This window comes from Salmo trutta, chromosome 16 (assembly GCF_901001165.1).
Source record: "Salmo trutta chromosome 16, fSalTru1.1, whole genome shotgun sequence".
Taxonomy (NCBI): Eukaryota; Metazoa; Chordata; class Actinopteri; order Salmoniformes; family Salmonidae; genus Salmo; species Salmo trutta.
The window spans coordinates 19,091,974-19,236,152 of record NC_042972.1 but is presented as its reverse complement, the minus strand read 5'-3'; the positions used below and the strand labels follow the sequence as shown (position 1 = coordinate 19,236,152).

The 144,179-nt window shown below is 44.0% G+C and overlaps 2 protein-coding genes across 2 annotated transcripts in view; both read right to left on the bottom strand.

Moving 5' to 3' along the window:
* Window positions 1-26,716: 26,716 nt before the first annotated feature.
* erc2 (ELKS/RAB6-interacting/CAST family member 2) lies at window positions 26,717-108,043 on the bottom strand. The gene is made up of 21 exons (XM_029695191.1): window positions 107,961-108,043; window positions 97,663-98,499; window positions 72,058-72,219; window positions 71,501-71,767; window positions 68,141-68,215; window positions 64,701-64,856; window positions 63,318-63,485; window positions 60,747-60,914; window positions 59,329-59,466; window positions 57,674-57,814; window positions 57,286-57,426; window positions 50,263-50,480; window positions 47,631-47,789; window positions 40,521-40,532; window positions 32,771-32,903; window positions 32,437-32,597; window positions 31,999-32,146; window positions 30,943-31,563; window positions 29,985-30,055; window positions 29,513-29,712; window positions 26,717-29,110 (listed from the first exon to the last, which is right to left on the bottom strand). The coding sequence occupies exons 2-19, from the start codon at window positions 98,338-98,340 to the stop codon at window positions 30,029-30,031; spliced, it is 3,573 nt and encodes a 1,190-aa protein (XP_029551051.1). The 5' UTR covers window positions 98,341-98,499; window positions 107,961-108,043; the 3' UTR covers window positions 26,717-29,110; window positions 29,513-29,712; window positions 29,985-30,028.
* Window positions 108,044-121,900: 13,857 nt separating this feature from the next.
* Window positions 121,901-144,179, bottom strand: part of LOC115151179 (protein bassoon) — a 221,791-nt gene continuing 199,512 nt past the window's right edge. The window contains exons 5-13 of the mRNA XM_029695189.1: window positions 144,089-144,179; window positions 135,076-141,522; window positions 131,360-133,478; window positions 130,044-130,984; window positions 129,757-129,874; window positions 128,909-129,064; window positions 128,424-128,479; window positions 128,172-128,304; window positions 121,901-125,381 (exon numbers count right to left, since the gene is read on the bottom strand). The exon at window positions 144,089-144,179 is cut by the window's right edge and continues 713 nt beyond it. Coding sequence (XP_029551049.1) covers window positions 128,439-128,479; window positions 128,909-129,064; window positions 129,757-129,874; window positions 130,044-130,984; window positions 131,360-133,478; window positions 135,076-141,522; window positions 144,089-144,179 — 9,913 coding nt within the window. The 3' untranslated portion in view covers window positions 121,901-125,381; window positions 128,172-128,304; window positions 128,424-128,438. The remainder of the gene's footprint in view (window positions 125,382-128,171; window positions 128,305-128,423; window positions 128,480-128,908; window positions 129,065-129,756; window positions 129,875-130,043; window positions 130,985-131,359; window positions 133,479-135,075; window positions 141,523-144,088) is intronic.

Genomic DNA, 144,179 nt, shown 5'->3' with positions numbered 1-144,179 from the left:
TTAGTGAATAGGCAGGGAAACGAACCCGGGCCTCCTGCATGGCAGGTGAGAATTCTACCACTGAACCACCAATGCTATTTATATGAACAAGACTCCCCGCAAATAAACCAATTTACAATTGTCTGTAGTCGTAAAATCAGGCACGTACTACCGAGACAATTCCCAGAAAATAGCTCTAATTTAAAGGTCCAAACGTTACTCCGGTGATGATTCTCACATGCCAAATGAATATATTAGCAGTCAAAGAGTAAAATCGACGTTCATAGACTAGGAAACAGATCTTGCGCCTTTTAATAAAAGTAGATTATGTTTTCTCATGCAACGTATTTCAATTACTTTACTACATCACATTAATCACGCAATGATAATTAGTTTGATGGATACCCTAGGCTTTGTACGACATTATAAATTACGTCGAGATTCCATCTTAATTCGCTCTAACTTTATGGAAAACGCTTTATTCAATAAATCCAGCAACTCCCCTCATACTGTGAGGAAAAAATAAAACAGTTTCAGACCTTAAAACCTGTTAGGGGCAGACGTTCCGCTAGCGGAATGCCTCACCAATATCCAATGGTAGAGAGTGGCGCGAATTCCAAATACCTCAAAAATGCAAAAAACTTCAATTTCTCAAACATATGACTATTTTACACCATTTTAAAGACAAGACTCTCCTTTATCTAACCACATTGTCCGATTTCAAAAAGGCTTTACAACGAAAGCAAAACATTAGATTATGTCAGGAGAGTACCCTCCCAAAAATAATCACACAGCCATTTTCAAAGCAAGCATATATATGTCACAAAAACCAAAACCACAGCTAAATGCAGCACTAACCTTTGATGATCTTCATCAGATGACACTCCTAGGACATTATGTTATAAAATACATGCATGTTTTGTTCAATCAAGTTCATATTTATTACAAAAAACAGCTTTTTACATTCGCATGTGAGGTTCAGAACTAGCATACCCACCGCAAACTTCCGGTGAATTTACTAACGTTCACAAAAAACATAACAATTATTTTAATAATATATATACAGAACTCCTTTATGCAATCGCGGTGTCAGATTTTAAAATAGCTTTTCGGTGAAAGCACATTTTGCAATATTCTGAGTAGATAGCCCGGCCATCATGGCTAGCTAATTTGACACCCACCAAGTTTGGCCCTCACCAAACTCAGATTTACTATAAGAAAAATTGGATTACCTTTGCTGTTCTTCATCAGAATGCACTCCCAGGACTTCTACTTCAACAACAAATGTTGTTTGGTTCCAAATAATCCATAGTTATATCCAAATAGCTCCGTTTTGTTCGTGCGTTCAAGTCACTATCTGAAGGGTGACGCGCCGGCGCATTTCGTGACAAAAAATGTCTAAATATTCCATTACCGTACTTCGAAACATGTCAAACGCTGTTTAAAATAAATTTTTATGCTATTTTTCTCTTAAAATAGCGATAATATTCCAACCAGGCGACGTTGTGTTCATTAAAACACTGAAAGAAAAAAATGGAGTAGTCTCGTGCACGCGCGCTCAGTGTCATTGTTCTCAGAAGGATCACTCACAAAAACCCCAGCTGTTTTTCGCCCAGAGACTGGAGAGCTCTCATTCCACTTTCTGGCGCCTTCCTAGAGCCAATGGAAGCCTTAGAAAATGTCACGTTACAGCAGAGATGCTGTATTTTTGATAGAGATGCTCTAGAAGGAGAACAAATTGTCAGACAGGGCACTTCCTGTTTAGAATCTTCTCAGGTTTTGGCCTGCCATATGAGTTCTGTTATACTCACAGACACCATTCAAACAGTTTTAGAAACTTTAGAGTGTTTTCTATCCAAATCGACTAATTATATGCATATTCTAGTTTCTGGGCAGGAGTAGTAACCAGATTAAATCGGGTACGTTTTTTATCCGGCCGTGAAAATACTGCCCCCTATCCCAAACAGGTTAAGGGCAGTTTTATTTCAACTGTTGTACCCAGACGGAGATAATCCAATAAGCATTTATAGTTACATCGTTAGGGTAAAATCAGTTTCTAGAGCACAATTTCCCAAACATTGTAGACAGTTTACTAATGCTTAAAACCTCATCTTTATCAAATTATCCATTAAAGATACCAACTCAAAACCTACGTACGTCTACGAATGGGTGGTTTAAATTGTATCTAATTATATTCTCAACATTACTTTATAAAATCTCTAGTAATCAATTATACACACACATACAACTTATCATATTTTCATATATTCACAGAATCCATATAAAACGTTAGAAATTCTTAGGTACTCACACAGAACTTTAAGGATCACCCACATAGGATTGGCCAGATACTCACACAGAACCGGTCAGATGTCCACACAGAACATCAGAACATAATTGAAAGGTTACTCACAGAGAGTAAACCTACCCTGCTCACACAGAACGCTCCTACAACTGTTCTGCCTGCGGCTACGGAACCCTGACCTGTTCACCGGACGTGCTTGTTGCACCCTCGACAATTACTATGATTATTATTATTTGACCATGCTGGTCATTTACGAACATTTTAACATCTTGACCATGTTCTGTTATAATATCCACCCGGCACAGCCAGAAGAGGACTGGCCACCCCTCATAGCCTGGTTCCTCTCTAGGTTTCTTCCTAGGTTTTTGGCCTTTCTCAGGAGTTTTTCCTAGGGAGTTTTTCCCAGCCACCATGCTTCTTTCACATGCATTGCTTGCTGTTTGGGGTTTTAGGCTGGGTTTCTGTACAGCACTTTGAGATTTCAGCTGATGTACGAAGGGCTATATAAATACATTTGATCTGATTTGATTTGATTACCTAGTGGTAACTTTAACAAAATACTCACACAGAGTAACCCAGGGCATACCTGGCTAGAACATTTAAAATAATTGGAATTCACCACCTCTGAGGGTCACTTAGACAGTCACACAGAACAAAGTCCTTCCAATAGGGCTTCACCAAGTACCATGTTTCACACAGAACACACAGTCACCCTGGCCCCTCAACCCCACAGACCGCACCAATCCACACTGTGATCAATTCAGTGTCAGGACGGCTCTAGGTCACCCACAATCGACCAGTGGCAGAGTATCTTTGAGTCCGGAAACTCTCATCTGACTCGGCCCTGCTTACGCCTCCAAGGTGCCCCCCTCACAAAGGAATACACACTCAGAGCTCATGTAACAGAGGCTTTTCTAAAAACCCAACTTCAAGTGTGGTTCTCTCACCTCTTTCTTTAAAAAAAACTAAGTTTGAGATGTGGTATCCACTCAGCTCGCTGCCTCTCAGATCAAAGGTGGGTCCATCTGCTTCGTTCCCGAAGTGTGGTCTCCCTGAGATCCCAAGTTTGAGGGATCCCTCGTGCACGATTTACCTAGGTCGTCAGGAGCGGTCACCAAGTGAAGATTCACATCCCACCCCCGTCGCCAAATGTGGTGGCTAATTTCTGCATTACCAAATGAGGAGAGTTACAAACTTCACACACCAGTCAGAGTTATACTTAAACTACATCTTTAATTATAATTAAGAGTTTTGCAAAAGCCCTTGACTTTCAATGATGCGCTATCTCTAATGAACCATTGAAAAGTGACTACACAAAAGTACAAAGAACTTTTATAGCCAAGATACACCCCTCTTAACGTACATGACGAACCACAGATCTTAGGAACAGTTCACAAAGGTTAAGTTTTGTATGAAAGATATCTATAAAACATATCAGACAGCAACTGCTGTGTCAACAGTTTTCATTGTATAGACCAGTGTCTGGTCCTCCTACCCCAAACTGGAACCGTCTCTCCCTGGTACGGTATAGAACAGAACCATTAGCTCATCCAATGGCATAAATCAATTAACAACTCTAGATACTCCCATCTCAAGTAAACTCCCTCTTGACTCCACTCCTGGACAAGCTCACTGAGGGGAGTTAGCCTCTAGGTTATACACTATCCCAGGATAAGTGCAAGATCTAAGAGAGGACACACACACACATGGTTCCAGACACTGCCATACACCTCCCCACAAAATTGAAAAAGATGGAGTGACTTGCGCACAGACATTGTGGAGACAAGTAATTGGTTCCCCATTAATCACGCTATCCCTTCACATGGTTTAACCTCTCTAGGGCAGGTGGCACCAAATCGTCCCACCTACGTAACAGCCAGTTGAATCCTGTGGCGCAATTTTCAAATACCTTAGAAATGCTATTACTTCAATTTCTCAAACATATGACTATTTTACAGCTATTTAAAGACAAGACTCTCGTTAATCTAACCACACTGTCCGATTTAAAAAAGGCTTTACAATGAAAGCAAAACATTAGATTATGTCAGCAGAGTACCCATCCAGAAATAGTCAGACACCCATTTTTAAAGCTAGCATATAATGTCACAAAAACCCAGAAGACAGCTAAATGCAGCACTAACCTTTGATGATCTTCATCAGATGACACACCTAGGACATTATGTTATACAATACATGCATGTTTTGTTCAATCAAGTTCATATTTATATCAAAAACCAGCTTTTTACATTAGCATGTGACGTTCAGAACTAGCATACCCCCTGCAAACTTCCGGGGAATTTACTAACAATTTACTAAATTACTCACGATAAACGTTCACAAAAAGCATATCAATTATTTAAAGAATTATAGATACAGAACTCCTCTATGCACTCGATATGTCCGATTTTAAAATAGCTTTTTGGTGAAAGCACATTTTGCAATATTCTAAGTACATAGCCCAGCCATCACGGGCTAGCTATTTAGACACCCAGCAAGTTTAGCCTTCACCAAAATCAGATTTACTATAACAAAAATGTTATTACCTTTGCTGTTCTTCATCAGAATGCACTCCCAGGACTTCTACTTCAATAACAAATGTTGGTTTGGTCCCAAATAATCCATCGTTATATCCAAACAGCGGCGTTTTGTTCGTGCGTTCACGACACTATCCAAAATGGTAAATAAGGGTCACGAGCATGGCGCATTTCGTGACAAAAAATTTCTAAATATTCCATTACCGTACTTCGAAGCATGTCAACCGCTGTTTAAAATCAATTTTTATGCAATTTATCTCGTAAAAAAGCGATAATATTCCGACCGGGAATATGCGTTTAGCTAAATAGAGGGAAAAAAAGAAAGACGGGGCGACCAGTGCACGCGCCTAATGCCCATTGTCTACTGATCGGCCACTTGACAAAGGCGATAATGTGTTTCAGCCTGGGGCTGGAATGACGACATTCAGCTTTTTCCCGGGCTCTGAGAGCCTATGGGAGCCGTGGGAAGTGTCACGTTACCGCAGAGATCCTTTGTTTTGGAAAGAGATGTCAAAGAAAGCCAATAAATGGTCAGACAGGCCACATCCTGTAAAGGAATCTCTCAGGTTTTTGCCTGCCATATGAGTTCTGTTATACTCACAGACACCATTCAAACAGTTTTAGAAACTTTAGGGTGTTTTCTATCCATATCTAATAAGTATATGCATATTCTAGTTACTGGGTAGGAGTAGTAACCAGATTAAATCGGGTACGTTTTTTATCCGGCCGTGTAAATACTGCCCCCTAGCCCTAAGAGGTTAACAGATACTTGTCATATGTGAATGTATCTCACATAAGCATATTATGCAAATAAAACATCTTAATTATCTATGTTACCCAACTAATTCTGAATCATCCACCACACAACTGAAAAATTATAGATCGTATTTAGGGTCATATTCACATATACAACTTTAGTTTTAACTATATGCACACAAAACTTATTTGTGTATTGTACATACCCTTGCTTTAGCCCAAATCATCACACATTAAAATCTACAAATGACTGTATCCTATTGGCTGATGAGAAATGACTGACAGGTAAACCGAACTTTGGGGCATTGATGGGAAATTACATACTGTAGAAGTATTCCACAACAAGCCAGTAGGACCAACACAGAGAGGATGTGACACCACAGAACATCAAGTGGCTCTGATGGAGAGAGAGAAGAGAGGGATCCAGTTAAAGACCGATTTTATTTCTGATATATTTACTGTAGGATGCAGCATAATGTCACTTTATTCTTTCACTTGCAATTCATGTTCACAATAATGCTTTTTGACGAATTACAGCAATGTCCTGTTTTCAGTCACTTTTCTATGTTGGGATGAAAGGTCACCAGCAAGAGTAAGAATATTTTGTCCTGTTGAACAGCAGTACATTATTCTGGTGGGGGGTAGATCAGCTTTAATGTTGCAGATAGGTTGTGGCTTCCATCAATGTAATTGTCTGCATCATTTCCATTCCCTGTATTGGGAATATTGAATAATAGTGAAGACATCAAAACTATGAAATAATGAATATAGATTATTGTAGTAAACAAAGGGTTAAACAAATCAAAAGAGATTTTATATTTTAGATTCTTCAAAGTAGCCACCCTTTGCCTTGATGACAGCTTTGCACACTCTTGGCATTCTCTCAACCAGCTTCACCTGGAATGCTTTTCCAACAGTTTTGAAGGAGTTCCCACATATGCTGAGCACTTGTTGGCTGCTTTTCCTTCACGCTGCGGTCCAACTCATCCCAAACCATCTCAGTTGGGTTGAGGACCAGTTCATCTGATGCATCTGATTCATCTGATGCAACACTCCATCACTCTCCTTCTTGGTCAAATAGCCCTTACACAGCCTGGAGGTGTGTTGGGTCATTGTCCTGTTGAAAAACAAATGATAGTCCCACTAAGCCCAAACCAGACGGGATGGCTATCGCTGCAGAATGCTGTGGTAGTGATGCTGGTTAAGTGTGCCTTGAATTCGAAATAAATCACTGACAGTGTCACCAGCAAAGCACACAATCACACCTCCGCCATGCTTCACGGTGGGAACGTGCATGCAGAGATCATCCGTTCACCTACTCTGCATCTCACAAACACACGGTGGTTTGAACCAAACATCTCACATTTGGACTCATTAGACCAAAGGACAGATTTCCACCGGTCTAATGTCCATTGTTCATGTTTCTTGGCCCATGGAAGTCTCTTATTATTGGTGTCCTTTAGTAGTGGTTTCTTTGCAACAATTTTACCATGAAGGCCTGATTCACGTAGTCTCCTCTGAACAGTTGATGTTTAAATATGTCTGTTACTTGAACTCTGTGAAGCATTCATTTGGGCTGCAATTTCTGAGGCTGGTAAATCTAATGAATTATCAACTGCAGCAGAGGTAACTCTGGGTCTTCCTTTCCTGTGGCGGTCCTCATGAGTGCCAGTTTCATCATAGTGCTTGATGGTTTTTGCGACTGCACTGAAGAAACTTGACTGACTTTCATATCTTGAAGTAATGATGGACTGTTGTTTCTCTTTGCTTATTTGAGATGTTCTTGCCACAATATGGACTTGGTCTTCTACCAAATAGGGCTATCTTTTGTATACCACCCCTACCTTGTCAGATCACAGCTGATTGGCTCAAGCGCATTAAGAAGGAAAGAAATTCCACAAATTTACTTTTAACAAGGTGCACCTGTTATTTGAAACTACACGATTCCATATGTGTTATTTCATAGTTTTGATGTCTTCACTATTATTATACAATGTAGAAAATTCTAAAATGAAAGAAAAACCCTTGAATGAGTAGGTGTGTCCAAACAATTAAAAAAATATATATTTTCCTTTATTGTTTTCCCCTAATCCTCATCCTAATTGGGTTAAACTAATGGACAACAACACTTTGGCTTCTACTTCCAGCTTCCTGTATTATATACATTTTACAGGCACAGTATATTTTTAAATAGTTCTCGTTTCTTTTAGTCCCATCCTTTAACTCTACTCAACCCCTCCCATCTCTGAACACCATCCAGTTTTGATTTATATTTGCCATATAGTTTTCAACTGTGCTGTGATGTTTCAAATACGCTTTGGACCTTTCTATTCTCATAGATTCTACATATTGTAAATTAAAGAAACATTTTTCCTATGAGTATTATTATATTTTTGATCGATTGACTAGGACTTTTTAAAATCACCCAGCAGTGCTATTTGCAGAGTTAGCTCCAGGTAAATGTTGCAATTCTTCAGACATTCCTGAACCTGCGACCAACAACAGTACCAAAGCAATGATCTAATGATTCTGTCTCTTTGCAGCAAAATCTGAAGACCTGGGATGGTTGTAACCCCCACCTATATACAGTGAGGGAAAAAAGTATTTGATCCCCTGCTGATTTTGTATGTTTGCCCACTGACAAAGAAATGATCAGTCTATAATTTTAATGGTAGGTTTATTTGAACAGTGAGAGACAGAATAACAACAAAAAAATCCAGAAAAACGCATGTCAAAAATGTTATAAATTGATTTGCATTTTAATGAGGGAAATCAATATTTGACCCCTCTGCAAAACATGACTTAGTACTTGGTGGCAAAACCCTTGTTGGCAATCACAGAGGTCAGACGTTTCTTGTAGTTGGTCACCAGGTTTGCACACATCTCAGGAGGGATTTTGTCCCACTCCTCTTTGCAGATCTTCTCCAAGTCATTAATAAGGTTACTTGATCATTTTTTCCCCTCACTGTATATATATATGTATATAGATATATATATATGATATATAGATATATAGATATATATATATATAGATATATATATATATATACACATATATATATATATATAAAACATTATATTAGTTGCAAGAATGTTGTATAATATTATTGAAAATTGAAAAACTACGTTTTGAATCCAGCATTGTTTTGTGTATCTACTCATAAACCATGTGCCATGGAATCCCAACTATTTTGCAATCTATATGGCACAGCTGTCCATTTTTTGGTCCTTAAATTAAACTGGTATTGTTATATTTATCACCATTTTCTTTAGCCAATTTTGGTCTTTAATGCAGGGCCGATAGACAAGTACCTTACTTTCTCCCCCTTCCACTTGCTTCTTCCATTTTTGCGGTAATGCTGCAATTAGTTGGTTGTAATTTTGAGTAGAGCAGACATTTCCATATATTTTTGTTAGCTGCATGTGTGACATAACGCCACCAGTCCTATTTATAGTATAATTTACAAAGATTATACTTTTTAAAACATTTTTTACAAAAGTATATATATTTTTATCAATTAGTATATTTGAGTTTAACCATAAGATTTGTTGTAATATTTCTTCTGTCTTTTCTGGTGGATTAAACTGAAATTTCTAACCTATCTCCATTGGAGTCAGTGTGGCACCAGTGGGGGTTCCTGTAGAGGTCTCAGTGGCTGTGATGAGTGGAGGGGTTGATCCAGTAGAGGAATGAGGAATCAGGGTGACAAGCCAAGTTTATGAAATGAGAAGAATATCAATGGACACTATATCTTATTAAGGGTTTTTTATTCCTTTAAAATCAGTGGTTTGATTTGAGCTACATTAATCATACCCAACATAACAAATAAGTAAAAGGCTAACGTGTTGTGAACTTATACAGTGGCTTGCGAAAGTATTCACCCCCGTTGGCATTTTTCCTATTTTGTTGCCTTACAACCTGGAATTATAATAGATTTTTGGGGGGTTTGTATCATTTGATTTACACAACATTCCTACCACTTTGAAGATGCAAATTATTTTTGTGTGAAACAAACAAGAAATAACATTTAAAAAACTGAAACTTGAGCGTGCATAACTACTCCCCCCACCCATACTTTGTAGAGCCACCTTTTGAAGCAATTACAGCTGCAATGTTATGTCTCTATAAGCTTGACACATCTAGCCACTGGGATTTTTGCCCATTCTTCAAGGCAAGCTGCTCCAGCTCCTTCAAGTTGGATGGGTTACCCTGGTGTACAGCAATCCTTAAGTCATACCACAGATTCTCAATTGATTGAGGTCTGGGATTTGACTAGGCCATTCCAAGACATTTAAACGTTTCCCCTTCTTGCCCTTCTTGCCTGATCTGTGAGTTTTGGTGGGCGGCCCTCTCTTGGCAGGTTTGTTGTGGTGCCATATTCTTTCCATTTTTTTAATAATGGATTTAATGTTGCTCCGTGGGATATTCAAAGTTTCAGATATTTTTTTGTAACCCAACTCTGATCTGTACTTCTCCACAACTTTGTCCCTAATCTGTTTGGAGAGCTCCTTGGTCTTCATGGTGCCACTTGCTTGGTGGTGCCCCTTGCTTATTGATGTTGCAGACTCGTGGGCCATTCAGAACAGGTGTGTATATATACTGAGATCATGTGACAGATCATGTGACACTTAAATAAGGTCCACCTTTGTGCAATCTAACTAATTATGTGACTTCTGAAGGTAATTGATTGCACCAGATCTTATTTAGGGCCTTCATAGCAAAGGGTGTGAATACATATGCAAGCACCACTTTTCCGCTTTGCATTTTTTGAAACAAGTTATTTTTTTCATTTCACTTCACCAATTTTGACTATTTTGTGTATGTCCATTACATGAAATCCAAATAAAAATCCATTTAAATTACAGGTTGTAATGCAACAAAATAGGAAAAATGCCAAGGGGGGTGAATACTTTTGCAAGGCACTGTAATTGGATATTTGTAAACAAAATAAAAATGTTCTCTAGAGGACTAACACACCTGTTGTAGGATTCATTATTGTGCTGAGGACCAAAGTAGAGCCAGCCGTCAAACCTGAGAAAAACAGATCAAAGGAGCAAGAACAAAGGTAGCAGTCAAAAGATCATCTTATTCAGGGTAATAATTTAATCACAACAACAGTGTTCTGTTAAAAATCATCATGAAACAAAGATAGAAGTGGAACAGCTGTATACATGTGTAGGTCTGGGTGTCTGTATAGTTGTGGGATCACTGATGTCAACTCTCACCAGATCTAAGAGTATTTGAGATTTACATAAATGTGTTTTTTAGTTTGTGGGTCAGAATGAATACAGTAATACTAAGAAGATTGTAAAATCAAATGGAAGTCAGATCATGAAGACCTGCAGCACTGATAGATTTGTATAGATCATGACTCACCTGTAAAGCTGTACCCATCACTACGTGGAGAGAGAGAGTTTGGTCCTGAGCTCACTCTGTAGTCACAGCTCACCTCCTTACTCCTCACTGACTGTAGATGTCTGATCAGATTGTCTTCGGTCACGGAGAATGTACAGTACCATTGTTTGGATGTTGGGGATTTCTTCTTCCTTATCTGTTTTCAAGAATGGCTTACTCTGCTCTCCAACATACAGGTTACAGGTGGTGTCATTACCAGCAGCAGTAGATTATGAAATAATCCTCATTACGACTGGTAGTAATCACTGGTTTCTGAACTGTGAAGTAGAACACACTTCTATGCATATCTCATTCTGTCTGTATGTTATTGTGTGTCCCATTTTCTCCATGAAAGCTTAAATTCAGATATTTATTCAAATTTTGGATCTATGGTTTATATAACAAAGAACATTTTCTCTTTAATAATTAGGCAATATTCTAATTAAACTGTTCATACTGACAAATAATATGTCAAGCACATATCTGTTTACAGTAAGTCAAGCACATTAATACAGTGCCTTCAGAAAGTATTCACATCCCTTGACTTTTTCCACATCTTGTTGTGTTACAGCCTGAAATGGATTAAATTGAGATTGTGTTTGTCACTGGTCGACTCACAAAACCCCATAATGTCAAAGTCAAAAAATTTTTTAAATTGATTAAATCAATGAAAAATGTAAGGCTGAAATGTCTTGCATCAATAAGTATTCAACCCTTTGTTATGGCAAGCCTATCAGACCTCAGGATAAGACCCAGATGCAGACAGTTCGAAATAACAAATGTTTATTTACAAAACGGGGCAGGCAAACGACAGGTCAAGGGCAGGTAGAGGTCAGTAATCCAGGGCAGAGTCCGTAAGGTACAGAAACAGAGGCGAGAGGAGACAGAGGGCTGTGAGACAGAGGTTTAATCCTTGATACATGGAATATGGGATGTATATGGAGGGAGCGGGCCAATGGAAGACAAACAGCAGAGGGGCTAAGGATCTTGGAGATGGGGAAAGGGCTGATAAAACGGGGGAACATTTTCTGGGACTCTACCCGGAGGGGCAAATCCCAAGTGGACAACCATACCCTCTGCCAAAGACGATAGCGGGGAGCCGGGGTCCGCTGGTGGTCCGCCTGTCGACGATACCTGGAGGTGGTCTTGAGAAGAGCAGACTGAGCTCTCTTCCCGGTACACCAACAGCTGCGGACAAACATCTGGGCCGAGGGTATGTTGACCTCACCTCTTCCTCCGGGAAGAGAGGGGGTTGATAACCCACGGAGCACTCGAAGGGCGAGAGCCCAGTGGCCAGCAGGGAAGGGTGTTCCGGGCTTACTCCACCCACACTAGTTGCTGGCTCCAGGTGGTATGGTCGGCTGAGACCATGCACCGAAGGGTCGTCTCCAGGTCCTGATTGGCACGCTCCGAATGGCCGATGACCCAATGAGTGTGCAGAACACCTTCAAGAACCGGGACGAGAACTGAGGACCTAGGTCGGAGGCCATGTCCACCGGAAGTCCATGGATCCAGAAGACATGCTGCACCATGAGCTGGGCCGTCTCCTTGGTAGAAGGTAGCTTGAGGAGGGGAATGAAATGGGCGGCTTTGGAAAACCTCTCCACCACAGTGAGGATAGTGATGTTGCCATCAGACGAAGGGAGACCTGTGACGAAGTCCAGGGATATCTGTGACTGTGACAGGTTAAAGGAAATACTCATAGCCTGTTATACATTAAAAAGTATTAGTAAGTTCATAGTATGTGAGGATCTTAAAACATCTAAGGTTAAAAAGATTATGCATTCAGTACTAGTTGATAGAGATTGATAACATTCATAGAATTGTGTTAAGTTCAAATCTGTCAAGCGTACAAAGGGTAAGAATTGTAAAAGGAATGTGTAAACATATTGATTACTTTATTTTGTGGTGCCTAATTGAAGGGGAAAAGTGTTAATCTGTGATCTACTAAATGCTCTTAATCTATGAGCCTAAGATCGATTGCTCTGGTCTCCACACAAGTTCACGGGGAAATCGCGGGTTTTTCCTCATTGCACTAAAGGTTATTGAGGAAACAATACCGTATCACGCTCGTGATTATTTCTCCCCCTTTTCAGGTACGTTATTGATGATAAAACAGAGTCATTTAAATGTAATAACTCGCTAACATGTCAAGAGTGTTTAAGGTGTGTCTTAGTAACATCTTGAGGAAGTTAGAGTTAAGTTTGCAGAGAGTAATATGAGCCCTGCTCGGTTGCAGCGAAGGCTAGCTTCGTACTGAGAGTAGCTGCCATTTTATGTCGATTGTGAATGAACATGTGCGTTGTCAATAAGATATTTTGTGGTGTTATTTGGTTTTTCACACTTTATTGACTATTGATAAATTGAGTTATGGTTTACTGAGTTAAAGCTTTGTGCTTGACAGTTATATTGAAATTAGTATCTGTTTCAGTGAAATACAGTGTATACTGTTGTGATTTGAATAAGCCTTGTACCCTACAAAACTATCTATTTCCTGTAGATCTGTTGTTTTGTAAAATGTGTTACTTTTGTAAAATGGGTTACTTTGGTAAAATGATTGCACTAAAGGTTATTGAGGAAACAATACCGTATCACACTCGTGATTATTTCTCCCCTTTTTCAGGGGCGTAACATGACCAGGGATGGTGAGGAACAGGAAGAGGTTGAAGACGTCAGGGACCATGGTGCGTCACAAAAGCATTGTCTCACAAAGGCCAGGGTCCGACGGGAGCCAGGGTGGCAGGCAAGCCTGGAGGAATGAGCCCATTCCAGGACCGGGGAGCGGGCAGAGTCTGGGACAAACATTCGGTTAGCCGGGCTCCCCCCGGGGTCTGGCTGGGAATGCTGCGCCTGACGGACCTGGTTCTCTATTCCTCAGACGAGGGTAGCTGCCAGGCACGAGTTAGGAAACATCGTCTCGGGGTTTGAGGGTATAGATGCAGGGCTATAGTGGCGTGAAAGCACGTCTGGCTTAACATTCTTAGACCCCGGGCGGTAGGAGATGGTGAAGTTGAACCGGGTGAGCAACAGGGCCCATCGAGCTTGCCTGGAGTTGAGACGCTTGGCGGTGCGGAGATATTCCAGTTTCTTTGTCACGTCCTGACCAGCAGAGGGAGTAGTTGTTTAGTATTTTGGTCAGGACGTGGCAGAGGGATGTTTGTTTTGTATGGTGGGGGTTTTGTGTGTGTTAGAGAGGGGTATTTGATATATGTATTCCGGGGATTTTGGGCACTGTTCTATGTTAATGTATTGCTATGTTTAGTCTAGTTAGTTGTATTTCTATGTTTAGGTTAATGGGGGTTTGGGCTCTCAATTGGAGGCATGTGCTTTCTCGTTGCCTCTGACTGAGAGTCCTATATATGGGTATATGTTTGGTTTAGTGTTTGTGGGAGATTGTTTCTTGTTTTGCTGAGTGTGCCTGACAAGACTGTCTAGTTCGTTTGTGTTTTGTATACGTGTTTGTTTATTTTTTTTTCCTTCTTTCCCTAATAAAAGAAGATGAGTATTTATGTCCCTGCTGCGTTTTGGTCCTCTCCTTACGACAACCGTGACAGAATCTCCCACCACAAATGGCCCAAGCAGCGGAGTAAGGAGCAAGGGGAATTCGGTGAGGACCGGGAACGCTACCGGGGTACACGACTGGCGAGGAAACCGGAGAGGCAGCCCCAATAAAAAAAATTTGGGGGGGCACACGGACAGATCGGCGGAGCCGAGGATGGAAGCAGAGCTAGTCGGGGTAAAATTGGAGGTGAGAGAAACAGAGACTATAAAGGAATTGATGGGAAAATTGGAGGAGAAAAGGATGAGAGAGCTACTGTGTTGGTGTATTAGGCACGACATTCGCCCTACAGAGCGTGTCCTAATGATATCACCTGAGTTAGCGTTTGTTACTCGTCCTGAGGTGCGTGCTAGCTGTCTGGTGAAAATAGTACCAGCACCACGCACCAGGCCTCCAGTTTGTCAGCCCAGTCCAACTCGTCCTGTTCCCGCTCCCCGCACTAGCCCGGAAGTGCGAAACCCCAGTCTGGCACGTCAAGTACCAGCACCACGCACCTGGCTTCCAGCGCGTCAGCCCAGTCCGGTATGTCCTGTTCCTGCTCCCCGCACTAGCCCTGAGGTGCGTGTTCCCAGGCTGATACCTCCAGTACCAGCACCACGCATCAGGCTTCCAGTGCGTCAGCCCAGCCTCGAGAGTTCGGCAATAGTGTGCAGTCCAGAGTATCCGGCAACAGTGTGCAGTCCAGAGTATCCGGCAACAGTGTGCGGTCCAGAGTATCCGGCAACAGCGTGCGGTCCAGAGTATCCGGCAACAGCGTGCGGTCCAGAGTATCCGGCAACAGCGTGCGGTCCAGAGTATCCGGCAACAGCGTGCGCTCCAGAGTATCCGGCAACAGCGTGCAGTCCAGAGTATCCGGCAACAGCGTGCAGTCCAGAGTATCCGGCAACAGTGTGCAGTCCAGAGTATCCGGCACCAGTGTGCAGTCCAGGGTATCCGGCAGCAGTGTGCAGTCCAGAGTATCCGGCACCAGTGTGCAGTCCGGAACTGAGGGAGACTGCCTGTGATCCGGAACCAAGGGAGTCTGCCTGCGTCCCGGAACGGAGGGAGTCTGCCTGCGACCCGGAACCGAGGGAGTCTGCCTGCGACCCGGAACCGAGGGAGTCTGCCTGCGACCCGGAACCGAGGGAGTCTGCCTGCGACCCGGAACCGAGGGACTCTGCCTGCGACCCGGAACCGAGGGAGTCTGCCTGTGACCCGGAACAAAAGGGGTCTGCCTGTGACCCGGAACCGAGGGGGTCTGCCTGCGACCCGGAACCGAGGGGGTCTGCCTGTGACCCGGGAATCTACCTGTGACCCGGAACCGAAGGGTTCTGCCTGTGACCCGGAACCGAAGGGGTCTGCCTGTGACCCAGAACCGGGTGAGTCTGCCTATGACCCGGAACCAAGGGAGTCTATCAGCAACCCGAAACTGAGTAAGTCTATTGATGATCCAGAACTAAATATAAGTAACTGTGTTTCAAATGAATCTGCCTACAGTGTGGAATGGAAGAGGTCTGCCTACGATCCGGAACGAGGGGAGTCTGCCTACGGCCCGAAACTGATTAAGTCTGTCTGCATTCTGGAGGACAATAGGCCGGAGCCTGAACCACCACCTGTATAGGTGGGTTGGGGAGGGGGGGTGTAGCACAAGTGCCGTCGGTGACGGCAGCCACCCTCCCTTTAGTTTAGGGGGATTTTTTTTGGGGGGGGGGTTTTGTTTAGTTATGAGGTGCATCCGGGGTCTGCACTGTTAGCGGGGGGGGGGGGGGGGGGGGGGGGGTACTGTCACGTCCTGACCAGCAGAGGGAGTAGTTGTTTAGTATTTTGGTCAGGACGTGGCAGAGGGATGTTTGTTTTGTATGGTGGGGGTTTTGTGTGTGTTAGAGAGGGGTATTTGATTTATGTATTCCGGGGTTTTTGGGCACTGTTCTATGTTAATGTATTTCTATGTTTAGTCTAGTTAGTTGTGTTTCTATGTTTAGGTTAATGGGGGTTTGGACTCTCAATTGGAGGCAGGTGCTTTCTCGTTGCCTCTGATTGAGAGTCCTATATATGGGTATGTGTTTGGTTTAGTGTTTGTGGGAGATTGTTTCTTGTTTTGCTGAGTGTGCCTGACAAGACTGTCTAGTTCGTTTGTGTTTTGTATACGTGTTTGTTTTGGCTTTTTTCCTTCTTTCCCTAATAAAAGAAGATTAGTATTCATGTCCCTGCTGCGTTTTGGTCCTCTCCTTACGACAACCGTGACATTCTTGTTGTCCGTCCACACTATGAATGGAAGTTGCGCCCCCTCCAAACCAGTGTCTCCACTCCTCCAATGCCATCTTCACCGCAAGTAGTTCTCGATTCCCTAGATCGTAATTCCTTTCCGTGGCATTAAGCCGATGGGAGAAGAAGCCGCAGGGATGCAGCTTAAGGTCCAGGGCAGAATGCTTGAACAGGATTACTGCGCTGTAATGCTGTAATCGCTGCCAAAGGTGATTCCAACATGTATTGATGCAGGGGTGTGAATTCTTATGTAAATTAGATATTTCTGCATTTAATTTTCAATCAATTTGCAAAACATGTTTTCACTTTGTCATTATGGAGTATTGTGTGTCGATGGGTGAGAAAAAAAATATTTCATTCATTTGGAACTCAGGCTGTAAAACAACAAAATGTGGAATAAGTTAAAGGGTATGAATACTTTAGGACGGCACTGTATATCTGATTACAGTAAGTCAAGCACATCAGCATCCATTTGAACAATAATCTCTTTCCGGCAGGTAGCCTAGTGGTTAGAGCATTGGACTTGTATCCGAAAAGTTGCAAGATCGATTCCCCGAGCTGACAAGGTAAAAATCTGTCGTTTAGCCCCTGAACAAGGCATTTAACGCACTGTTCCTAGGCCGTCATTGAAAATAAGAATTTGTTCTTAACTGACTTGCCTAGTTAAATAAAGGTAAAAAAAATAAAGAAATGAAATAAAATAAAAATTACCAAGAATAGTGACAGAGACAGGCTCACTGGGAGTCGATGGAAAGTATGTCTCTACAGTGTAAAAACATCTCACTTTGACTTCAGCAGGTGAACTTTCATCTGCCCACTTCTCCAGCTGAGTTCCTATGAGTGAATGCGTACAGGGTGAGGGTTTAGGATATCTCCCCTCTATTTTCAAGTAACACAGACTCAGAGACTGATGGAAGAGTCTGACAGCTCAGCTGAACTGAGTCTCTCTGAGTACTGTAGAACTCACTGTATGTCAGGGGTTTAGGAGGAAGATCTGTGAGATCAGAGGAAAGGCGTACTTTACACTATATTTCAGCAATATCTTATATCGCAAGTAGTGCATAAGTCTTTCAAATTCCTTGTCATTTTATGCAATACAAGTTTAAGTGAACACATACACGGTATCTGACTGCATGTGATGATGTAGCATGTAGCATTATAATGGGTCTTCACTATCTGCCCTGGAGCGTTTCCTGAACCTGACCACAAACCAAGGGTCACGTGTCATTTCCGGTCACAACTTGCAGACTTGTTTACATGCTGCTGTGTGTTTTGTTGCTAACCTTACTTTGCTACCTGACAGCTTTACGGTTTTCACTTATAATTACCGTTTATATTTGTAGTTTTTTCCTCACTCAACTTTTTTTTCATTCAACTTTTTCCCTCTGGATGCTTTACCTGGACGTGGTTCGTAAGGACCTCCACCAGCCGAAGCTACGTAGTAACATTAACATGATGCCTTCTAATTGCAGTCGCTGTACTCATAATATACAGGAGAACGATCGCCTTACGGCGAGGATAGCTGTGCTGCAAGTCCAGCTTCAGACGCAATCGTTAGGCAAGGGTAATTTCAGTGTAGGAAAGGATGAAACAGCGTCTGTGCCACCAGTAAGTACAGATAGTAGTATAAATCCCCTCGCACGGTCCCCGCAGCCGGACAACTTTCTCATGGCTTCTGGAGGGAAATGCTGTAGGAATGCTCAACGGGTGTCGCTCATTCAGCCGACAGAAACTTTCTACCGGTTCTCCCCATTAAGCAACGAGTCGGAGTCAGAGGCCAAGCCTTCTCTGGTCTCTGCTCCTCCCGTTATGGGGTCTGAGATGCCGAAGCCTCCCACCATTAGCTCTGACAAATTCAAAACCCTAGTCATTGGCGACTCCATTACCCGCAGTATTAGACTTAAAACGAATCATCCAGCGATCATACACTGTTTACCAGTTAAGGCTAATCTGAAGATGGTGCTGGCTAAAGCTAAAACTGGCGCGTATAGAGATATTGTTATCCACGTCGACACCAACGATGTTAGGATGAAACAGTCAGAGGTCACCAATCGCAACATAGCTTCAGCGTGTAAATCAGCTAGAAAGATGTGTCGGCATCGAGTAATTGTCTCTGGCCCCCTCCCAGTTAGGTGGAGTGATGAGCTCTACAGCAGAGTCTCACAACTCAGTCGCTGGTTGAAAACTGTTTTCTGCCCCTCCCAAAAGATAGAATTTGTAGATAATTGGCCCTCTTTCTGGGACTCACCCACAAACAGGACCAAGCCTGGCCTGTTGAGGAGTGGCGGACTCCATTCTAGCTGGAGGGGTGCCCTCATCTCATCTACGAACATAGACAGGGCTCTAACTCCCCTAGCTCCACAATGAAATAGGGTGCAGGCCAGGCAGCAGGCTGTTAGCCAGCCTGCCAGCTTAGTGGAGTCTGCCACTAGCACAGTCAGTGTAGTCAGCTCAGCTATCCCCATTGAGACCGTGTCTGTGCCTCGACCTAAGTTGGGAAAAACTAAACATGGCGGTGTTGGCCTTAGCAATCTCACTAGAATAAAGACCTCCTCCATTCCTGCCATTATTGAAAGAGATTGTGATACCTCACATCTCAAAATAGGGCTACTTAATGTTAGATCCCTCACTTCCAAGACAGTTATAGTCAATGAACTAATCACTGATCATAATCTTGATGTGATTGGCCTGACTGAAACATTGCTTAAGCCTGATGAATTTACTGTGTTAAATGAGGCCTCACCTCCTGGTTACACTAGTGACAATACCTCCCGCGCATTCCGCAAAGGCGGTGGTGTTGCTAACATTTACGATAGCAAATTTCAATTTACAAAAAAACCCGACGTTTTCGTCTTTTGAGCTTCTAGTCATGAAATCTATGCAGCCACTCAATCATCTTTTATAGCTACTGTTTACAGGCCTCCTGGGCCATATACAGCGTTCCTCAGTGGGTTTTGTCCAACATGTCTCCGGACCTACTCACTGCCACAGTCATACTCTGGACTTAGTTTTGTCCCATGGAATAAATGTTGTGGATCTTAATGTTTTTCCTCATAATCCTGGACTATCGCACCACCATTTTATTACGTCGCAACAAATAATCTGCTCAAACCCCAACCAAGGAGCATCAAAAGTCGAGCTATAAATTCTCAGACAACCCAAAGATTCCTTGATGCCCTTCCAGACTCCCTCTGCCTACCCAAGGACGTCAGAGGACAAAAATCAGTTAACCACCTACCTGAGGAACTCAATTTAACCTTGCGCAATACCCTAGGTGTAGTCGCACCCCTAAAAACTAAAAACATTTGTCATAAGAAACTAGCTCCCTGGTATACAGAAAATACCTGAGCTCTGAAGCAAGCTTCCAGAAAATTGGAACGGAAATGGCGCCACACCAAACTGGAAGTCTTCCGACTAGCTTGGAAAGACAGTACCGTGCAGTATCGAAGAGCCCTCACTGCTGCTTGATCATCCTATTTTTCCAACTTAATTGAGGAAAATAAGAACAATCTAAAATGTATTTTTGATACTGTCGCAAAGCTAACTAAAAAGCAGCATTCCCCAAGAGAGGATGGCTTTCACTTCAGCAGTAATAAATTCATGAACTTCTTTGAGGAAAATCTTGATCATTAGAAAGCAAATTACAGACTCCTCTTTAAATCTGTGTATTCCTCCAAAGCTCAGCTGTCCTGAGTCTGCACAACTCTGCCAGGACCTAGGATTAAGGGAGACACTCAAGTGTTTTAGTACTATATCTCTTGACACAATGATGAAAATAATCATGGCCTCTAAACCTTCAAGCTGCATACTGGACCCTATTCCAACTAAACTACTGAAAGAGCTGCTTCCTTTGCTTGGCCCTGCTATGTTGAACATAATAAACGGCTCTGTATCCATATATAAAAAAATATCTGCCTATATCGAATCTCCCATTCCTCTCAAAATGTTTGGAAAAAGCTGTTGCGTAGCAACTCACTGCCTTCCTGAAGACAAACAATGTATACGAAATGCTTCAGTCTGGTTTTAAACCCCATTATAGCACTGAGACTGCACTTGTGAAGGTGGTAAATGACCTTTTAATGGCGTCAGACCGAGGCTCTGCATCTGTCCTCGTGGTCCTAGACCTTAGTGCTGCTTTTGATACCATCGATCACCACATTCTTTTGGAGAGATTGGAAACACAAATTGGTCTACATGGACAAGTTCTGGCCTGGTTTAGATCTTATCTGTCGGAAAGATATCAGTTTGTCTCTGTGGATGGTTTGTCCTCTAACAAATCAACAGTAAATTTCGGTGTTCCTCAAGGTTCCGTTTTAGGGCCACTATTGTTTTCACTATATATTTTATCTCTTGGGGATGTCATTCGAAAACATAATGTTAACTTTCCCTGCTATGTGGATGACACACAGCTGTACATTTCAATGAAACATGGTGAAGCCCCAAAATTGCCCTCTCTGGAAGCCTGTGTTTCAGACATAAGGAAGTGGATGGCTGCAAACGTTCTACTTTTAAACTCGGACAAAACAGAGATGCTTGTTCTAGGTCCCAAGAAACAAAGAGATCTTCTGTTGAATCTGACAATTAATCTTGATGGTTGTACAGTCTTCTCAAATAAAACTGTGAAGGACCTCGGCGTTACTCTGGACCCTGATCTCTCTTTTGACGAACATATCAAGATTGTTTCAAGGACAGCTTTTTTTCCATCTACGTAACATTGCAAAATCTGAAATGTTCTGTCCAAGAATGATGCAGAAAAATGTATCCATGCTTTTGTTACTTCTAGGTTAGACTACTGCAATGCTCTACTTTCCGGCTACCCGGATAAAGCACCAAATAAACTCCCGTTAGTGCTAAATACGGCTGCTAGAATCCTGACTAGAACCCCAAAATTTTATCATATTACTCCAGTGCTAGCCTCCCTACACTGGCTTCCTGTTAAGGCAAGGGCTGATTTCAAGGTTTTACTGCTAACCTACAAAGCATTACATGGGCTTGCCCCTACCTATCTTTCCGATTTGGTCCTGCCGTACATACCTACACGTACGCTACGGTCACAAGACGCGGGCCTCCTAATTGTCCCTAGAATCTCTAAGCAAACAGCTGGAGGCAGGGCTTTCTCCTATAGAGCTCCATTTTTATGGAATGGTCTGCCTACCCATGTGAGAGACACAGACTCGGTCTCAACCTTTAAGTCTTTATTGAAGACTCATCTCTTCAGTAGGTCCTATGATTGAGTTTAGTCTGGCCCAGGAGTGTGAAGGTGAATGGAAAGGCACTGGAGCAACGAACCGCCCTTGCTGTCTGCCTGACCGGTTCCCCTCTCTCCACTGGGATTCTCTGCCTCTAACCCTATTACAGGGGCTGAGTCACTGGCTTACTGGTGCTCTTCCATGCCGTCCCTAGGAGGGGTGTGTCACTTGAGTGGGTTGAGTCACTGACGTGGTCTTCCTGTCTGGGTTGGCGCCCCCACTTGGGTTGTGCCGTGGCAGAGATCTTTGTGGGCTATACTCGGCCTTGTGTCAGGATGGTAAGTTGGTGGTTAAGATATCCCTCTAGTGGTGTGGGGGCTGTGCTTTGGCAAAGTGGGTGGGGTTATATCCTTCCTGTTTGGCCCTGTCCGGGGGTATCATCGGATGGGGCCACAGTGCCTCCTGACCCCTCCTGTCTCAGCCTCCAGTATTTAATGTGTCGGTTGGGCTAGGGTCAGTCTGTTATATCTGGAGTATTTCTCCTGTCTTATCCGGTGATCTGTGTGAATTTAAGTATGCTCTCTCTAATTCTCTCTTTCTTTCTTTCTTTCGTTCTTTCTTTCTTTCTCTCTCTCGGAGGACATGAGCCCTAGGACCATGACTCAGGACTACCTGGCATGATGACTCCTTGATGTCCCCAGTCCACCTGGCCGTGTCAGAAGTTTCCTTTAATGGTGTAACTGAAATAGTTAAAATAGCAAAACTACTGTAAAACAAGCATGTTACTCATTCTGGGAGAAAAAAACTATCCTTCAAATGTCTTTGTGTGTCCTCTGTTTACATTCAAATTGCATTCATACAGATACAGTACATTAGTAAAATGGAGACTGTTCATTAGCAGTAACAACTCAATCACACAGTACATAATGACTTCCGTTACACAGGCTGGTGTATCATGAAGCAAACTATACATGTGAGGTAAGATAAAGTTGTGTTGTTAGAGAATATATGAAATATAACACTTGCAGTGGAAGAAGATTTCTGAAAACAGGAAACCAGCGCTGTGGTTGAACAACTCAATTTTACAGAGACGATCTGTGTCTGGTGGACAGACTGATGAACTGTGTCATTAAACAGTCATCATAGAGAAGTGTTCAGCCACCACAGGAAAACCACATGAGCGGGTTTAAAACGATCTGTTCTAAGTACAGAGACCAGCCCGAAAGAGAAAGAAAGTCACCTTTATTGAATGTATATAAACAAGCTGGCCAACACTCAATAGTAATATTCTGATACAGCACATACAATAGAAGTGTCTGGGGCACTGGAGACAGCCTCCTAAAAACACCAGACATGACACACAGTATCCATGCTGATCTCTCTCTCTCTCTCTCTCTCTCTCTCTCTCTCTCTCTCTCTCTCTCTCTCTCTCTCTCTCTCTCTCTCTCTCTCTCTCTCTCTCTCTCTCTCTCTCTCTCTCTCTCTCTCTCTCTCTCTCTCTCTCTCTCTCTCTCTCTCTCTCATATATAAGGTTTTGCAATCCTCCCTCTATCTTTGACTCTTGCACGTGCGAACAAGCAAAAACATATACAGTACACAGGCACGTACAAACTCACACACACTTTATCACTTCTCTCACACACACACACACACACACACACACACACACACACACACACACACACACACACACACACACACACACACTTTATCACTTCTCTCTCTCACACACACACTTTATCATTTCTCTCTCACACACACACACTTCATAATTATTCTCACACACACAATCTTTCTCACAGATTTACTCCCGCAACACCCCAGAAACATGCTTCCTCTTTCATAACACTGCACAGGCTGCCTACTAGGGGGACAGGACAAGTGAGGAGACACACCACTCTCAAACACAACATCACACCGTCACCATGCAGATGCACTTCATGTATGACGACTGGAGCACCATGGGAAATAAGCCCAGGTGCACACAAGTAATCACTCAACATGCTGGATACACATTTAACTTGTTCCTAAGTCCTTACTGTACAGAAAACATTTACTTATACACATAGTACAGTCCCAAACTGACATATTCAATAAGCCGAACTGGAAAAAAAAGTCTAACTTAAAGATGGAATCCACAGTATGGGAAAACACTGCCGTTATTGTTTTTGTGTTAACAAGGAAGAGGTGGGGAGCGTCACGCGTCAAGGTCAAAAACAGCTTGATATGCTGCTGTTCTATCACGCGTGCAATGATGTCAGGGAGAAACAAACAGTGTTGCACTAACTTCTTTGTTGTAATATCCCAAACAGACCTGGCAGTTTCACCATTAAGGATTCCAGCTTTAAATCTACAAAAGTAAAAACACACATTTTAAGTAAAGATAACAAAAATGTTTCTGGCATTGGTCACAGTGTTTTGTTTGATCCAATGGTTAGCATTTTAAACATCATACCATAAATCAAATGCAACTTTTACAAGACAAAGAAGGTGAATCTGTCTGCCTGTATTAGGCTTCTCATACTCCTATTCGAATCAGAAGGCCTTTTACTCCCTTGATCGCTATTGGTGAAGTCTGTTGTCTTTAACTCCTGGGTCATGTTCATTAGCCACCAAACGGAAGAAAAATCTAGTGAAACAGGGAAGGACTACCTGGACTTGTCCAATTTCATTTTTTTTACTAGGCAAGTCAGTTAAGAACAAATTCTTATTTTCAATGATGGCCTAGGAACAGTGGGTTAACTGCCTTGTTCAGGGGCAGAATGACAGATTTTTATCTCGTCAGCTCATGGGATTCGATGTTGCAGCCTTTCGGTTACAAGTCCAATGCTCTAACCAATAGGCTACCTGCCGCCCCAATAAGAAACATTCATTCTCATTTTGTGTTGCAAAGCGTTTTAAAACATTGCATGCCCTAATGAACACAACCCTGGAGTATGTTAACTGATAGGCCACTGATGACTGCACATCAAGATCTCTGCATAGAAGACAGGAAATTATCCCCAGACTATCACTCTCAGTTGGCACATCACGTAAAAATCTGCATGCATGGGCACAAATGAAGTGTTCGACATTTTCTACCATGTTCTATTTGCCAAGTCCTATACAGTCACTTCTCATGGTAGGAGAACCCATACTTTATCTACTCAGTAGTAAAGGACCTGAAAATGGGGGAATCCGTTCCCCCTGATGGCTTTGTTCAAAATATCCAGGTTAAGACAAAAAGATTCTAATATCCTATAACTGTTTGCACCAATAGTCAACAAGGGACCCGCTTCCGCATTCGGAATGACTGAGAGTGAATGGTAGCAACACAGAACGTTTGCCATCAAAGTGAAAAATAAACACAACTGTAATGAATTTCAGCTAACTACTCATTGAATACATAGCATAACTGCTTTACTGCCATTCTATTCATTTAGACTTTTTAAAATAAACTAGACACTTTATTACTGGACTTTCTGACCGCTGGTCATGTTTCAATGCTAATGTAGAATCCAGAAACAGCACTGGTGCCATGAATTTTTTATTTTTTAATGTTTCCACATGGAATTATTATGTTGTCTTAACCTTCCCATCTTCAACCAAGCCTGGTGGTAAAGTGAGAGGTTTTTAACTCCTCTATCCATGTGTTTTTCCATTTGGAATTTCTACCAATCTCTGACATTGTAAACACAAACACAACATCCACACAATGTCTTTTTTTCTATTTGTTTTCATCGGAACTTGTAATTCTTGGTCAATGAGAGGATGAGTTGTGAGATTCATGTCCTGTCTGAATTCTGTGTTGAAGCTGACAGACAAATGGATACCGAGGTGACGGTGGTAAGTGGATCACTTTTTGTATGGTGCCCATTGGAGGATGAGGACACACACGCGCACACACACACACACACACGCGCACACACACACACACACACACACACACACACACACACACACACACACACACACACACACACACACACACACGCACCATGGAGGGGGGTTAGTGGTGGTAGTGATGGAGGGGGGTTAGTGGTGGTAGTGATGGAGGGGGTTAGTGGTGGTAGTGATGGAGGGGGTTAGTGGTGGTAGTGATGGAGGGGGTCAGTAGTGGTAGTGATGGAGGGGGTTAGTGGTGGTAGTGATGGAGGGGGGTTAGTGGTGGTAGTGATGGATGGGGTTAGTGGTGGTAGTGATGGAGGGGGTTAGTGGTGGTAGTGATGGAGGGGGTTAGTGGTGGTAGTGATGGAGGGGGGTTAGTGGTGGTAGTGATGGAGGGGGGTTAGTGGTGGTAGTGATGGAGGGGGGTTAGTGGTGGTAGTGGTGGAGGGGGGTTAGTGGTGGTAGGGATGGAGGGGGGTTAGTGGTGGTAGGGATGGAGGGGGGTTAGTGGTGGTAGTGATGGAGGGGGGTTAGTGGTGGTAGTGATGGAGGGGGTTAGTGGTGGTAGTGATGGAGGGGGGTTAGTGGTGGTAGTGATGGAGGGGGGTTAGTGGTGGTAGTGGTGGAGGGGGGTTAGTGGTGGTAGTGGTGGAGGGGGGTAAGTGGTGGTAGGGATGGAGGGGGGTTAGTGGTGGTAGTGATGGAGGGGGTTAGTGGTGGTAGTGATGGAGGGGGTTAGTGGTGGTAGTGATGGAGGGGGGTTAGTGGTGGTAGTGATGGAGGGGGGTTAGTGGTGGTAGTGATGGAGGAGGTTAGTGGTGGTAGTGATGGAGGAGGTTAGTGGTGGTAGTGATGGAGGAGGTTAGTGGTGGTAGTGATGGAGGGGGGTTAGTGGTGGTAGTGATGGAGGGGGGTTAGTGGTGGTAGTGATGGAGGAGGTTAGTGGTGGTAGTGATGGAGGGTTTTGCCAATAGAAGGGTTTTTGTTGTTCTCTACACACTCAACTGTCACGTATGTCACCACATCTGGATACACCGGGACAATGACATTGACAACAAACAAACACACAACACTGAGACTGGATAACGCATCTGCAATGACGGAGTCTCTCCAACCCTCCACTTTAACAATGGTAGTGATAGTCCTCACTCCCAAGTGCAAGTTTCAGAAGTAATCTCACTGATACTATAGTGAGTGTGTGTGTGTGTGTCTCAAATAATATTTCTCACGCTGTAGTAGGAATGTAAGAGCTCTTCTAAATGTGAATTAAATAGTCTTCTTTTCTTTGGACTGTGTCTCAAGGTTTCTTAGGCCAGACCTTCCTTTGGACTGTGTCTCAAGATTTCTTAGGCCAGACTTTCCTTTGGACTGTGTCTCAAGGTTTCTTAGGCCAGACTTTCTTTTGTGAGAGCCAGTCTGTTTTCATACAGGGAATGTTGAGTGCTGTTTTTTTTCTTGTAATGTACAAAACAGGGGAAAGTCACAAACGTTACTCCACACACTAAATACGTTTTTTTTTAAATCCTTAGACCAGTTTGAAAAAAAACAACATGTATTTTTATCCTCATTCTTTTTTTCCTGGCACAATATTCTGACCACATAGACATGTAGACTATAGATCTCTTTCTATATATATCTATAATATGTATATAATATGAACGAGGCACAAGGCCACCTTGTTGAGAAGAACAAAAACAAGTCACTAGGCTTGGGTTTGGGTTAGCACAGACTATGACTGCTGAAAGAGAAGAAGAGAGGATGAGAAAAGAGGTCATGAAGAAGAGGAGGGAGTAGGGAGACGTTGAGCCGGAGAGAGGGCTATAAAGGTATGGCAGGAAATCTCATACACCTGGGTGCCCATGGATGCCATTACACATATAAAATCTCTCCAGCTGATCCTACATACAATATAGTCTTCTACAGTTCATAAGCAAGCCAGGTTTTGGGATCAACATCCCTATTTAGTGATGGCCGTGTCCCTTGGCTGTGTCTCTGGTTGAACATCATGTTGTGAGCACCAGTGATCTAAAAGCACCATTAGAAGTATCCCTGAAACAGGGGAGGAGGAGGAGGAGGTGCATATCATGCTGAGAAACACACCGTCATGTAATCTGATTGGTGTATGTTCTGAAAATACCATTCTGATTGGTACTGGTTTAAGACGTCTAAATGCTTTTTGATTGGTGCCCTTGACTCATGACTGGATAAAAGCTGCATTATTAGTTCTGACATCTGCATAGATTGGAGTTTTAACTGTGACTGGTGTATCAACTGAAGTAACAGGATAGATACACAGTTGGAAGCCCCAAGCCTAAAGGTCCAGCAAACCCCTGGTACAGGGCCCTACCCATAAGGCCATGCCAGACTGCACATTAACAGCACAAGTAAACCTTCAGCCTACAGGCAAGGCCAGTGGCTGCCCATTGGTCAGATAAGAGCTGTAGTTGGTGCCTATTGGTCTGATAAGAGCTTTAGTGGGTGCCCATTGGTCAGATAAGAGCTGTAGTGGCTGCCCATTGGTCAGATAAGCGCTGTAGTGGCTGCCTATTGGTCCGATAAGAGCTATAGTGGCTGCCTATTGGTCAGATAATAGCTCTAGTGGCTGCCTATTGGTTCCTCTTCCTTGTTCTGATAAAAATAAGTAGCACAACAATTTAAACGTAAACTAAAGCTGTAACTGTATGGCACTTCATAAAATATGTGAGAAGAGAGCAGGCTATCTCTGAAAAAGCGAAAACTACAAAAAAACTACATATGAGTAAAATAAGCACTGTGAAGACTGTCAGTAAGTAGGGAGGAGACTGACAGGCAGGGGAGCCAGTCTGAGCCAGCCAGGGATGAACAGGGCAGGGCAAATCAGGTAAACAGGGCAGCTCAGGTTAGCAAGGTGGAGTTAAGAGAGTGAACCAATTAGATGCTGATTGGTGAGAATGGGGGTGCAACAGGTGAGCTGAGCAGCTTGACAACTAGGCCAGAGTGGCTGTGTGAGTTTGGCTGTGTGAGCAGGACCACGGAGCTGAGACCAGACAGCTCATCTGTCTGTCTGTCTCTGTCTGTCTGTGTCTGTCTGTCTGTCTCTGTCTGTCTCTGTCTGTCTCTGTCTGTCTGTCTCTGTCTGTGTCTGTGTGAGGGGGACCAAGTCTGTCCAACCCAGTCTAACTTCACAGAAAGCACCTCTGTGTCTGTGTAGGGCCACTCATCCTCCACAGAGTCACTCTCAAAGAGCTGGCCAGTTTCTCCAATGTCTGTAGAGTGCTCTTCACATGATGGCTCCTCAGTCATCTGGAAAAGTACACATAATGGTGTAATTAACACTCCAGTCGTTCCTGTCCGTTTACACTGATTGTCGAATGAACACTAAACAATAAATCACAGTGCTTTATTCTATATGTATCAATCAATCATATTTATTTATATAGCCCTTCTTACATCCGCTGATATCTCAAAGTGCTGTACAGACCTTCAGTAAGGGGACTAGGATTGCAAAATTCAGGTAGCTTTCCCAACATTCCCAGATTTTCCTGATATCCCAGTTGGAATATTCCTGGAATTAGGAGGGAATAATCAGTAAATCCAGGAATCTTCCAACCGAGATTTCTGGAAACCCAGGGGAATCTTTCCAAAAGTTACCCCTAAAAGGGACCCTCCAAATCAAGTGTTACTGAATATAGAAATAAGTTTTACCTGCTCAACTATCAGTCTCCTCGTCTGGCCTTCCCACCTGCTTCATCCCTCCTCCTTTTCATCATCTTCCTCATCCTCAGTAAAAATAAAGGCCCCATTTTGAATTGTGGATTGTGTGGCGGTAAAAAATGTTTGGTCAGGTAGTCAATGTGTTTCAGCATCATGGCATGGCTGTGCTCCTCCAATAGTGACTGAATCATCTAGGATCCAGAGAGATGAACGGAGAGAGGCAGGCAGGCAGGGAGGGAGGGAGGGAGGGAGGGAGGGAGGGAGGGAGGGAGGGAGGGAAGGAAGGAAGGAAGGAAGGAAGGAAGGAAGGAAGGAAGGAAGGAAGGAAGGAAGGAAGAGCGAGAGAGTTACTCATCAGTCAGCTAAACAAATAAATCCACAGCACACAGAGATTTGGAACAGAAGAGAAAACAGGAAGTGAAAGCGAAAAGGTACGAAAAAGCAGTGTTTCAAAACATCTCACCCCTCAGAACAACATCAGAGCTTTGGTTGTCATCATTGGCACGATTATGCCCAAATTCCCTCCTCGTCATCCTATTGGTGACAGTGTTATAGGCCGGCAGAAAAAGTTAGCAGGAAGTGAAGAAAGGGTTAACAAGAGTTAGCATAGATCAAAGGTTATTATATGACAGCATGTCATGAGTAGGTAAATATGCAGGAGAGAAATGATTGAAAGCACTATATTAAGAGTCATGATAATGTTACACTGTATATAGGATTATATAGGATTAATATAGAGAAGAGCAAAGGCATAAAGACATTGTAAGTCTGGTTTTTGCTTTTCAATCCAATCTGCATTGCATAGGTTAATTAAAGGCCCCCTCTGTAATATTTACAGACAGTATTGGTTGAATGGGTTAACAGTGGTCAGCTTGATCCAGGCATGAATGTTGAGCAAAGCTGAGAATAAACATTGGGTCTATTTTGACCTCACACCAGGAAGGCCCTGCAGTAGAGCGGTCATAGTGCCCTGGTCAACAGTAATGCACTATAGGGAATAGGGTACCATTTAAGACACAGCCTTAGAGTTAATCTAAACATAGATTTAAATGCACAATGCAACAGTCTAGCCATTAGACCACCACACCACAATGAGGATAGGAAACAGAGGGACAGCCTGCTTTTTGTCTAATAGTGTTCGCAAAAACATCTGTAATTGCAAAAACACAATGGCAATGCAATTCTTTCTGAGTAAATACGAGAATATGATTTGGAATAAGTCAATTATGTCCACCACTTTAGTAGCTACAAAGAGTTAAACCTTACAATCAGAGTTCTGGGCCCATAGTCATAAAACATATTAGTTTTGCCTTTTAGATTATATGGACAGGGGGGACCTGATCCTAGATCAGCACTGCTGATCTGAGATGCTTTATAAATCCAGCCCCTGATTGTAAACACAAGAAAGGGAGACATGTGACCTGGTCGTGGGAGGGGCGGTGGCCGGCATGGGGGGGTCCTCTGGCAGGCCCTGGTCCTCCGCGGTGGTGTGGGGGTGGGTGGCGGGGGTGGCTGCCTTGCTGTTGCGGGGCATGGGGAGGGTGATGGGGGTGCTGCTGGGAGTGTTGGGGGTGTGGGTGCTGGGGGTGGGGGGCTTGCTGCAGGGGGCCGTGAGGGTGCTGCTGTGGGTGCTGTTGGGGGTGGGGGTGCTGCTGCTGTGGCGGAGGCCCGTGAGGATGCTGTCCTGGGTGGGGGTGTTGTTGTTGTGGGTGTGGGTGCTGGGCTTGCAGCGGGTGCTGGGGCCGTGGTTGGTGTTGTTGGGGCTGTTGGGGGTGCCCCTGCGGGTGCTGTTGGGGATGAGGGGGGTACTGCTGTTGAGGCTGCTGGGGGTGAGGGTGTTGTTGGGGTGGGGGCTGGGGGTGTGGGGCATGGGGGTACGGGGCGTGCTGCTGCTGGGGATGTGGAGGGTGCTGGTACTGGGGCTGGGGGGACTGAGGCTGGAGACCCGGGTGGGGCTGCTGGGGTAGGGAATGGAAGGGAGGATGGGGGTGGTAGTGGTCGTCTTCATAGTTGTCTGCCATCAGCTTCATCCTGCTCTGTGTCTGTGGAACAAAACACAGACATGTAAGTTCTACAATTTAACACGAGAGACCCAAACACTGAGTTAGTCATTATGAATGGAAGGAATTGATCAAGTTAGCAGCGAGAGAATAGCAACTGAGTAGCTGAAATAAGCTTATAACAGAAGAACTGCTGCTATCATGAGCAGGTCCTTCCTGCAAAAGAGACTTTTTGGATCTCAATGAGACAAACCTGTGTACATAAGGCAGGGTTGGAGTCAATTCCATTCAAATTCAGTCAATTCAGGAAGTAAACGGAAATTCCAATTCCAATTAAATATTTCTAAATACTTTTCAATGAGAAAGAAATGGAATTGCCATTTCAGTTTACTAACTAAATTGACTTAATTGAAATGGAATGGACCCTGAGTAAAGGTTGAATAAAATGTCTACCTGAGTTGTGTCACCAGTCCTGACCTGCTGTTTTAGCTGGTGCATCAATCTGTCCTTCTCCCTCTTCAGAGCCAGAACCTCTTCCTGGGTCTTCTTCTTCCCAGAGGCAGACAGCTCTAGCAGAGCGATGTTAGCGTCCTTCTCACTGATGGCTGCCAGCAGGGCCTGTTGTCTATAGACAGACAAGAGAAAAAGATACCAGTCAGCACAGCTGAGACAAAACATGCATCTTTCCCACATATGAAGATAACATAATTTACCATTTCTCACTATTTACGTGAAACAAAAAAGTATTGACATAATGTTTGAGCATTCACACGACCAAGCCAGTTTTTCTTTATATCCTTGACCTATTTGAATGATTTGACTGCAGCTCTTTTGATTACCATTGTTAAACAGAATAGGAACATGAATATGAACATGTTTCATTGCTCTGCTGATGTATGACATCCCATGACTTACTTCATCTCCAGGATCTCCTCCAGCTGTTTCCTGCGCTCCTGTCTCATGTTGGTCAGGTGACCGTCCCTCTCCTGCAGGGACTGCTGGGTAGACGAGAGGCGCTGCTTGGTGGCATCCAGCTCCTGTCTAGTTCTCTCTAGGGTGTTCATCATCTCCTCCAACTGACACACCCACACACACACCCACCCACACACACACACACCCACACACACACACACACACACACAGGAATTACAGAATACTGTATTTTCTATGTCTCACACACACACACACACGCACACACACACACACACATGCACGCACACACACATGCACGCACACTTTATAAACAGACCTTCAAATGCTGACCAAGGTCCATGGTGTTGTCTTTTCGAGGGTCCCCCATTATCTGACCAGGCTTCTTTTCCCCCTGGGGCCCCAGTTTGAGGTTGGGACCCCCCTTCTTAGTAACCTGCTCCTTGGTCTGCCTGGATGGAGAACCACAGATTATGTCAGAGTTCAACCCTCTATCATACTAGTCACCGTCTTACCGCACCACTAGCCGAACAACTGGTATCAATGGTTCATACGTCCCTTTGAGTCAATACTAATACTCTGTCTACTGTACTTTATAAGTAAATATAGACACACAGAACTCACATACCACGCATGCAGGGTTGGGTAGGTTACTTTACTTTCTAAATGTAATCTGTTACAGTTACTAGTTACCTGTCCAAAATTCTAATCAGTAATGTAACTTTCAGTTACTTTGAGATTACTTTCCCTTTAAGAGGCATTAGAAGAAGACAAAAATATATATTACCAATTGAATGAAATCTATTGCAGGATAAATCAATATTATAATTTACATAGCTGGCTATTAATGGATGTTGGATTTTACTTTATGGGTTGGTTACGTAGGCTTCTTCTAACCCATTGCTTCTAACAACAGATAATAATACGATTAGGCTACACTGTATATTTACATAAAAAAACAAAGTGTCAGATTTTCAGTCATTCCAATTAATGTAATATCCTTCGATCTTCAAGAATATGACTTAGAAATCTGTAAATACAGTATATACTATGAAACATTTTAGGAGATCTCAGTTGGGGTCTCAGCTTACTGTTCAGAGTCAGAATAGTAGAATACACAAGGTGCAATTTAGAAATCTGGTTGTGCATCAGCAGTTTTTCACTTGTCATGTCAATCACTGATTGTCACTCAACTAGCCATGTCAGCTAACAATTTTTAGGTTTGTAAGTTAGTCTAGCCAATTATCTAAACGTATTAATCATGGCTGACTACCGACAGGGCACACGGGGCATGTACCCTGGGGCTCTGACCTACAGGGGGCACCCATCGATTTTGTTAGTCACTCTCACTCAGATATCATTTACATGGCATAAGTTGAGGCAAAATGTGTAGAATTGCAGGTAATTAGCCCTGAATCAGTTACCCAACCAAGGCAGGGCCCACTACCTCCTCTCCTTCCCCCATCTGATGATTAGCAGAGTGGCAGCAGGCTGTCTACACTCATAGAAAGCTGGCTCCTCTGGTTGGCGGTTGCAGTAAAAAAAAAATTATATATACCGTACACATTTCCATTTTTCTCTGCCTCAAGGGCCCCCTACGGGCTTGGGCCCCCTACGGGCTTGGGCCCCCTACCGGCTTGGGCCCTAGGGCTTCAGCTCCAGTAAGCCACTGCATTAAGCAGGCCCTGGATCTGCACTATGCAGCTGTTGCAAGAGCACATTTTTCACTGGCTGTCCACTGGTTGCAAAAATAATAATTGGTAGGCAGTTTACCGTAATTTCCGGACTATTGAGCGCACCTGAATATAAGCCGCACCCACTGAATTAAAAAATATATATGATTTTGAACATAAATAAGCCGCACATGTCTATAAGCCGCAGGCGCCTACCGATACATTGAAACAAATGAACTTTACACAGGCTTTAACGAAACACGGCTTGTAACAAAAATAAATAGGCTTTAACGAAACACGGCTTGTAACAAAAATAAATAGGCTTTAATGAAACACGGCTTGTAACAAAAATAAATAGGCTTTAACGAAACACGGCTTGTAACAAAAATAAATAGGCTTTAACGAAACACGGCTTGTAACAAAAAATAAAACATTAGCAGTAAGCTTTAGTTGTCTTTTTGCACTGAGTCAATTCCTCACGCTGCTGTTTCCAACATCTTATCATCGACTCATTAAGACCAAGCTCCCGTGCAGCAGCTCTATTTCCTTTTCCAACAGCCAGATCAATCGCCTTCAACTTGAAAGCTGCATCATATGCATTTCTCCGTGTCTTTGCCATGATGAGGGTGACAAAATGACTACCGTAATCAGAATGATGGGAAGTTTGAGAGCGCTCGATTTAATCTAAACAGTAAACAAAACAGTTGTTTGACCTTAACCCATTCGGCAATTTCATTGGTCTAATGAAAGCTTCATGCCGGCAAAAAACTGAGCACGTCACAGAATGTGTTTTTTTGTCGAAAAAAAAATTGAAAGCGGGAAAAATCCATATATTAGCCGCGCATTGTTTAAGCCGCGAGGTTCAAAGCGTGGGAAAAAAGTTGCGGCTTATAGTCCGGAAATTACGGTAAACTTCTTTATTTCAACCACTATTGGGTTAAAATACACATATACATTTGTGAACAACCACCCACTACAAACACAATCCGTAAGGTGGATAAAGCTAAATGAGAGAGCAACAGTGTGATTCACTTGAATTCGCTAGGTAGATGTCAATAATAAGTGATATCGGTATTGCCGTAGACTACACCACTGCTGTCATCCTTACCTCCAAGCCTTTATTCAAATTGGATTATCCTTGAATGCCTTTGACAGCAGTCACACCATTGGAAAACATAGCTTGGACTGTAGCCTATAAACGCCTATTCCTGCTCTTTTACCGCGATCAATCAAATACATTTAGTGTGTCATCATAGTGGTCTCTGACTTGTGGTCAGACTCGCTCAGGTGGAACAAACTTAAACGTGAGCCTTTTTTTCAATGCTGATTTGAATGTTGTGAGTAAACAGAAAGGGGTCAAAGATGTTTTTCTCGCAAAATTCCTTTATGAATTTAAAAGTATTCCTAGAAGTAATCATCTACTTTTTCAAAAGTATCTGAAGTCTGATAACAATATTTTTTCTGATAATGTAACGGATTAAAGTTAGTTGTTTTTGTAATCCATTACTCCCCAACCCTGCACACAGATACAGTTGAAGTCCGAGGTTTACATACACTTAGGTAGGACTCATTAAAACTCGTTTTTCAACCACTCCACAAATTGCTTGTTAACAAACTATAGTTTTGGCAAGTCGGTTAGGACATCTACTTTGTACATGACACAAGTCATTTTTCCAACAATTGTTTACAGACAGATTATTTCACTTAGAACTCACTGTATCACAATTCCAGTGGGTCAGAAGTTTACATACACTAAGTTGACTGTGCCTTAAACAGCTTGGAAAATTCCAGAAAATGATGTCATGGCTTTAGAAGCTTCTGATAGGCTAATTTGAGTCAATTGGACGTGTACCTGTGGATGTATTTCAAGGCCTACCTTCAAACTCAGTGCCTCTTTGCTTGACATCATGGGAAAATCAAAATAAATAAGCCAAGACCTAAAAAAGAAATGGTAGACCTCCACAAGTCTGGTTCATCCTTGGGAGCAATTTCCAAATGCCTGAAGCTACCATGTTCATCTGTACAAACAATAGTACGCAAGTAAAAACACCATGGGACCACACAGCTGTCATACCGCTCAGGAAGGAGACGCGTTCTGTCTCCTAGAGATGAACATACTATGGTGCGAAAAGTGCAAATCAATTCCAGAACAACAGCAAAGGACCTTGTGAAGATGCTGGAGGAAACAGGTACAAAAGTATCTATATCCACAGTAAAACGAGTCCTATATCGACATAACCTGAAAGGCAGCTCAGCAAGGAAGAAGCCACTGTTCCATAACTGCCATAAAAAAGCCAGACTACGGTTTGCCACTGTACATGGGGACAAAGATCGTACTTTTTGGAGAAATGTCCTCTGGTCTGATGAAACAGAAATAGAACTGTTTGGCCATAACGACCATCGTTATGTTTGGAGGAAAAAGGGGGAGGCTTGCAAGCCGAAGAACACCATCCCAACCGTGAAGTACGGGGGTGGCAGCATCATGTTGTGGGGGTGCTTTGCTGCAGGAGGGACTGGTGCACTTCACAAAATAGATGGCATCATGAGGCAGGAAATTATGTGGATATATTGAAGCAACATCTCAAAACATGAGTCAGGAAGTTAAAGCTTGGTTGCAAATGGGTCTTCCAAATGGACAATGACCCCAAGCATACTTCCAAAGTTGTGCAAAATGGCTTAAGGACAACAAAGTCAAGGTATTGGAGTGGCAATCACAAAGCCCTGACCTCAATCCCATAGAAATTTGAGGGCAGAACTGAAAAAGCGTGTGCAAGCAAGGAGGCCTACAAACCTGACTCAGTTACACCAGCTCTGTCAGGAGGAATGGGCCAAAATTCACCCAACTTATTGTGGGAAGCTTGTGGAAGGCTACATGAAATGTTTGACCCAGGTTAAACAATTTAAAGGCAATGCTAGCAAATACTAATTGAGTGTATGTAAACTTCTGACCCACTGGGAATGTGATGAAAGAAATAAAAGCTGAAATAAATCATTCTCTCTACTATTATTTTGACATTTCACATTCTAAAAATAAAGTGGTGATCCTAACTGACCTAAAACAGGGAATTTGTACTTGGATTAAATGTCAGGAATTGTGAAAAACTGAGTTTAAATGTATTTGGCTAAGGTGTATGTAAACTTCCGACTTCAACTGTATGTGAGTTAAACAAGGCAACTGTTAGCACATGCAGATGGACACAACGTAACAAAAGAAAAATGAACACAAATATATATATACACTCTGAACAAATTATAAACACAACATGTAAAGTGTTTTTCCCCTGTTTCATGAGCTGAAATAAAAGATTTTCCACATGCACAAAAAACATATTTCTCTCAAATTTGTCCACAATAAGTTTACATCCCTGTTGGTGAGCATTTCTCCTTCACCAAGATAATCCATCCACCAGACAAGTGTGGCATATTGATTAAACAGCATTATCATTACACAGGTGCACCTTCTGCTGGGGACAATAAAAGGCCACTCTAAAAAGTGCATTTTGTCACATAACAATGCCACATATGTCTCAAGTTTTGAGTCTCATGTTTTGAGAGAGCTTGCAATTGGCATGCTGACTGCAGGAATGTCCACCAGAGCTGTTGCCAGACAATGAAATGTTTATTTGTCTACCACAAGCCGCCTCCAATGGCATTTCAGAGAATTTTGCAGTACATCCAACCGGCCTCACAACCGCAGACCACATGCAACCACGCCAGCCCAGGACCTCCACATCCGGCTTCTTCACCTGCGGGATCATCTGAGACCAGCTACCCGGACAGCTGATGAAATTGTGGGTTTGCACAACCGAAGAATTTCTGCACCAACTGTCAGAAACCGTCTCAGGGAAGCTCCTCTGTGTGCTCGTCGTCCTCACAAGGGTCTTGACCTGACTGCAGTTCTGCATCGTAACCGACTTCAGTGGGCAAAATGCTCACCATCGATGGTCACTGGCGTGCTGGAGAAGTGTGCTCTTCACGGATGAATCCCAGCTTCAACTTTACCGGGCAGATGGCAGACAGCGTCACGTGGACGAGCGATGTGCTGATGTCAACATTGTGAACAGAGTGCCCTATGGTGGTAGTAGGGTTATAGTATGGGCAGGCATGAGCTACAGACAATGAACACAATTGCATTTCATCGATGGCAATTGAATGCACAGAGATACTGTGACAAGATCCTGAGGCCCATTGTCGTGCCATTTATCTGTACACAATTCTAGAAGCTGAAAATATCTCAGTTCTTCCATGGTCTGCATACTCACCAGATATATCAGCCATTGAGCATGTTTGGGATGCTCTGGATCGACGTGTACGACAGCGTTTTCCAGTTCCCGCCAATATTCAGCAACTTCGCACAGCCATTGAAGAGGAGTGGGACAACATTCCACAGGGCACAATCATCAGCCCAATCAACTCTATGCGAAGGAGATGTGTCATGCTGTATGAAGCAAATGGTTGTGATACCAGATACTGACTGGTTTTCTGATCCACGCCCCTACTTTTTTTAAGGTATCTGTGACCAACAGATGCATATGTGTATTCCCAGTCATGTGAAATCCATAGATTACGGCCTAATGAATTTATTTAAATTGACTGATTTCCTTATATGAACTGTAACTCAATAACATTTTGAAATTGTTGCATGTTCAATTTATATTTTTGTTTAGTATATACAGTGCATTTGGAAAGTATTCAGACGCCTTGACTTTTTCCACATTTTGGTGCGTTACAGCCTTATTCTAAAACAAATTAAATATTTTTTTCCCTCATCAATCGAAACACAACAAACCATAGTGACAAAGCGAAAACAGTTTTTTAGAAAACATAAATACTTTATTTACATTAGTATTCAGACCCTTTGCTATGAGACTTGAAATTGAGCTCAAGCGCATCCTGTTTCCATTGATCATCCTTGAGATGTTTCTACAACTTGATTGGAGTCCACCTATGCTAAATTCAATTGACTGGACATGATTTGGAAAGGCACACACCTGTCTATATAAGGTCCCACAGTTGGCAGTGCATGTCAGAGCAAAAACCAAGCCATGAGGTCAAAGGAATTGTCCATACAGCTCTGAGACAGGATTGTATCGAGGCACAGATCTGGGGAAGGGTACCAAACAATTTCTGCAGCATTGAAGAACCCCAAGAACACAGTGGCCTACATCCTTCTTAAATGGAAGACGTTTGGAACCACCAAGACTCTACCTAGAGCTGGCCACCGGGCCAAACTGAGCAATCCGGGGAGAGGGGCCTTGGTCAAAGAGGTGACCAAGAACCCGATGGTCACTCTGACAGAGCTCTAGAGTTCCTCTGTGGAGATGGGAGAACATTCCAGAAGGACAACCATCTCTGCAGCCCGCTTGGAGTTTTCCAAGAGGCACCTAAAGGACTCTCAGACCATGAGAAACAAGATTCTCTTTGGCCTGAAGAATGTCAAGCGTCACATCTGGTTACGGTGAAGCATGGTGGTGGCAGCATCATGTTGTGGGGATGCTTTTCAGGGGCAGGGACTGGGAGACTAGTCAGGATCAAGGGAAAGATAAATAGAGCAAAATACAGAGAGATCCTTGATGAAAACCTGCTTGAGAGCGCTCAGGACCTCAGACTGGGGAGAAGGTTCACCTTCCAACAGGACAACGACCCTGAGCAAACAGCCAAGACAATGCAGGAATGGCTTCGGGACAAGTCTCTGAATGTCGTTGAGTGGCCCAGCCAGAGCCCGGACTTGAACCCAATCTAACATCTCTGGAGAGACCTGAAAATACCTGTGCAGCGACGCTCCCCATCCAACCTGACAGAGCTTGAGAGGATCTGCAAAAAAGATTGTGAGAAACTCCCCAAATACAGGTGTGCCAAGCTTGTAGCATCATACCCAAGAAGAATTGAGTCGTTAATCACTGCCAAAGGTGCTTCAACAAAGTACTGAGTAAGGATCTGAATACTTGTGGAAATGAATAAATGTTAACTTGCAAACATTTAAAAAAAATGTTTTGCTTTGTCATTATGGGGTATTGTGTGTAGATTAATTAGGGATACAACTATTTTATCCATTTAAGAATAAGGCCGTAACGTAACAAAATGTGGAAGAAGTCAAGGGGTCTGAATACTTTCCGAATGCACTAATATACACTCAGGTTAGACATACAGGTACTGTAATTGACACTGAAATTCGAATGCAAAACCAATGAACAACATTCAGGAGATATGATACACAGATGAGATAAAGACAAGTCCATGTTAATAGAGTATGTTCAGTGATCTCTGAAATGACTCACAGGTTTAGGCACCAGAGTTAGAATAGTAGGGGGGAAGTCGCACCTCTCAGGTGTAGGGATGGGGACGGTGGTGATGGTGGTGGTGGGGGGGGGATTCTAATGGAGGTTCGCTACTTACCTGGGAGCTAGGCTGCAGGTGGAGAAGAGGAGGAACAGGAGGAGGAGGAGGTGTAAGGAGAGATGGCAGGACAAGAGGAAACAGCAGACAGAAACAGGAGAAGAGTAAAAAAATGTAACATTAGAATCATAACAGAAAAGAAGGACAACAGAGGACCCATAACCAGAATAGGGTGTACACAATCAGAGACAGACAGGGAGAGATCATCATCATAAGAGGCACCAATGAGAGAGTCACTGGAAAACACAGACATAGCTAACGCGGGATGCACAGGATACACCTTCTCCTCTGACAGCCAGGTTAGAGCCCTGTATGTCTTTGTATTAGCTGCTGGCTGCACAGCCTGTGAGTGCGGGCCGGGCATGCAGTCAGTCAGATAGGGGGGACAGAGGACACTAGCCGTGATAGAGAGAGGGGGAGTGAGCGAGGGCAGGCTAGGCTAGGAGGAAGGGAGGGACAAGAGACCTAGTATAGCTAAACAGCAAGGAGGAGAGGAGACCAAGTGGGCAAGGCAACAAGGGAACCAGTCAAGGGAGCCATGGCAGACAGCCAGAAAGAGGAAAACCAAACAACTGGGGGGAGGGGGGGGGGGGGTACAGTACATACAGACCCTACCTACTAAACAGCTCACTCATTGAGCAGAACACTGTTGACCTGGAGCACAGCAGCTCTAGTCATGCAGGCCAGGCTACTAGGCTGAGAGCTAGCCTTTACATCGGGCACAGCAAGCTAGACAGGGAAGGGCAGAGGGCAGGGAGATCAGGGCAGAGGTCAGTGTAGAGAAGGTGGGAATCACTGTTAGTAGTCGGGTGGAGGTATCGAAGCAGTGAAGGGTGAGGATGGATCTGGAGGAGGGTTAGGGGTGGAGGTATCAGAACAGACAAGGGTGAGGATGGATCTGGAGGAGGGTTAGGGATGGAGGTATCAGAACAGACAAGGGTGAGGATGGATCTGGAGGAGGGTTAGGGATGGAGGTATCAGAACAGACAAGGGTGAGGATGGTTCTGGGGGAGGGTTAGGGATGGAGGTATCAGAACAGACAAGGGTGAGGAAGGATCTGGAGGAGGGTTAGGGATGGAGGTATCAGAACAGACAAGGGTGAGGATGGATCTGGAGGAGGGTTAGGGATGGAGGTATCAGAACAGACAAGGGTGAGGATGGTTCTGGGGGAGGGTTAGGGATGGAGGTATCAGAACAGACAAGGGTGAGGATGGTTCTGGGGGAGGGGTGGAGGTATCAGAACAGACAAGGGTGAGGATGGTTCTGGGGGAGGGTTAGGGATGGAGGTATCAGAACAGACAAGGGTGAGGATGGATCTGGAGGAGGGGTAGAGGTATCAAAACAGAGAAGGGTGAGGATGGTTCTGGGGGAGGGTTAGGGATGGAGGTATCAGAACAGACAAGGGTGAGGATGGATCTGGAGGAGGGGTGGAGGTATCAAAACAGAGAAGGGTGAGGGTGGTTGTGGTGGAGGGTTAGGGGTGGAGGTATCGGAACATCGAATGGGTTGGTTCTGAGGGAGAGTTTGGGGTGGAGGTGGGCAGATGGGAGGCAGGAATGAGCAGGGGAAGCAGTGTGCTCACAGCAGTAGAAGGACTAAAGACAGGACCTTCCTACTCTCTTAGAAAAAAAGGTGCTATCTAGGACCTGAAATGGTTCTTTGGCTATTCCAATACAGTCGTGGCCAAAAGTTTTAAGAATGACACAAATTTTCACAAAGTCTGCTGCCTCAGTTTGTAATTTGCATATACTCCAGAATGTTATGAACAGTGATCAGATGAATTGCAATTAATTGCAAAGTCCCTCTTTGCCATGCAAATGAACTGAATCCCCCAAAAACATTTCCACTGCATTTCAGCCCTGCCACAAAAGGACCAGCTGACATCATGTCAGTGATTCTCTCGTTAACCTGTCTGGGCTAGGGGGCAGTATTGAGAATTTTGGAAAAAATATGTTCCCATTTTTAACTGCCTCCTACACCAACTCAGAAGCTAGAATATGCATATTATTGTTCAGGTTTGGATAGAAAACACTCTGAATTTTCTAAAACTGTTTGAATGGTGTCTGTGAGTATAACAGAACTCCTATGGCAGGCAAAAACCTGACAAGGTTTCAAGCAGGAAGTACCCTGTCTGACAAGGAGTCGTGCGTCTTGCATCTTTTTATTGAAAAGTAAGGATCTTAGCTGTAACGTGACAATTCCCAGGGCTCCAATAGGCTCTCAGAGCCCGCGAAAAACCTGAAGGTTTACGAGGGAGCCTCAGGTTGAAACAGATTATCGCCTTTTGTAAGTGGATGCTCAGAGGACCTTTGAATGAGGCGCGTGCACGAGTCGCTCCCGAGGAGAAATTTTATTCGGCTGTTTAGGCTCAATGCATACTCCCGGTCGGAATATTATCACTTCTCTACGACATAAATGGCATAAAAATTGGTTTTAAACAGCGGTTGACATGCTTCGAAGTACGGTAATGGAATATTTAGAAATTTTTGACACGCCAATGCGCCATGCGCGGGACCGTGAAGAAGCATTCTAGAACTCACGAACAAAACGTCGCTGTTTGGATATAACGATGGATTATTTGGGACCAAACCAACATTTGTTATTGAAGTAGAAGTCCTGGCAGTGTATTCTGATGAAGAACAAGCAAGGTAAGAACATTTTTCTTGTAGGAAATGTGATTTTGGTGGAGGCTGACCTGGGTGGGTATCTAAATAGCTAGCCCTGTAATGCCGGGCTATGTACTTAGATTATTGCAAAATGTGCTTCATCCGAAAAGCTATTTTAAAATCGGACATAGCGAGTGCATAGAGGAGTAATGTATCTATAATTCTTAAAATAATTGTTATGCTTTTTGTGAACGTTTATCGTGAGTAATTTAGCAAACTGTTAGTAAATTCAACGGAAGTTTGCCGGGGGTTATGCGTTTTCTGAACGTCACATGCTAATGCAAAAAGCTGTTTTTTGATGTAAATATGAACTTGATTGAAAAGACATGCATGTATTGTATAACACAATGTCCTAGGTGTGTCATCTGATGAAGATCATCAAAGGTTAGTGCTGCATTTAGCTGTGGTTTGGGTTTATGTGACATGATATGCTAGCTTGAAAAATGGCTGTCTGATTTTTTCTGGCTGGGCACTCTGCTGACATAATCTAATGTTTTGCTTTCGTTGTAAAGCCTTTTTGAAATCGGACAGTGGGGTTAGATTAACGAGATTCTTGTCTTTAAATAGCTGTAAAATAGTCATATGTTTGAGAAATTGAAGTAATAGTATTTCTAACGATTAAAAAATCGCGCCACTGGAATTTCAGTAGCTGTTACGTAGGTGGGACGAAATCGTCCCACATACCCCAGAGAGGTTAACACAGGTGTGAGTGTTGACGAGGACGAGGCTAGAGATCACTCTGTCATGCTGATTGAGTTCGAATAACAGACTGGAAGCTTCAAAAGGAGGGTGGTGCTTGGAATCATTGTTCTTCCTCTGTCAAACATGGTTACCTGCAAGGAAACATGTGCTGTCATCATTGCTTTGCACAAAAAGGGCTTCACAGGCAAGGATATTGCTGCCAGTAAGATTGCACCCAAATCAACCAGTTATCGGATCATCAAGAACTTCAAGGAGAGCGGTTCAATTGTTGTGAAGAAGGCTTCAGGGCTCCCAAGAAAGTTCAGCAAGCGCCAGGACCGTCTCCTAAAGTTGATTCAGCTGCGGGATCGGGGCACCACCAGTAAAGAGCTTGCTCAGGAATGGCAGCAGGCAGGTGTGAGTGCATTTGCACGCACAGTGAGACGAAGACTTTTGGATGATGGCCTGGTGACAAGAAGGGCAGCAAAGAAGCCACTTCTCTCCAGGAAAAACATCAGGGACAGACTGATATTCTGCAAAGGGTACAGGGATTGGACTGCTGAGGACTGGGGTAAAGTCATTTTCTCTGATGAATCCCTTTTCCGATTGTTTGGGGCATCCGGAAAAAAGCTTGTCCGGAGAAGACAAGGTGAGCGCTACCATCAGTCCTGTGTCATGCCAACACTAAAGCATCCTGAGACCATTCATGTGTGGGGTTGCTTCTCAGCCAAGGGAGTGGGCTCACTCACAATTTTGCCTCCGAGAGCAACTTCTCCCAACCATCCAGGAACAGTTTGGTGATGAACAATGCCTTTTCCAGCATGATGGAGCACCTTGCCATAAGGCAAAAGTGATAACTAAGTGGCTCGGGGAACAAAACATCGATATTTTGGGACCATGGCCAGGAAACTCCCCAGACCTACCTTAATCCCATTGAGAATTTGTGGTCAATCCTCAAGAGGTGGGTGGACAAACAAAACCCCACAAATTCTGACAAACTCCAAGCATTGATTATGCAAGAATGGGCTGCCATCACTCAGGATGTGGCCCAGAAGTTAATTGACAGCATGCCAGGGCAAATTGCAGAGATCTTGAAAAAGAAGGGTCAACACTGCAAATATTGACTCTTTACATCAACTTCATGTAATTGTCAATAAAAGCCTTTGACACTTATGAAATGCTTGTAATTATACTTCAGTATTCCATAGTAACATCTGACAGAAATATCAAAAGACACTGAAGCAGCAAACTTTGTGAAAATTAATTAATTTGTATAATTCTCAAAACTTTTGGCCACGACTGTAGGAGAACCCTTTGAAGAACCATTTTTGGTTCTAAGTAGAACCCTTTTGGTTCCAGGTAGGACCCTATTGGGTTCCACGTAGAACCCTTTCCCCAGGAACCAAAAAGGATTCTCCTATGGGGACAGCCATTATGGAACCCATTTTCTAAGAGTGTACAGAAGCTACACAAAACAGCCAAAACACAAAAGGCCACAGACAAAAAGTGTCTGTGTGTGTGTGTGTGTGTGTGTGTGTGTGTGTGTGTGTGTGTGTGTGTGTGTATGTGTGTGTGTGTGTGTGTGTGTGTGTGTGTGTGTGTGTGTGTGGAATCAGTGTCTGGTTATTGTCTATGTGTAAGGTACATGGGATCTGTACTGCATTTGCTACAGTACAGATCCCATAATGGTGCTCTGTTGTAATGAGAGTGAGTTCATGGTAAAGGGAGGGAACAGGGCATACAGACTGCCAAATTAAATATCATCCAGGAAATTAAAAGAAATACATATGATTCAGTATATACAGTGCATTCGAAAAGTATTCAAACCTCCTGACTTTTTTCCACATTTTGTTAAATTACAGCCTTATTCTAAAATGGTTGAATTCGTTTTTTTCCCCTCATCAATCTACACACAATATCCCATAATGACAAAGCAAAAACAGGTTTTTAGAATTTTCTTCAAATGCACCAAAACAAAAAAACGGAAATATCACATTTACATAAGTATTCAGACCCTTTACTCAGTACTGTGTTGAAGGCCCTTTGGCAGCAATTGCAGCCTCCCTTTGTTCTCTGCAGATCCTCTCAAGCTCTGTCAGGTTGGATGGGGAGCGTTGTTGCACTCATTTTCAGGTCTCTCCAGAGATGAACGATCAGGTTCAAGTCCGGGTTCTGGCCTGACCACTCACGGACATTCAGAGACTTATCCCGAAGCCACTCCTGCGTTGACTAGGCTGTGTGCTTAGAGTCGTTGTCCTGTTGGAAGGTGAACCTTCGCACCAGTCTGAGGTCCTGAGCGCTCTGGAGCACGTTTTCATCAAGGATCTCTCTGTACTTTGCTCCGTTCATCTTTCCCTTGATCCTGACTAGTCTCCCAGTCCGTGCCGCTGAAAAACATCCCCACAGCATGATGCTGCCACCACCATGCAACACCGTAGGGATGATGTCATGTGCCTTTTACTGAGGAGTGGCTTCCGTCTGGCCACTCTACCATAAAGACCTCATTGGTGGGGTGCTGCAGAGAAGGTTGCCCTTCTGGAAGGTTCTCCCATTTCCACAGAGGAATTCTGGAGCTCTGTCAGAGTGACCTCGACCAAGGCCCCTCTACATCGATTGCTCAGTTTGGCCAGGAGGCCAGCTCTAGGAAGAGTCTTGGTGGTTCCAAACGTCTTCCATTTAAGAATGATGGAGGCCACTGTGTTCTTGGGGACCTTCAATGCTGCAGAAATTGTTTGGTATCCTTCTCCAGATCTGTGCCTCGACGCAATCCTGTCTCAGAGCTCTACAGACAATTCCTTCGACCTCATGGCTTGGTTTTTGCTCTGACATCTACTGTCAACTGTAGGGCCTTATATAGATAGGTGTGTGCCTCTCCAAATCATTTCCAATCAATTGAATTTACGGCAGTCAAGTTGTAGAAACATCTCAAGGATGATCAATGGAAACAGGATGCACCTGAGCTCAATTCTGAGTCTCATAGCAAAGGGTCTGAATACTTATGTAAATAAAGTATTTCTGATTTTTAATACATTTGCAAAAAACTATAAAAAACAGTTTTTGCTTTGTCATTATGGGGTATTAAGTGTAGATTGATGAGAAAAAAAGAAAACAAATACATTTTAGAATAAGGCTATAACGTTACAAAATTAGGAAAAAGTCAAGGGGTCTGACTGCTTTCTGAAAGCACTGCATGTGCTGAAACTGATATACTGTATATGAGAAATATATGACATTCTTATGGCTTTCATATGTAAAATCATATGTATACAGTATAAGTTCAGTATTAATAACAAAGGTTGCATTAATTAACAAAGGTTGCAAGATCGAATCCCTGAGCTGACAAGATAAAAATATGTCGTTCTGCCCCTGAACAAGGCAGTTAACCCACTGTTCCTAGGGCGTCATTGAAAATAAGAATTTGTTCTTAACTGCCTAGTCTAGTTAAATAAAGGTAAAGGAAAAATATATTAGATTAAGTCATAAAGTGTGTGCAGGAATGGGTGGAGAAGCAGGCTGAAGACATGCGCAGATACGCATGCACAAAGATGCACATACAACATAAGACACACACTGGTGCAGGCTTTTGCAAGACTTCTGCTGTAGAAGTTGCACAACAGATCTAGTGATCTTTACATAACATGGATGTGCCGATGGGCTTCCAAATCAAACCAAATAAATTAACAGGTGAGACCATTTGCAGGTGCAGTCGCAGACGTAAACCACGAGGGCTGCCTTGCTGAAGTGCCAGGGGCAGAGCACTCACTTTCCCAGGAATTCCCACACCATGCCCCCAATCTGCTGGGGGGCAGCGGACACAGGGGGGAGCGGGTCAGGGGGAGCTCTACCACCGTGACGAGGGACGGGGCCAGGGACGGAACCAAGGCCGAAACCAGGGCGAGGGACAGGGGCAAGATGAGGGGGGCTGTGCCAGGGGGAGTAGGAGGAGGAGCGTGAGAAGGAGGGTGAGGGAAAGGGTTGGGGAGAGAGAGAGAGAGAGAGAGAGAGGAAATGTGAGGGAGAGACAGTGGTAAGGAAAGGGTGCGAGAAAGAAACAGAAATAAAGAGAGAGGTGACACGGAAGAAGGGAGAGAGGGAAAAAGGAGAAGTTGTCGTGTACAAGGAAAATATAAAGGGGGGAAGATTTGGGCAAAGATGGTAAAGAAGGACAGAAACACTCAGTTAAATGAATCAGTTACAGCATGAGAATGACACACTGAAATGCAAAGGCACCGTATTACTGCCAGGGGACGTTCATGTGGCGAGCACATACAGTTTGACCTACCTAGACAGACCCTTTTCTGCAATATTTTACACTAAAATGGCCAATCCAAAGTCTAAAGATTAAATGTTCTACTCTATAGGTGTGATGTAGATTTTCACCAGCAGCCAGCATAGTCCACGGGGGGGGGGGGGGGGGGGGGGACACCAGAGCAGCACAGTACAGTTACAGATTTACAGGATGACGTGACAGCCACATATCAACAAAGACCGGATGAGAGAGTAGATTAACTACACAAGAGCACATTTAAGCCAACTTGCACAGAGTTACAGAAACAAAGCATAGCAATAAAGCAGTCAACACCGGGCCTTTTGGATAGGACCATGCACATCCAGTGCCTTGTCATACAAATCCAATGAACTTTCACCTTCACTGCACATTGTAGGGATTTCACCCATAGCCTTGCTTGCTCACTAAAAAACTATCAAAACCTCCATTCATACTGTGACTCAATCAAGTGATTTGTAATAATTAAATAAGACTTTCAAACATTGCATTAACAGTAAGTAATAGTATTGCCTTAGACGATGGTGTTAGTCTGATAATCAGTTCAACAAATATGCTAATCTTTATCTATAATTCTGTCTGTTTCTCTATCCATAGCACTTCCATGCTTACGCCACACCTCCAACTACTCAACATCAATATATATATGTATCTATTATAAGACCTACAGTGCCTTCAGAAAATATTCAAACCCCTTGACTTTTTACACATTTTGTTACGTTACAGCCTAAATCTTAAATTGATTAAATAAATAAAACTCCTCAGCAATCTACACACAACACCCCATAATGACAAAGCAAAAACAGGTTTTTAGAATTTATTTCAAATGTATTAATAAAAAACAGAAATACTTTATAAGTACTCAGACCCTTTGCTATGAGACTCGAAATTGAGCTCAGGTGCATCCTGTTTCCATTGATCATCCTTGAGATGTTTCTACAATTTGATTGGAGTCCACCTGTGGTAGATTCAATTGATTGGATATGATTTGGAAAGTCACACACCTGTCTATATAAGGTCCCACAGTTGACAGTGCATGTCAGAGCAAAAAAACAATCCATGAGGTCGTAGGACTTGTCCGTAGAGCTCCGAGACAGTTGGCCACCTGACCAAACTGAGCAATCGGGGGAGAAGGGCCTTGGTCAGGGAGGTGACCAAGAACCTGATGGTCACTCTGACAGAGCTCTAGAGTTCCTCTGTGGTGATGGGATAACCTTCCAGAAGATCATAAGACACATGACAGCCTCTTGGAGTTTGCCAAAAGGAACCTAAAGATTTTCAAACTATGCCAAGATAGAACGCTGTGGCCTGAATGCCAAGCATCACGTCTGGAGGAAACCTGGCACCATCCCTACGGTGAAGCATGGTGGTGGCAGCATCATGGTGTGGGGATGTTTTTCAGCGGCAGGGACTAGGAGACTAGTCAGGATCAAGTGAAAGATGAATGGAGAAAAGTACAGAAAGATCCTTGATAAAAACCTGCTCCAGAGCATTCAGGACCTCAGACAGGGACGAAGGTTCACCTTCCAACAGGACAACAATCCTGTTGGAAGGTCAACGCAGGTGTGGCTTCGGAACAAGTCTCTGAATGTCCTTGAGTAGCCCAGCCAGAGCCCGGACTTGAACACGATCTAACATCTCTGGAGAGACCTGAAAATAGCTGTTCAGCAACACTCCCCATCTACCTGACAGAGCTTGAGAGGATCTGCAGAGAAGAATGGGAGAAACTCTCCAAATACAGGTGTGCCAAGCTTGTAGCCTCATACCCAAGAAAACTCCGGGCTGTAATAGCTGCCAAAGGTGCTTCAACAAAGTACTGAGTAAGGGGTCTGAATACTTACGTAAATGTGATTTTAAATTTTGGGGATTTTAATAAATGAGCAAAAATTTCAAAAAAACTGTGTTTGCTTTGTCATTATGGGGTATTGTGTGTAGATTGGTGAGTGGAAAAAAACGATTTAATCAAGTTTAGAATAACAAAATGTGGAAAAAGTCAAAGGGTCTGAATACTTTCCGAAGGCACTGTATATACTTGATATATCTGTAAATATAAAGCACTTCCGCAGAGTACCATAGAAATGTAAAGCTAAGGGTAGTATAGCCCAGTTACCTTTCCAGCTCGGCGATCTTCTTATCCTTGTCGTTCTTCTCAGTCTCCACCTCTCGGAGGATGGCTAGTAGCCTATCCACCTCGGCCTGGGCCTTGCCAGACTCCTCCTTATAGTAGGAAACCTCCTTCTCTAGGACCTTGACTCGCTGCTCCCGCTCCCGCTCCACATACTCTGGATTCCCCCTGGAGCCCACTCCCACCTGCTGGACCTCATGGGCCTTCTGCATGATCATGGGTATGGGGAAATACACACACACACACACACACACACACACACACACACACACAAATGGACGCAGGAATAAACACACACACACACGCACAAACTCTCACAAATAGGAGAGAGGAGAGAACCCAGAACAGACAAGCTCAACAGTTAGTGTCTTTTATGAACTTCTCACTCTCCTCTCTCCCTCTTTCTCTCTCCCTCTTTCCCTCTCTCTGTAATGTATAAATAAAGCATAATGAACAGGGGACATCAGTACTACTATGGCTCATTAGCGCTGACTGAGGCTGTTATTTAGCTCCATTAAATGAACCAGTCCTGTGAGACTAGTGTACCAGAGCGATTGGAACTAAAGGCTGCTTGTGCCTGTTACAATATGCTAATGCTAACAAGAAAAACAAGCGATATAGAACAGTTGAGATTTGTAAATCTGTCATTTAGTATCGTTCGTTTTCCTGAGTAGCTTCTTACAGACTTGCTGAACTCATGACAATAACATTTTAGGAGCCAAAGTGGACTGTGGGCCAGTTTCCCAGACACAGATTAAGCCTAGTCCTGGTCAAAAGAGCACTTTCAATGGAGATTCAACATTTAGCGTAAATTCCCTTTAGTCCAGAAGCAGGATTAATCTGGGTTGGGGCCATGTGTGTATAGGAAGGACAGGACCAGGGCCTGTAACCACAAAGCATCTCCCAGTAGGAGTACTGATCTAGGATCAGGTCCTTACCTGTCCATATAAATCATATTCATTATGATCTAAAATATTAAACTGATCCTAGATCAGCACTCCTACTCTGAGCTGCTTTGTGAATTCAGACCCTGGTCCTGTCCTTCCTGTTATAATCACTTGGTAGAATCACTCTCATCTTTGCTCTCATATCTCTCTGGATAATCACACCTCATCACCTCTAGTGTGTCTAAGTCACTGAAAGGGGATAGGCTTTTGACCACCATTCAGTAAAAACTGAACAGCTTGAGTCATCTTTCAAACACACAGAACAGAAGTACACAACACATCTGAGACATCACATCGACAACGCTGACAGTCACAGAGCAACACAACAGACCCAACACAACAGACCTAACACAACGGACCAACACAACGGACCAACACAACGGACCAACACAACGGACCAACACAACAGACCTAGCACAACGGACCAACACAACGGACCAACACAACAGACCAACACAACAGACCAACACAACAGACCCAACCCAACAGACCCAGCGCAACATACCAACACAACAGACCAACAACAGAGCAACACAACAGACCCAACACAACAGACCCAACCCAACAGACCCAGCGCAACAGACCAACACAACAGACCAACACAACAGAGCAACACAACAGACCCAACACAACAGACCTAACACAACGGACCAACACAACATACCAACCCAACAGACCAACACAACAGACCAACACAACAGACCCAACACAACAGACCCAGCGCAACAGACCAACACAACAGACCAACACAACAGACCAACACAACAGATCCAACAAAACAGAGCAACACAACATACCAACACAACAGACCAACACAACATACCAACATAACAGACCAACACAACAGACCCAACAGACCAGACCAACACAATAGACCCAACGGAGCAACACAACAGAGCAACACAACAACACAACAGAGCAACACAACAACACAACAGAGCAACACAACAGAGCAACACAACACAGTGCATGACTAGATAAATATAGACCCCCACAGTGAGCCACGTCAACCATTACCAGTGTTAGAAGGTTAATATTAGGCCTCTGTTCTATTGACCACTTATTAACATGGAGACAGTGAAGGGAGCCAAACAGTGACGAGAAAACAAAGCATGCGATAATAAGGAGGACAAATCATAGCATGCAAACCAACACAGCTGGGAAGACAATCTTTGCAATGCTTTCCCCATGAACAGAGTCAGGTCAATCCAGCAGTGACAACAAGTGACATATTTCAAGCATGAGGAGTAAAGTGAGCACCAACAGTTTGGGGGGAATCTAAAGGTCTCAGAGGTGGGTGGCGTGTACCTCTAGAACTAGCCTGTGGGCCCTGCTCAAAAGTAGCGCACTATGTAGGGAGCAGGCTGCTGTTTGGGACACACCCCTATAGGCCCTATACAGGTATGCAAGGCCTACAGTTAGATAAAAAATGTGTTGATTATTAATTCAGAGTTTGTTAAAATAATGGTACAGAGCTGACTGATATCTTGGTATCTTACTATCAGTCATGATGCCGGATGTGAGAACACTATAGAAGAAGAAACTATCCGTAACTTTCAGTTAACTCAGCTTTGTTTTGCTCTGAAGCTTTGTAAGAAACATTCGACCACAGTAAAAAACACATTATATCACCATTGTACAGGTCTTTATACAATTCTTTCTAATAGAGACCAATGGTTGAGCAACAACAGTAGATTAGGCTATCAAGATGCAAATAAATAGAACCCCAACTGTGTGGTCATACAGATTACAAGCTATGCTAAGATAAATACTAAGATAAACGCTAAGCTAAATGTTAAGCAAAATGTTAAGCTAAATGCTAAGCTAAATCCTAAGCTAAATGCTCACTTCACACTCTGTTCACCCAGAACAGAGGCTAATGTGTGTGCAGTTGGAAAGCTAAATCATATTTATACAGTGAAAAGATCAACATGCATCTACATTATCTGAAAGAGATACCAGGGACAGTGGGGCTGAGACCATGTGACCATGACATGATTACGCACTAGCTAGCTAGCATATTCCAGGGTTTTAGAGTAGCTTTGGTGGGTGTCCTCATGCTTTCAATATGTGCCACCACAGAGAGCTCCAGACGGAGCAAAGAAGGACTTACAGGGTTGTTCATCTGAGTGAACAGCTGCTCTGCTTGCTACATTGCAAAGGAAGGTGGTGAAGGGGGGAGACGAGGAGGAAGGGGGAGGTGGGAGACCGGGGAAGATAGCATTAGCATGTAGCTCCATTAGCCAGAGGAGAGTAGAAACAGCAGGATCCGGGGAGAACAGACTAGCCTGGTACCAGATCTGTTCATCCCAAACAGACAATGCCCAAAGGAGTTGGCAAGACAGCACAAACAGTTCTGGGACCAGGCTAAGAAAAAATATGTTACATGTTAGTCTACATGTTACATGTTAAAGGAGTGTCAATAAGAGAACATGTTTAATGTACATGTTAATGTACATTTTGAACAGTATGTTGAGACCATAGAAATAAAATTACACCCAATTTGGAAGCCGGTCCACCCATCACGGAACATTGACTTGATTTTGTAATTGGATTTCTATGGTTGAGACAGGAATAGAGGAAGGAGTAGGAGGATGAGGAGTGAGGAGGAGGAGGATACAGAATGGGTGGTTATGGGACAGAGAGACACAAGGGGGAGATCTGATGGACATCTTTGCTCCCCATCTCAGGGGTTCTACGGTGTTGTAGGAACGTTATCTGAACGTTATCCAGACATAACGATTTCCACTAGTTACCACAGCCACAAAGTCAAAATTGGCTGTATGTCACCTGTTTCAGGTAACTAGGCGTATGTCGCGGGTCACTACATCACACAAGAGACATTTGAATGTAATCTTTTTTTTTAATCAAAATTAGTTTTTTGGCAGAAGTGCCTTAATAACGAACATGTATGCCATCTGTAAATACAAATAAAATTGTTAAATTAAGAGCCTAGTTGGTTTAGCCACAGAAAAGCCGGCAACCTTCCCGCTAGCCATGATTGGCTGAGATAATGCGTAGGCTGGACATGAGTTCGGATTGGTCTGCCACATAGCACGCTTCTGTCTATTTGAGCTGGTTAGTATGTGTAGGTAATCCTGTCTAACGTGGCTTTAAATATATACATATATATATATATATATATATATATATATATATATATATATATATATATATATATATATATTGCTTAGTAGAACTGCATAAGTGTTGCTCTCCACCTTCTGGAGGACAGAGTTTTGAAATCAGTGGAATTAGAGTATGATAGCAAAGGAGATGGAGAAAACACCTGTTTCCAGATTACATCTTCAAACTAGGGCAACCATGGCATCTGTGACAGGGAGAAGCGTCCAACCATGATGAGTTGGGTAAGACAGTCTGGCTAGCTACATTTTTCACATATTACACATTTAGTTTTAATTTCAACTTAAAGTGTACTGTTAGCTAGCTAAAATTAGTTGGCTGGCTCGCTAGCTAACGTTACGTGTATGATCTTATTATTCGTATCTCAGAGCCATTTTCTTGGCTAGTTATAGCTTAATATTAGCTAGTTAACATTGAACCTGGTTGGTTAGCTACCTACAGATCCATGCAGGGTAGTAACGTCATGAGTTGTGATTATGGTCCATTGTTTAGCTAGCTAGCTAGCTACATATCTTAACAAAAACCTCCACTATGCAAGTATCTATTTCAATAGAATGTCACTGCGACAACTGTAGATAGATGTAGCTGGTAAATTTACTCTGGCTATCTACTCCGATTTCAGACCACGGGTAAGATAGTCTAGCTAGCTGCAATTTCAGATATTACACATTTCTAATTTTGACATAAAGTCTTTTAATTCCAATTTAAAGTGTACTGTTATCTAGCTAGCTAACGTTAGCTGGCTGGCTTGCTAGCTAACATTAGCTGGCTGGCTCGCTAGCTAACGTTACGTGTATGATCTTATTATTCGTATCTCAGAGCCATTTGCTTTGCTTGTTATAGCCTAATGTTAACTAGCAAACATTGAACCTGGTTAGCTACCTGCAGATCCCTACAGGGTACTAATGTCATGAGTTGTGATTATGGTTCATTGTTTATACAGTGTTTATACATGTCTTAACAAAAGACTCCACTATGCAAGTGTCAATTTTAATAGAATTTCACTGCGACAACTGTTAGCCAGTTAGCTTGGGTGCTTGATTTTAGGACAGAATGCTCAGATCAACCCTTAAAGAAATTGTTGGAGCACAAGCTTAAGAGGGTGTGAACGATGCTGAATGGGTGTAGACAAAGAAGAGCTCTCCAGTAGGTACCAAAACATTCAAAGGTCATTTTCTCAAAAGTGAGGTTACAAGTTAATTCGAAGCAGAATTACTTTCCCATTGTTCCTAAAATGCAGTGTATGATATACTATTTTGTAGCTCTGTGTCTCTGCTTTTATCCAATGTAAAAAATATAATTAAACATTTTGTTACATAATACCGAATCAAGCCGGTCGGTCACATATTGTAAAAATGTATGAAAACAAAAATGTATTTAAGGTTAGGGTTAGGCTTGAGGTTAGCATTGTGTTTAAGGTTAGGGTTGAGGTTAGGGTTCAGTTTAAAATATATTAAGAAGAGAAACGGTAGAAATAGGCAGGGTTTATTACTTTGTGATTGTGGTAACTAGTGACGACCAGACGTAACTGGTCCAATAGTTTTCCGTTAGTAAGTTAATTAAATGCAGAAAACTCTGATCTGGGCTTTACATTCCATCACTATAGAAAGTCAAAACCAAATTATTTGATTCCGTTGATAACAGGGTTATAACAAGCAGGGAATTTATGGAGGATTGGACGTTTTCACAATGTTGCTACAGCGTTGTGTGTGCATGTGCTAATAGTAGCAGCAGCAGCATTGTAAAAAGGATGTGTGTTGGCAGGGACTGATGAGGTTGTATATATTAGCCATGCTAATAGTAGAGAATGCTCCAAAATTATCCACCAGGGTTTGATTTAAGTTGAATCGAAAGCAGTCAATTCAGGATGTAAACTTAAATTCCATTTCAATAATTGATCATAAAGCCATCTACTGTATTTTCAATCACTTCTCAATAAACTAAAAGCTATTCATTTCAAAAGATTTTCAATGTTTGAAGTTTAAACTCAAATAACTTCCTGAATTGACTACCTTCATTTCGAATTGACCACAACCCTGTTATACACCATGACAGATAGAACATGGCAGCTTTACACATGCTCAAGTCCAGTAAGCAGCAGGAATAGCACACATAACCAGGATTTTAACCAAAATGGTCTTGAATTGAGGATGTTACTGTATTATAGCAATAAAGATGTATATTTTTTCAATAATTAGATTGATGAAACATACTTAAATAATTTGTGGTTTAAAGGGGAAGTTCAGTATTTTCCAACCTAATGTAAGATGGTTCCTCGTGCTGAAAGTAGTCTACGGGCCATGATAATCTGTAATACATGGTTCGGTTTTCTTTAAACAGCCACGACAAACTTCAGCTAATTTTAGCCACAGCTAGCTAAAAATCAACGGAATTGATAGGGGCAAACACACAATACTGAACTTCCCTTTTAATGTGACTATCCATGCCAGCTGGACTTGATGAAGGGTCAAGTAAAAGTCTTCATCAGCCATACAGGTATAACACTGTCTACATACTGCAGGTTTAGACTGAATTGTAAAAATGCAACTGAAGGTAAGCAGATTAGTAGAGGACATTATCGTGGTATAAAAGGGATCTCTTCCACTTGTTTCCTTGAACCATTTAACCTAATACTTGCTGAACTGTGCACAATGCACTGTAGGTTTCTGTACCATAACAGTGTTACTATAAATCCTTGCCATCCCTTTAACAGGGATTCTAACAGTGATTTTAACTGACAGACTAAATCATTGAGGCCATCCCAAATTAGTTGTTCAGGTGTTCATTGCTAGTTTGCATAATAGACATCAGAATGAAACCGCAAAGGCCTCTGGGAGTATGCTGTATTTTCGAATCCCAGCCATGCATTCCCCACTTCCATTGATATTTTTAAGGGGTGCAGTGCTAGGACACCTACCTTCTGTAACTGTGTCTCCAACTTGCTACACTCCTCTTTCTTCTGCTCGATGGCCATCTCCAGAGACTTGAGCTTGGATTCTTTCTTCAGGCTGGAGGAGGCCAGGGAGGAGGCATGCTCCTTCAGGTCAATGAGACTGGACTGCAGGGGGACAGACAGGGACAACACTGACAGTTAGGACCAGTCCAGACCAGGTGGCACAGCACAGTAAAAACACTGAACAGGCCTAACTGGGTCACGCTACCAGAGGGATCAGCGTTCCATGTATTTGAAAGGGTACAGTTATTTTGCTCACTGTTCACTGCCAATTGCTCATGCAATACACATGTACTGTATAGTCCCACAAACAAATACACACGCACACGCACACACACACGCACACACTGACCTCCTTCTCTGTTAATTCCATATGGAGGGTGTTGACTTTTTCCTTGAGGTCCTTGTTCTCCTTCTTATAGGACTCCACCTCATCAATCCTCTCATTGTCCTCCCTCGCTCTCTGCTCCTTCAGTCTCTCTATTATCCGCTCCTGAGAGAGACACACATACACACATCAACACATTATGTCTACCATCAACACATTATGTCTAGCATCAACACATTATGTCAAAAATGTTATAAACTGATTTGCATTTTAATGAGGGAAATAAGTATTTCACCCCCTCTCAATCAGAAAGATTTCTGGCTCCCAGGTGTCTTTTATACAGGTAACGAGCTGAGATTAGGAGCACACTCTTAAAGGGAGTGCTCCTAATCTCAGTTTGTTACCTGTATAAAAGACACCTGTCCACAAAAGCAATCAATCAATTTGATTCCAAACTCTCCACCATGGCCAAGACACTACGCCGTGAAGGACTGAAATCCTGCAGCGCCCACAAGGTCCCCCTGCTCAAGAAAGCACATATATATGCCCGTCTGAATTTGCGAATGAATATCTGAATGATTCAGAGGACAACTGGGTGAAAGTGTTGTGGTCAGATGAGACCAGAATGGAGCTCTTTGGCATCAACTCAACTCGCCGGGTTTGGAGGAGGAAGAATGCTGCCTATGACCCCAAGAACAACATCCCCACCGTCAAACATGGAGGTGGAAACATTATGCTTTGGGGGTGTTTATCTACTAAGGGGCAAAGACAACTTCACCACATCAAAGGGACGATGGATGGGGCCATGTACCGTCAAATCTTGGGTGAGATTCCCTCAGCCAGGGCATTGAAAATGGGTTGTGGATGGGTATTCCAGCATGACAATGACCCAAAACACATGGCCAAGGCAACAAAGGAGTGGCTCAAGAAGAAGCACATTAAGGTCCTGGAGTGGCCTAGCCAGTCTCCAGACCTTAATCCCATAGAAAATCTGTGGAGGGAGTTGAAGGTTCGAGTTGCCAAACATCAGCCTCGAAACCTTAATGACTTGGAGAAGATCTGCAAAGAGGAGTGGGACAAAATCCCTCCTGAGATGTGTGCAAACCTGGTGGCCAACTACAAGAAACGTCTGACCTCTGTGATTGCCAACAAGGGTTTTGCCACCAAGTACTAAGTCATGTTTTGCAGAGGGGTCAAATATTTATTTCCCTCATTAAAATGCAAATCAATTTCTAACATTTTTGACATGCGTTTTTCTGGATTTTTTTGTTGTTATTCTGTCTCTCATCATTCAAATAAACCTACCATTAAAATTATAGACTGATCATTTCTTTGTCAATGGGCAAACGTACAAAATCAGCAGGGGATCAAATACTTTTTTCCCTCACTGTATATCAAAATCCGTATTACTTTTGAAAACATCCTCTTCAGAGGAAAGACGAGCCACAAAACAACACTGAAAGCAAGATATTGATCTATTGTGTGTTGCTCACATTTCCATCTTAACTCAGTAATGCATATCCAGGTCATGTGATCTGAAATTGTGGGCTCTGGTTCTAAGTTCTCCTACTGTAAAACTCTGGGCCCTGGTTCTAAGTCATCCTACTGTAAAACTCTGGGCCCTGGTTCTAAGTTCTCCTACTGTAAAACTCTGGGCCCTATATTTCAAAGTTCTGTACCTTCTCAGAGAGTGCCTCCTCCAGGGTGGCCAGGGCAGTGTCAGTGTTACTGGAGTCAGTCTGTAGAGACTTCACCCTGTCCTTCAGGTTCCCTAGCTGCTTGTCCTTATCACACAGCTGCTCCTGCAGATTCTCAATCTGGGGGGGGGGGGGGGGGGGGTAATAGAGAGAAAATTAGCATGAGTTCAAAATAACTGTAGATGGAGGAACTGCATTAAAAGTTAGTTAGTGTGAGTGATGTTTGCAGGCTAAAAGACTAGAGGGGACTGTGGTTGTGTCCTAAATGGCACTGTATTTGCTATATAGTGCAAAGTCAAAAGTAGTGCACTATATAGGGAATATGGTGCCATTTGGAACATATGACTGTGTTGGACTTTTTAAGCCTGTGAGAGGAAGCCTTTATTATTTTAGCCAAAGACATCAAATACTGTGGGATCTCTGAATTTAATTAAAGCTCTTTTAGGTTTGCTGGTAATTGAGGGAGAGGAATAGAAAGAGAGAGAGTTTAGATGTAAATGGCTATATACGGAGTCTCTGTTTTCACAGTGAGATGTTTTTCAAAGATAGTAAGAAATAAAACAAGATAGTCTAGCCAGAGAGAAAGGGAAAGAGTGATGTCTGAGAAAGAAACCATTCAAAAATACAGAGACACAGAGAGACACAGAAAGACACATTGCACTGACAGAGTATAGCCACAGCAGAAGAAGAGACAGAGAGAAAGATATAGTTAAAAGAGAGAGAAAGAAAGAGAGAGAGGGAGAAAGAGAGGAGGTCAGGGTAAGAGAATAACCCTCAGTGTATATTTTTAGAACACACTAGAGGCAGTGTGGCAGAAACTCCCTCGTATCCTCCTTGTCTGTGTGTGTGTGGACACACTTTTAACCTGAGAACAGCACAGAGACACTTGATGGACAGAGCTACAACCATCAATTTGTACAGTATCCTCAGAGACCAAATAGCCCAAGCATGTGTTCCAAACGGCACCCTATTCCCTATTCAGTGCACTTATTTCAACGAGGGCCAATAGGGGAAGCAACCCAGGTCTCAGGGAGACAGGGATCCAACCAAACATCCAAACAACCTGTACTGATATACAGCAAGCTCTCACCTAGGTTCTATGTAACAATTCTCAAGATTTTTCTCATTTCGGGGGAGAGCTTTCTTGTAAACCTATGTCTGAGTCAAATGTATCAAATGTTTCCCTCAGGTTTGCTCTTAGGCGAGTAGCTGAGGCCTCCGAGTCGCTATCCATTACACGTATTTCTACTGAAAAGCATGTTATGCCTAAAAGCAGAGCCAGTGAACAACGATGTTGCCGTTTTAGTCCATTTAAACAAACTAGTGAACAATCGCAGTCTACCTTAACCAATCCCTGATCCTTAACCCTAAACCCCTGACCGCTGCCACCTGCCCCTAACCTTCTTCTGCAGGACGTTGATCTTCCTCTCCTTGACCTCCAGCATGTCCTTCATGTCTCGAATCTCTCCGGCCAGCGTGCCCTTTTCCTCCGTCAGGTCCTGCAGCTGCTTGGTCTTCTTGTTCAGGAAGGACTCCTTCTCCTCCAGACGCAGGCGCAGGGCGTCCACCTGGGAGGGGAGAGGTCACAGGTAAAAGGTAAAATGTCACAGTTCAGAAGTCAAATTCAATGAAATGGATTTCATAAAGCCCTTTTGACATTAGCAGTGGTCACAAAGTGAAAACCACCTCCAACACCCAGCCCACTGGAGGAAGTTTGTGAATGCTCCCCAAAGAGCAGAAGGGTTTAAGTCAAGTTGCCACAAAGTGCTTTCATAGTAACCCGGCTGAAGGGCATTTAACACTGAAGGGCAAAGCTCAAAGTTCAACGGTATTATTATTGTCTAATTGACGAAGGAGAGTCCTCTCTGAAATACTTGGCATTTACAATACAACGTTCATTCCCCACTAAAGGGTAGAGGGCAAGAGGGGAGGTGATACAGTTGAAGTCAGAAGTTTACATACACTTAGGTTGGAGTCATTAAAACTAGTTTTTCAACCACTCCACAAATTTCTTGTTAACAGACTATAGTTTTGGCAAGTCGGTTAGGACTATCTACTTTGTGCATGACACAAGTCATTTTTCCAAAAATTGTTTACAGACAGATTATTTCACTGTATCACAATTCCAGTGGGTCAAAAGTTTACATACACTAAGTTGACTGTGCCTTTAAACAGCTTGGAAAATTCCAGAAAATGATGTCATGGCTTTAGAAGCTTCTGATGGGCTAAATTATATTATTTGAGTCAATTGGAGGTGTACCTGTGGATGTATTTCAAGGCCTACCTTCAAACTCAGTGCCTCTCTGCTTGACATCATGGGACAATCAAAAGAAATCAGCCAAGAAATGCCTGAAGCTACCACATTCATCTGTACAAACAATAGTACGCAAGTATAAACACCATGGGACCACGCAGCCTTCATACCACTCAGGAAGGAGACGTGTTCTGTCTCCTAGAGATGAACGTACTTTGGTACGAAAAGTGCAAATCAATCCCAGAACAACAGCAAAGGACCTTACATTTACATTTTAGTCATTTAGCAGACGCTCTTATCCAGAGCGACTAACAGTAGTGAATGCATACATTTCAGATTTTTTTTTATCTGTGCTGGCCCCCCCGTGGGAATCTAACCCACAACCCTGGCGTTGCAAACACCATGCGTTGCAAACACCATGCTCTACCAACTGAGCTACAGGGAAGGCCGACCTGTGAAAATGCTGGAGGAAACAGGTACAAAAATATCTATATCCACAGTAAAACGAGTCCTATATCGACATAACCTGAAAGGCAGCTCAGCAAGGAAGAAGCCACTGCTCCCAAACTGCCATAAAAAAAGCCAGACTACGGTTTGCAACTGCACATGGGGTCAAAGATTGTACTTTTTGGAGAAATGTCCTCTGGTCTGATGAAACAAAAATATAACTGTTTGGCCATAACGACCATCATTATGTTTGGAGGAAAAAGGGGGAGGCTTGCAAGCCGGAGAACACCATCCCAACCGTGAATCACCGGGGGTGGCAGCATCATGTTGTGGGGGTGTTTTGCTGCAGGAGGGACTGGTGCACTTCACAAAATAGATATGGCATCATGAGTCAGGAAAATTATGTGGATATATTGAAGCAACATCTCAAGACATCAGTCAGGCAGTTAAAGCTTGGTCGCAAATCGGTCTTCCCAATGGACAATGACCCCAAGCATACTTCCAAAGTTGTGGCAAAATGGCTTAAGGACAACAAAGTCAAGGTATTGGAGTGGCCATCACAAAGCCCTGACCTCAATCCTATAGACAATTTGTGGGCAGAACTGAAAAAGCATGTGCGAGCAAGGAGGCCTACAAACCTGAGTCAGTTACACCAGCTCTGTCAGGTGGAATGGGACAACATTCACTCAACTTATTGTGGGAAGCTTGTGGAAGGCTACCCGAAACATTTGACCCAAGTTAAACAATTTAAAGGCAATGCTACCAAATACTAATTGAGTGTATGTAAACTTCTGACCAACTGGGAATGTGATGAAAGAAATGAAAGCTGAAATAAATAATTCTCTCTCCTATTTTTCTGACATTTCACATTCTTAAAATAACGTGGTGATCCTAACTGACCTAAGACAGGGAATTTTTACGAGGATTAAATGTCAGGAATTGTGAAAAACGGAGTTAAATTGTATTTGGCTAAGGTGTATGTAAACTTCTGACTTCAACTGTATGTAAGTGTGTGATGCAGAGGACCAGGAGAGAGTATATAATGTGCCCTTAGATGTGGACCAAAACAGGACAAGGACCAAAATACATGCAGGCGAAAAACATTTTATTAATGACCCCAACGAGATTCTGCACACATCATTTAAACGTAAATATTTTACATGATCCAAGGGTGTACGTAGGCGTGTGTGTGTGTGTGTGTGTGTGCGCTTGTCTGCATATGTGTGTTCGTGCATGTGTGTGTGTGTGTGTGTGTGTACGGTGTAGCTACCTCTGTCTGCAGGATGGCAGCACGCTGCTCCTTGGCAGTGAGGGACTCTTTGAGAACCTCTATATGCTGTTTGCAGTCTGAGTTCTGGTTGTTCAGGGTCTCCAGCTTGGTCTGCAGGGCCAGCAGCTCAGACTCCTTCTTGGACAGCTCCTGCTTCAGCTGGTCAATCTGTGGAGGAGAGATACACACACACACACACACACACACACACACACACACACACACACACACACACACACACACACACACACACACACAGAACAGGGAGTATCACAACTAGTTATTGTATGAAGTTGACAGCTAACTAGTATGATTATGGCAGGTGTGTGCCTGCATGTGTGTGTGTGTGTTTGTATTAGGTGTCTGTGTATGACTGTATTGAGTGTGTTTTGTGCAGTGGACATTGGACAGAACAGCCTCTCACTGAAACGGACGGACAGTTTATCCACTGTGTTCCTTTCAGCCAGGCTCTCCTCTCATTAAAGATGCATTTTGGACTGACTCCCCTGCATTATTCATGAGGTATACATCAGCCCTATCTATGATTGATCAATAATGGGTTAAAAATATAACAACAAACCCCCCCGCTGGATTCAGCCACACATGGGTAATGTGCGTGGGGAGTTGGATGTAAACACACGGACACAATTCTACAGATAGGCTAGAGGCTAGACCCTGGGGACGACATGCCCCTTGACATGGTTCAGGCACCACAGACAGATAGATAGAGGGCTCGAAAGACAAACACATCTGTTTGACAGACAGGCAGGCAGGCTGGCGGACGGAGGGAGGGAGGGAGGGTTGGACGGACAGACAGACAGACGGAAAGACAGGCGGGCTGGCGAATGGAAGGTCGGACAGACAGACAAGGTGACAGACATATAGACAGAGAGGCTTAGAAAGAGGCTGGGAACTTAACCTGACTGTGAGACAACTGACGACAGACTGTATAATATGACTGAGCAAATCAAAGCTGGTTCCAATGGTAATACTCTACTATCAGTCATGCTAGATGGATACAACCATATTGACAAGGTTTCAGAGGTGATCATAAAAGAGAGATTTTAATAACAAAGGAATGATGTTCTTTATTGTCTTCCTCTGCTCTCTCTGCTAAATGTACAGTCAGTAACAAATCAACAAGTAAGCATCTCCCAGTCAGATAGCTGCCAGCGAAGCACTTCCCTGATGAAATCCGTTAATTTAATACTAAAGCTAGTTTATTTACAGTCAGCTCTGTTCTGTTCTGTTCACTTTGAACCTGCACAGCAAAACCGAGATTGTGAGTGATTGTGTTTGGCACATCATACACACAGTAAATGTGTGTGTGTTTGTGTGTGTGCATGTGTGAGTTTGTGTTTTTTCCTGTATATGTGTGTGTACCTTGGTCTTCATAAACTTGGAGTGGTTCTTGTAGACCTCCATCTGTTTCATCTCCTCCTCTCTGTCCTCGGTGTTCAGCAAGCCGTTAGCCTTCAGTATCTGGATCTCATCCTCCAGGTCCCTGATGTTGCGCTCCAGAGACGCTATCTTGGTGTCCTGGTCAACACACACACACCAGCTGTAAGACTCTATCTTGGTGTCCTGGTCAACACACACACACCAGCTGTAAGACTCTATCTGTATGTCCTGGTCAACATACACACACACTAGCTGTAAGACTCTATCTTGGTGTCCTGGTCAACACACACACACCAGCTGTAAGACTCTATCTTGTTGTCCTGGTCAACATACACACACCAGCTGTAAGACTCTATCTTGTTGTCCTGGTCAACATACACACACACACACACACCAGCTGTAAGACTCGATCTGTGTGTCCTGGTCAACACACACACACACACACACACACACACACACACACACACACACACACACACACACACACACACACACACACACACACACACACACACACACACACACACACACACACACACCAGCTGTAAGACTCTATCTGTGTGTCCTGGTCAACACACACACACACACACACCAGCTGTAAGACTCTCTCTTGGTGTCCTGGTCAACACACACACACCAGCTGTAAGACTCTATCTTAGTGTCCTGGTCAACACACACACACCAGCTGTAAGACTCTATCTGTGTGTCCTGGTCAACATACACACACACACACACCAGCTGTAAGACTCTCTCTTGGTGTCCTGGTCAACATACACACACACCAGCTGTAAGACTCTATCTGTGTGTCCTGGTCAACATACACACACCAGCTGTAAGACTCCATCTTGTTGTCCTGGTCAACACACACACACACACACACACACACACACCAGCTGTAAGACTCTATCTTGTTGTCCTGGTTAACATACACACACTCACACACCAGCTGTAAGACTCTATCTTGGTGTCCTGGTTAACATACACACACACCAGCTGTAAGACTCTATCTGTGTGTCCTGGTCAACACACACACCAGCTGTAAGACTCTATCTTATTGTCCTGGTCAACACACACACACACCAGCTGTAAGACTCTATCTTGGTGTCCTGGTCAACATACACACACCAGCTGTAAGACTCTCTCTTGGTGTCCTGGTCAACCCACACCAACTGTAAGACTCTCTCTTGGTGTCCTGGACAACACACACATACATACATGCACACACACACACAGACACACAGACACACACGCTGGCTGTACACTACATCCACATTTCAAATCCAGTAGTAGAACATTTCCAAAGGTTCACCAGTGTACGAAACACAAAACACTTGAAAGAGAGGGAAAGAGAGAGAGAGAGAGAGAGAGAGAGAGAGAGAGAGAGAGAGAGAGAGAGAGAGGGGAGAGAGAGAGAGAAAGAAGAGGGCGATAGAGAAAGAAAGAGTGAAAGAGAGAAGGGGCAGCGAGACAGAGAGAGAGAGAGAGAGAGAGAGAGAGACAGTCAGAGAGTCAGAGATTGAGAAAGACAGTCAGAGAGTCAGAGATTAAGAGAGAAAGAGCTCTTTAAAGTAATAAGGAGGAGAGCCGCTGCAGTATCTCGAGAAAAATCCAAAGCTTCCGCCTCCTTCTCCGTCTGCAGCAGATCCAGCTTTAGCACCCTCACAGCCTCTCAGTGGATGAATCACCATTTGGAAATATTGAGCAGCACACATCACATCCAGCCTGGGAGAGGGTCCAGCCCAGAAAGAAACGCCTGGAGAAGAAGCAGGAAGAAGGTCCGTACAGCTCTGTAGTTGCTCGCACATCAATGCAGGAGCCAGTCTCTGGACTGCGACTGCGACTCCGAGTGTAGCTTTGACTTCGCAGGGTTTTCAAATAAATAATACAGATTAGCCGTGGTCCGTCTCCCATGTACTCCTCCTGCAGAGCATTGAGAAAGAACCCCTTTTCTTCTCTCTCTCTCCCAACCTGTCCTTCCCTCGACTGGTTCTGAACTTGTGAAATTGAACTAGAACTTCAGCAGAGGTCATCCAGAACCCAGTGGAGAACTAGGAACACCGGCTGCATGAGATGCTCTCGCTAGAGGATGACGGAAAAAACAGCAGACGGTCCTGATCTAAGGGGTTAATGTGAAACTGTGAACGCTGTTATCATGGCCATGTGCCTCGTCAATGCATCACTATCATCCAATTGCAGCCAGATGCAAGCTACCATAGAGAGAACATAGTAGTACATTAGAACATAGTATAGACAACAACATACCGTAGGTCAATGGGTCAGAGAAGCTATGTCATCCAATTGATTTCACTGCTATCATGCTGATCAAGCTGAGGATGTAATTCTCTCACGCTCTCTCTCTATCCGTCCCTCTCTCTCTCTCTCTCTCTCTCTCTCTCTCTCTCTCTCTGTCTCTATCCCTCGATCTCGATCCCTCTCTCTCCCCCTCTCTCTCTCTCTCTCTCTCTCTCTATATATATATATCTCTCTATATATATATATCTCTCTCTCTCTCTCTCTCTCTCTCTGTCTCTATCCCTCGATCTCGATCCCTCTCTCTCCCTCTCTCTCTCTCTCTCTCTCTCTCTCTATATATATATATATATATCTCTCTCTCTCTCAGTCTTGATCCCTTTCTCTCTCTATCCCTCTCTCTCTCTCCTCCCTGTGTTCTCCACAGTGTCATAAACAACCACACCTGTTTCCATGGTACCAGCAAGCTGGCTGTGTGCTCTCCTTGGTGTGTGAGGAGTAACGTAGAGAGAGAGAGCGAGAGAGAAAGAGAGGGAGAGAGAGAGAAAGCATTACTCATGCTAACATCAGCATCAACATGGCTGTGAAGAGAGCAGAGAGGAGCGGGGAGTTCCTCTACCGAGAATGGAAGGGGCGGGGCTTGGCTCTGGATGCAAATCCAGAGCCTCCAGGAGCCAGCATGTCATGTGACCATGCAAGAGGAGAGTCACATGACCGTGGTAGGGGATGTTGGGGTTTTGCTCAGCACCAATCCATCTCCATCTGATGTGGTGTGTGAGAGAGTGGCGTGCTGGCGCGCTGTGAGCTCATGCTTTATATTTAGGAGACGATATCACAGCTCTGCAGCTACAGTAGACTGATGGGCTCTACAGTGGTTCAGTTAGTGCTTTGAATATATTTTTCATAGCTTTTGCATGTTATGTACCTTTGTAACATCATCCACACAGACTAGTCTCACAAGGCCGTACTTCCAAATATCGTCTCGTTGAACAAAGCCTTGGCTTTCGAGGCTATCCACAGACTAGAATCAAAGTGCAATCAAACTAAGCAAAACCGTTCTTCTTAGAACTAATGTTTGCATACTTCATCTGACTACATGGTTGGTCTCAGTGATGGTGCTAGTCTGGTGTAGCATGATGTACAACAGTACCCATAAGGCCCCTGGTTCTTACCTTCATCTCTATGATGGTCTGGAGGGCTTTGGTTTTGCCAGGGTCCTGGTGCATCTGGTTTCTCCTGTGCAGTTCCTGGGAGAACACCAGTTGATATGAAATGGACAAGACAAGCATCAAATGTCGCCTCTCTTAAGACATAGTGCAATTGGCCCGTATTTATGAAGCATCTCAGAATAGGAGTGCTGATCTAGATTCAGTTGAACCTTTTAGATCATCATGAATAAGATAACATGGATAAGGGGGACCTGATCCCAAATCAGCACACCTACCCTGAGACGCTTTATAAATATGGGCTCTGAATCTCTCCAAAAGCATCTTAGCAAATACCACAACACAACTTTTCAGTGTTTTCAATGGGTAATGACTTAGCTCAACACTCTAGAGACAGCATTGAAATAAGTTATGTTTATTTGCACTACCATTTACATCAGTCCTATACTTGCCCTGCTGGCAATAATACTGTACACAATTCAGAGGAGGCTGATGGGAGGAGCTATAGGATGATGGAACGTTATCAAGCGTTATCAAGCACATGAAACATATGGAACATATGGAACATATGAAACATATGGAAAGCACATGTTTGACTCCGTTCATTTATTTCATTCCAGCCATCCTCCTAAAGCTCCTCCTACCAGCCTCCTCTGACACAGATTGAACACTGTTCCTATCACTTCAGTCAGAGCACAGTAAACAGATAGAAAGACATACAGTATTGCCCTCTAGTGTTGATACGCATACACTTTACCTTAGAAGAACATTTAGAAAATTGGCAAATAACGTCTCGTTTAAAACCAACACCGAACAAATAATATGACTCAGCACAATCAGTAAGACCTCCAACACAAGTGAGACCAGTGCCTACAGAGGCTACCCTGACCAGGTGAAATCTACTGGGTCTACTGTGGGCAGATAGCAGGGTGGTTCAACCAATTAGATGCCTTTTGAGTAATGTAACTTAATGGAAAATGTTTTTTGATTTCACCTAATTTTTACATTCTGTCATAAAGAGCACGCGTTCAACTTCCTAAAAAACATGTTTTGCCATTTCAAAAGGTTAAATTAATTAATTCATTACTATAGTAAGTGCCTATTAAGTGCCAAGTAAAGCAACAAGGTTGACCGTAACAGAGTTGACGACTTCATCTTAAATCATCAATAATTCTTGTTGTGTGCTACAGGGAGGGGCAACTGAATGCAAGCTTCACGAAATATTTGAAATTGTTAAAACATTTCTAGCCTGTCTATCTATGTGTAAAAGGATTGTTGTTATTGTTAAAACATTTCTAGCCTGTCTATCTATGGGTAAAAGGATTGTTGTTATTGTTAAAACATTTCTAGCCTGTCTATCTATGGGTAAAAGGATTGTTGTTATTGTTAAAACATTTCTAGCCTGTCTATCTATGGGTAAAAGGATTGTTGTTATTGTTAAAACATTTCTAGCCTGTCTATCTATGGGTAAAAGGATTGTTGTTATTGTTAAAACATTTCTAGCCTGTCTATCTATGGGTAAAAGGATTGTTGTTATTGTTAAAACATTTCTAGCCTGTCTATCTATGGGTAAAAGGATTGTTGTTATTGATAAAACATTTCTAGCCTGTCTATCTATGGGTAAAAGGATTGTTGTTATTGATAAAACATTTCTAGCCTGTCTATCTATGGGTAAAAGGATTGACGTGTTCTGCTCAACCCGCTCAGTTTTCCACTACAAAACACCAGAAAATGTCCAAAAAGAGTAGAACCAGTTCACTTGCTTTTACACTATGATATGACTATTAGATGTTCAATGGTTCTTTTGAAAACATATTTTTTCTAATAAATTCTTTCACCATATTAAAACGCGACTTCAGTTCACATGTTTTTTTTATTCTTTAAAATGAATCACTAATCACATGAAATAAATAACAATCTTCAGAAATTACTGCCAAAGCAACAAATAACTAGGGCTTTACAATAATGGTGAAAACTTGGGGTGCACTGAGGGTGCACGGAAGAACATGTCAAAATGCAGAATTTTGCCACTTTAGCAAACCTTTATTCATATAAAAAATCTGATTTATTGAATTTTCTATGTGGTGTTTATTAAAGGGAACTTCATAACAGGCCTTTAAAATTCTAGAGTTGTGAAAAATTTCAACTTACAGTTTTTCTCAATTGCTCAAACACAATTTCTGAAACCTTGCTCCATTTCCTGAAAACATTAAACACAAAACCTCATCTTCAAGCACTATTTACATAACCTCTGACTCCTCTCGCAAAATGAAACATTCGCCTCAAAACAGTTTTACCTGTGTTCAAAATCAAACACTGCTCTCAAATCATAAACAAAGTGATCAAAATGATATACACTCTCAAGCAGTCAGTAAACAATACACCGAAAAATGGAAAACACATTGTTCAAAACATGCAATTCTCAGGGAGAAGTACATTTTTATCTAAAAAAAAAATCATATTTTTCTGTCATTGTCTTTTGTTGAACGAAAACATGTTCTATCATAGTAGCTCAAAATTGATCAGAAATTACTACTCTGCTTTGCTCTTTGCAATTTTGTTTTTTGTTCTTCCTCCTCCTTGTACCCCTATTTTTACAGTACTGTACCCTGCATCTCACAAACTTGTCCTTTGTCTCTGTGATACTCTAATTCTTGTTCTTTGTTGATATGAACCTGCAACCAGTCAAAATCTATTGAGCAGTCAGTACTGTTAATAAATGGAAAGCACAATGTTCAGGGCCATTGATGTTAAACCATTCCCTTACCTGAGCAGCTCGGTGGAAACTATCAATGACATGTGTTCTCTATTTTTATTCCATTGTTGCCACTTGTGTTTACCAGTATGGATGACGTGCATTAGAGTGCAGAATGTGTTTTGAGAATGAGAATGTGTTTAGAGTTTTGCTGAAAAGTCTAAGTGAGATCTGCAAATTGTGTTTTACCATGTGAAATGGTTTAAGGTATTGACAACAGACTGCATAATTAGCTAAATGAGACCAGGCAACTGAGAACTTTGTTCGGCCAATGGATTTTAGTGTTTTAGCAATTGAGAAAAACTGTAAAATATCAAAGGGATGCAAAAAGGCACTAATTTCTTGGAACGACCCAGTAGTTATATAGATATGTACATTTAGTGGTTGAATAATAGCACTACATTTACTCTGAGTCTACTGTGGCCCTACAGTAGCTACAGTATATAGTACTATATGGCCATATGCTAACCATAACCACTACATAAGTCACGTCACCAACGTCACCCTATTCCCTACATCGTGCGCTACTTTTTGACCAGGCTCTGTTCAAAAGTAGTCCACTACATAGAGAATAGGGTGCTATTTGGGACGCAAGCCATATACTCTTGTACCTCTCGGAGGTGGATGTTCTCCTTCTCCTTCTGATCCAAGATGACCTCCAGGTGTCCCAGCTGTGCCTCGGCCTCAGCGATGCGCCTGGCCCTCTCCTGCTCCTCCTCCTCATTGACCCTGCCTGGCCCCCCAGGCAGACCCTTACTCTGGAGCATTTCCAGCAGCTTCTTGATAGACTCGTCCCTGGCCCCCAGCGTCTGCTTCTGGGTCTCCATCCGCAGCTCCATCTCCTCCAAGGTCTTCCTCAGGAGGAAGAGCTCTTTGGCCTGCAGGAAAGCAAGGAATTTTATGGAATTTTAAATTAAGGAAGTATAAATTATGTCATCATTAGGGTAGCGCAATTCTGAGAACGTTCCCAAAATGTCCAAGTTGGAAGAAAATCCAGAAATCTCCGGTTAGAAGATTCACGGAATTCCTCCAGGGAATAAGAAGTAAATCTGAACTTGGGAATTTTGTTAGCAGAATTTTCAACCCTGGTCATAATAACCTGGAACTAATAACTAACTCATTTATTTAATCAGTCATTTATTGTGAATTATTTATTAAGATTCCTTGCCTGTCGGTCGTGCTCGGCCTGCAGTCGTCTAAAGTTCTCCTCGGTCAGTTCGATGTTGGTGTAGTGTTCCCCAGAGCGGCCGCCACTCTCCTGCAGCAGGTGGTTCAGATCCCTCTGGGTCCTCACCTCATCCTGCAGGGCCTGGATGGTCAGCTGCAGGTGCTGTTGGGGTCACACACACACACACACACACACACACACACACACACACACACACACACACACACACACACACACACACACACACACACACACACACACACACACACACACACACACACACACACACACACACACACACACGTCAAGGAGTCTCAATCTGGTAGGATCACAGCACTTAGCCTAAGATGGATTCAATTAAACTACAGACCAGACAATGATGGGTCACTGAATACGTACTCATGGAAGGACATATTCAGGCACATATGCAAACTCACACACAAAAAAAACATGTCATAGAGAGGGGGGACGGGGGACATTTTGATGGCCCTGTGGAAAGAAGATGTGCATTCGGAAGAACACCCACAGAGAAACTCACAAACACACATTGTAATCTATTCATCCTCTGGAGAAGTTACAGCCGAAGAAACGGAGGCCTTACCTGGCTATGGCATGAAAGACACATAGAAAACACACACACACACACGCACACACAAAGTATGGCATCATGAGAAAGTATGGGTTGAAGAGGTAAGAGAAAATACAACTGTTTTATATACTGTTCATAATCAACTATACGTCTTGTTGCTTTCCATCTTCTGTTACCATTTTTAGGGTCAGTAGTGAGTACTGACAATGGCTATCTATGTACAGTACTGTATATCAGTCATCTAATATTTAGGAATGTCTCTCAAGGTTTTGACAGCAGGAAAACTAAAAGAGCCATTTAAACAAAGCCATCCAGTGAATGACTGAATCTGTGTGTGGCTGTGAGAAACCGATTGTGCAACCGAAATGGCACCCTATTCCAGTAGGAAAGCAAAGAACTTGTAGGACCATGATCCTTCGATAATAGTTTGACGATCATGTCAAGTGTTCATTGTTTAACGGTTGCGTTCAACAGCTTGCACTTTCAAAGGAGGTTGTGCTGTGCTGCGATCATGTATGATTGTTGCAGCATTATTGATAATTATATATCATTATTGTAGGGCGGGTGCTGTCCATACGGCCTGAGTCGAGAGCAGCAGAGATCCATGTAGAGCACAGTAAACAATGTTCCCACTGAGAGCTGGAGACTAACCGACACAGTAGACTCAGCGGACTTCTGGGTTCATGCCCATCCATATGCTGTGTGTTAGGGTGGTGTGTGTGTATGTGTGTGTGTGTGTGTGCGTGTGTGTGTGCATGCATGTGTGTGTGTTAGGGAAAAGCAATGCTCCTCCATTAGACTGCACACACTGCTTCAGGAAGCGCACGGGAAAAATAAAGGTGTACAGTACCTGATAACTAAACGAGTCACACATCCATTGTAGTGTTTGTAGTGCGTTTAGGACAAGGGAAAAGGAGACTGAGGCTCTGTGACTCTCCCAATATACACACTAGCATACCACTTTGCACTGATTGGGCCATGCATTCTCAGTGGTATGCTAGTATGGACATTGGAACCTAGCCTGGGTGTTGGAGTTTAGGGGGCAGATAAATACAGAACAAAACACAGTCTATTTTATACTATAGCGTCACAAGGGATGCACACACAGTGCAGAGGAGCAGCCACACCCCTATATGAGAAGCACACTCACAGTGTGTTGGTCTGTATAGGGGGAACATACGAGGAGGACCAGGTGTGCTTGGAGTAAATAAGGAATAGCTGAACAAACAACACTCTGTTAAACAGAGCGTGTAGGGGAAGGGAGAGGGTCAGAGGGTAGGGTGTAGGGAACGGAACAGGCTAAACCCATCACACTCCTTTCGGGTGTGTATAAGAGTCAAATTAGGAGTATGTCCAAAATGGCGCTCTGTTCACAATATAGGCCCAAGCGCACTACTTTTAGCCAGATCCCAAAAGCTCTGGTCAAAAGTAGTGCACTATATAGGGAAAAGGGTGCCATTTCAGATATGACCTAGGGGTGTGTGTGGGGGGGGGGGGGGGGGGGGGGGGGTCTCTTGTGGTCACTGAGGAGACACGACGACATCACACTGGTGGTGACTATGTTGTACACACACGGCAGCCAGGGCAGCGGTGGCAGACATAGGGACAAACCTTGGTCCTCCTGGCGTCCAGCAGCTGTAGAAGCACGGGCGGAACCAACAGAGAGAACACAGTGCATGGAGAACACAGCGTCAGAACAGTCGGCAACATGAAGCGCACGTGGAAAACATATGAGCTACTGTAAGAGCTCCCATGAGAAACGTGAGAACAACGTTGTGAAGAACGTGAGAACAACGTGTGAGGAACGTGAGAAACGTTTCAGAATATTTTCCATTTATTTATTCATCCATCCAGCCCTCAAATCATGTATCACTATCCATTCTGATGTAAATGATACGGTTAGGAACCTCACAAACTCACACAAACACATACTATAATCACTCTAAAACATATTGGAAACCTTAATGGAAAGAGGGAAATTGTGAGGTTATTTGTTGGTGAATACTTCTCGGCATTAAGTCTCACCATATTAATTGATACAAGGCAGAACAAATTCATACTAGTAACCACACACTGGGTACATCTAATAGGTGTGGTATTGTGGGGACGGTTTCCCAGACAGAGATTAAGCCTAGTCCTGGATTAAAAAGCAAGATTAATGAATGTACTTTTAAATCCAGAACTAGGTTCAATCTGGGTCCGGAAAACAGCCCCTATATCAGGGATAATCAACTAGATTCACCCGTGGGCCAATTTCTTCTTGAGTGGATGGTCAGGGGGCTGGAACATAATTACAAAACATTTTACACTGCAAATTGACCACAAGAAGCCCAAACAGATATAATATTTGACAAACCCCTTGTTCACATTTGTACAGTGCCTTCAGAAAGTATTCAGACCCCTTTACTTTTTACAGCCTTATTCTAAAATGGATTATATAGTTTTTTCCCTCATCAATTTACATACAATATCCCCCATAATGACAAAGCAAAAACAGTTATTTTAAATTTTTTTGCTAATTTACAAAAATAAATAAATATATATATATATATCACATTTACATAAGTATTCAGACCCTTTACTCAGTACTTTTGAAGCAGCTTTGGCAGCGATTACAGCCTTGGAGTCTTCTTGGGTATGACGCTACAAGCTTGGCACACCTGTATTTGGGGAGTTTCTCCCATTGTTCTCTGCAGATCTTCTCAAGTTCTGTCAGGATGGATGGGCAGCGTAGCTGCTCAAGGACATTCAGAGATATGTCCCGAAGCCACTCCTGCGTTGTCTTGGCTGTGTGCTTAGGGTTGTTGTCTTTTATTGTGAACCAGTCTGAGGTCCTGAGTGCTCTGGAACAGATTTTCATCAAGGATCTTTCTGTACTTTGCTCCATTCATCTTTCCCTCTATGCTGACTAGTCTCCCAGTCCCTTCCGTTGAACAACATCCTCAAAGCATGATGCTGCCACCACCATACTTCATCGTAGGGATGGTGCTAGGTTTCCTCCAGACATGACGCTTGGCATTCAGACCAAATAATTAAATCTTGGTTTCATCAGATCAGAGAATCTTGTTTCTCATGGTCTGAGAGCGCTTTAGGTGCCTTTTGGCAAACTTCAAGCGGTCTATGATGTGCCTTTTGCTGAGGAGTGGCTTACATCTAGCTGCTCTACCATAAAGGCTTGATTGGTGGAGTGCTGCAGAGATGGTGGTCCTTCTGGAAGGCTCTCCCATCTCCACTCTGGAGCTCTATCAGAGTGACCATCGGGTTCTTGGTCACCTCACTGACTAAGGCTCGTCTCCCCTGATTGCTCAGTTTGGCTGGGCGGCCAGCTCTTGCTGGTTTCAAACTTCTTCCAATTAAGAATGATGGAGGCCACTGTGTTCTTGGGGATCTTCAATGCTGCTGAAATGTTTTGGTACCTATCCCCAGATCTGTGCCTCGAGACAATCAAGTTGTAGAAACATCTCAAGGATGATCAATGGAAACAGGATGCACCTGAGCTCAATTTTGAGTCTCATAGCAAAGGGTCTGAATACTTCTGTAAATAAGGTATTTCTGTTTTTATTTTTTTATACATTTGCAAACATTTCTAAAAACCTGTTTTCACTTTGTCATTGTGTGTAGATTAATGGAAAAACATGTAATCCATTTTAGAATAAGGCTGTAACGTTACAAAATGTGGAAAAAGTCAAGGGCACTGAATACTTTCCAAATGCACTGTACACGATTACATATATATCTCTATTATGCGTAGGAATACTTTGGAACTGAATTCTTAAATTAAAATTTGCTAGTGTTTTTACAGTGTTTTATGTACAACAATTTAAGAAAAAAACCATTGCTCTGAAAACTTGTTTGGAGAACCCTGCCCTATTTGTGTTAAGCCTGTGCTGTGGTAGTATGTTCTTCCAACCAGCAGAGGGTAGTGGTCCCTTTAGCAGGGTGCTGTCTCTAATGGACTGCCAGTATCTCATATTCCCACTGCGTTGGGCAACACTGCCTCATGTAAGCATCCCAGCCTTCTTGGGCCAGTACACTGAAACCATTTAAAACCTGTCAAATCTTTAGTTACACTCACAAAACCACATTCACACATACTCAACCAGTCTTCTGCCATCGCCTCTCTTCCTCACTCTTATTCACTATTGCCTCTCTTTATCTCCCTCTCTCACACTCACGCCACCTCTCTCTCTCTCTCTCCCTCTCTCCCTCTCTCACGCCACCCTCTCTCTCTCTCTCTCTCCCTCTCTCCCTCACTCACGCCACCTCTCTCTCTCTCTCTCACGCCATCTCTCTCTCTCTCTCTCTTTCTCTCTCTCTCTCTCCCTCACTCACGCCACCTCTCTCTCTCTCTCTCTCTCTCTTCTCTCTCTCTCTCATCTCTCTCTCTCCTCCCTCTCATCTGCTCTCCCCTTCGACGCCACACCTCTCTCTCTCTCTCATCCCTCATCTCTCTCTCTCTCTCTCTCTCTCTCTCTCTCTCTCTCTCTTTCAAATATAGAGGCACATATACACACACAGCAGACACACCATAAAATAGACAAAACATGGATTCCATATTGTCAATAAAACGCCATAAATACTGTGAGACCAAATAAGAGGTGTTTGAAAAGGAGACATTAAAAGTAAATATGTAGAGGGTAAGATGTATGTTTACACACAAGTCATATGTTGAACAATCATCATTTATTCATCAAAATGCTGTAGGTAAACGAAGTAACAATAAATGAGTGGAAATTCATTTATCCTGACATTAGTTGTAAACATATTTATTCAGATTATTATTCCCAGCTAGTCAGTAACATTATGTATGAATGTCTTAGTGTAGTCAGTAACATTATGTATGAATGTATTAGTGTAGTCAGTAACATTATGTATGAATGTCTTAGTGTAGTCAGTAACATTATGTATGAATGTATTAGTTTATTCAGTAACATTATTAAATAAATGTCTTAGTGTAGTCAGTAACATTATGTATGAATGTATTAGTGTAGTCAGTAACATTATGTATGAATGTATTAGTGTAGTCAGTAACATTATGTATGAATGTATTAGTGTAGTCAGTAACATTATGTATGAATGTCTTAGTGTAGTCAGTAACATTATGTATGAATGTATTAGTGTAGTCAGTAACATTATGTATGAATGTCTTAGTGTAGTCAGTAACAGTATGTATGAATGTCTTAGTGTAGTCAGTAACATTATGTATGAATGTCTTAGTGTAGTCAGTAACATTATGTATGAATGTCTTAGTGTAGTCAGTAACATTATGTATGAATGTCTTAGTTTATTCAGTAACATTATTAAATAAATGTCTTAGTGTAGTCAGTAACATTATGTATGAATGTCTTAGTGTAGTCAGTAACATTATGTATGAATGTCTTAGTGTAGTCAGTAACATTATGTATGAATGTATTAGTGTAGTCAGTAACATTATGTACAGTACAGTACAGTATCCTCTCCTCCCCTCCTCTCCCCATCCTCCCCCCTCTCCTCCCTCATCCTCCCCTCCTCTCCTCCCCATCCTCCCCTCCTATCCTCTCCTCTCCCCCTCCTCTCCTCCCCATCCTCCCCTCTCTCCTCCCCCCTCTCCTCTCCCCTCCTATCCTCTCCCCATCCTCCCCCATCCTTCCCTCCTCTCCTCTCCCCATCCTCCCCCCTCTACTCCTCTCCCACCCTCACCTCCTCTCCACCCATCCTCCCCCCCTCTCCCACCCTCCCCTCCTCTCCACCCCATCCTCCCGTCCTCCCCTCATTTCCTCTCCCCATCCTCCCCTCCTCTCCTCTCCACATCCTCCCATCCACTCCTCTCCCCATCCTCCTCCCCCTATCTCTGCCCCATCCTCCCCTCTCCAGAGGCAGCCTTAGACTGGGCTCAATCTCAGGCCCACAGGGGCCGTGGCTTGTCAGTCGTGACAGATATTGCAGCAGATATTGGGTGAGGGGGAAGGTTGAGGGGGAGGCTGTCAGTCTCCAGAGAGGGCTTCTGTTTCACTGCAGATCCTGTAAGTCTGTAAGCGAGCTTGTGAGGCCTGATGAACACAACACACGGACTCCATCTCCTTGGTTCAAGGAGAGGCACTGGGTAATATCGGCTGTCCTCCCTTATACCTCCTTAAATACCCCAAGGAGCAAGGGACAGGGAGGAGACATATCACTACTGTGACTCAGTTGGTAGAGGATGAATCTTGCAATGGCACAATTCTGGTTTTGATTCCCGCTGGGGCCACCCATATGAAAATGGATAAACTTCTGCAAATTGGCAGGGGATTGCACATAGTTGGCAGTGCAGTTTAAATGATTGGTTTGAGTGTACACACACCCCAAAGGGCAGATACACATAAACACCCTGACATCTGTGTGCCCGGAGCAGAGGTGGTAGCTGCTGCATCCCCCTGAGTGTGTTTTATCAACCCTGAGTGTGTGTGTGTGTGTGTTTTATCAATCCTGAGTGTGTGTGTGTGTGTTTTATCAACCCTGTGTGTGTGTGTGTGTTTATCAACCCTGTGTGTGTGTTTTATCAACCCTGTGTGTGTGTGTGTGTTTTATCAACCCTGTGTGTGTGTGTGTGTTTTATCAACCCTGTGTGTGTGTTTTATCAACCCTGTGTGTGTGTGTGTTTTATCAACCCTGTGTGTGTGTGTGTGTTTTATCAACCCTGTGTGTGTGTGTGTGTGTTTTATCAACCCTGTGTGTGTGAGTGTGTTTTATCAACCCTGTGTGTGTGTGGGTTTTATCAACCCTGTGTGTGTGTGTGTGTGTGTGTTTTATCAATCCTGTGTGTGTGTGTTTTATCAACCCTGTGTGTGTGTGTGTGTTTTATCAACCCTGTGTGTGTGTGTGTGTGTGTGTTTTATCAACCCTGTGTGTATGTGTGTGTTTTATCAACCCTGTGTGTGTGTGTGTGTGTGTTTAATCAACTCTGTGTGTGTGTGTGCGTGTTTTATCAACCCTGTGTGTATTTTATCAACCCTGTGTGTATGTGTGTGTTTTATCAACCCTGTGTGTATGTGTGTGTTTTATCAACCCTGTGTGTATGTGTGTGTTTTATCAACCCTGCAGTGTATTTCCTTTTTATTTAACTTTTATTAACTAGGCAAGTCAGTTAAGAACAAATTCTTATTTACAATGACGGCCTACCGGGGAACAGTAGTATATAACTGCCTTCAGGGGCAGAACGGCAGATTTTTTTACCTTGTCAGCCCGGGGATTCAATCCAGCAACCTTTCGATTACTGGCCCTCTAACCACTAGGCTACCTGCCGCCCCTGAGCATTGCATGAAAATTCATAGTATATAGATGTGCCTCTGCCTCTCCCTCTTCCTGTGCCTCTACCTCTACCTCTCCCTGCCTCTCCCTCTTCCTCTCACTCTCTCTCTTCCTCTCTCTTTGCCTCTGCCTTTCCCTCTCCCTCTCTCTGCCTGTACCTCTCCCTCTTCTTCTCCCTGCCTCTCCCTCTTCGTCTCTGCCTCTCCCTCTTCCTCTCCCTGCATCTCCCTTTTCCACTTCCTCTTCCTCTGCCTCTCCCTCTCCCTCTTTCTCTCCCTCTTCCTCTTCCTCTGCCTCTCCCTCTCCCTCTTTCTCTCCCTCTTCCTCTCCCTCTGCCTCTTCCTGCATCTCCTTCTCCCACTCTCTCTCCCTCGCTCCCCCTCTTCCTCTTCCTCTCCCTCTTCCTCTTCCTCTCCCTCTTCCTCTGCCTCTGGCAATACCTCTCTCTTTGCCTCTGCCTCTGCCTCTCCCTCTGCCTCTTCCTCTTCCTCTCCCTCTTCCTCTGCCTCTTCCTCTACCTCTACCTCTGCCTCTTCCTCTCCCTCTACCTCTGCCTCTTCCTCTACCTTCCCTCTCCCTCTCCCTGCCTGTACCTCTCCCTCTTCTTCTCCCTGCCTCTCCCTCTTCGTCTCTGCCTCTGCCTCTTCCTCAACCCTGCATCTCCCTTTTCCTCTTCCTCTCCCTTTCCCTCCCTCTCCTCTCCTCTCCCTCTCCCTCTCCCTCTCCCTCTCCCTCTCCCTCTCCCTCTCCCTCTCCTCTTCCTCTTCCTCTTCCTCTTCCTCTTCCTCTTCCTCTTCCTCTTCCTCTTCCTCTTCCTCTTCCTCTTCCTCTCCCTCTCCCTCTCCCTCTGCCTCTGTCTCTCTCTTTGCCTCTGCCTCTCCCTCTGCCTCTCCCTCTTCCTCTACCTCTACCCATGCCTCTCTCTTTGCCTTTGCCTCTCTCTCTCCCTGCCTCTCCCTCTGCCTCTTCCTCTACCTCTGCCTCTTCCTCTCCCTCTGCCTCTTCCTCTCCCGCTACCTCTTCCTCTCCCTGCCTCTCCCTCTGCCTCTTCCTCTCCCTCTGCCTCTTCCTCTCCCTCTGCCTCTTCCTCTCTCTTTGCCTTTGCCTCTCCTTTTCCTCCTTCTCCTTCTTCCTCTCCATCTCCCTCTCTGTCTGGTGCATGTTCTAAACCAGATGCCTTGTGAAGTACTAGGTGACTATGGAAAGTGTTGGTCAGAGCATAATGGACTACTAGGCCATAATGTAGGTCTACAATATTTCTCAGTCCTGGTCCTGGGGACCCTCTTGCCCTAGCACTAACACACCTGATTCAACTAATGAACTCATCACCAAGCCTTTGATTTGAATAAGGTGGGTTAGTGCCAGGGCCAGGATTGAGAAACACTAATGTAGGACTGTTAGACATCACAGTAAGGACTCACATTGAGGGGATGGTGGCCTAGATGTCCTGGATATAGCAGATAAATGATGCTACTTGACATACCATCATTCATTCTTAATTTCTGGGCAGGCCAGTCATCCGTTTGCTGACAGGGGCTGCATGCATCAGGGACAGGCTTCACCATCATGGAGAGTAGCACAACCTGTTACTCACACACACAGAGAGGTTCAAAACAACAGGAACACACTGGCACAGGCTTCCACTAGAGATGGATCTGTGGCTTTCCCACCCGACCCCATAAGCATAAAAAATAATGAAATGGATACCCGTTCTGAACGGACCAGAGGACAGTCAGACCGGTTCCGAAAAGGCCTGTGGAAAAACATACCCAAAAATACTTATTACTTATTGAGATCCGAGAGACCCGTTCAGATCCGAGAGACCCGTTCAGATCCGAGAGACCCGTTCAGATCCGAGAGTAGAAAGAGAGAGAGAGAAATAAACCAGCGCCATCAATAAACGAATGATATTGGCCAAAACAGTTACATGTCCTAAACCCTAGAGAGACCGAGAGAAAGATTCCATGTTCCCAACACCAACATGCATTTCTTTCAATTTGCCAGATAAGCTACTACTGCAAAACAGATTGTGCCTTCAGAAAGTATTCACGACTCTTGACTTTTACCACAGTTTGTTGTGTTGTGTCACTAGCCTACAATCAACTCCCCAAAATGTCAAACTGGAATTATATTTTTTGAAAACAAACTAATAAAATATTAAAAGCTGAAATATCTTGAGTCAATAAGTATTAAACCCCTTTGTTATTGTAAGCCTAAATAGGTTCAGGAGTAAAAATGTGCCTAACAAGTCACATAATAAGTTGCATGGACTCACTCAGTAATAGTGTTTAACATGATTTTTTAAATAAATACCTCATCTCTGTTCCTCACACATACAATTATCTGGAAGGTCCCTCAGTCGAGTAGTGAATTTCAAACACAGATTGAACCACAAAGACCAGGGAGGTTTTCCAATGCCTCGCGAAGAAGGGTGAAGTTATGAATTACACTTTGGATGGTGTATCAATACACCCAGTCACTACAAAGACACAGGCATCCTTCCTAACTCAGTTGCCAGAGAGGAAGGAAACTCAGGGATTTCACCATGAGGCTAATGGTGACTTTAAAACAGTTACCGGGTGCAATGGCTGTGATAGGAGAAAACTGAGGATAGATAAACAACATTGTAGTCACTCCACAATAATAACCTAATTGACAGAGTGAAAAGAAGGAACCCTGTACAGATACTAAATATTCCAAAACATGAATCCTGTTCGCAGTAAGGCACTAAAGTAACATTTTAAAAAATGTGGCAAAGAAATTAATGTCCTGAATACAAAGTTTTATGTTTGGGGCAAATCCAACACAACACATCACTGAGTACCACTGTTCAAGAATGGTGGTGGCTGCATCATGTTATGGGTATGCTAGGGAGTTTAGGATAAAAATAAACGGAATCAAGCTAAGCACAGGCAAAATCCTAGAGGAAAACCTGGTTCAGTCTGCTTTCCAACAGGCACTTGGACACAAATTAACATTTCAGCAGGACAGTAACCTAAAACACAAGGCCAAATCTACATTGGAGTTGCTAACCAAGGTGACATTGAATGTTCCTGAGTGGCCTAGTTACAGTTCTGACCTAAATGGGCTTGAAAATCTATGGCAAGACTTGAAAGACTGTCACGTCCTGACCAGTAAAGGGGTTATTTGTTCTTATAGTTTGGTCAGGACGTGGCAGGGGGTATTTGTTTTATGTGGTTCAGGGTGTGTTTGAGTATGTGTTCAGGTAGAGGGGTATTTGATTTATTAGTCTGGGGTTTTTTGGTTAGTTCTATGTTGTTAGTTCTATGTCTGTGCTAGGGTATTGTATTTCTATGTTTAGGTAATGGGGATTGGGGCCTTCAATTGGAGGCAGCTGTCTATCATTGCCTCTGATTGAAGATCCTATATTTAGGAGTGTGTTTGTTTTAGGGTTTGTGGGAGATTGTTTCTTGTTTTGCTGTGTGCCTGACGAGACTGTCTAGTTCGTTTGTTTTTGTATACGTTGTTTGTGTTTTTCCTTCTTCACTAATAAAAAGAAGATGAGTATACATTTTCCTGCTGCGTTTTGGTCCACACCCTATGACACTCGTGACAAAGACAATGATCAACAACCAACTTGACAGAGCTTGAAGATTTATTTAAAGAATAATGTGTAAATGTTGTATATTCCAGGTGTGCAAAGCTCTTAGACTTACCCATAAAGACTCACAGCTGAAACTGTTTCTGTTTCCAAAGATGATTCTGTTTCCTGTTTCCAAAGATGATTCTGTTTCCTGTTTCCAAAGATGATTCTAACCTATATTTATGTATTTACATTTCAATCAATTTGCTACATTTCTAAAAACATCTTTTACTTTGTCATTATAGGTTATTGTGTGTAGATGGGTGAGATTTTTTATTTATTTAATCCATTTTGAATTCAGGCTGTAAAACAACAAAATGTGGAATAAGTCTAGGGGTATGAATACTTTCTGAAGGCACTGTAAGTTACCTGTTTTATTGACTTGCAATAAACTGACACAGATTAAAAGCTCTCGCAGGTCTCATCACCTCACACACATTAAATTAACAGAGGACGTGTCCAATCAGGTCCAGTCGGTAAATCAATTTTAATTGCACATACCCGAGACCCTTGACAATTACAGTGCATTCGGAAAGTATTCAGACCCCTTGACTTTTTCACATTTTGTTACGTTACAGCCTTATTCTGAAATGGATTCAATTGTTATTTTGCTTTATCAATCTACACACAATACCCCTAATGACAAAGCGAAAACAGGTTTTTAGACATTTTTGCAAATGTATTAAACATAAAAATATATCAGACCAGACCCAGATCTGAGACAGAAATCTAAATTTGGGACCAGGACCTGCTCGGGTCAGATATAAGAATTCAGGTCTGTTAGACCCATGAAGACCTCTAGCTCACACACACAAGCATGCACATATGTACGCGCACACACACACGCACACGCGCACACACAGACACTCTCAGCCACCACAAATGCACACACATGCACGCACACACATACACACACACATTGTCATGCTGTATGAACACGCGTACTCGCACATGAGGTTCAGGTGAAAGACACAGTCATCTGCTTCAACATTACTATTCACTCATACCACTGACTACTACAGTAGTAAGAACTTCACCAGAGGAATACAAGGCACTTCCCTGCTTCAGTTCAGCTTCAAGCATCTGAATAAAATTGATCTACAATCAGCCATATTGACCTGAGATGACAAATACAAATTCACACAAATGGCTGAAATGCATTGTGACTCTTTTGCTGTGGCTACGGCTGGCTGATCATTCCCTAGGAGCCGACCGGGAGCATCGGACCGGGAGCATCGGACCGGGAGCATCGGACCGGGAGCATCGGACCGGGAGCATCGGACCGGGAGCATCGGACCGGAACCGGGGAAACTTTCCATCTGGAACACTCTGACAACTCCACTCCACTTCGTTAAACCAAGGAGCTCTATGAAGGCCAAGCGCTGCAGAGCGTTACTCCAGCCGGATCGATAATCCCAGACCTGCTCACTGGCTCCAGGAATTTACTGTTCAGTCCAACTGTCTCATGCCTCAGCTGTACATAATGGATAGATGGCGGACAAGGAAACACAAGCTGATCTGGTATGCTTTGACTAACCTACCCTTATTTCTACTCTACTCATCTCTCATATCTCTAATATCCTCTCTCTCTTCCATTATTTCCTCCCTTCTCATGAATCATCCTTCTTGAACTGTCTTTTTCCCCTCCCTTCCTCTCCACTCATCCCCTCATCCCATCCCCTCCCTTCCTCTCCACTCATCCCCTCCCTCCCTCCACTCATCCCATCCCCTCCCTTCCTCTCCACTCATCCCCTCCCTCCCTCCACTCATCCCATCCCCTCCCTCTCCACTCATCCCCTCCCCTCAACTCCTCCCCTCCTCCCCTCTCCACTCATCCCCTCCCCTCCACTCATCCCTCCCCTCTTCTCTACTCACCCCCTCCTCTCCTCTCCACTTATCCCCTCCTATCCATGCATCCCCTCCTCTCCAGTCATCCCTTCCACTCTTCCATCCATCTTCCTCTCCTCTGATCTAGACTTAAACCCTGTCTGTGATATGGAGCCAAGATGTTACTCACTCTAATGAGGCCTCTCATCTCCTCACTTCTCCTTCTCTCTCTCTCTCTCGCTCTCTCTCCCTCTCTTCCATTTCCTAAGCATCAAAATATCACCCATAGCTAACTCACTCTTCTGATGTCCTTTCTACACCTCTCCTCCTCTCTTCCCATCCTCCCTGGTTTAAACCTGTCATGTTAAAAGCTCAGGTTAAAACTAGATGTCACAGGAATATCTGTCTGTCAATACAGGAGGAGTGTTTAATCCCAGGGTCCTTAGTTTAGTGATGAGCTTGGAGGGCACAATGGTGTTGAACGCTGAGCTGTAGTCAATGAACAGAATTCTCATGTAGGTGCTCCTCTTATCCAGGCGGGAGAGGGCAGTGTGGAGTGCAATAGAGATTGCATCATCTGTAGATCTGTTGGGGCGGTATGTGCAATGGAGTGGGTCCAGGGTGTCTGGGATGATACATATTCATAAGATTACTGAACATCCATGACTATTATATTATATATTATATTGCACAATACTCTAATCGTCTTTGATTAGCACACATTCTGTTCATCTTTGTTAAAAATAAATACAAGCCTACCACACCCATGAACAGTGGGCACAACAACACATTTGTAACCATCCTGCACCCACAACCACACAGGTACACACACACACACACACACACACACACACACACAGACACACACAGGTACACACACACACACACACACACACACACACACAGTAGATTAGTGGGCTCCATACACACACACACACAAACACACATTCCCACAACCTGGGAGGAGGCTACAGGCTGGTTACAGGCTAGTTGGATCTAAGGACCACTGAGGCTGAGCGAGGGGCCTGGCTGCTGGCCATTATAATGCAGAACTGCCGACAGGAAAGAGAACTGTTCCCCTGCTGTGAGACTAACACTGCCACTACAAATCAGTGTGTGTGTGTGTGTGTGTGTGTGTGTGTGTGTGTGTGTGTGTGTGTGTGTGTGTGTGTGTGTGTGTGTGTGTGTGTGTGTGTGTGTGCGTGCGTGCGTGCGTGTAAATGTATATGTGCGTGCATGAGTGCATGTGTGTGTCTTCACACGTGAGATGAGACGACTAACAGAAGATTACAGATCAGAGAAATATGGCAGTTTAGCAGGAACCAACAATCTCATCTGTGGAAACTGTGTGGCAGTGGTGTGTCTGGGCATAAACACAGCAGTGATATGTGAGTCTATCCTCCATTTTGGGGATTGTGATGATGGTTGCTGACTGCCTGGCTCAGCAGCAGAGCTCCAGCAGCTCCAGCCCAGCTATAACAACACATATACACACATATACACACACATTGTTACACACACACACACACACACACACACACACACACACACACACACACACACACACACACACATTGTTACAAACAAAGGGACAAACACACACACATACACACCACTATGAGTTGGGATGGCAGTGTTTGACAGCGTGAGTGTGCTCAACTCAACTGGATGACTTACAGTCAACAAAACCGGAGCTGATGCTAAATAGTGACCCAGAGTTTATGCTAAATAATGACCCAGAGGTGATGCTAAATAATGACCCCAAGTTTATGCTAAATAATGACCCCGAGTAGATGCTAAATAATGACCCCGAGTTGATGCTAATTAATGAATCCGAGTTGATGCTAAATAATGACCATGAGCTGATGCTAAATAATGACCATGAGCTGATGCTAAATAATGACCATGAGCTGATGCTAAATAATGACCATGAACTGATGTTACATAATTACCATGAGTTGATGCTAAATAATGACCATGAACTGATGCTAAATAATGACCATGAGCTGATGCTAAATAATGACCCCGAGTTGATGCTAAATAATGACCCCGAGTTGATGCTAAATAATGACCATGAGCTGATGTTACATAATTACCATGAACTGATGTTACATAATTACCATGAGTTGATGTTAAATAATGACCATGAACTGATGCTAAATAATGACCATGAGCTGATGCTAAATAATGACCATGAACTGATGTTACATAATTACCATGAGTTGATGTTAAATAATGACCATGAACTGATGCTAAATAATGACCATGAGCTGATGTTACATATGACCCCGAGTTGATGCTAAATAATGACCATGAACTGATGCTAAATAATGACCATGAGCTGATGTTACATAATTACCATGAGTTGATGCTAAATAATGACCATGAACTGATGCTAAATAATGACCTTGAGTTGATGCTAAATAATGACCCTGAGTTGATGCTAAATAATGACCATGAACTGATGCTAAATAATGACCATGAACTGATGTTAAATAATGACCCCGAGTTGATGCTAAATAATGACCCCGAGTTGATGCTAAATAATGACCCTGAGTTGATGCTAAATAATGACCCCGAGTTGATGCTAAATAATGAATCCGAGTTGATGCTAAATAATGAATCCGAGTTGATGCTAAATAATGACCATGAACTGATGTTAAATAATGACCCCGAGTTGATGCTAAATAATGACCCTGAGTTGATGCTAAATAATGACCCTGAGTTGATGCTAATTAATGACCCCGAGTAGATGCTAAATAATGACCATGAACTGATGCTAAATAATGACCATGAGCTGATGCTAAATAATGACCCTGAGTTGATGTTAAATAATGACCCCGAGTTGATGCTAAATAATGACCATGAACTGATGCTAAATAATTACCCTGAGTTGATGCTAAATAATGACCCTGAGTTGATGTTAAATAATGACCCTGAGTTGATGTTAAATAATGACCTTGAGTTGATGCTAAATAATGACCATGAACTGATGCTAAATAATGACCCTGAGTTGATGTTAAATAATGACCCCGAGTTGATGCTAAATAATGACCATGAACTGATGCTAAATAATTACCCTGAGTTGATGCTAAATAATGACCTTGAGTTGATGCTAAATAATGACCATGAACTGATGCTAAATGATGGCCATGAGCTGATGCTAAATAATGACCCTGAGTTGATGCTAAATAATTATCAAAATGGTGAATGTTCAAAATGCTGTGGCCAAAGCATCTACAGTAGCATTACCTTCAGCTCAGCTAAAACCCACAGGGTGCTGCATGATTTGATGATAAGGTACCATTAGTTGAAAACTAGCTTTTCAAAGAAACAGATCTAGGCTAATTGTGAGTCGTTTGAGTGGGTTTGAATCATGCGTTGAGTCATATGAGTGAGTTTTGTCCGCTACAACGATGATGTAAGAAAGAACACACTGTATTTTCAGTATATAAAAAAATGTATAATATTTGCTTTGGCTAATAGTGGGCTGCTAGAATAGACGGACTGAGCTAAAATCATGCTGGTCAGATTTCTTGGTCATGATGTAATTTACTCTCTTCAGGCAGCAGCTCAACAAGTCTATTGGGTGAGGAACTCTTCCACCCTCCAGAACCACCGTACTGGTGTGTGTGTGTGTGTGTGTGTGTGTGTGTGTGTGTGTGTGTGTGTGTGTGTGTGTGTGTGTGTGTGTGTGTCTCTGTGTGTGTGTCTCTGTGTGTGTGTCTCTGTGTGTGTGTTTGCCTTACAATGCCCCAACCGCAACCCTCTGAATCAAGATACAAGTGAACAATTACACCGGCAAGACACAGCTGCTTTTTATTAGCCAAATGTAATTCATTAATGTAGGCTAACTCTGTCTCCAGGGAGGCAGATGTCATTCACAGCAATCAGAGCAAGACTGTTGTCAGAGAAGAAGACGCAAACTGAGAGGATTTACTCCGCCTACACACACACACGCACGCATGCATGTACGCACACACACACACACACACACACAAAATAGCCTCCAACACTCTACTCAACAAATTGGATGCAGTCTATCACAGTGCCATCCGTTTTGTCACCAAAGCCCCATATACCACCCACCACTGCGACCTGTATGCTCTCGTTGGCTGGCCCTCGCTTCATACTCGTCGCCAAACCCACTGGCTCCAGGTCATCTACAAGTCTCTGCTAGGTAAAGCCCCGCATTATCTCAGCTCACTGGTCACCATAGCAGCACCCACCCATAGCACGCACTCCAGAAGGTACAGTGAGGGGAAAAAGTATTTGATCCCCTGCTGATTTTGTACGTTTGCCCACTGACAAAGAAATTATCAGTCTATAATTTTAATGGTAGGTTTATTTGAACAGTGAGAGACAGAATAACAACAAAAAAATCCAGAAAAATGCATGTCAAAAATGTTATAAAATGATTGTATGATTACTGTATTATTGATTGTATGTTTGTTTATTCCATGTGTAACTCTGTGTTGTTGTATGTGTCGAACTGCTTTGCTTTATCTTGGCCAGGTCGCAGTTGTAAATGAGAACTTGTTCTCAACTAGCCTACCTGGTTAAATAAAGGTGAAATAAAAAAAAATAAAAAAATAAAACACACACATCATACACTGTAGATGTCACTAAATCTATACATCATACACTGTATGTAGGCTCTGCCTCTTGTATGAGATAAATCTATACATCATACACTGTATGTAGGCTCTGCCTCTTGTATGAGATAAATCTATACATCATACACTGTATGTAGGCTCTGCCTCTTGTATGAGATAAATCTATACATCATACACTGTATGCAGGCTCTGCCTCTTGTATGAGATAAATCTATACATCATACACTGTATGTAGGCTCTGCCTCTTGTATGAAATAAATCTATACATCATACACTGTATGTAGGCTCTGCCTCTTGTATGAGATAAATCTATACATCATACACTGTATGTAGGCTCTGCCTCTTGCATGAGATAAATCTATACATCATACACTGTATGTAGGCTCTGCCTCTTGTATGAGATAAATCTATAAATCATACACTGTATGTAGGCTCTGCCTCTTGCATGAGATAAATCTATACATCATACACTGTATGTAGGCTCTGCCTCTTGTATGAGATAAATCTATAAATCATACACTGTATGTAGGCTCTGCCTCTTGCATGAGATAAATCTATACATCATACACTGTATGTAGGCTCTGCCTCTTGCATGAGATAAATCTATACATCATACACTGTATGTAGGCTCTGCCTCTTGTATGAGATAAATCTATACATCATACACTGTATGTAGGCTCTGCCTCTTGTATGAGATAAATCTATACATCATACACTGTATGCAGGCTCTGCCTCTTGTATGAGATAAATCTATACATCATACACTGTATGTAGGCTCTGCCTCTTGTATGAGATAAATCTATACATCATACACTGTATGTAGGCTCTGCCTCTTGTATGAGATAAATCTATACATCATACACTGTATGTAGGCTCTGCCTCTTGTATGAGATAAATCTATACATCATACACTGTATGCAGGCTCTGCCTCTTGTATGAGATAAATCTATACATCATACACTGTATGTAGGCTCTGCCTCTTGTATGAGATAAATCTATACATCATACACTGTATGTAGGCTCTGCCTCTTGTATGAGATAAATCTATACATCATACACTGTATGTAGGCTCTGCCTCTTGTATGAGATAAATCTATACATCATACCGGTGTGTCTTATCCTCATACGTATCCTCATATCCTTTACTTCTCATGTGATAATGACAAGGTCACCACACACACCCTCAATGCACTGTATGAAAACAAGACATCCTGGATGTTAGATATACACTACATGGCCAAAAGTCGAATATTAATATGGAGTTGGTCACCCGTTTATTGCTATAACAGCATCCAGTCTTCTGGGAAGGCTTTCCACTAGATGTTGGAACATTTCTGTGGGTACTTGCTTCCATTGAGCCACAAGAGCATTACTGAGGTCAGGCGCTGATGTTGGGTGATTAGGCCTGGCTCACAGTCGGAGTTCCAATTCATCCCAAAGGTTTTCGATGGGATTGAGGTCTGGGCTCTGTGCAGGCCAGCCAGGTTCTTCCACACCGATCTCGAAAAACCCTTTCAGTATGGATCTCACTTTGTGCACGGGGGCATTGTCATGCTGAAACAGGAAAGGGCCTTCCCCAAACTGTTGCCACAAAGTTGGAAGCACAGAATCGTCTAGAATGTAATTGTATGCTGTAGCATTAAGATTTCCCTTCACTGGAACTAAGGAGCCTGAACCATGAAATACAGCCACAGACCATTATTCCTCTGTTGGACTGCCAGATGGTGAATCGTGATTCATCACTCCAGAGAATGCGACGCTTGGAATTGTGCATGGTGATCTTAGGCTTGTGTGCAGCTGCTCAGCCATGGAAATCCATTTCATGAAGGCCCCGACGAAAAGTTCTTGTGCTGTCATTGCTTCCAGAGCAAGTTTGGAACTCGGTAGTGAATGTTGCAACCGAGGAAAGGTGATTTTTACGAGCTAGCTTCAGCATTACGTGGTCCTGTTCTGTGTGCTTGTGTGGCCTACCACTTCGTTGCTGAGCCGTTGTTGCTCCTAGACATTTCAAGTTCACAATAACAGCACTTACTGTTTATCGAGGGACCTCTAGCAGGGCATAAATTTGATGAACTGACTAGTTGCAAAGGTCACTGAGCTGTTCAGTAAGGCCGTTCTACTGCCAATGTTTCTCTAGGGAGATTGCATGGCTGTGTGTTCGATTTTATACACCTGTCAGCAACGGTTGTGGCTGAAATAGCCGAATCCACTAATTTGAAAGGGTGTCCACATACTTTTGTATATATAGTGTATTATGTCATTATCATCTGGCTTTGCCCATATTGTTCGGTATACAGATCTATCTATTTCCATCTAATCAACCTTCATTTCATAATGTATGTCAGAGAAATCCCATATGGTGCCCTGCAGGAGACCGAGAAAAGAGAGACGGAGAGGGTAGGGGGTGATAAAGAGTGGTCGAGTGGAGGAGAAAAGAGAGAGGGGGGTCAGGAAGAGACAGAGGGAGGGAGATAAATGGGGTAAAGAGGAAAAGAAAATGACAGACAGACAGACAGACAGACAGACAGACAGACAGACAGACAGACAGACAGACAGACAGACAGACAGACAGACAGACAGACAGACAGACACAGACAGTCCCCCCCTACCACACGGAACCCCACTAATCAACAGACGGAAATGCACGAGATGGCTAAAAACAGACCTCCCTCCATCTTCTGCCAGCTTGCTACCTATGGCCCAGCTAGCTGTCTGAATCTCACTTGGACATTTATGATCACTCGACTAAGCATGCCTCTCCTTAATGTCAATATGCCTTGTCTATTGCTGTTCTGGTTAGTGTTTATTGGCTTATTTCACTGTAGAGCCTCTAGCCCTGCTCATTATACCTTATCCAACCTTTCAGTTCCACCACCCACACATGCTATGACATCTTCTGGTTTCAATGATGTTTCTAGAGACAATATCTCTCTCATCATCATTCAATGCCTAGGTTTACCTCCACTGTATTCACATCCGACCATACCTTTGTCTGTACATTATACCTTGAAGCTATTTTATCGCCCCCAGAAACCTGCTCCTTTTACTCTCTATTCCGGACGTCATAAACGACCAATTCTCAAAGCTTTTAGCCGTACCCTTATCCTACTCCTCCTCTGTTCCTCTGGTGATGTAGAGGTGAATCCAGGCCCTGCAGTGCCTAGCTCCACTCCTATTCCCCAGGCGCTGTCTTTTGATGACTTCTGTAACCGTAATAGCCTTGGTTTCATGCACGTCAACATTAGAAGCCTCCTCCCTAAGTTTGTTTTATTCACTGCTTTAGCACACTCTGCCAACCCGGATGTCCTAGCCGTGTCTGAATAATGGCTTAGGAAGTTCACCAAAAACTCTGAAATCTTCATCCTTAACTACAACATTTTCAGACAAGATAGAACGGCCAAAGGGGGCGGTGTTGCAATCTACTGCAGAGATAGCCTGCAGAGTTCTGTCCTACTATCCAGGTCTGTACCCAAACAATTTGAACTTCTACTTTTAAAAATCCATCTCTCTAAAAACAAGTCTCTCACCGTTGCCGCCTGCTATAGACCACCCTCTGCCCCCAGCTGTGCTCTGGACACCATATGTGAACTGATTGCCCCCCATCTATCTTCAGAGCTCGTGCTGCTAGGTGACCTAAACTGGGACATGCTTAACACCCCAGCCATCCTATAATCTAAGCTTGATGCCCTCAATCTCTCACATATTATGAATGAACCTACCAGGTACCACCCCAAAGCCATAAACACGGGCACCCTCATAGATATCATCCTAACCAACTTGTCCTCTAAATACACCTCTGCTGTTTTCAACCAAGATCTCAGCGATCACTGCCTCATTGCCTGCATCCGTAATGGGTCAGCGGTCAAATGACCTCCACTCATCACTGTCAAACGCTCCCTGAAACATTTCAGTGAGCAAGCCTTTCTAATCGACCTGGCCCGGGTATCCTGGAAGGATATTGACCTCATCCCGTCAGTAGAGGATGACTGGTTATTTAAAAAAAATGCCTTCCTCACCATCTTAAATAAGCATGCCCCATTCAAGATATTTAGAACCAGGAACAGATATAGCCCTTGGTTCTCTCCAAACCTGACTGCCTTTAACCAACACAAAAACATCCTGTGGCGTTCTGCATTAGCATCAAACAGCCCCCGTGATATGCAACTTTTCAGGGAAGTTAGAAACCAATATACACAGGCAGTTAGAAAAGCCAAGGCTAGCTTTTTCAAGCAGAAATTTGCTTCCTGCAACACAAACTCAAAAAAGTTCTGGGACACTGTAAAGTCTATGGAGAATAAGAACACCTCCTCCCAGCTGCCCACTGCACTGAGGATAGGAAACTCTGTCACCTCTGATAAATCCACTATTATTGAGAATTTCAATAAGCATTTTTCTACGGCTGGCCATGCTTTCCACCTGGCTACCCCTACCGCGGTCAACAGCACTGCACCCCCCACAGCTACTCGCCCAAGCCTTCCCCATTTCTCCTTCTCCCAAATCCAGTCAGCTGATGTTCTGAAAGAGCTGCAAAATCTGGACCCCTACAAATCAGCCGGGCTAGACAATCTGGACCCTTTCTTTCTAAAATTATCTGCCGAAATTGTTGCAACCCCTATTACTAGCCTGTTCAACCTCTCTTTCGTGTCGTCTGAGATTCCCAAAGATTGGAAAGCAGCTGCTGTCATCCCCCTTTTCAAAGGAGGGGACACTCTTGACCCAAACTGCTACAGACCTATATCTATCCTACCCTGCCTTTCTAAGGTCTTCGAAAGCCAAGTCAACAAACAGATTACCAACCATTTTGAATTCCACCGCACCTTTTTCGCTATGCAATCTGGTTTCAGAGCTGGTCATGGGTGCACCTCAGCCATGCTCAAGGTCCTAAATGATATCGTAACCGCCATCGATAAGAAACAATACTGTGCTGCCGTATTCATTGACCTGGCCAAGGCTTTCGACTCTGTCAATCACCACATCCTCATCGGCAGACTCAATAGCCTTGGTTTCTCAAATGATTGCCTTGCCTGGTACACCAACTACTTATCTGATAGAGTTCAATGTGTCAAATCGGATGGCCTGTTGTCCGGGCCTCTGGTAGTCTCTATGGGGATGCCGCAGGGTTCAATTCTTGGGCAAACTTTTTTATCTGTATACATCAATGATGTTGCTCTTGCTGCTGGTGAGTCTCTGATCCACCTCTACGCAGACGACACCATTCTGTATACTTCTGGCCCTTCTTTGGACACTGTGTTAACAACCCTCCAGACGAGTTTCAATGCCATACAACTCTCCTTCTGTGGCCTCCAACTGCTCTTAAATACAAGTAAAACTAAATGCATGCTCTTCAACCGATCGCTGCCTGCACCTGCCCGCCTGTCCAGCATCACTACTCTGGACGGTTCTGACTTAGAATATGTGGACAACAACAAATACCTAGGTGTCTGGTTAGACTGTAAGCTCTCCTTCCAGACTCACATCAAACATCTCCAATCCAAAGTTAAATCTAGAATTGGCTTCCTATTTCGCAACAAACAACACCATAGCAGCACCCACCTGTAGCACGCGCTCCAGCAGGTATATCTCTCTGGTCACCCCCAAAGCCAATTCCTCCTTTGGCCGTCTCTCCTTCCAGTTCTCTGCTGCCAATGACTGGAACGAACTACAAAAATCTCTGAAACTGGAAACACTTATCTCCCTCACTAGCTTTAAGCACCAGCTGTCAGAGCAGCTCACAGATCACTGCACCTGTACATAGCCCATTTATAATTTAGCCCATACAACTACCTCTTCCCCTACTGTATTTATTTATTTATTTTGCTCCTTTGCACCCCATTATTTCTATTTCTACTATGCACTTTCTTCCACTGCAAATCTACCATTCCAGTGTTTTACTTGCTATATTGTATTTACTTTGCCACCATGGACTTTTTTGCCTTTACCTCCCTTATCTCACCTCATTTGCTCACATTGTATATAGACATATTTTTCTACTGTATGTTTGTTTTACTCCATGTGTAACTCTGTGTTGTTGCATGTGTCGAACTGCTTTGCTTTATCTTGGCCAGGTCACAATTGTAAATGAGAACTTGTTCTTAACTTGCCTACCTGGTTAAATAAAGGTGAAATAAAAATAAGACAGACAGACAGACAGACAGACAGACAGACAGACAGACAGACAGACAGACAGACAGACAGATAGACAGATAGACAGATAGACAGATAGACAGATAGACAGATAGACAGATAGATAGATAGATAGATAGATAGATAGATAGATAGATAGATAGATAGATAGATAAAAGAGGGAGAAGAGCAGACAGGGAGGGTGCGAGAGAGATCGAGGGTGCGAGAGGGAGAGAGTCTCAGACATTGCTTTGTCCTTGACATTCCTCTCCGGTCCTTGAACCTCCTGCAGACTGGAGACGTGGGAGTGATGCAACTAGGCCGCTAACTCCACACCCTCACAACCAACATACAGAGACACAGGGGGAAGGCACAGAGACCAATCAAGTCACATTTGGCTGTGGACATAGCCCTTACATCATCCATCTGTGGCTCTGTGGTGGCTGGTGTGTGGATATATAAGAATGTCTCATTGTAATGACTGGAATGGAATGAATGGAAAGATATCAAATACCACAAACACATGGAAACCATTCCATTCACATGGATACCATTCACATGGATATCATTCCATTCACTACATTCTAGCCATTATTATGAGCCAGTCCTCCTATATCTCCACCCACCAGCCACCACTGCTGTGGCCAAAGCCCTAAAATCAGCTGTGGCAGTATTGCAGCCTAACAATCACTTGGGCACAATCTCTTGGGCACAATTTGGATAAAGCCTCCAGAAAAACAAACCAGGACGAACCAGGATGCTTTTACAAAGTGCAATATTTGATATACTGTACAGTGTGTGGTGTGCTGCACTGAAACGTAGAGTTGCGAAGTTATACTTAATTATGATGATTTTACCACAGTAAGATACTGTAGAATCTAGATGGTTTTAGAATCTAGATTATTTTAGAAGCTTCGTACTGCATGCGTATCCACCTACCTCCGTCCATACCTCCCATACAGTCTGAGGACTCCTCTAAATGGGGGATGAGTGGGTTATGAAACATTTAGGACCACCAACACCTCTTTCCAAAAAGGTTTCCACATGTATTAAGTAAACATGACAGTGTGATAATTATTGGACATCAGGGAGTAGAGACAGAGAATACCATGGGACAAAAAGAGAATAGTTAGAGTGACGAGACAGGAACGAGAACAGTGAGAAACTGTTCCCTCCTTCCCTGTAGCTCAGTTGGTAGAGCATGGTGTTTGCAACGCCAGCATGGTGTGTGCAACGCCAGGGTTGCGGGTTCGATTCCCACGGGGGGCCAGTACAAAAAAATGTATGAAATGTATACATTCACTACTGTAAGTCGCACTGGATAAGAGTGTCTGCTAAATGACTAAAATGTAAAATGTAAATGTAAGAAACTGTGACAAGAAAGGAGAGAGATCCAGAAAGAAACATAGAGAGAGGGGACAGATGTCAGAGTGAGATGTAAAGGGAGATTGAGTTGTAGAAGTGCACACTAATCCTAGTACACACTATCAAGTGTGCACTTCCAACTACACACCACCAAGTCTATACTACCAAGTAGTAGCATAGGGGAGAGGAGGGGAGAAGGTATGTTGTGTTCTAACCTGGTTCTCCTCATGAGTCACCCTCATCTGCTCCTTGAGGACGGAGGTGCGCGCGGCCTCCTCCTTACGTATCATCCTCTCCTTCTTCAGCTCGGGGCTCCAGAAGCTCTTGATGCTGTTGGTAGACGAGCCCAGCTTGCTGTCCTTCAGGTCCAGCTCCCTCCTCAGCAGGTCGTTCTCCCGCTGCATGTCCCGGAGTGTGGCCTGCATCTCCAGCAGCTCCCCCCCACCACCACGTACCGCCTGCCGCAGCAGGGCAGACGGCACCCCCTGGTGGTGGTGGTGGTGCTGCAGCATGGACAGGGAGCCTAGGTCGCTGTAGGACAGCAGGTCAGTGTGGTGGCCCAGCCCCACCGTGGCGATGTTGGGGCTGCTGCCCATGGCCGTGACACGCCCCCCATACATGGCCCGGTTGGAGGCACGCCCCAGCGTCATGGTGCCCTTGGGGTAGGTGGCGGTGGAGCCCACTCCCTCATGGTCGCTCAGATACATGGGCCCGGATGTGGCGTAGGCAGCGTTCAGCGACTGGATGTTCTCCATGGAGAGCGTCTTGCCCCCTCCACTGCTCCCACCCCCACTACTGGCCCTCCGGTGGCCCAGCCTGGGGGACCTAGGCAGTCGTGGGGACCGTGCAGGGCTGCTCTCGATGTGGCCTACTGCTCGGGCACTGCCGTACATTTCCTGGGTGAGGGAGAGGTGGCCTGGGCTGGCCGGACGCACGCCACAGGGTCCTTACCAGGGGCGCGCTGCAACGATCACAGTGTACCCTCTCTCTGCGAGACACATAGGTGGCTCACTGCATGCCTGTGTGGGTGGAGGGCCTTAACGTCGACAGATCTGTGGAAATGGGAGAAGAATTTGTCATCATAATGACAAGAAATCTGCTGCATATGTGTTAGATAAAATAAAATAACTTCAAAAGCATATACAAAAAAACATTCCTCTCTCTCTCACACACACACACACACACTAACCCCCCTGTAGGGTTTGGTGGGTGCGGTGTTGTAAAGAGCTGCTCTCCTCCCGTTCACATTGACAGCTGGGTGAGTGAGTCACCAGCCTGTGGCTCTGTGGGTTTATTTTACAGGAAGGGATTCCAATTCTAAGTGAACCCACTGGGAATCACAGCATCACCCTGGTTTCCCCCGGCCCAGGCACTCATCCCAGTCCTATTAGTGCTGACCCAGTCAGAAAGCAGAGAACACCTATCCTACTGTGCATAGTAGTACATTGTATAGCAACTATATTATCATAAAGGCATAGAACCACGTGCCATGCCCATCTGACACTCCGAGGCAAATGATATTCAACAAGGGGCTATGCGTTCTATGGAAGGTGTGTTCATCAAGGAACTGACCTTCCATGAAGTTGCATTTTTTTCCAGAGAACGCAAAGAGCCCCGAGTTGATAATCCCTTTTATACCATGGCTATTTAACCTTTATTTAACTATGCAAGTCAGTTAAGAACAAATTCTTATTTACAATGACGGCCTACCAAAAGGCAAAAGGCCTATTATATAGAAATATAGGACAAAACACACATCACGACAAGTGAGACAACAAACACTACATAAAGAGAGACCTAAGACAACAACATAGCAAGGCAGCAACACATGACAACACAGCATGGTAGAAACAGAACATAACAACAACATGGTAGCAACACAACATGGTAGCAGCACAAAACATGGTACAAACATTATTGGGCACAGACAACAGCACAAAGGGCAAGAAGCTAGAGACAACAATACATTTTATTTTATTTTAAACATAACCATTATTTACAATGACGGCCTACGCCAAATCTGTACGACACTGGGCCAATGGGACTCCCAATCACGGCCAGATGTGATACAGCCTGGATTCAAACCAGGTACTATAGTGACGCCTCTTGCACTGAGATGCAGTGCCTTAGACCGCTGCGCCATTCGGGAGCCCCATCATGCAAAGCAGCCACAACTGTCAGTAAGAGTGTAAATGATTGAGTCTTTGAATGAAGAGATTAAGATAAAACTGTCCATTTTGAGTGTTTGTTGCAGCTTTAACACATTTGTCTCTAGAAATGTGTTCAACATCCACTGAAGTAGCTAGCAAGTTGACTAGATAGCTACAGTAGTTGCGGTGGAAACCAAACAAACAGACTAGTTTATCTAACCAAAGAATCAGTCCTAGCTTGCCATTATGAAAATCGAATTCAAAAATGCCAATAATGTTATGAATTTGACTTTTGCTGTCAAAAGCAACTCAAACATAGAACATGTAAGAATAAACTACAGGCATTGAATTCTACTGTGCGTTATAGGGGAAATAATGCACACTCTAGAATGCCCCTTTCATGCCAATCAGAAATAAGTATTCAACAATGGCATGGTATAATTAAGCAATAAGGCCTGAGGGGGTGTGGTATATGGCCAATATACCATGGCTAAGGGCTGTTCTTCGGCTCGACGCATCACAGAGTGCTAGGATACAGGTCTTAGCCGTGGTATATTGGCCATATATCACAAACCCTGAGGTACCTTATTGCTATTATAAACTGGATACCAAAATAATGAGAGCAGTAAAAATAAATGTTTTGTCATGCCCATGGTATACCATGGCTTTCAGCCAATCAGCATTCAGGGCTCGAACCACTCAGTTTATAATAATATATAATACATGTCAATAAGCAATCACCTTAGTGAGTGACTGGGTATCAGTTAGAGACTACATCCCCCAGAGTTGCGCACGCTTCCATTTCCTCTTCTGGAGCACTCAGCCGTATGTAATCACTCTTATCCCTCCACACCCCAGGGTCACATTCACTAGTCACCAAACGGAAGAAAATGGACTGAAACAGGGAGGGACTACCCTAATCTTATTGAATAATAAACACTTGTTTTCATTTTCTGTTGCAAACTGTTTTGCTACGGTTTGCACTAATGAATAGGAACCAGGGGAAGGCAGAATGCCTGCAACTGTACCTCATCTTTTGTGCTAAAAATAAAGACAAATGGAGCTTCTGCTGTTGTATTAATGGCACATAATCAAAGGGTTAAACGAATGTATTGTAATTGTCCATCTGTAGACCTACATCATACAGCTGTGCTGTCATGGTATAGCTAAGGGCTCTATTCAGTCTCTAACGCTGAAGATCCACTTTATAGCACGATTGACAACTTAAGGCAATGTTCCCGCGGTCACAGAGACTGCGTTCACGGTAAACGCTGCATATGCCAGCTCAATCGGAATTTACCTTTACATTTTTAGGCGGATCTTCCACGATACTTTGGTGATACGGATTTAATCCAGCCATTTAAATCTATATTTCAAATTAATAGTAATTCCCATCTAGGAAACAGAGTACAGAGCAGTGTGTGAACGTAATGCTTCCTACTGTAGGCTACTGCTAGTGTTTGCTGGACGCACATTAGCATGCACAATAGCATGTGAGCTCAATTCCATGTGGAGTCATTATACACCAGAGTCGTCAAAATGGCAGCCACGTTTCTGGCCATCACATTTAGCTGAGCGGTTACAGCCTCCAGTATATGGTTTGTGTCCCAAATGGTATTCCCTATATTGTGCACTACTTTTGACCAGAGCCCTATGTGCTCTGGTCAAAAGTACTTCACTATATAGGGAATAGGTGCCATTTGGGATGCTCCCCCAGTGTTATCAAAGGGCTCAGGAGGTACAGGAAGCAAATAGGGTTCTGGTAGAAGAAACCCAAAGGCTGTTTTAAGGGATGGTAGTGGTGCTGTCTGTCTATGGGGATACCTGGGCTGTTTTAAGTGATGATGGTGCTGTTTGTCTGTCTGTCTGTCTGTGGGGATAACTTGTTCGTACAGAAACAAGACATTTATTTGAGCTCTGAAGGATTTACCAACATAATTGCAATTTGTATTTTGGATGCTTCGTTTGTGTGTGTGTGAGGGGGGGTAGCGTAATACTGTGTATATGCACAGTGTGAACGTGTGAACGTGTAAATTGTGCTCAAAACGTCTCCCTCTCTATACTTAGTATTTCTACAAATCCATTCAACTGTTTTTGTTTTACACTGAACAAAAATATAAACGCAACATGTAAAGTATTGGCCTCATTTTTCATGAGCTGAAATAAAAAATCCCAGAAATGTTTCATATGCTCAAGAAGCTTATTTCTCTCAAATGTTGTGCACAAATTTGTTCAGATCCCTGTTAGTGAGCATTTCTTCTTTGCAAGATAATCCATCCACCTGACAGGCGTGGCATATCAAGAAGCCGATTAAACGGCATGATCATTACACAGGTGCTGGGGAAAATAAAATGGCACTCTAAAATGTGCAGTTGTCGTCACACAACACAATGCCACAGATGTCTCAAGTTTTGAGGGAGCATGAAATTGGTATTCTGACTGCAGGAATGTCCACCAGAGCTGTTGCCAGACAATTGAATGTTAATTTCTCTACCATAAGCCGCCTCCGATGTTGTTTTAGAGAATTTGACAGTACGTCCAACCGGCCTCACAACCGCAGACCAGGGGTGTTTCTCAAAATGCATACCACTGTGTTCCAAGCATGCAAATTGGAGCATGAGACCGTCGGAGCATGAGTCCAAATATGTGAAACGGAGCACGGAGGGCACTTCTCGAATGCGTTCTCCGTTTGTACAAATTTTGAAGCATGCATCGATGCAAGCTTCAACGGAACGTATGCAAAGAAATAGGATGCAACCACTTAAAAAATGAAGCACATTTTCTTGAAATCATTATTTGAGCTGAAGAGCAAATACACTCCTACTTCACATCTCAAATGTTGCCTGACTACAATATTATATGTTGATACGTTAATAAATACATGCTGTGTTCATTTTGGCATGGTTACCTGCCTACAATACCCACTGTAGTGTGAGTAGGTCGCAAGCCCATAGTAAGTCAATAGAGCTATCTGGCTAGCTACAACTGTTAGCTAGCCAGATAGCCACAAAGAATTGTTAGCTAGCTACCCACAAAGAATTGACATCTACCTTTCGATAACATTGGTTTTAGGTCATTTTTGTCTGTTATACTATCTGGTTAGCTACATTATTACGATTCACATATTGCTAGCTGATAGTTAGGAAGTAAAACGTTTGCTTTGTGTATATCTTGGTTCATCTCTATTGCCACTGTCCTGGCTAGAAGAAGGAAGGTTCAGTAAATGGGTAAGTCTATAGTAAGTCAATAGGGCTAACTGACTAGTCACAAAGAATTGTTAGCTAGCTACCCACGAAGAATTGACATCTACTGTACCTTGCATAACATTAGTTTTAGGTTATGTTTGGCTAGCTAGATTACAAGGATTCACATAAATCCAGCTGATAATTATGAAGCAAAATGTTTGCTTTGTGTATATCTTGTTTGGTCTCTATTGTTGCCATTGTCTTAGCTGGAAGAAAGTTTGGTGAATGGGGAGAAGCAAGTGCTTCTCAAATGTAATGCTTTATCCGTGCTCCACACTCTCGTCCTCACAAGAACATACTCAAGATAACGTCCTCGGAGAATGCACTTGGCGCATGAGAGAGCACAGCACGCTAGTATGCATATTGAGTAAAACCCCAGGTTAGGGTGTCGTGTGGATCAGCGGTTTGCTGATGTCAACGTTGTGAACAGAGTGCCCCATGGTGGCTGTGGGTTATGGTATGTGCAGGCATAAGCTACAGAAAACAAACACAATTGCATTTTATCAATGACAATTTAAATGCATAGAGATGCCGTGATGAGATCCTAAGGCCCTTTGTGAGGCTCATTTTTTTAGGTATGTGTATTCCCAGTCATGTGAAATTCTTATATTAGGGCCATACGAATTTATTTTAATTGACTGATTTCCTTATATGAACTGTAACTCAGTAAAACCTTTGAAATGATTGCAGGTTGTGTTTATATTTTTCTTCAGTTTAGTTTGCTTATTTTCTGTGAGGAAGTAATGATAATGTACATTTCGTGTACATGTTTGAATTTTATTACGTTTTAGGTATTTTAGGTATCCAAAGTGGTGGTTATGTCTGTATGTAGTCAGATTCTACAACTGAATATGAGAATATGTCTGTGTCCCGGGTAGCACCCTATTCCCTGTGTAGTCCACTACTTTTGACCAGAGCCCTGGTCAGGGGTGGTGTCCTATATGGGGAATGGTGAGGCATTTGGGACGTATCCTAAAATACCATTTTACAACAATCAAGAAGCATGATCAGGTTCTAGGTTTTCCAGCACCATCAGTAGTTTTCTAAAAACTTTAGTGTCGCACATTTCCAGCAACTTTCCCAAAATTCTCTGGTTTTCCAAAAATGCAGGGTTTCTGGGAGTTTTGGGAAAGTTACAGGAATTTTGCAACACTTAGCCACTCCCAGTAGCACTCTCAGACTCTAGCCAATCATCTTAGAGCCACATGGTGGTTGTATGTCAGTGTTATGTAATGCAATGTTTTTAGATTTATTATTGTTAGACCACTTATTTTACCTAATGTTAGGAGGCTGTGTGTTATACTCAGGCTCTTCGGTGTCAATCTAACATTGTATTTATTTGTACTTTTGTCCCAGTGCCAGTCTGTTTGTGCTATCCTGCCAACTTAATGGAGTTGGCAAGAGCACAAACAGTTCTTGAACCAGACTCATTTTGTTAGGCTCCAGTGTAAAAAAGTGCAATATGTCTAAGAGCATCTTCCATTTTATTCCCTCCCTCCTTTCTTTCCATTTATTTCTAGTAAGATTCTATTATCAAGTCAAACATTTAATTGGTTGTAGCTGTTCTTCATGGTCCCGCCCACTGCCCTCTCATTTTGATTTGATTGGTTGTATTATGACAGAGATGACTGAGATGTGGTTGTCCCACCTAGCTATTTTAAGATGAACTGTGAATTTAAGATTAACTGTAAGTCACTCTGGATAAGTGTGTCTGAATTTAATTGCTAAAATGTAAATGTATTATCAGAATAACTGGGCTGTTTTAAGGGGTGGTGTTGTCTGTCTGTCTGTGGTGATAACTGGGCTGTTTTAAGGGGTGGTGTTGTCTGTCTGTCTGTGGTGATAACTGGGCTGTTTTAAGGGGTGGTGTTGTCTGTCTGTCTGTGGTGATAACTGGGCTGTTTTAAGGGGTGGTGTTGTCTGTCTGTCTGTGGTGATAACTGGGCTGTTTTAAGGGGTGGTGTTGTCTGTCTGTCTGTGGTGATAACTGGGCTGTTTTAAGGGGTGGTGTTGTCTGTCTGTCTGTGGTGATAACTGGGCTGTATTAAGGGGTGGTGTTGTCTGTCTGTCTGTGGTGATAACTGGGCTGTATTAAGGGGTGGTGTTGTCTGTCTGTCTGTGGTGATAACTGGGCTGTTTTAAGGGGTGGTGTTGTCTGTCTGTCTGTGGTGATAACTGGGCTGTTTTAAGGGGTGGTGTTGTCTGTCTGTCTGTGGTGATAACTGGGCTGTTTTAAGGGGTGGTGTTGTCTGTCTGTCTGTGGTGATAACTGGGCTGTTTTAAGGGGTGGTGTTGTCTGTCTGTCTGTGGTGATAACTGGGCTGTTTTAAGGGGTGGTGTTGTCTGTCTGTCTGTGGTGATAACTGGGCTGTATTCTTCCTTCCTTCCGGGCCACACTTATACCATCTTCTCAGAAGACATGGTTTCCATGGTGACTGCATTGTCTGGGCTTACAGCGATAAAGCACCTGGGTTGGCAGTCCTCTTACATCACGCTAACTTAAGTTTGAAAAGGCAAGAAAAAAATAGTTTTCCTGTGAATTCCGGTGTGGGTGGATAGAGGAAGGAGAAAGGAAATGTGAGAGTGACTACAGATGGTCTGGTCACCTGTACCATTCACTCCTCCCTCCATGCCAGGGTAAGGACAAGATGGCCACTATCTTTACCGGAACCATTATGTGCCTGCCCTTCAGCCAGACCTGACTTTGCCTATAGCACTGCACCACCTCTCCCTTTCAGAATCAGATAGCATTGATGTGCGATGTGATATGGCTGTATGTCTGTCTATGAAGGCCCACAAGGATATTGGAGGTAATGAAAGTATTTTACAGCCTGGTGTTTGGAAATTACAATGACCATAGGACTTGGCAAGACAGCAGAAACAGATCTGGGTCAAGGCTAAGCATTTTGGGGACAAGATTGAAATATTGAAGAAATACCTGTGAGAAAATACATAAGTAGAGGCAATCACAACAACACGATGACAGACGTTTTCTGCAACAAGAAGCTTTAAAATGGGATGCGAGTGTTACAAATACAAAATGGCAGAGTGAATGAAATTAAATCCATTGGAAAGGGTGTAATATGTCAGCCTACATTAGCTGAGAGGACTGAAGCAGTTGTATTAGCTAAACAAGTAGCTTTTTCAGCAGCCAGTCCCTCAGAGGCTGTAGCTAATTAAGCTCAAACAAGTTATACAACATGCAAATCAGGAGGCTGGCAATTCTTATCTTCAATTGGCTGCCAATGGCTACAAAGTGTTTGTGAAGTCTGTAGTGGAAATGTTGGAAAAGCATCAAGAACTGCATGTGACCAGCTGGGTTCAAACCCCAGGTCTCCTGGGTGCAACAAGACTTTGCTATCCCACTGAGCTAAAGCCTATGTCTTCTGTCTGTGAAGCCACATCAACACAGGAGCCTACAATCCTCTCCCATTAAAGCGGTCAGGGTTGTGGTGCTGAATCGACCCAACATCACAGCTGAATCCACAAACAGCGTTAGCGCTAACTGCGGTGCTGTCCATGGTGCTGAACCAAGAGTCAAACACATTTCATATATTTGCATATGCAATCAACAAGCCAGACGATGATAATACTCTTAGCCTAATAAAGGCAGGTGTGATGTGGCAGATACGCGTAAGCAGCTGTGTTTGCGAGGGCCAAAATAACTATAAGCGAAGGACTGTGCAGAAGAAATTGTCGTCGGAGATTCAGAGATGTGGCACGGAATCGGTCGCACATATAGGCCCTGGGTGTGTCTGTGTAAATAAATAATGCTGCTTTTGGTTTTGGGGCTGTCTACATTTCTATAAGGCCATGTCATTTTCCTTTCATCAACCACGCGCAACCTTTCTTTTGGTGGCCTTTACTCTTGCCATGATGGAATCGAAATCCACATAAGACCACAGCAATGTCTCTCTAAATATCATTATAAATCACACAATTACACGCCAATGTGGCATCATTTTTCCAGTCACAAATGTATGTAAATGGTCAATGTTTCAGCCATCATGCATACGGTACCTTGAGTTTGAATACAAACATTCACACCTGGACATCATTTAAAATGTACTCAACATCGGCACGGCTCGTGCCGCACGAGGTCAGCTGCATAGGCTACAACTGTGCAGAATAATTACGTGGGGCAAATTATGTATATAGACTACAAGTAGGCTACATAATATTGAATGACCATCATCAAGCGTGGCCATTGACAAGACACCCAACCTCACAATTGAAATCACTCCCCTTGCCTTTCATTATTGGTTGAGAGGATCAGATAGCAGAAAAACATTTTTCCTAATGGCTGTCACCTTTGTCAGTTAGCCAACATGAAATGTCCATTTCTGAAGGGGGTTCATTAGTTTGAGGGGGGAAATGTAGCTGTAGGGTTCTTCTCATATCGCTTTTAAAAAATTGTTGGAACATAAAACGATAATGTTTAGTAGCCTAATATCCTAAATTATATACAGTATCAATAAGATCCTGGTATCAATTTTGCTAAATATGTCTAATTCATAATGACAGCATCTGTAAAATGCTTCCCCCTGAATGATTCTAATAAGGAAATATATGACATAATGAAACCCTGGAGCATTACAGACGTTTAATATGTCGAATTGTCAGTATCGTGCCCGTGATATTTCGTGTTTCACTGGACTATATACATTTTATCTAAATGCAATGTGATAATGTATGACAGTTTGCCACTAGATGTATAAAACCTTATACATTACAGAGCACTGGGCCCTATTAAGATAAAATACGATTCTAACGCCCTCGAAATCCTTTATATTGAAAATTAAATAGACATATATGTAATTCTTTCACCTTTCCTGGACACCGATTCTACTCGAAATGAGCCGACAAACAAATTCGATTTTCACCCGGATCAAATGAGTGAAATGGGCCTATACATGATAAAAACAGAGTGACTACAAATTACCTTGCCTTGTACGTTTTTCCCATGCATGCATCTACTATACAATCCAACGAAAGGATTGGGAGTGATTTTTTACCCACACATCGAAAACACTTTACTATTTACACATTTACTGAGTCAGTACTGCTCTATATCATACATATCAGCATTGATCTTGAATAAATCAAATAGAAATGTACCTTTTTCTACAGTTAATTCCTCTCCATCACCTTTCAGAGACAGCAACTCCATTCACACCAGTCTAGCATCCTGCGCTGTCATTGGGCAGCGGACACGCGCTCTCTCTCGCTACCTACTACAGAGCAGCACAGTCTTATTTAAAGGGACAGTCAAAAGAGAGCAGAGTATTGAACCATCGAAACGTGACTGTGTCATCCCAATATAGAAATCTCATTTTTCAACTCACAAATTCATCAGACTTTATCATTAACCTCCCTGCTTTTTATGGTCACCATCCTCACGGGTGTAATATGGAGGGTGTAGGTTTAAAACAACTTATTTAGTAAGTTGAGGAATTGTTTGGTAACTGGCTGGTGCAGTTTGCCAACCCCCACCACCCCCACTATCATCTAGTCTAATTTCACAGCCAATGTGCCATCAATCACCATTATGGACCATTAACTACTGTGTTCAACCAGAGTTCATCCAGGCTTGTCATCCCCTATAACTCTTATCATTTGTGTGCTGATTTTATGACCTTTTCTAAATGTGTCTCATGCAGAATAGTCTGTGCTGATTGGTTGAAGCATCTCAGGCCCATTTTATGCTCAGCTCATAGCATTGAGAGTGCTCTGATTGGCTTGGCTGCCTTTTGCTTTCCAAATGGCACCCTATTCCCTATATAGTGCACTATTCCCTACTGTATATAGTTCACAAAAAGTAGTGCATGCACTACTTTTAGTGCGCTATATAGGGAATAGTGGGGCTCAGTGGGGAGGTGTGGAGAGGTGTAGGGAGTATCCTCATTTCAGGAAAATGCCTCTGGACATAGGAGAATCTTTTGTTCTTGAATGGAATAAACCCATGTCCCTTGGGGGGGAAACATTTCAGTTGTCCTGGGAATGGATGGAGTTTGGATGAAGACAGATGTTTACCACCTACTGTAGCAGGGAGACCAGAGGGAGAGAAAATAGAACAGAAGAGAGCGATGCAGTGAAGAACAGGAATCTTCTCAAAGCAAGCCATGCCTGAAGCAGATAGAATTGTTCGGATAGGATTATCTTTTTATTGTATTTACATTTTTCATTTTAGTCATTTGGCAGACGCTCTTATCCAGAACAACTTACAGTTAGTGCATTCATCTTCAGATAGCTAGGTGGGACAACCACATCTCCAGATAGCTAGGTGGGACAACCACATCTCCAGATAGCTAGGTGGGACAACCACATCTCCAGATAGCTAGGTGGGACAACCCACATCTCCAGATAGCTAGGTGGGACAACCACATCTCCAGATAGCTAGGTGGGACAACCCACATCTCCAGATAGCTAGGTGGGACAACCCACATCTCCAGATAGCTAGGTGGGACAACCCACATCTCCAGATAGCTAGGTGGGACAACCCACATCTCCAGATAGCTAGGTGGGACAACCACATCTCCAGATAGCTAGGTGGGACAACCCACATCTCCAGATAGCTAGGTGGGACAACCATATCTCCAGATAGCTAGGTGGGACAACCCACATCTCCAGATAGCTAGGTGGGACAACCCACATCTCCAGATAGCTAGGTGGGACAACCCACATCTCCAGATAGCTAGGTGGGAAAACCCACATCTCCAGATAGCTAGGTGGGACAACCCACATCTCCAGATAGCTAGGTGGGACAACCCACATCTCCAGATAGCTAGGTGGGACAACCACATCTCCAGATAGCTAGGTGGGACAACCCACATCTTCAGATAGCTAGGTGGGACAACCCACATCTCCAGATAGCTAGGTGGGACAACCCACATCTCCAGATAGCTAGGTGGGACAACCCACATCTCCAGATAGCTAGGTGGGACAACCACATCTCCAGATAGCTAGGTGGGACAACCCACATCTTCAGATAGCTAGGTGGGACAACCACATCTCCAGATAGCTAGGTGGGACAACCACATCTCCAGATAGCTAGGTGGGACAACCACATCTCCAGATAGCTAGGTGGGACAACCACATCTCCAGATAGCTAGGTGGGACAACCCACATCTCCAGATAGCTAGGTGGGACAACCACATCTCCAGATAGCTAGGTGGGACAACCCACATCTCCAGATAGCTAGGTGGGACAACCCACATCTCCAGATAGCTAGGTGGGACAACCCACATCTCCAGATAGCTAGGTGGGACAACCACATCTCCAGATAGCTAGGTGGGACAACCCACATCTCCAGATAGCTAGGTGGGACAACCCACATCTCCAGATAGCTAGGTGGGACAACCCACATCTCCAGATAGCTAGGTGGGACAACCCACATCTCCAGATAGCTAGGTGGGACAACCCACATCTCCAGATAGCTAGGTGGGACAACCCACATCTCCAGATAGCTAGGTGGGACAACCCACATCTCCAGATAGCTAGGTGGGACAACCACATCTCCAGATAGCTAGGTGGGACAACCACATCTCCAGATAGCTAGGTGGGACAACCCACATCTCCAGATAGCTAGGTGGGACAACCCACATCTCCAGATAGCTAGGTGGGACAACCACATCTCCAGATAGCTAGGTGGGACAACCACATCTCCAGATAGCTAGGTGGGACAACCCACATCTTCAGATAGCTAGGTGGGACAACCACATCTCCAGATAACTAGGTGGGACAACCACATCTCCAGATAGCTAGGTGGGACAACCACATCTCACATGTGTGGTGCTGGTTAAGTGTTCTTTTATTATTATTTTGGGGGATTGGGCTGAGCGGGAGCTGCCCTCCCGTAGGGGTGGGATGGCCAAGAGACCTGAGGTGGCAGAACGGAGTGCTCGGGTTGGGATGTAGGGTTTGAACATAGCCTGAAGATAGGGTGGGCAGTTCCTCTTGCTACTCCATAAGCAAGCACCCTGGTCTTGTAGTGAATGCGAGCTTCAACTGGAAGCTAGTGGAAGGTGCGGAGGAGCGAGGTGACATGAGAGAACTTGGGAAGGTTGAAAACCAGGTGTGCTGATGTGTTCTGGATAAATTGCAGGGGTTTGATGGCACAAGCGGGGAGCCCAGCCAACAGCGAGTTGTAGTAGTCCAGATGGGAGATGACAAGTGTCTGGATTAGGACCTGCGCAGCTTCCAGTGTGAGGTAGGTTCGTACTCTACGGATGTTGTAGAGCATGAACCTGCAGGAGCGAGTCACTGCTTTGATGTTTGCAGAGAATGACAGAGTGCTGTCCAGGGTCACGGTTCTTTGCACTCTGGGAGGGCGACACTGTACAGTTGACAACCGGGATGGCAAGGTCTTTGAGCAGCCAGGCCTCCCCCGGTAGGAACAGCAGTTCTGTCTTGTCGAGGTTGAGCTTGAGGTGGGTTTACATCCAAGTTGAGATATCTGCCAGTCACATAGAGATGCATGTCGCCACCTGGGTGTCAGAAGGGGAAAGAAGAAAAGTAGTTGAGTGTCATCCGCACAGCAATTATAGGAGAGACCATGTGAGGATATAACGGAGCCGAGTGACTTGGTGTATAGAAAGAAGAGGAGAGAGCCTAGAACCGAGCCCTGGGGGACACCAGTAGTGAGAGTACGTGGTGCAGACACAGATCCTCTCCACGTCACCTGGTAGGAGCGGCGTGCCAGGTAGGATGCAATCCAAGTTCACGGTGTCAAAGACAGCGGATAGATCTAGGAGGATGACAACAGAGGAGAGTCAGCTTTGGCAGTGCGGAGAGCCTCCGTGACACAAAGAAGAGCAGTCTCAGTTGAGTGACCCATCTTGAAGCCTGACTGGTTAGGGTCAAGAAGATCGTTCTGAGAGAGATAACGAGAAAGTTGACCAGACAGCACACTCAAGTGTTTTGGAAGAAAAGAAAGGAGGGACACAGGTCTATAGTTATTTTGTGTGGTTCCTTGAGGAGGCACCCTATTACCTATATAGTGCATAACTTTTGACCAGGGCCATAAGTGTGCCATTATGACACCAATGAATCACAATCAACACACAATACAATCTGGTTGTTTGTTTATGTGGCATAGGTGGTTGTTAACGTGTGCGAGGTGTAGCTATAGGATGGTGAAATAGGTGGTTCCTCTATGGGTTGGTGTTGGGTGTGTTACCTGGCTGTGGGGGTCTCCGTTCTATAAGCCAGTGAATCAGCCAACGACTCTCTCTCTTAGAATCAGGGAGCCTTAGAGCCCTGCCTTCAGTGCCTTGGAATCATTAATCACATGATGGATTCTCCCATCGTCATGGTGATGGCAGCCCAGGTTCCTTCCTTCCTGTATACAGCCAGCGCTGACTCATAAATTAAGTGGCCATCGCCACGGCGACCCAGCACACTATAAATCGATCTGAGTGCATTACATCGACATCGCACAGCATGACATCACTATGAGGTATGCATTCTGCCCAGAGAAGAATAGCATCACTAAACCTTACAGGCTCATCTGTGGATGTTAGTGATCTTAATGTTGAAAATAAAAAAGTCCCCTCAGTACAGCACCACCCCCCTGTTATAGACATTCACATGCTCGCAACTGTGCTGCAAACACTGACGATGAATGTGGGTGACAGGCTCAAGAGAGAAGATCATCAGAACCATTATGCACACACGAATACGGAGAGATACCCGTTCATTAATCACACATTCATTAATTCATTGTCCTGTTTCTATATAGGTCAGAATTTTCTTTAGTTCCCCTCTATGCAGTGTGTGCATCCCAAATAGCACCCTATTCCCGATATAGTGTACTACTTTTCACCAGGGCCATAGGGCACTATATAGGAAAAAGTGTGCCATTTGGTATGCAGACAGTGAGATTTTGCAGTGTACCCCTGGCAATATTTGGTTATTTTTCTCTTCCCAGAGATGACTATCAACACATTACAGAGCCATTGATCTCCCTTGCAGTCCAGACAGCAATGATTCCCATTTCCGGGGGGAAAAAGACTTAAGAAAGTGTGGAGGAATGGGGAGAAGGGAGGGGGGTATTGATTATGCAGTCTAGAGGAATCTCACGCATGCCAAGCACATTGGAAGGGCCGGGGTCTGTAACTGGCAGGTTGGAGAGGAAAACCAGACCTTTTTCATTTGTCATCCCTTCCTTTTTACTTACTAATGTTAGTGTAACTGTAATTCATTTAGACATAATGCTGCTGGCTGATTCACAGTCTGCGGCTGATTCAATCTGCTCTCTGTTGGCCTCTGCTTGTTGACTGGGACACACACCAGAACATCAACGACGGGTTCTTCTGAATACATTTTTCACAGAGCAATTCTCAGCAGGTTCTCTTGGGTAGAAATGATCTTAGAATTATTTTCAGTAATCAGTGATAATGATGGGATAAACACTCAACTAATCACACATCTGCAAACTCATCTTCCTGGTTTCTCTTTCTGCATCTGAAGCAAGCTGTTGTCATCTCCTGTCTCACTGTTGAAGAGGTGTGCTCTCCCACTGTCTGAATTGTTTATTTGGATCCCCATTAGCTTTTGCAGAAGCAGCAGCTACTCTTCCTGGGGTCCACAAAAAACACAAAACATGACAAGTAACAAAACATTGATCCACTGATAGACAAGGACATTCACACACATTTTAAATACAACGATATACAAACATTACAACTAAAAACGAATGTAAACAATACAATAAAACAATGATGTGTGTGTTAGCGTCTGTGTATCCCCTTACAGTCCCTGCCATACCATGAAATGTTGTTTCATCTTTTTTAATGTTACTGTTTGCTGAGAAATTGGAAAGGAGTTCCATGTGATCATGGCTTTGTATAAATCTGTGAATTGCTGTGAATTCATTTTGGACTTGGGGACTGTAAAGAGACCCCTGGAAACCAGGAAAGACTGGCATGCATGTTGTGGATGTTGTTCTGTATGTGCAGTTAAGGGCAAGGTGTGCTGCTCTGTTCTGAGCCAGCTGCTGCTTTGCTGCACTTTTATCGGACAGGAATTAAGATGGGACAAGACCTGAACAACTAATACGGTTGATTTTTGTGTCAAAAACACAGAACATACTTATAACAGACACACCCCTCCCCATATTTACAACAACTTTGTCAATATAACTTGGCCATGATAATTGTACATCCAATGTCATACAGATGTTATAGGAGTTTAGCTTCCTCAACGTTTTCAATGGTCATACCTATCTTGTTTTGCATGCTTTGTACAAAATAATAAGATGCACTACGACAGGATATTTCTTAACGTAGCTCTTTATTAGCTAGATATAACTGCCATGTTCACGTGTCTCATACCATGATCAACTGACCATAGCCTCACCTGGGTGGTCTTAACCAATCATGGGCAGTAAAATGCATCTGATTACAATTCAGTATGTTTACACATATTAATTTTACACCACCCTTATGCACAACTCCAGTAAGACCAGTGGCAAATCATTTGTAAAAATATAGAAGAGTAACGGCCCAAGGCAGCTGCCACACCACACCGTACATACAGTATCTGATGCTAGAGAACAATCCCTGGGTTCTACTGCATAAATCATTCTCCAACCATTTGATGGTAGGGGATGTAAAGCCATAGCAAGTGAGTTTCTTCAATAACAATTTATGATCATTAACATCAAAAGCTGCACTTAAATCTAACAATACAGCTCCAACTATCATCTTATTATCCATGTATTTTAACCAATCATCTGTCATCTGAGTCAGTACAGTACAAGTTGAGTTCCCTTCCCTATATGCATGCTGAAAGTGAGTAGTTAACTTCCTTCCACACCTGTGGACACACGCACTCATTTAGGCTTTGGTTAAAGATAAAGCAAACAGGGGTGGCAATACAGTCTGCTACCATTCTTGTCACGGATGTCGTATGAAAGAGACCAAGGCGCAGCGTGCGTATTGTTCCACATCTTTATTTCTATGTGAAACTATGCAAGACAGACAATAAACTATAAACAAAAACATCAAACCGTGACGAAGAGGTGCTACATGCATAAACTCAAAATAATGTCATCTATCTTGGTTTGGTGATATTTCTTCTTCTTTTTGTTAAGTTTAGTCACAACATTTCTGTTTACGGTATGTCAACCAATCAGCTGAGCAGCCGGACTTGTTTGCCACCTCTTTTGCATAATTTGTTTGAACCATAAAATTGTTCAATTCATCATCAATCAAGGGAGCTCTAACAGTTCTCACAGTTAATTTCTTAACAGGTGCATTGTTGTCAACAATTGGCATGAATCAATTTACAAATACTTTGAGTACTGCATCTGGATTCACTTTCTCATACACATCAAACCAACATACATGTTTTACATCTTCAACAAAAGAGTCCTGAGAAAACATTTTGTATGATATCTTACAAATTACTTTAGGCCCAAACTTAGGCACTTTGGCTTTCCTTCTTATTGCCACAATGTTATCGTAACTAACGTTACAGTCAATGGGAACTGATATCGCTTTGGAGCAAAGCTATGCAGCATTAGTGAATATATTATCAATACAAGTGGATGTCACATCTAACACTATTGGTATGCACTCTATTTGGTTGTGCAATAACCTGGATCATATTACAGGCATTAGTCACAGTTAGAAGATTCCTCTTGAGAGGACAGCTAGTTGCTAACCAGTCAATGTTCAGGTTACCCAGAAAATAGACCTCTCTGTTAACATCACACACACTATCAAACATTGCAGACATACAGTATTATCCAAATACTGACTGCTAGCACTTGGTGGCCTATAGAAGCACCCCAAAATGGCTCTGACCATGTAAAGCAACACCTCTCCCACAGGCATTTCTGTATTTTCTGTAGATGTGTGTGTGTGTGTGTGTGTGTGTGTGTGTGTGTGTGTGTGTGTGTGTGTGTGTGTGTGTGTGTGTGTGTGTGTGTGTGTGTGTGTGTGTGTGTGTGTGTGTGTGTGTGTGTGTGTGTGTGTGTGTGTGTGTGTGATGTTGGGCTGAAGCTACTGACCCTCACTCTTTTCAGGCTTTTGGGAGGGAGGGTGGATAATGAGGTTATCGTAGCGGATGTAAGCAATGTCCCACGCTCTCTGGCAGCTTTCATAGCTGGGATCAGTTCTTTCCGCCTCTGGCGCTCAGCTTCAGAGAAGTCCTTGTTGAGGAAGATGTTGGTTCCTCTCAAGTTCTTGGGTCTGTCCAGAATAGCAATTATGTCCTTGAATCTTAGGAACTGGACCACTATCGGCCTGGGTCTGTCAGACTCCAGTTTTCCAGACATATGGGCGTGCTCCACCTCAATCTTCCTATGACCAATCTGCAGCTTTTCGGTGATAATTTTTCTCACTTCCTCCTCAGACTCCGTCCAGGTGTCAACCTGGTCTCAGAGCATTTCGTGTTATGCTGTACGTAAATCTGAGAAACTCCATTTAGTATGATATGTTAAGTTTCGTATAATATGTATTAATTTGTGGATGTCCATCACCCATTTCGTATGATATGTACAAACTATTTTATGTTACCAATTTGCTAAACGTAATATATGTTATAAATTTGCAAAACGTATGATATGTTACGAATTCTATCTAGGTGGCTAACATTAGCTTGCTAGGCTAGATGTTAGGGTTAGGGTTCAGGGTTAAGGTTAAGTTTAGGAGTTAGGTTAAAACACGCTAAGGTCGATGCCAGCACCCCCAAGGAAATCTATTAGCATATTACAAAAATCCCCATACAAATACATCAATTTAAACTAGAGATATCTGTTTTGTGTCTCAATCCACCGCATCCATCTATGTAACACTTCTGCATCTGCTTTGAAAGGTGACAGAGCTAGAAAGGTGTTTGTCAGACCATGAGACATCCCAAAATCGGTCTTCTCATGAAATCATCTGTAGCGTCCAAACGGTTTGGCCTACAAACTATGACCCCTCTATGGAAAGATGACACTCTCACAAACCCAACACATCATCACGACAGACAGGGTGAGTCAGAACCCAACACATCATCACGACAGACAGGGTGAGTCAGAACCCAACACATCATCACTACAGACAGGGTGAGTCAGAACCCAACACATCATCACGACAGACAGGGTGAGTCAGAACCCAACACATCATCACTACAGACAGGGTGAGTCAGAACCCGACACATCATCACTACAGACAGGGTGAGTCAGAACCCGACACATCATCACTGGTTCAAATTATCAAAGTTTGATGATTAGTTGATTATTTTAATCAGCTGTGTAGTGCTAGGTCAAAAACCAAAACGTGCACCCCTTGGGTTCTGAGGACCAAGTTTGGGAAACCCTACACTACTCACTTATACTTGCTGGATAAAAATATTGTCAACATGGTGAGTTACATTGATGGTGGTGGTGATTGTTGGTGATTGTTGGTCGAGTTGTGGTCCAGGGAACCACATTGACAATGACTATAGCAGTGGTGGAGCGTATATGCCTTGGTACAGCCCTATATAGGATGCCGGGGATCTTCAACGTCCTGGGGCTACAGTATTGTAGGGAGTATTGGAGTTTGTCTGTTTACATTCAACAATATAGGATGACTAGTTTAACATTAATATTAACTTGGCTCTTCAGATTACAGCCCAATGGATATTTTTAAATATTGAAAGTATATAAAAAACTATATATAAGTTGTTTTAATATATTTTAGATGCAAAAAAATATTTACATAATGCGCTCAGCTGCATGGAGGTCAACATAGAACTGGGTTGTTTCTGCCTCCATTTGTAATCCTGTAACCGACCAGGCGGGAGCAGTCTTGGTCTGTGGCTTGTGATTGTGGTTACCATAGTAACCAGCGCAGCGTTTTCATTCACACCCATAGCTACACAGGAACTGTAGACTGGGTCATGTTCATTCACTTGAGAGTAGCTGGGGGAAAATGGTGTTGTGGAGAATGGTAAAGGAGGGGAGTGGACACACAACGGAGTATGAAAGAGAAGAAAATAGTAGAGAAGAGAGAACAGTTGAGACACAGGGGACAGTAGGACTGTACTGAAGACACTATAAGAGACGGCTGTCACTCGGGCCAATGTCATTGACGTCCAGAACAGAGACTGTGATGGTTGCCTTGGAACTGACCATGTGGACGATGGGGTTGCAGGTCACCGCCAATACACAGGTCTGACTCAAAGAGGGGCAGGACTCCATGACCACATTATAGGTGGTTTTGATGATGCCTATCCCTGGATTCACAGAATCTAGTTCAATCCAGTACAGGCTTATCTGAATGACAACAGAGACAAAATGTAATATGGAATTTGATTGAATAGTTTGGGGAATGGCCTCATCTCCGAGGAATGCTCATCAGAGCCAGATGTGGATGCCAGGTTCCCCTATGCTGGGCAGCTGGCATTGAAAAAAATGATTTGATGAAACATTGAATTTGGTTTTTACTGCTATAGCCATAGAAACACTTTGAATAACACATTCATAAACAGACAGTCAAAAAATGTATAATAAGGAAAAAGGTCTGAGAGATATAAGAAAAAGATTAGTTTTTTTGTTTGGCCATGTTATTTTTAGCACATTTTACCCCATATTTTACAGCCTAGTACTGGTTAGCTTTAGACAAATTAGAGCAGAACATTATTCATGTCCCTGACAGTCTCCCCTTTCGATATTGGTGACATATTAGTTTGTAGCTCCAACGGTTCAGTCTGGACAGTCTGTTTTGTGGAAGACCTCTTTGAAATGAGGACATCCGCGACAGAGAGTTCAGACAAAGCTTGTGGATGTCATAGAGCCAAACAATCGACACTGTCGTGTTCGCAAGAGTCTCCGCTTTCAATATTGGTGACATATTAGTTTGTAGCTCACACTTTTCAGGTTTTAAAGACGATTTCATGATAATTTTCCTGTCCTGATCCTCTCATGTGTCGAAAAAGGTCGCTTTCACAAGCCTCATGTTATTGGAATAGGCGCAAACGTTATATCGGCGGAAAAAGAGGATTGAGCTGCAGCCATTACAAGATAAAGTTATGTCAATCTCTAGCCTTAACACACGGGGAGCTATTCAATATTCAAAATATCGACTCTAGGGGGTGTAATATGCTTACTGTGACGAGCCATTCAGACCAGCCATCCTGATTGAACTTTTGCAAACTACATGACCCTGAGAATCAGCACTCAATGGAAAGTATAGATCAAATTACAACTGGATGTGATGTTGTTGACCCTGCATGATGTGTTCTTAACGTTGATATTCTGTACTGTTATAGAGTGGCCATATTGCACAGGATAAAATGATTAATAAAAAGGAGGGATAGGACATGCTTACCTTATTTCACTCAGTAACATCACGTGTGGACAGAAGTACGGTTCTCACTCTGGTTGATGGTAAAGCCGTAAGGTGTAGTTGGAAGGACTATGTAGTCATATGTCAGCATAGACATTTGACACAGCATGGACACTAGTGACCAAAGCAAATGGCCCACTATTCTCCTAGATAGAAACGGACTGGGATCGCTTCCTAGAAGGAAAGAAGATGGGGAAATCAGGAGGGACCAATGGAATGAGAGATTATTTGGGGCGGCATGTAGCCTAGTGGTTAGAGCGTTGGACTAGTAACCGAAAGGTTGCAAGATCGAATCCCCGAGCTGACAAGGTTAACATTTGTTGTTCTGGCCCTGAACAAGGCAGTTAACACACTGTTCACTGGTAGGCTGTCATTGACTTGCCTAGTTAAATAAAGGTAAAATAAAATTATGAGAGATTGCCATGACTAATGCAGGCACTTTGCCTCTCCATTTCTCTGATATCAACTGTATGTTGTATTCACAACTATCACTAGATTAGTGAAAGACAAAAGAACACTTGCTCTCTCCCAGATATGGTTCCTGCAGAAACACAAAGGGTCCAAACACAGGGCCCTGTGGCATTAACAGTCAGACAACAGGTTTGTTTGAGCTATGACAGAGATAATTGGTCTAACCCAACTTCAGGTTTTGTATTGGATTTACTGTACTGTAAAAGCATCAGTAACCAGGAAAATGTAGCTCAGTTGCAGTTGAGAAACCACAGTTGGAAACTGACTTTCCTTCATTTCAAAATGACAATGTTTATCAACACTGGCTTCTGAAGTGTAGAATGAAAGAAAACACATCCCGACACGCCTCCATCCCCAGCAGACAAACAGAGATCTTTCCACTGGCTGTCTTGACTGTCCTGCCTAGGCAGTGATAAGCCAACACAGCCTCTATGAGTAAAGCCCTGTCTTATCAGAACAGTCTCTTAAAAATGTCTGGGATTTGTGAATCTTTTCTCTTAACTCACTGGGCCTCTCTCCTAATCCTTCTGTCCCTGTTCACCTAAAGCACAGGCAGATGAAAAGTACCAAGTGAAGGCTGTTGTAAAGTCAATTTTACTTACAGCCACGTAGGGTTGCAAAGCTACCTGTAATTTAGTAAATTTACCGGAATCGTTGGTAATTTAGTTAATCTATGGTAATTTATATTTGAATAAGGTAACAAAAATATGTATTCATATACAGTATTCCTTTTTATATCTGTGTCCATATTGTCCATTCGTTTCTTGTGCATAGACCATATGGTTCAAGAGAAAATGATAATGAAAAAAGCATCTAACCAACATGGCATTATTTTCATTGAACTCTGCAAATCTTCCAACTATTGACTTTTTTCACAACTGCCACCAGTTTGGCGCTACAAATTTTACAACATAGACATTGACACAGTAAAATAAATGTGTGTCAAAAAATATATAAAGGATATTTCATGCTTAAACCCTCATATTAAACACTAATGGTATTCATTAAGTTGATGGGATATATTTTGGATAAAGTTACAGTTTTGTCATTGCAATGTTCATTTTTAAATCATCTTATTTGATTATTTTATATATTCTACATGTGGTAAGGCTACACAGAGGGACAGATAATTACAGACCCTGTGGTTGTAAAGAGTACACTAATAATCGGGAAGCAAGTACAGGGAGTGAATTTAATAAATAAACAAGCATGGAACAAAACAAGAAACATGAGTATGCGTACAGACATGAAACATATAAACAGAGTCAAAAACACCTGAGGAATGAACCCAAAGGAGTGACAGATATAGGGGAGGTAATCAGGAAGGTGATGGAGTTCAGGTGAGTCTCATGAGGCGCAGGTGCGTGTAATGATGGTGGCAGGTGTGAGTAATGATGACACAACTGGCGGCGTCGAGCGGGAGTAAACTTGACAGTGGTCATCTGAAGTAACCAAAAAGGCAACTACATGTCATCTGACAAAATCCCCCTTCCCAAAACGTAAAAGTTACCAAAATTCTGTTAGTTTACTGGAACTTTGAAAGTTTCCAGTAATACTCTATACCCTCCCTTCGCAACCGTACGACCATGTTAGCACACCGCAGCAGCAGCCTAAAATTATTCAGCACTATGGATAGCTCTTAACCACTGCAATATTCATTCAATGCTCCAAAGAGCTTAGCAGTGCTTTGTGTTTCTTTCTTTGAAGACACTGTGGTGAACAGTGAGTGGTTGTTGTTGGCAACCATTTCAGTCAGGCAGGCAGTCATTCAGGGAGTCATTCAGGAAGTCAGACAGTTGTTCAGGCAGACAGTTGTTCAGGCAGTCAGTCGTTCCCGCAGTCAGTCAGGCAATCAGTCAGGCAGTCAGTCTGGCAGGCAGTTGTTCAGGCAGTCAGGCTGTCACGCCTGCTCCCTCTCTGGCGCTCAAGGGCACCAGGCTGCCCATCATTACGCACACCTGTCACCATAATTACGTGCATCAGAGCTCATTGGACTCACCTGGACTCCTTCACTTTGTTGATTGCCCCTTCTATATCTATCTGTTCCTCAGTTTGTTCCCTGTGTCAGCATTATTGTCGTTGTGTTTTTTGCCCTGTCCAGACGCTGCCCTTGTTTGTTTCTTGACCGTTGTTTATTAAATGTTCACTCCCTGTACTTGCTTCTCGTCTCCCAGCACCTGTCCTCACACAGTCAGTCAGGCTGTCAGTCAGGCAGGCAGAGAGCAAGGAAATACAGTACAGTGGATGACAAATAAATACGAGAGAGATTTTTGATTTTCTCTTTATTATTTTTCCTGATTGGAAAGAAATCGCAGGGTCAATATTTTCATTAATCACATTACATGACATGATGCACCAAAATGTTACTCTATCTGTTTACAGGAATACACTGAATAGAACACAAGGTTTCACAATGGATACACAACTGACGTTTCGCCCATTGCACTTACAACAGTGAATGACTTGAGTTAGACTTTTTCTGGATTTTTTTGTTGTTGCATTTTCAATTAGCTTTTTCCTCTTATTTCAATCTCTTTTTAAAAAACGGATCATTTCTCATCAACTTTGAAACCTCCCGATAGAATTATAATAGAATGCCTGGATAAACTTTTACCATGGAGGTATTTCTCCTTGTTTTACAAACACAATATGTATAGAAACTCTACACAGACCGAATATGTATCTGAATACAAGTTTATTCCAATGTTGCCAAAAGTCAATACGAGCCAGCCAGATACACTATGCATATTTCATAATTATATTCATAATCATGATATTTAATCATAATAAATATTATTTTATACACAAAAGCACAAAAGTTGGCAGCAAGTACGGTGTGGGAATGCACAAGACGACCGTACTATGAACTATGAACTCAAATGCTGTACAGAAGAATCCATCTGTATTTACAGTGAGAATGTGTGTTTGTGTGTCTGTCTGTCTGTCTGTCCATTTGGACGGCTACAGTCAGTGAAGGCTGTCTGGTCTCATGCTTCTCTTATCGACCACAATGTCTCCATAAAGATGGTGAGCATGCAGCTATCTATACCAAGGTCCCTCTTTGGATTCACCCTGCAGAATCTCATTTATATTATTACCGTGAGATAACACATTTGTTTTACCTCTCCTTGAAATCTATAACACATATCCCATTGGTGTCATATTTCTGTCTTTACATACCAGTCAGACTTGTGCTTTAATTATAACATACCCTGATTGGATGAATGATTGACTTGGGCTCAGCAGAATGTTGAGTTTCTCTGACCTGATTGACAGTACTGTGGTACCCTCTAGACTAGCCTTGGATATGGAAGGTTCAGTGGTCCACTGATTGAGTTCTAAAGTTTGCGACGAGTTCCAGACTGTTCATTTAAGGGCGAATCCTAACTTCAACTTAAAATGCAATGCATGACTAAGTGGAGATTAGGATTTCTCCCATTTGTTCCTCCAACTACTAATGATACCTTGAAATGTTGTTCTTTGTATGCAACTTTTAGTGGCTTCAAAGCACATCAAGTTGTTTCCCTCATCATCTATTACTACATGATGCCATTCCTAATGCAGTGAGACATAAGGAACCATTCTATTTGTTGGACAGTGATCAACCAATCAGATACCTGAAATGAATCCTCCACCCTTCAGGTGATACACTGACTGCCGATGCGCACACTGACTGACATTTTACAATGAGAATTTCTGACCAACCGCATCACAGGTTTGTATAGCAGCACGGACTGGACAGCTGAACACGCCATGGCACAGTTGGGCCCTGGTCAAGCCACACACACCAGGACTGAATGAGAGCATACAAACAGCCGGACAAAGCTAAGCAAATCATGCTTCAAGCAATAAGATGGTGGACATTCATGACTGACAGTCTACACAGTCAACCCTTTGGCAACAAGTCCCCCCATATGGGGAGTAATGGGGTACTATAAAACATGCCACAAAAATAAAAGTCTAGATTCAATAGTTAAATATTCAGATCCATAAATACAATTAGCGAAGTACAAATATGTTCATAACTGTTTTTGATGTCTTTCAGATCACAATTTTGTTGGATTCTAGTGAATAACATTGGTCATTATGGTATTCAACTTTTTTTTTTGTCTGTTCCAGTTTCAAAATGAATCATTGCATAGAACATTTGAAATGATGATTGCTTCCAGCTACTCCTACATGTGTGTCTGTTTGCTTGATTGCATTTATGTCTCTGTATGAGTAAGTGTAAACAGAGATTTAGGTGCGTATGTGTAGTTATGCAACTCTCTCTGACATATTGCTGATGTTTATCAACATGTTTCAGATATTCCCATCCATGAATTTAAACAACATTAACACCATTGTGCTGTAAATCATTTTATGCATGCGATTGCTTTTAAAAATCAACCAGCAAATTAAAATGTAAGATAATAAATAAGAAAACAATAGACCATAAAATATAAATAGATTTACCAAACAAAAACATAAAAACAGAAGTCACATGAATATAAATTAATAAAAACACAAATTAATAATTTACATTATCAGTGTTCTCGATAGATTTATGTACATACAATAGTATACAGTTGTGCAAAACGAAATTAAGAAAGGTATGATATGGACGTTTCAAAACATATGAGGTATACAAGTAAAAAATATGTACCGAATAAGGCTCTTCTTTTCAGAAAAATATCAGGCAAAAATGATAAGAAATTAAACAAGATGAAAATACTTTTTATATATATATATATAAAAAAAATCCCAAAGTGCTCTGGGATTGACAAGTGATGGCTAAAAGACAGCCATGGTTATGCTTGCTTGCGTTCCATCTGGTCCTCTCTCCTGTGTGGATCTCACACAGTATTGGTGGCCACACTGGTAGCTTCTCCTCTCTTTATCCTACTCGTCTAGTAATGTCTGGTGAACCCTCTTCTGGACGTAGTGGTGAAAAAGTGTTAAGAAGATATGGGTTTCTTTTTTTATTATTATTGTGCGTGCATTCCAGTGTCCACATGTACATGTTGCATTCTGTAGACATATCACAACATGTGGAGGAGAAATAAAAACATTCAAAGAAAGAGTCATCGTTCCCTGGAATGTAGAGATCCTAGAAACCAACCATTCAAGGGGTTCATAACCAGGGCATTGTTTGTTTGTTTGTTTGTCTGTCGCCGTTTGTTTGTCTTGGCTTCTCCAGTGTAGTAGTTAGTGTCATAGTTGGCAAAGAGGTCTCTTTGGTACTAGTAAAATCTATGAGCTGTGTATCCATCTCCCTCCTCCATTGTGTTATAATGGTGATATTGTTATAAGGCCCTCTGACCACAAAAGTGTGGAGTCATGAATGATTCTGGTCAGATGTGGACTCCTCAGAGTCTGCATTACAAATGCCACCCTATTCCCTATATAGTGCACTACTTTTGACCAGATGTGACATTTCCTTCTACAATGGCTCCCATCTGGCCTTGTCTTAGAATCACAGAACCACAGCGAGTGATGGGAGAACTCTGATGAATCTGTGTGCTCTCCAAGATGACAGAGATTCAGGTGAAGAAGCAGCATCCTCCGTTGTTGTCCTTCTGAGCTGAGCGATGCGGAAGCCAAGCCTACGGTGTGTAGGCTCCCTGTTCTGTTCCTGGATCAGGTGTTATTTCTCTCAGTAAGCAGAGAGACAGACAGGATTGTATCTTCTCTCTTTGCTCTCTGTCTCATTCACTCTCCTACGGGAGCTGTGAGGTAGGCTCTCGTTGGCATTCTGCTGGTGCATCTGAAAACATGAAGTCAAACTTTAGTGTCTCTCACCTAGAGATCATTTCTACTGAATTTTGGGAAAACCTGGGGATTTTGGGAAAGTTACCGGAATTTTAAAACCATACGAGATCAATATACACTGAATTTATACAGTATGTGTTGCATTAGGATCCAATATGTCACAGACATTTGAATAATATGACAAACAGGCAAAATACAGTACACAGAGACAGACTGTAAAATGTGTGCATTATTGTCTCATATTTAGTGCTGAAAGATTTCAGGACATAATTTCAACTACAGGGGGAAGATGAGAGCTGTAGTACTGTACTGCTTGAAGGATAACTACCTACATGTGCACACACACCTACACACAGAGACACAAGGACACACATACACACACAATTCCATTCTCATTCCTTACACATCTCTCTCCTTACACACAGAGAGAAAAGGAGAAAGAGACAGGGATAGAGAGAGAAATAGAAAGAGACTGATAAAAAAGAAAGAGATATTGAGAGAGAGAGAAAGTAAAAAACCACAGCCAGAGATTATGCACCCTGGAGGGTTACCCAGTGGCCAACACCCTAGTGCCAGACTAATTACCATGGGAACCAATCCCACACCCTTATCCCAGTGAATTCTGTGAAAATTCTCTATAATAATACATGTTTTCTTAAACAAAGTAATATTGATATGAGATCAATGTAGTGCAGCATCTACACTTTGGAAGCTCTGCGTTTTAAAATAGAGCTATAAATACAATCTCTGCAATACGACTTATTTGAAAGGTTTGATTGTTATTTACTGAGTTTTGCTCGTCTCCTTCCCATCACAGACTAGCAACACTATATCTCCTGTGACTGTATAGTAATAGGTCACATCCACCACGAGCCGACACCTCATTAAAACAGACCACATCCCCTATCTAAGACCTCACAACTGTGACGGCCACGGTGAGTGCTTCCAGTTCCACTACTCCCCCTACATGTCACTTTGTCCCAAGCCCCTCCACCAGGGCGGTGGCAGCCAATCAGAGCCCTGCTGGGATTGTCAGTAATCCTCAGGGCTGAGTAGGTTTACCTGTTGGTCAGAGAGGCACTGAGAATGTTTTATCTCTAGATCCCTGCACTGGATCACTGGATCTCTCACCCCTACCACACACACCCCCTTCACACACACACCCCCTCACCCCCTTCACACACACACTAGAGATGTGAGGAACCCGGCGTCATGGCCTATGATATCACACCAAGAGTCAACCCAACCTAGGCAGACCCTATAATAACTACACTAGCACAATGACAGACACAGTAGTGGTCATAGGGAGAAAGCAGGGCCCAAATAGCATCATGTGATAGTCATGTGTTTTAAATGGGGTCCCAATAAAAATGCATTCAAATCTGTTGTGTTTAAAAAACAATTTTACTGTGCTGCTTTCTGTGTTAGCCCATTCTACAATGTAACGAGGGATTTTTTATAGTGTAATGAGTCATCATTCTGTGGGCCCCAGTTTGTGTGTGTGTGTGTGTGTGTGCGTGTGTGTGCGGGTGCATAAAAGGACAGTAATGCCATGGTTAGTCTGCTTATCCATAGGCACATTTTTTTGCATTTTTTTTTTTACCCCTTCTATCTCCCCAATTTCGTGGTATCCAATTGGTAGTAGTTACAGTCTTGTCTCATCGCTGCAACTCCCGTACGGACTTGGGAGAGGCGAAGGTCGAGAGCCATTCGTCCTCTGAAACACAACCCAACCTAGCCGCACTGCTTCTTGACACAACGCACATCCAACCCGGAAGCCAGCCGCACCAATGTGTTGGAGGAAACACCGTACACCTGGCGACCTGGTCAGCATGCACTGCGCCCGTCCCGCCACAGGAGTCGCTAGTGCGCAACGAGACAAGGATATCCCTGCCGGCCAAACCCTCCCTAACCCGGACGACGCTGGGCCAATTGTGCGTCGCCCCATAAACCTCCCGGTCGCGGCCAGCTGCGATAGAGCCTGGGCTCGAACCCAGAATCTCTGGTGGCACAGCTAGCACTGCGATGCAGTGCCTTAGACCACCACGCCACCCGGGAGGCCCTCCATTGGCTAATTAATAGTGCTCTGTGCCTGACCCAGTATAATGGACGTGTGTGTGGAGGAGTGAAAGGGTACACTTCCTGGACCTATCCTGGGCTCTGACCTCTGACCTCTGACCTTTCCAACAGCGGGAGAACATGGACACAGTCATTTCTGTTTACCTGACTTGACACAGCAGAGAACCAAATCAATGTAAAAGTGCTATTAAAGAGAGAAAAAAATCGAAAAATAAGAAAAATACCCCCAGCAGATCAGACAGAATATACAATCACAGTCCTTAATGAGTCATCAGTTCACTCATGCTTCAGACATGGATCTATGTTAATCTATGCAAATATCCAGCTGATACAACACTTCATCCATTCATCCACCGCAGTGTGGGGCCCAAATGGCACCCTATTCCCTACCTAGCGCACCATTTAGGGAACAGGGTGCAATTGAAGATGCAACCTCTGTATCCTTAACTGCATTAAACTTAACCTTAACTATTGATGATAGTATTAATACTTTGAGGGGTGAGTATTTAACTTCGAAAAAGATGAAAGCTATTTAAATATTTAATCTACACTCATATACATCATGAAAATATGAAGAGTACAAGGGAAGACACTTCTTTGTGGAGTGAAGTTCAGATTATCACAAATATGGTCAACATTTTTCTCCAAAGACAAGACACACCACCCCAATGTGTAAAGACATGTATTTATTTCATGAGATACTCACTGATGCTCTCAGATACCCTCCTCCTCCTTCTCCACTTCGTTGTGAAAGCGAAATGTATAAAATGCCAAAAACAGTTTCATAGATTTTTGTAGTACCAAGCCTCCAATCCCCCTCCATCGCAACTCCTCATACCCTGCAAGACAAACACAAGCTTTCCCTCACACCTGGGACTTCCACAACACACAAACAAACAAAGTGGCAACTACTTAAACCTTACATCTATGAAAAATCAAAGAAATCCATTGCATTTACCCTCCTTTCATCCGTTCACCAAAATGAAGTGAACTTCTTCCCGAGGCCAGAAATAGCTGTGTAAAAGAGATAGAGAATAGATGGGGTGAGGGGGAAAAAATATTTAGTACAGTATAGAAAGTTAGGACATTAGTCCTTTTCACAGAATATCATATTTAGTACAGTATAGAAAGTTAGTACATTAGTCCTTTTCACAGAATATTCTGTAGAAGGGGTGTATATAAAATAAAGGGTCCATTTTGTATTATGTTCAATCACTAAGAAAGAACATCAACGACTGAGGACACACACACACACACACACCATACAGAAGACAAGTAATTGTTAAACAGTAATTCCTTCCACATCAGACTCTGTAAGCATCCCAAATGGCACCGTATTCCCTATATGGTGCACTTCTTTTGACCAGGATCCATAGGTAGTGCCCTATATGGGAATAGGGTGCCATTTGGGATGCTCCAGTGTTCAGGTTCTCAGGGCTTTACCATCTCCCAGTTTCCCCGCCTGTTCAGCTGCCCCTCCCGCCCCTCCCAGGATATTGGTGAGAACATTGACACCCTCCTCTGGGGGCTGGCCTGCCGCTGCACTGCCGATCCCACCAGGCCTGCTACCTATCCCTCCAGGGGGGGTTGCTTTAGAGCCTGCAGAGGAACAACAACCGCACTGTCAGATGGCACTGTTTGGGTAGTATATACTTTTCTGTTTGGGTAGTATATACTTTTCTGTTTGGGTAGTATATACTTTTCTGTTTAGGTAGTATATACTTTTCTGTTTGGGTAGTATATACTTTTCTGTTTGGGTAGTATATACTTTTCTGTTTGGGTAGTATATACATTTCTGTTTGGGTAGTTTGTCATGTCTGTTTGGGTAGTATATACTTTTCTGTTTGGGTAGTATGTCATGTCTGTTTGGGTAGCATGCCATTCTCTGTTTGGGTAGCATGCCATTCTCTGTTTGGGTAGCATGCCATTCTCTGTTTGGGTAGCATGCCATTCTCTGTTTGGGTAGCATGCCATTCTCTGTTTGGGTAGCATGCCATTCTCTGTTTGGGTAGCATGCCATTCTCTGTTTGGGTAGCATGTCATTCTCTGTTTGGGTAGCATGCCATTCTCTGTTTGGGTAGCATGTCATTCTCTGTTTGGGTAGTATGTCATGTCTGTTTGGGTAGCATGTCATTGTTTGGGTAGCATGCCATTCTCTTTGGGTAGCATGTCATTCTCTTTGGGTAGCATGTCATTCTCTTTGCATGGCATTTCATTCTCTGTTTGGGTTTGAGAGAGTCTAAAGACAGTATTAATGCAGTGTTAGACTGCGAGAGAGGTGTCAGCTTCACCGATGCCTGTGAGGGGTGGTGTAGCTGTCTTGGGTGGCTGTGCTGCTGCTGCTGCCCCCCCAATCGTTGCTGCAGGTTTCATCCCCCCAATAGCTGCTGCAGGTGTGGCAGAAGTCATCTGTTGCAGAACAGAAAGAGTGGGGAACAAAATTGTTACTGTCCAGCTGTTCACCAAGAACTGAAAAATAAGAGGGGAAAATTACATAGGCCCAGTAATTTCATGAGTATTGCCAGGATGCAAAATTTCATTTATCATGAAATTCCAAACCCATCTCAGGTGTACTCACGGCTGTGGTTGTTGGCTGGCCTGCAGTAGGTCCGGCTGGCTGCCGGCCTTGTGCCGGAGTCTGGCCAGGTTTAGCCTGCTGTTGTGCCGGCCCTGGTCCTGCCATGGGTCCTGGCCCTGCAGTGACTGGAGTGGCCTGAGGGCCCCCGGCTATGATCTGGGAAGGCTGGCTCTGCTGTGGAGGCTGCTGCTGCTGCTGGGTACGTTGCTGCTGCTGGCCAGGTTGCTGGGCTGGTTGGCCCCCGTCTGGCCCTTGGGACCCAGGCTGTCTGCCTGAAAGGGGCTGTTGCTGCTGCCCGCCTGGACCCCCCTGGGGCTGTTGTTGCTGCCCGCCAGGACCCCCCTGGGGCTGTTGCCCCAGACCCTGCTTGGCCCCTGCAGAAGGAACCCCTTCCTGTCTCCTGGAGGACGAGCCTGGCGGCTTCTGACCCCTGCCACTGGTGCCTTCGCGGTGGTGGCCGGAGGCCGGGTCACGAGAGGAGTAGTCTCCAGAGTCCCGGTCCCGGTAGCCATCCCGGGAGAAGCGGGGTTCCGAGCCTCCCCTCTTCTGGGTGGAGGAGGATCCACGGCCCTCAGAGCGGGCGGATTGGTCTTTGGGGTGTGTTCTGGAGGAGCGGCTGGACGTCCGAGGCTCCTCACCGGAGTGGCGGGAAGAGGAGTGCCTCCCCGAGCTGCCGCCGCTGCTGCCAAGGTTACCGCGGTGGTCGCGGGATGATGAGGTGGACGAGGGGTGGCGAGGTTGGTTGTTGTACTCGTCCTGAGGCCACAGGTCGTGCTCTTCGGGAGGCTCATCATAGTCATGGTAGGTGTGCTTCACGTTGGCGCTGGTCTGTTGTCTACCAGTGGAGATGTGCCCTGCGCTCCCATGGTGTCTGGAGCGGTTGGAGCGAGCCTCCCTTGGCTTCTCAAACCAGTCCGTCTCCTCCTGACCCAGATGATAGGCTTTTTGAACAACAAATATTATCATCAGTCAGTTTACTTTTGTTTTATGATGTGTAGAGAGGAAAAGAGGAGAGAGAGACATACAGTCTGAACTGAAGCCATGCAGATGACAGACAAAAAATGGGCTCAAAGTCTCAAAAACATGGAAAGTCTTTCAAAGTCAAACAAAAAACAGCAAAATCACAAAAAATAAAAATGTTTCAGCAGGCAAAACGAAAAAAAGAAAACAGGCATATGAGGTTTCATGCATTGGGCACAACATTCACAGTCACACAACAGAAGAAGCCATCATGCTACTCTGAAGAATCTTCGCATGCAGACTCTTTCCAGCAGACAGAGGAGGTCAGGCAGTTGGTGGCATTCAGCACCAGTTACCTTCACTGTCCGACACAGCAGCGTGCTGATCGTCTACGAGATACGGGTCATCTGGCTTGTACACGTGGCTCCTGGGCAGGTCCTTCATGTGGTGTTCCTGGACATCCGGCAGGGAGTGGCTGGACCCGTACTGGTTCCTCACGTCATGGGGGTCCACTGGTACCCCTGTGCCACCTCGTCCGACCCCCACAGGCTTCCCCACGGGGCTGAGGGGGCTCTCCTCCTCTGAGTTATGGGTGCGCAGTCCAGGCCGTCCGCCACCGCCTCTCTGAGACCGCTCCATGGCTTCTCTCTCGTAGGACTTGCTCCTGGAGGAGTCCCTGGAGGAGATCTTGTCCATGCCGTAGCCAGTAGACCGGGACCACCCCGAGCCGTACATCCGGTCCTCCTCTTCCAGTGCTTCCCGGCTTCCCGGGTGGCCACCATAGTACTTCCGCTGGTCGTAGCCGCTCTTCTTCACCCCGGACCGAGACACCACGGTGCAGCTGCCGCCGGTGGAGGTGGTCATGGTATAAGAGGCCAGGTCTGACTCCACATCCCGCGCCTCCTCGATGGGGGAGAACTTGGAGATCTTCTGCTCCATGCCCTGCTTTCTGTGCTTGCTGCGCTTACCGGAGGAGACAACGGCGGGAGCCAGGTTCTTGGATGGGTGTTTCTGGGTCCCCGGGCCCCCTGGGCGTGTTGTGCTGGGGAGTTTATTATAGTCATCATAGTAATAAGAAGATCCCCCACCACCTACAGTGGTGCTGATCCGGGGGTCCACAGAGCCCTGCTGGTGGTAGCCTGTTGTGCCTGCAGAAATGTACGGGTCCACAGGCTCATTGCCGTAGCCAGTTTGGCGCACAGGGCCATTCTCACCATAGCGTCCTGCAACAGGATGTCCCAGAACGTCAACAGACGAGCATGTGTTCTCTTTGGTCAGCTCGCTGATGTCGTCGATCATGACGTAGTTCCTGGGGATGTTCTGCTCCAGGTTTGCGGTGTAGAGGCCGTCTGCAGCGTAGGCCGATGTGGGGCTGTCCACACCGTGGGTCAGGACTGGCTCCGGGGGGCGGTACTGCCCATAGGCATTGGGCATGGTGTTGGAGGTATAGACTGAGCCAAAGCCGGTGTCTGGAGCTGATGTGGCCACCGACACAGCAGAGTTACTGATCACCTCGTAGTTGGTGGGCAACTTCTGTTCCAGGTCAGCCAGGGAGGTCTGATGAGGCCTCTGGTGGACCGTGAGGATCTCAGCCTGTGGCTGGAAGGACATGCCCTGGCCAGAATATGGGCTCTGGCCTGGGTAGGGGAGGTTCTGGCCCGGGATAGAGGGGTTGGGAGGCTGGAAACCCTGGTGGCAATGCTGCTGCATGCCCACGTCTGTCGGGTAGGAAGGCTGGCCGTAGCCCCCGTGGGCTGGGTAGCTTGGCTGGGTCTGGTAGCCTGGGCCTTGGGGTGGGTGGGGCTGGAAGGTGCCTGGCTGGGGCTGGGAGGCTGTAGGGTATTGAGGGGGCTGGAAACCGATCTGTTGGTAAGCAGCGGTTGGCTGCTGTGTGGGCGTGGGCTGGCTCTGTGGGTACTGATAGGCCATGTAGGAGGAGGTGGGCGGGTACTGGGAGGCTGGGCCGAGGTCGTTGGGGAACTGGCTCAGCGGCGCCGTGCTGGGCCTCGTCAGCAGACCATTACCGTCGAATGTTCCCGTGGCCGCCACCATCCTCAGGTTATTGAGCTCGGTGTCTGACATGTAGTCGCGGGCGTCACCCATGCAGCGCATGTAGGCCAGCTCCCTCCTCTCCCTCTCCTTCACCAGGGTCTCCTTGCGCTGATGGATGCCCAGTTCCAGGTACCGCAGCTTGGCGTCAATCTCCTTCTCCTCCTCCTCTAGCTCCTGCTGCTGCTTGCGGAGCTTGGTGGACTCTTGCTCCACGGCCTTCAGCTCGCTCAGCAGGCCGGCCTTGGTGACCCCCTGGGCGGGCCTGGGCAGCACCCTCTGGGGCTGCATCCCCGGAGAGCTGCTGTACATGTGGGACATGGCTGGGGTGACGATGGGGAGAGGGCTCTCCTCTGGAGGCGGGCTGGGCAGGGTCCTCTTCACCTTTCTCATCAGAGAGTTCTGCTGCTGCTGCAGGGTGGCCATCTGGAGAGAGAGGCAGAGAAACACCATCAGGATAACACTCACATAACATTGAACAGAATGCCTGCATGGAAATCAGACTAACTGCACTAAAGAAGACTAGTCCAGTCCCCTATTCTAATCATTATACCTCGATTCCCCTATTCTAATCATTATACCTTGATACTTTAATTTCTATAGCTTAATTCAGAAAATGGCAATGTTATAGACTAATTTAGCATCAATGTAGCATATTCCTGCAATAAAATGACCTAGTGGCCTCATGCATGGAATGTTATTAATATTTGTCATAATTTCATAATTAATAAACATTATTTTAAAAAACAGTTTGTTATATTTCAGTCTGCTGTGATGTATATAAAGTGTAATTTTGGGATGTAAACTCAAAATGGAATACATTTCTCTATATCTGACATGGTACAGATGTCTTCTTTACTTTAAGCCTATTACCATGTGTGAGGTGTATACTTTCGCTTTAGTAGATTTGTTTAAGACTACCAAGAACACTCTGTGTGACCCCGACTTAGCTCACTGCAGTAAATTTAAGGTAAAATGTATACATTATATGTTTAGATTTGTTTGGGTCCATTCAACAATACTTTCGTCATAAATAATATGTTTGTTATTAAAATGTACTCTGCAAAAGATGAGTGCTACAACCATGAAGAATGATGTCCAAGTGAGAGAGAATGGGCAACTTGGGCGCAATTCTCAGCATAAATAACTAATATGAATCATTTTTAGAGCATTAGAAGATTCTAATCATAACACGTTATCATAAAAAAAACTAAAATGTCCTTCATCCTGATCACTTATCTCAAAACGTATGCCAACAACAAACTAAGAGCAATGATAAACATTCAAACATGGCTAGATTTCTTCTTTCTACTTACAGTTTAGGAGTTGTGTAGACCCATAGTGAATGTATTAAGTATCCGTGAGAATGCCATTATATTCAAATATTGATGTATGGCCAGCACAAATAAAACAAGAGATATATGTAAAAATCCTCTTATGATTCCTATTCCTGTTCATCGGACAGCCCTCACACTGAGTACAGAAGGATCTGACTTTACTTTGACCAGCTGCTAACATGCCGGAAGACAGCAGGGCTGTACCAGGATGCCTCCACATTATGTCTCCCCCTGGCATTTCTAAGGGCTTTGCCAGATATAGCAGGGAAAGAATAAAGGAGAAAGAGAGGAATGGGGTGTGTGTGTGCGCGTGCATGTGTGTACGTGTACGTGCGCGTATGTGTGAGAGAGAGAGAGACGGAGAGAAAAAGCAGACTGAAAAGGCAAAGGAGAAAAAAGAAAGGGATATCAGAGAAAGCTATGGAGTGAGAAAAAGAGAGGATGGTATAATGGAGTAGAGGGGAAGCTTGCCTGGTGCCTAACATGGACAGCTGCTCTCCTGAGAACATTCTGTTGCGTCCTTTGATGCCAAACCCTGTGTGATGCATCTGTGCTCTCACACAAGACTATCTAGTCTATTCAGTATCACACTCTCTTCATATCAGGTCAGATTATGATTTACTGTTTGTTAATGTGAAAGTTATTGAAGTGAAATAGAAACAGTAATAATGTAACTCATTAAATACCTGACTGTTGGAGAGGGCCTGCTGATGGTAAGGGGAGAACCTGTTCTTGGCAGGGTCTTCTGAGGTGGGACTGAGGGGTTTGGGGTCCGACATGGAGCGCTGCACACTCTTGATAGGTCTGGGGAGGCTCTGGTGACGCTGAGGAGACTCTGCAGTGAAAGCTTTCTGTTGGGGCGTGACGTGCGCCTTGTTGAGCTTCTCCTGGGAGGCGAAGGTGGTTTCCAGCATCCGATGGGGCGACAGCGGGGACACAGGGGAGTACAGCACCTGGGGAGACTTGGGGGGATGGCGAGATGGGGACTCGTTCTGCTGCTGGCTTTGGTAGTTGATATCCAGAGGGTCGGGTTTCCTCCTTTCGAACTTAGCCACCCCTTGGGGAGGAGGTGGGGTGGAGCCCACCATCTGCATAGAGGTGGAATATGGGCTGATGGTGGTGGGGACGCTGAGCTGAGGGGCCACCACCCCCTGAGACTGGGCCTCCGGTTCTGTCTGACATGCCAAGCTCTCACCCTTATGAGTCCTCTCTGGGGCAGAGATGTAGTGAAGCAGCTCCACCTTATTTGTTTCAGCCGCAGTGATGTGGATTGCAGGTGAGATCCTGCCCAACTGGTCAGCCTCAGTCTGGCATGAGGAGTCGTTGTTGGTCTGAATGGCTATGCTAGAGGAGGACACTTTGGCGGTTCCATCGGATTTGACCTCGCTGCTAGAGTCTGAATGTTTGGATAAGCGCGATCTCCTGCGCCTAACCGGTTGCTCCCAAGCTGCCTGATCCTCGTCGTCTGTCTGGACGCTGCAGTCGGCGATCCGTCTGGTTCTCCTGCCCCTGCGGTTCATGTACCTGTCCTCACCCTCTTCATCGTCCGTCTGCACGCAGCTATCTGCAATCCTCCTCACCAGCTCCTCCTCTGATCCATCCCTAAGACGAGGCATAGAGTTTTGCTTCTTCATGATCCTGGACCCCAACTGATTCTCACTGTTTCTCAAGGACATCTCAGAGGCAGAGCTTGGTATGGGCCTTGGGGTTACCACTGCTTGGACCCCCTGCCCTTCCATGTGGGGTTGCCAGAACTGTACACTTTGGCCGTCCTGTTGAATCACCCTACCACTCTGGTCACAGATGATGAAACCTTGAGGAGTTCCTCCTCCTCCTCCTCCGACTACTACCCCTTGTATGGCACCTTGAGGGGTTCCTCCTCCAACTACTACCCCTTGTATGGCACCTTGAGGGGTTATTCCTCCGACTACTACCCCTTGTATGGCACCTTGAGTGGAAGTGGCTGCAGCAGATGCTGCTGCGGATGCAGCGGCTGCCTCGGCTGCTGCGGCCGATGCCGCCACTACTGCAGTCTTCTGCCTCTTCTGCTCCTCCAACTGCTGCTGGAGCTGCTGCTGCAGCGACTGGATCTGGTCCAGTTGCATCCTCTGCTGGGCTAGCTGTTCCCTCTGCATGACCAGCTGGGTCTCCCTCTCTGATTGTTGCTGATGCAGGACATGCTGTTTGATGGTGTGCAGCTCCTGAATCTCGCGCTGCACCAGCATTTGTTCTTTCTCCCTGTGCCTCTGGAGCTCCATGCGGTCTCGCTCCAGTTCCTCATGCAGGCGCATCTGCCGAAGTTTCTCCAGCTCCACACGCTCTCGTTCCATCTGCAGCATCTGCTCCTGTTGCTGTCTCAAACGCTCCTCTATCTTTTCCAGCTCTGGGTCAACCGAAGTGGCGATGGTGGTGCTGGCTGCTGCAGTAGAAGCAGTCTGGCGAGTGGTCTGCAGATGGGGCTGCACTAGAGCCTGTGGATCAGGCTGAGTTATAGGCTGGGACTGGGTTTGAAATGAAGCTTGAGTTTCTATTTGTTGTTGCATTTGTTGCTGTATTTGTTGCTGTATTTGTTGCTGCATTTGTTGCTGCATTTGGACTTGCATATGAGTTTGAGTATGGGGGTGCGTCGTAACATTCTGTGCTTGTATTTGAATTTGGGGGGTCTGTTGGTTTGCAGGGACTACTGCAGACTGAATTGGCATTGCAGTAGTTTGTCCACCCATATGAGAAATTGGCTGGGCCAGTGGTAAGGTTGCAGCCGTGTGCACAGAGACGGCTGCAGAAGGCTTCCCAAGGTAGACAGGAGCTTCTTGGGTGGAGGTGCTCATGGCAGGCACACTTCCAGGAACACCAGCCGTTGTAGGGAACTGGTTGGGAGGAGGGTAACCATAATGTCCCTGTGTGGACAGAGGCATCTTTGGGGTCATATGAGGCAACCTGGTGAGGCTTGCCAGTGGTACAGCGGTCACGCCTGCAGGGTAAGGTCGGTATATTCCTTGTGGCATGGGTTGCAGAACAGAGGAGGGCTGGGTGGTTATTGGCAAGGTAGAGGCTATTGGGGTGTTGATGGTGGAATATGTCATACCGTCAGCTCCTCTCATTGCAGATGGATATAAGGCCCGTATGCTTGCTTGTCTGGCATTGATCAGATTGGTTAGGGCTTGGCCGTGTGCAGTGGGCCTCCCATCAGGGCCATAGAGTAGGTTGGCTCGGATTGATGCTAAGCTTTGCTGTAGGTTGAGCCTGGCTGCAGGCCCTGCTCCACTTCCAGAACCATACTGCATCATCTCAGGGTTGCTGTACCGTTGACCGAACTGGTCCATAGAGTTCAGAGCTGCACACATTCGGCTGATCTCCCTGGCAGTGGTGGCACTATACTGTGCCAGGTTGGCGTCCGGTAAACCTGCCTGACCATAGCCGTAGTCTTGGTTGATGTTGGACATGGAGCCGTACCTTCGCAGGGGCAAGGGAGGACCTGCAGCATCTCCTTGATGACGTAAGTCTGTGTAGGATCCGTATTGTGCACCCATGCCAAGATATCCTCCTTCATAGGCCTGATTCATGGTGCTCAGATCCACTGCCAGGTCCCCAGAGTCAGTCCTCTGATAGTACTGAAGACCTGTATTAGACAGGTTGGTGTCAGACATGGAAGGTTGAAGCCTGCCTCCAGGGGGTATAGGGTATAGAGGGACTCCCTGCATCGGTTTACGCTCCTCTGGTGCTCCTTGCATGCTTGCTGTCTGGTAGCCATTATTACCAGGTGGTGGTTGTTGTTGCTGTTGTTGTGGCTGTTGTTTCTGCTGCTGTTGGCCTACACTGTAGTGTGGTGCAGGAAGAGTGACTTGGGAAGATTCAGTGGTAGAATTTTTCTGAGTTAAGTTACCTGCACAGCTACCAGCAAAGGGTAGCTTGTAAACAACGTCACAACAAGCCACTTGGTTCTCTGGTTTCTGTATCTGTCCACCAGTGAGATCCAGGACCTGGGGAGGAAGAGGAGGCTCTTTGACCAGCTGAGTCACAGTGGCCATCTGAGAGGCATTGCTATCTTCCAGTTGGACCATCATGACATGGGGCTTTCCCGTGGACAGGTTGATAACTGTGGGCTTGTTCTTCAACTCCAAGGCAAGCCCACTCTGACCATAGTCATGATGATTGTTAGAGGGAGGTAGAACTATAGACGCTGGCTGGGACGGCATGGGAGATACTCTAGGAATCACACTGACCACAGGCTGGGCACTGCCACTGCTCGTCTGGCTAACCACCAGGTCTTTCTTCAGCAACAGCGGCTGGACCTGGTTCGCTAGGTTATAGCGAGCAAAGGAAGACTGCTGGTGCTGCTGGAGCTGCTGCTCGAGGAGCTGTTGTTGCTGTAGGAGCTTCTGCTGCTGCATCTGGAGCTGCTGCTGCTGGATGCCCAGGTCCTCCAGACACGCATCAATCTTAGGAATGGACGGGTCAGTAATGGGTGGCTTAGTTTGTGTTAGACACATTGCTGACCCAACGCCTTGCCCCAGATCCATACGGTTCTGCAGGGGATCTCCGTAAATCACTGGATGCCCCTTCGGCTGAGATATAAACATGGAGGCTGCCACGGTGACACTAACTGTTGTTGGAGTGGACGCCGAAACGTGTGGCTGCTCTTGTGCATTCAGGTTCACGGCAGCATTCAGTGGCTGCACCGATTTGTGATGGTTGGGGTGTTGTTCAGCATCGAGGGAATACCTTCTTGTATCAGTTGCCAGAGATGTTAGATCCATGCCCTGGTCTGTCATGATGATTGGGGCGGCCTTCATTGGTGCTCTCAGGTCCACTACAGATGCAGGTCCAGTCGGACGCATTTGCATTTGGCCCTGCTCTACGACCCTAGAGGTACCTGGGACATTGGAGATCCTACATAGGGAGATATTTTCCATTGATATTGACCCACGACTGTATGTGGTAGCTGTGGTTGTCATTGTCATGCTTAAACCAATATTAACCCTCTCTGCATTTTGGGGCCTCTGTAAACCATGTTGTTGGGATTGTTGAGATAGATGCATTTGTGGGGACGTTGGAGAGCTTGTTGAAGGAATATATTGCTGATACATGGGTTGATGGATAGCCTGTGTTGGCGAGGACAGGGGAGAAGTGGAGGAGTTTACAGTCAGAGGCCTGGCAGGACTGGTGGTGGTCTCAGTGCCCAGCGTTATCCCCATTACTGGTGAGTCGGAGGAGGACTGTTGTCTTGCAAGGCGTGGCGATGCTGTTCTTCGAGGCATCTGGGCTCCATGTTGTTGCGGTGGTACTGGGGAGGTGGCGCCACCAGCGCCAGGCTGAGAATGTTGTGGGGACACCCCAGGCCCTGTAGGTCGTAGGGACAGGGAATGAGTGGGACTCTGTGAGGGAGAGGGGGAAGGGGAAACAGGAGGACTGGGGCCTTTGAAATAGGAGAAGAGGGAGGATGCGATGGAGGGCGCTCCAGAGTCAGGAGGAGGCGCCCCCTGTGCTGGTCCCTGAGGACCTGGTCTTCCAGCCACTGGGGGGATAACACCCCCTATTTTGGTAGTCTGCGTCCTCATCCGGTCTTGGGTTTCTTTCGATAGATGCTGTGTCACACTGATTCCTGGTGGGACCCCTTTTCCAGCCCCACGTGTGTCGTTTGAGGAGAAGGAAACAGGTGCAGAGATTTGTGTGGGGCTGGAGCCAGGGGTTAGAGGTGCTTCAGTGCCTAGATGTTGTTTGCTGCTAGGCTGAGGTGCCCCAACCGGTTGCCTTTGCCGACTTCCTTGTTGTTGGCCTGGCCTTTCTGGCTGTCTCTGCTGCTGCTGCAGCATCTCTGCTTTCCTCATAATTTCTTCATACACCTCCTCTGCACTTTTCAGTGTCTTGTCCAACGGTGAAGTGGCAGTATGTTTTTCAGTGGGGGAGTAGAGAGACATGAAGGTGGGTAGGTTGTGGTGGCTTCCTGACTTGTAGAGCTTGGAGCCCATCATTTCAAAGCCCTCTGCCTCTGAGTCCATGGAAGGGGAATACTCGGAGCAGGAGGATCTGTGGAGCTCCTCCATCTCTGCTGCCTGTCTCAACTCCTCTGTCGGGGATGCATCCTCGATGGGCGAGAGGTTGCTGGGGGGAGTCTTGGATCTCTCTCGACGTCGCTGGGCCCTTAGCTCCTCTTTGTCCCTCTTGGTTTTCCTGGCTGTACTGCGGATCCTCTGCAGGTCCAGATCTCTCATCTTCTCCTGCTCTCTCAGAAGCTCCTCTTCCTCTCTCAGCTCGTCTTCCTCGGATGAGTCCTCGATGGTGGGCAGGAGTGGGCCGTGGGAGCGGTGGCGAGCCTTCCTCTGCTGCTTGGCTTCCTCCAGTCTCTGCCTGCGGCTGGGGCTGCTGTCACTGTCATCCTCCATGGAGGACACGGAGGTAGGGGACGTGCCAGATGTGTAACTGGGAGTTGTGGCAGGGAGGGTGGATGAATACTCCCCCCTCGACCGCTCCTCTGGTGATCCAGTCAGACTCTCCATCTCCAGCTCTGGCTCTCTGAGGTCATGCTCTGAGTTGTTCAGCTCAATGGTCTTAAACCGCCGCAGGCCTCCTTGGGAAGCCATCATACCTTCATCGTCTTCGCCATCTACCCCCTTGGTGTCCTCCTCAAAACTACTGGAATGGTGGGTGAGGCTGCGTCGTTTCTCCTTCCCCAAATCCTTTTTGTTTTTAGTTTTCTGGTAGCCGTATCCTTCCTCCTCCTCTTCCTCCTCATCCTCGTCAGCGCTCATTTCCATGATCTGCCTCCTCATGAACTCCTCATCTGTCATTTCTTTATGGGACTTCTTCTGCCTGGGCGGTAAGGGGGACAAACCACTCTCGCTGCTGTCCTCCACATAGTCGTGGCGCAGCTTGGAGCTGAGATCGTCCGACACCTCCCCGTCAGAGTTGTTCTCCCCGCCCTGGTCTGTAGCGGTCTTGGACTTGGACTCTAGCAGTGGCCGCATGGAGCTCTCTAGCTTAGTGATCTCAGAGGGGCTGGAGAGGCTACGTTCACTCAGCTTTAACCCCGGATCTTCACGGATATGGCCTGTGATCTCGCCCACGGAGCCGGAGATCCCATCTGAGGAGTATCCCGTGTCACTGAGGCTCTGTGTGCTGGACTTGTTGGAATCCTAAAGGAAAGAGAGAAAAAAGAGAGACAAGTCAGAGGCCAGTATTAGCATCAGTCCTGTTGCCCCCTGACTTAATTCATTTCTGTAGCAAAAAGTCTATTACAGGCAACAGTGCACCCTTTCTTTCCTATCGTTTCACCTAACTCATCGGCAGAGTTACTTTTATGGGCATTTGTTTCACAGATGATAGGGGTTAGAATAAAAGCACTGGAGTTTCTACAGGCTGTATTACTATTCTGGCAAGACATGAGAATAATTATATTGTAAATAATTCAGTCATCAAAGCACAGGCAAATACAGTTGAAGTCGGAAGTTTACATGCACTTAGGTTGGAGTCATTAAAACTCGTTTTTCAACAACTCCACAAATTTCTTGTAAACAAACTATAGTTTTGGCAAGTCGGTTAGGACATCTACTTTGTGCATGACACAAGTAACTCTTCCAACAATTGTTTACAGACAGATTATTTCATTTATAATTCACTGTATCACAATTCCAGTGGGTCAGAAGTTTACATACACTAAGTTGACTGTGCCTTTAAACAGCTTGGAAAATTCCAGAAAATTATGTCATGGCTTTAGAAGCCTCTGATAGGCTAATTGACACCATTTGAGTCAATTGGAGGTGTACCTGTGGATGTATTTCAAGGCCTACCTTCAAACTCAGTGCCTCTTTGCTTGACATCATAGGAAAATCAAAAGAAATCAGCCAAGACCTCCACAAATTGTAGACCTCCACAAGTATGGTTCATCCTTGCGAGCAATTTCCAAACGCCTGAAGGTACCACATTCATCTGTACAAACAATAGCACGCAAGTATAAACACCATGGGACCACGCAGCCGTCATACCACTCAGGAAGGAGACGCGTTCTGTCTCCTAGAGATGAACGTACTTTGGTGCGAAAGTGCAAATCAATCCCAGAACAGCAGCAAAGGATCTTGTGAAGATGCTGGAGGAAACAGGTACAAAAGTATCTATATCCACAGTAAAACGAGTCCTATTTCAACATAGCCTGAAAGGCCGCTCAGCAAGGAAGAACCCACTGCTCCAAAACCGCCATAAAAAAGTCAGACTACAGTTTGCAACTGCACATGGGGACAAAGATCGTACTTTTTGGAGAAATGTTCTCTGGTCTGATGAAACAAAAATAGCACTGTTTGGCCATAATGACCATCGTTATGTTTGGAGGAAAAAGGGGGAGGCTTGCAAGCCGAAGAACACCATCCCAACCGTGAAGCACGGGGGTGGCAGCATCATGTTGTGGGGTTGCTTTGCTGCAGGAGGGACTGGTGCACTTCACAAAATAGATGGCATCATGAGGAAGGAAAATTATGTGGACACATTTAAGCAACATCTCAAGACATCAGTCAGGAAGTTAAAGCTTGGTCACAAATGGGTCTTCCAAATGGACAATGACCAGAAGCATACTTCCAAAGTTGTGGCAAAATGGCTTAAGGACAACAAAGTCAAGGTATTAGCGTGGCCATCACAAAGCCCTGACCTCAATCCTATAGAAGATTTGTGTGCAGAACTGAAAAAGCGTGTGTGAGCAAGGAGGCCTACAAACCTGACTCAGTTACACCAGCTCTGTCAGAGGAATGGGCCAAAATTCACCCAACTTATTGTGGGAAGCTTGTGGAAAGCTACCCGAAACGTTTGACCCAAGTTAAAACAATTTAAAGGCAATGCTACCAAATACTAATTGAGTGTATGTAAACTTCTCACTCACTGGGAATGTGATGAAAGAAATAAAAGCTGGGAAAAAAACATTTCTCTCTACTATTATTCTGACATTTCACATTCTTAAAATAAAGTGGTGATCCTAACTGACCTAAGACAGGGAATTCTTACTAGGATTAAATGTCAGGAATTGTGAAAAACTGAGTTTAAATATATTTGGCTAAGGTGTATGTAAACTTCTGACTTCAACTGTATATAACAGATAATGTAATTAACGTTATTAAAGCTCATGCAACTCTTAACAGATAATGTAATGAACGTTATTAAAGCACAGGCAACAATTACAGGTAATGAAATGCACACAAATATGACTATAAAAAGGTTAAGATAAAAAGTGACAAAAACATCAAAACGAAAAACAACAATAAAACGCAAAGAAAAACATGATATTTTGGTTACATGCTCGTGTAATTAAATGTGCAATGAAGTCTCTGCCATTGTTGAAGAATGATGAATGATGGTAAAAATAAACAAGCTGATCATAATATAATGATTAAGAAAAAAAAAAGTGCATTGCATGTTAGCTAATAACACTGATTAGTCATGATTACAATATCAGACAGGGATGACTATAATGCAGATCATACAGGCTTAACATTATGATTGAACTAATAAAAACATGAAGAAAACATACTAAAGGTGATGCATGGTAAATGGCTGATGCTTGGGGATAGAGATGACAAGGAGAAGGGGGATGAGAATGATATGCTATAATGATCATAGAGTATGACGATTACTAAAATTAGGTAAATTAAATTCTGGTGGTAAATCAAGAAGAATAACGGTGGTGAAGACGCTGAAGTTGCAAAGTTGCAGGGGGCTCACGTCATGGTGTTTTGACTTCTGTGAATCTTCAACGGGTTTCTTCTTTTCATCTTTTGATGTGGTGATGGCTTCAGGTGCTCCCTTTTTGGGC

Excerpts from the sequence above, each read along its gene's own strand:
- erc2 (XM_029695191.1), bottom strand. The coding sequence starts at position 98,340 with ATGTACGGCAGTGCCCGAGCAGTAGGCCACATCGAGAGCAGCCCTGCA. Across the intron at positions 72,220-97,662 it reads TGACTCATGAGGAGAACCAG|CACCTGCAGCTGACCATCCA; the intron begins GTTAGAACACAA and ends TGACCCCAACAG. Across the intron at positions 68,216-71,500 it reads AGAACATCCACCTCCGAGAG|GAACTGCACAGGAGAAACCA; the intron begins GTACAAGAGTAT and ends GTGTTCTCCCAG.